Below are 144,179 nucleotides of genomic sequence, written 5' to 3'. Positions count from 1 at the left end.
AGTGATCTTCAGACTGCTCTGGGCTGCCTGAGGCCATGTTGCCTTGCAGTGTTTCCATCACAGCAGATGATGCTCAACAAGGCTGTAATGCTCTTCAGAAAAAGTTTTTTAGGAAGAGCTGTGCTAAAGAGCTTTGATTCATGCTGCAAATTGGAGACATTGATATGAAATAAGCTGTGACTGATGATCAGTGACCATTTCCATAACCATTATGCCATCAGTAATTTATCAAGGTACTATTCCCTGATGTTACACAGCTTGGATAACTGAGGGACAGAAGTACATGCTGTGATTTTAAAATGCATTTCTAAGGATATTCCTTATGCATAATCTGCATAAGGATTCATAAGTAAAATAACCTATACCATGCTCTGAGCATTTAAAGATCAGCCAGGACTGTAATAAACTTTTAACAAAAAATTTTCCCTAGAAAAAGGTGATATTTTCATTGGAACATTTAAATGAGAATTTTCTCATCAGATAGTTCATCATAATTTGCCATTGTGGTCTGAAACAAAATAACTTGCTGTGTAAAGCAATCTGTCAAGGAAACTCATATTAACTCTACTATATGCTTCAAAAATATGTCTATTTCCTCTTTTTGTGTTATTAAATATCTACCATAGCTCAGTGATTTTTGGTTTGCTTTTTATTTTGTTAGCACAAGAGAAAGATGCCATATATAAAAGCACCCAGTATTTGAAAAATGTTCTCTAATGCCATGCTTTTTTTCTATACAAAAACACTAATGAGAAAATGATCTCTAAATTGCCACAGTTATCTTTATGTCTCTGAAGGGCTCAAATACACACATATACAACATGGATATGAACTATATCAGAAAGTACAGTTTTTGGTATTCACAATGTGTAATTTATGCACTTAACTTCAGGTCTCTAAATTGGGAGCCAAGTTCTGCAGGCAGCATAGAAAGAGACAGGCTGTGCCACCACACAGTGTAGAGTATGAGCACTGGAATGAGCTCCCAGAGCAGCCTCCCTCTCTCCACTGACTATGGAGAGCTTAGTGAGGCTAACTTACACACACACCTTAAATTAGATACCTAAAGCAGATGGACTGAACACCTGTCTTTGTTTTCCACAGAATTTTTATTATATTTGGCTTTGGAGAAGGTCTTTTGCAACAGCAGAGGATTTTGCTGACCTGAACAAAGTACTAAAAATATTGCAACAGTGACCTGATGCAGCTAAGCTCATCCCCAGAATTGTCTTTCTCTCTTTTTCATTTATAGTATCCAAATGGCAGGTTCACATTTAATATAAAAAAGAGTATCTTGCTTTGATCTGTAGTTTCTGAGCTGTCCCATTTCCACAAAATACATCAGATTCTGTGCACTCAATCTCACTGCACTATTCCAAAAACTTCAACATAAAATCTAAATTAAAGAAAAATGAATGCTTTTTCTGACTTAAAGCAATGGGAAAATAGACAGATCCTACAAAGCAACTTTCTCAAATGTTTTCTGGCTAAAATGAAGAAAAACTACTCTATGATTTTACTTAAGAGTTGCAAGGTTTTAAACCAATAGCTACATTTATGAGCATAGATATATTAATACTCCTTAGAGTTGCAGATAACACATTTAAAATAACTCTGTATGCAGACTCACAATATATCCTATCTTGTTGTCTTGTCTTTTCCATACTGTATAACTTCAATTACATTTTTTGGCTAACTCACATAAGAGGTGACCTTAAGAGGTGAGAAGAAAAGGGAAATGGCAATCTGGAAGGACAGGACATAACAAGTACTGTTGTAAACACAAAGACTAAAAATTTATAAAATAGAAACAAGTTAGTACAAGGGTAGATAAAAGCTGTATTATTTTGTTCTGTCTGTCTACTGTTTTTTGGGTTTTTTGGGTAGAGAAGTAGGCAGCTAACCCCACTGGTGCAGGCAGGCAGGCTGCATTCTAGTAATTGAATTTAACTGCATTAAAGAAAGCTTTTTATGATTTGAATTTTGTTCAGGATTCACACAAGCTAAAATTTTACAGAAAATTCAGCAAGTTTCCCAGCAATTTAAAGTGTGAACCAGCCACCATGCAATTTGAGGAATTTACAGTATGGAAAGCATTTTGGCAGGGAAGGGTTTTACCCTCAGAGTGATGGGTGCAGAAGGGGTCAACTACATTTCCTTGAGGGGGAAGCGTTATATAGTTTAACAAGAATACAATGAATTCTTAAATTCTCTTAAAATGCTTATTATCTTATTCTAATAGTATCTTATCATCTTATTCTGTTTATCAGAAAAAGAAAATTTCAAAATTGCTGTAATAAAAATAGATAGAGCTCTGTGTAAAGGAAACAGAACTGTCCAGTATTGTTAAAAACAACACCAATCCTAGCTAGATGTTTTCATTGGTGAGCTTGGAGACTTCTTAGTGAAAAAAATACAAATTAATGTACATCACATATGCCTGAAATGGCCAGGCAGTTGGGTGAGTTGATCATTGTAGATCCCTCCCAAGTGATATGATCTATTCTATTCTATTCTATTTTTTTCTCTCATATTTTTATAAAATTGAAGAAGCTGCAATGTTTTGCAAATGAATTCAGTGATGCCACTGTGAAGTTTTCTTCACTGAACATTCTGTAGTATTCCAGGAGTTTTAGTGTACTTCTTTTTAAGCTCTTAGACAGCCTTCATAAAGCTCTATTTAAATGGGCTGACTTCTGTACTAGAGCTCCAGATAATGACCTACAAAACTAAAAGATCCCAAATGTTAACAACAACTTGCCTCTCTTTCAGGGACTATTTATTTCACACAACTCTTCCTGGGAATCTTTTACTTATTTATTTCAGCTGGCCTTTAGATTACTCACCCCTTTTTGGATGAGGTTATTGACAAAAAAATTTAACACAACCTGTTTAAAAAAAAAAAGAATGCATTGTTTCTATTAAAGATTAAAGTTCCTCTGCCAATGATCTTATATTGCTTGGGAATGAAAAAGACATTTAATGATGACTATTAAAGTAAGGAAGCCTATGATTTAATAAATACATAACAAATGTCTTTCTCTTCATGACGGAAAAAAACTTCTCTAACATCTTGTGATCTGGGCTGGAACTGAATTTCTGTGACAAATGCACACTCATTATCTGCAGAGATTAGGGATCTACTTAAAACAATCAAAACCACTCAATGTATATGCATTGGTTTTACATACCAGTGTGTTGACCCCTCTAAGAGACTGAAAGGTTTTGAGCTTCAGCACTGTCACTTGAACAATAATTTAAGATTCCAATAATGTCAAGCATATCAGATGAACATGAAAAGCTTTATGTGAGCCCTTGGGTAAGGTGAATAATAGAGACATGAAACTGTTGAAGGAGAAGAGCTTCAAGACACAAGGAGAACAGATAAATAAATGTTTGGAGAACAAAAGATCAGCCAGGCCTGGTGCAGAATTTTGAACAAGACCAAACTATAGATGCTTAGTCAGTATAGTAAACTCTGGGTGCATTCTTCAGTGATAAATAGAATAAATGCCCACACAAAAGTATTACAAAGTTGTTTTACTCAACTAGGCTTTTTTTAAGGTAATCCTAAAAAATTTTCTGTTTGCTCCTTTTTCACGTGTGGTTCTACTGAAGAGAGGATTTAAGAAAGGATATTTCAAACTAATCTCCAAAATCTTTATTTTATTAAAAACATAACACCGATAAACTGAAATTCCAACAAAAAATTAAAAAGCATCCTGTCTCTAACTTTGCTTTAATGTCATAAAATTAAGAATATATACTTGAAATGTCTAAAAGTCAATCCTTCTCCTCAGAAAAATACTAGAATATGAAATATTTGTGAGAAAATGCAAGTGATAATAAAATGTTGAGACAAACTGCAACTTATATATAAAACCAAGAAAAATTGTGGGTTCTTTCCTAATGTATCAGGTTTGGAAGCTTGTTTCTTTTAAAAAGCCATGCAAATCTGCAGGAATTATCCTCTACATCCACAAACTGGCTTGATTAATCTCCTAGAAAAATTTCAATAATGATCCACAGAAAATTCAGACAATATCATACAGAAAGGTCTGGAAGAATAGCGAATACATCACTTTCAAGGATGACACCATGTTCCATTAGTCTGAGTTTGGCTTGACTTTTTAAGTGGCTTTTAAAAATATTTCTGAATTTTTAAACACATTAGAGAAAAACCACAATGCTTTTCAGATGATAAGTATGTAAAGCATATTTTTCTGTAGCATAATTGAAACCTAATTAATCTTTTCCCCTAGAGATCTCTTAGAGCTGAGGGTAGTGACTATCACAGAAAGAGGACTCAGTAACAAGAGGCATTTTTATTCACAAACATTTCCTCTTGGAGCTTCAAAGGAATGTTTGGAAATACATTGCAACAATTTGACTTAAATGTTTTGATTATGCATTACACATGCCATTTAACATTGCTGTACCTCAATTTCCACATATACGAGAAAAATAAAATAATATTTACTTAATATGCTCACATGGCTTTTGCAAACGTATATTAATTAGTACTTGAGCTATACTTGAGAAGTATTATATACTATCTCAACTGAAACTTTCATGAATCCTGAACACTGCCTTGGGAAATAATGTCAATGTCTTTTTTGTTTTTAATGGCTCTTAATAAGATGTCACATTCATATGAAAACAGATGTGAACATATTTTACTGGAGAAGGGAATTAAAACATCTTTTTATTTGTCTCTAGCCCTTAATAATATTACAATATGAGAATAATATATGAAGAAATGTTATTTGAGAGAAGAAATTAAGGCATAAGAGTATCTTTCAGAGAATGAATGCAAAGCCATAATTACCTGGCAGCAAAACCTGTGCATAGTACAAGCAGTGTATTTAGATACTACTAATGCCTTTACTTTGCTATCAGTTCATTCATATCACACATTATTAGTTAAAATAGCAATAGAGATTAAATTCTGTCATAATCCCTTCCTGCTTCAGTATATTTTGTTCTGCATTTGAGCTTTCTAGTCACACAGAAAAGGACTAAGAAATGTACTTCAAACTTGGTTTTGGATGTGTTACACAAAATCCCAATACCAGAGGCTGTGAACACCTTTCCTTCAAGCCCAAAAAGACACTGCTTTTAGATTTGCATTGAATTTAAAACTAGATTTCTACTGGAAGAAGTGGAAAAGAGGTTATGCTACTTTGTGCTTTCTGAAATACACAGATGAAGACCAGTATGTGCTCTATACAACTATGCCTGTGAACATGGCCAGAATTTTATCACCAGAATGTAAATATGGGAGGTTGGATCTGCCAAGCATTTTGTCACATTATCACTTAAACATTTGTAAATAAGCCAGCAAAACTGATGATGAAAGGATAAAATGCATCTTAACTTTCACAATATTTTTCTAACAAGATATAAACTGTGTAATAATAATGAAGCTTGAGTCAGTGCTGGAAAAAATGGAAAAAGATATTTCCATCTAAGATAGAAAACGTCTTTTAGAAAATTGAAAAGAAATTATTTTCAACATAGATTTTTCTACAAAGATTTTCACATTCATCCTTCAAAATTTTCAATTTGTCTGACAACAGGAACTGATTTAAAGTTTAGAAACACATTTTGAACTCTAAAATGATTTCTTTTGGTATTGTGGCAATATTTGCCAGTACTACTTGTGGCCTATTTTTTTATACTTTAATCTTTCCACCTCCAGAGAACATATTTTGTCTTTCCATTTAATTTATTTATTGTTTTGGTGTGTGAGGTTGGTTTTTTGGAGGGTGTGTTTTGTTTTTTTTTCTTTTCCTGCTTTTGTATATCAGTATGAAATTATTATTGTGACTAATCATTCAGTTTCTTCAACTTTTTTTTTTTTAAATGGTTTAAATTACTTTTATTTTTAATCTATTTTTAGCCACAAGAAGGGATTTGAATAATTCAGATGCTGTTCTCCAAGCAGAACAGAAAATCAGAAAAAATTAATAATACCCACTTGTGTACCCCATTAGTGTGAGATCAGCGCTCAATACTACTGGTCCATACAGGCATTTACATATATTTTAAATAAACATAGAAACACATAAAACGTATTATGCATCTATTGCAAATAATTTAATTATTTATTTTAGCATGGCAAGGAGTGCTTGTTAAGTCACAGGTACTTAATTTTCATATCTCTCTAGGTACTCAAGAACACCAAATTATCAAAAGTACTCTTCTCACATCACATACACTTCCTGTCTCAGTGCTTCCAACCAGGAGGCATCTGCTCTTGGGTAACACTCAAGAAGTAAAGTCTGCTGGCAGAGAAATCTGCACATCTTAGAGGCTTTCCCTGTTTATGAAGTGGTTTTACTCATTTCTGCCTTCAATAGTCTTCTGGACTTGTTCTACAAGCCAGCAGGTACTAGTGACTCAAATACGTTTCTTAATCACTACAGCTTTAAGTATCTATTCATATCAAAATATTACCTCAATAACTAAGAAAGAAATGATTTTAGGACTGCTGCAAGTTACATATTTTAAACTTACAGGCCATCTCATTACAGGTGCTATTTGATTCACAATGAAGTCAATAAAGTCAATAGAAGTCTTCTGTATAATTCTCAAAGAAATAAATGGCATCTGATATGGCCATTTTCCCCCCCAAACTTACACAAATATCCAAGTATTTATCTCTAAACAAATTATTTAGATTAAAACACCTAATTACAGGGCACTGTTCTTTCATTTACGTCTCATGTAACTTGTCATTTTGCATAACCTAATAAAACTACACTTTCTGTGTAGTTTTGTATTGAATGTGTCGTTAAATGTACAAGAAGAACTAATGGGACTGCCTAGAGCTGACAGGTGAAGTTCTAAGAAGACTGGTTTAGTTTTTTATCTACCTGAGATGTCTAAGCAGAAATATAAGGCGCTTTGCTGTACGATGGGGATGTTTTCCCCCATGTTTTTTCAGATGTCATCCTGAAATAAACATGCCAAAACTCTGCTTTGCTGACTGCGTCATCAGAGCTTGCAAACGCTAGCACTTCTCTGACAGGCATTGTGAATCACAGTTATTTTTTCTCCCAATGTCTACGAGGTCTGCCACCTGAACTGGCAAAGTCTGTAAGTGCCATCAACTTCTCCTCAGGGCTTACAAGCTATATTTGCTCTTTCAGAAGAATCTGAAAATGTTGTGAACCATAACTATGTTTCTGAGAGAACTTACAAGTTCTGCCATCTGTGCCTGCAGTGCTTCAGAGCATCATAATATGGATATGGAGATATTTTCATCATGGGGTTTACGATCTCTACCAGCTGCATCAGCAGAGATTGTTAGTGCTGCGAACCACAACCATTTATCTCTCAGCACAGATGCCTGCTTTACTTTTTCATTAATGGTCTATATCTGTTTGACCACTGTTATATATATACGTGTACATTTTTCAGGAAAAAGGAAAGCAAACAACCAAAATAATCATTTAAAGCTGATCTTTAATCACTGCATATCTGGATAAATTTCTAAATATTTATGGAAGTTTAACTATGCCTTGTTTAGACCAGGAATTTATTGCAAATGCAATTATTGTGATTGCCATATCACTTTTAAGCCTTTATGTAGTCTGACAAAGCTGCAGCTCTTGCTGCTATTCACAGATTTTGGGAAAGTATTTCATTTCATAAATATGATGTTAATTCTCTTTATGCCATCCTGACATTTTCCAACTATCTTTGGTTTAGACCACGACATGAAAAAAACCTGTCCTTATGAAGGAAACTTTTTCTCTCGTTAGCTGTCATGAAGGAGTTTTGGCACACGGTGATACATCACTGCTTTCCCTACATTGGTCCTGGGAAAGAAATGTGCTAGGTGTCTATGAGGAGTAGCAGCAGATCCAGATGGGTACAACGAGGGCTGCGTGTGTCAGAGGGGAATGTAGAAAGAAGCACTAGCTTCTCCATATGTTGACAGAGAAAGAAGCCATTGACATGCCAAGAAGCTCTTGACTGGCTGTCTAAATGGGGAAGCCAGGGATATAAGGGAAAGTAGTTTGAGATTTTACTACTGATGTCATTGTGTACCTGTTGCATTTCAATGTGCCAATACGAGAAAGCTATGGATCTGGAAAGTCTAGTAGTAAAATGCCTATAAATGAACAACTAGTGAACTTTCCAATTACAGCTTTGAAGATACTGGGCTTATATATCTATAATTCTGTGCCTGTGTGTGAACATAAGCCTGACCAGATACAGTTAGACCCAATTTAATTTGGCTGTGATGAAGTGCCCAACTAGAAATACTTTGTGGATACATGGAGTTTTGAGGAAAAGGCCTTATTTGTTAACAGTCCCACAGATCTTTTGCAGATCTTGCCTCTGGGGCTGTCTGGCCATGTTGGTTGCCCACAGCTGGGAACACAAAGGACCCCAAAGCATCCAGGCAGAGAATCTGGCACTCAGTGGTTCCAAAAAGCAATTAAATCTGCCTCCTGCTAATCCTAGACCTTCAGACCAATTTTAAGTTTTCTTTGTAACATGGGTTTTGGAAATCAATAAACAGACTGATCTTGGGAAAACACTTGCTTAGGGTGAAGGTAAGCATGTTGGATTTCCATTATAAATGTAGAGACTTGAAAAATCAAAATACTAAAGTCAGTTTATATTATTTAAAAAAAAAATCCAAAAATTACTTACAGGTTATGCTGTTGCTTAAATTCTGGAGGAAATGCAAAGTTTCTATATGAAACTAGGTCTTAATTTTTTTCTTTACTGAATATGAGCAAAAATCCTAGAACTTTTAGCGTTTGAGGTGTAATATCTAAACCACAGAAAGCAACAGAACCTTGTAAGATTAACTACTGCTTATCAACTAATACCTCTCTTGCCTTTAAAAAAAAATCTTGTAGCTTTGGATCAGTGTTGGAAAACTACATATGCTAAATTTTATACAAAAGGTAAATGTTCAAAGGGAAAACAGGACTATCAATACTTCATAACTCTCTTACGTGCTGACTCTTCCTATAATATTTACTGAGCAGTGCCTTGATCCACATCCTCAGGAACATTCCAAATTTAAGTTCTACTCCCTGTTTACAATGTACCAGGGATATACTTGATGCTTTGTTCCTTTCTGACATTAATATTTTAGCAAACCTGACATATGTTTACATACATATGTTTCCATGTCAAATCACATTATTAATACTTTCAAAAGTCTCTTTTCTGCATTTTTTCTGCATTTTAAGAAAAGGAATGCCAAAAGTTTTGAAGTAAACCAATTTGAAAATTTGAATTGATGCTAGTTGATTTTTTTCCTGCTTTTCTACAACATATGTCAACTGAGCACACAAAAGTTTTAAATTTTAAAAATCTTTGGAGGAAGGAGTATGTGTTCCTTAGATTAATACTAATAGACTAATACCTTTTCTGAATCAGTGCACAGCCCTGTGAAAGATAAAATGAAGATCAAAATAAATGTGGAACTGCACCTGCTTCTTGGAAGTAGGTGGCATTTAAGCTGAATTTAATCTTGGTATTTACATACACAGAGACAGCATACTGGCAAAGAATTCACATGAACATGGTCCAGGTATCTGCAATTAGGGAATCATTACTAAACCAAATTATTTTCATGAGTAAGTGCATCTGGTCATTATGCCATTGTTTGGAAACCTGCAGTCAAACCTGTAAGCAAACTGGAAGGAAACCTGTAAATTGCTAAAATACCCCAACTTCATCCTAATTGACTATGTATCGGGCCACCTGCATAATTTTCCTTTTTTTCCTAATATGAACATAACAACATTTAGAGGGCTTATTGATCCCCAATACTTAACTGTTAGGTCATATGAATAGCAAATGAAATATGATATAAAATATGCAAAATAATAGTACATTAGCCTAAACAACACTAATAAATTGCAAAGCTTAGCATGAAATTGAAAATCACTAATGGAGCACTGTGCAGTTTGTTGAAGCAATGAGCAGTCAAAGAATCATACATAATGTAACAGTACAATTGCTAACAGCAGGTTCATAGAAGACAATTTAAACTTATTTTTTATGGACAAGAGGAATTGATCTTTGAAGCGGTTCCTAAGGAGATTCCACTTAGCCCGAACAGCATCTTGGGATTGAGTTCTGGTCTATCCCTTGCATCAAATGCATATTTATGAACTTCCAGAAAACACAGAATTAAATGAAATATGAGATTATGGTTTATGAACTTAAACCAGAAGAGGTAAAAATATTAGGCATGTGGAACTAATACCTGAGACTGCTAGTGAATTCAATGGTTATGACAGTCCCTCAGGTTCCACTGAAAAATAGGTAAAATGTAATGACCTTTGCTTCTTAAAATTATTGGGAGTTGCAAATATTAAAAGCTATGAATGCAAAGGATGAATATGTTTCAAAATTGTAATATGCTAGGTGATATTCTATTTTCTCAAGGCCATCTACATGAAAAATCAACTTATGTTTAATGTAGTTGGTATCAAATGCATTTTTTCAAGGAGCAAGACTGCTTGACAAAATGCAAGTCTTTACTATGCACTGATAGGAAAAGTTCTCACATTTGTGAACATTCAGAGGAAAATTTACATCATATTTATTTTTTACTTTTGCAGTATTTTCCCAAAGAAATATTAAATTTTATGTTGTCTAGCAAAACAAGTCAAAAAGGTTTTATAAAATTTAGTGTGCCATAAGATCTGATGTATTTTAAGTACATTTAAATTAAGAACTGAAAAGGCAAATGTGAAATTCTTGAGATCGTATGCAGAAAATATTTTTGTCTACTAAGAAGTATTGCAATTGTAGCACAGTAACTGTTCATTTTGAGTTCTAAGCAGCCAATCTTTTCCTTGATAAGCATGGCTCTTTTCTTCCAATTCCTTTCAACTCAGTGTATGAATCTAGGCCCTTTTAATGCTGTTATTTTGCATTTGGGGGTTGTGTAGGCCCAATCTCTGGCCTCATTAGCCTATAGGTCTTATAGAAATGCTGAAAAAAACCTGCAGAAAAATTATGAGAAAACTGGAGAGCTGGCAGAGATGGGTCTTTTATTTATTAAAATGTAAGATTTTGAATGGTGGAGGATTTTTGTATTAATAAAATTTTGTGAAGTACGTAAGCCTAGTCATATAGTTAACACACCTAAAGCCACAATTGATTCAACAGCAAGTCAGTTGTCTAAGAGCAACAGTGCACGTACTGACTGCGTAGTTACACTTGTTCAGATCTGAGGAATTGTTTTCTAAATTTAGCAAATACAAAACCATGCAAGGAACTCCATCATCCCGAGGCTCTCCCTGATATAAAGGTGGGATGACTGAGGGAATGCAGGCTCATTGCCATGTAATATTTGATTGCTCTTGAAACTCCAAATACAATAGCCTAAGTACTCGATCCACATCCTCAGTGGATCATGTCCCAGAATTTGGAAACAGTCCCAAAATTACACAGATAAAATGTTTCTTCTCTTTCTTCTGAACATCCTAGACATACGTTACTGAATATACAGTGCATTAAAGTTTCATAGTACAGCTCAGCAAGTAGCTTGTGGCTTCAGAGAAACAAATGAAGACCTACAATTTTACAGCCCTATCCCTGTTAAAGACATAGTTTCAATTTAAAACAAATTTCTCATCACAATAAGGTTAAGGTGTTCCTCCATCCTTTTGTTTTACCAAAATGAGATATAGGATGTGCAACTTGCAGTTCTGAGCACAGAATACAGACAAAATACTTAAACAACTTATACATCAAAAAGTGTGGCAGTAATTTAACAGGTATTGAAGTTTACGGTTTACTTTGTTCAGCTCTGATCTCACTACCCGCCAAAATAAAATAATTATTTTATAGTCCAACATGCTCCTCAAGCTGTATAGTATAAGAACTTTGCGGTTAGATGGCTATTAATCTACTTAGAAATAGCATGGCTAGGATTTCTTACATGGCTTATTCTTATTTTTAGATGATTCAAGTATTTTCAAAAGCTAAACGGTCTTTTTTTTTGTTTTTTTTTTAAGGTCCATTTTATTCCTGGCTGTCAGCAAAGCACAATTTCACAACTTCCTTGTCTCCTAGCTTTTACATCAAATAACAATGAATTGATGAAAAGTATCCCATTTACACAGTGTTCCACTCTGATGCTAGTATTCAGGGTTTTTTTCCCTCTGGGATAAACTTCCTATCACACTTTGCAACATGTAATACAAGGATGCTAACATTTTCAAAAGAGGCTACATTAGAAATTGGCCTCTTAGTTAATGATACCTGAATGAAAAGAAACTCCCTGTAGATGTAATAAAGTATTCCCTATTTCTCTCATCAAATAAATAAAATCATCAAAATGAGAGAGCTGACACTGAGACTGGAATATAGCATTTGGAGAGTGAAAGTAAGTGGGCTGATGCTGGCTTGAGGAGACTGATACAGTGAAATTGGAAATTGAGGCGCTGAAGTGATATGGAGAATCCATGATGGGGCATGGGATGATACCAGGGAAGAAGAAACCAGAATACCAGGCATATAACATATCAAATACTTTACCTTAGGCAACCCTACTTGTCCCTACTAAGTAGAGGAGAGAAGTGAGAGAAGACGAGTTATCAGCAACTCGGCATGGCCTCTGTTGTTCATTTTCTCTCTCTCAAAACCCATGGGAAGGAACAGCAAAATGATAACCAACAGGGCTCAAAATGTACCTTAATTTCTTTACTCAGAAAGAGCACAGACTCTTCAGAAGTACTGCTGAAGTCACCACCATGGCAGGAGTGGTGACATAGCAGGGTCAGGAGTGAGGTGGAGTCTGTGAGTGTCTCTGCACTTGTCTTTGTTCTTCAGGGAGTATTGGGAATCTGTGCTTAGACTGGACCAGCACTGCAAGCCCCAGTCTTTAGAAACTCTATGTATATCTACTTTTGGAATATTCTCATCCATTTCTGTCTTTAAATATAAATGAGGCAGGCTAAAGTATAGTGAATCTAGATCTTCCAGCTCACTGCCACTTCCTGCCACAACCTTAAAAATGGTCATCAGAATAAGTATTAGAGAAATTTTAAGACGCAAATAGTTGGAAATAGTTTTCCTTCAGTCACAAATGAAAATATATCTAAACAAGGATCATGGCTTGTCTTCAAAAGAAGAGCATGGGAATTTTTCCAATTCATCAGCAGCATTTAAAAATCATCACTTCTGAGAGCTGAGCAAAACTAAAACTTTGATCCAACAAGTTTCTTAGTCTACAAAAGGCTGAATTCTCAGTAGCTCAGTTGTGAGAGGGAGGAATGCCTTCATGGGAGAAGCATGCGTATTAGAACTTGTACCATAACCTAGAATATTTGCAATAGCAGAAGAACAGAATACTGGAAGATCTGTATCTCCTGTTACTGCTAGGCTTGGGATAAGAAGTAAACCCCAAAAAGTGCAGTAATGTCAAATATATATTACTTCAGATTTTCTGTGTGTTTTAGGATAATTTCATGGCCATCTGAATTTATCCAAAACCAGTAACTAAATATCAAATATTGTTATTTCATAATCTCTAATAGCTATTTCGCTTTATTCTTCTAGCAGTTTTCACAGCAAAGACATGAGCTATCAATAGCTTACCGGTTTTGGATAAATATGAATACCAGATAATGCAATAAATCTGTCAAGTAAAGCAGTAAAAGAGAACCCATAGGAAAAAAAAAATTCTAAGGCTAAAGCTTTATTTGTTGTTTAGGAATGACAGGACTCTGAAGCTATTTTAAATGTGGAAGAGTCCCCCTCCCTCTCTTCCTTCCATGTTTCTTTCCTTCTTCCCTCTCTCCCATTCCTTCCCTTTGACTCTCAGTCTCTCTGTGTTCCCTTCCGCTCTGTTTTTGGTCAAAATAGTCAGCAGCCACTGACAAGAACTGCTAGCATATGAAAAATTCCACTCCCGTGTAACTGCTTTTTTAAAAATCCACTCTATACTAGTGCTGTGTAGGTTTACTAATATAGTCCCCTGCTTAATAGACAGATCCCCAAATTTGTGTCACAATTTAGTACACAATATATTCTACTTGAGCTGCAGTATATATTGAAAGAGTAGTACAAATAATAAAGTTTTTATTTATTTATATATATTAATATATGTAAATACAACAAATGTATCCTACATTATCTTATACTCAGAAGGTCTCTTGATCACTGGGAATGCTGTGAAGATCATTAAAACAGATTTTTAAAAAATTATCCTTTAGAGTACTCTGAGAATATTTACTTGGTACACCCAAATATATGGTGATTCAGTATGACAAATCTTACTTCTAATAGATTTTTCTTTCTTTTTGAAATGCATTTTGCTTCTGTGAAAGGTGAAAAATGGACGTCCCTCAAATCCTGAGCCTTGCATTGTTCTCATTAGAGAAAAGCTACCCCAATTTCCCACTGGCATACATAATTGCTGCCATTGAACTACTATTTGTGACAGTAAGACAGCAGTGTAGTCTATATACCCCATTCAGTGCTCACTGTTTCTACCACTAGTGCAAGCTAGAGTGCCATTTGTGGCATTAGCTTTTGTGGATATAACAACCTGTCAATTAGGAAGTGAATTAAGTAATTCACACAATAATCATCAAGTAACAAGCCTTGGTCCCTGCTAAGCTGAGCTATTTCCAAACTGGCAAATCAGAGCCTCTGATCTAGAGCTGTGTGCCATACAGATATCCCAAATGTGTTCATCTGATGATGCATGTGTACTTTTTGTACTTACTGCAGTGTTAAAATATGATAGATCCCAGTCTTGTTATTACTTTACCATTTCACTGGTGTGACACTCATGGTTGCAGGTAATGAACAATCATAATACACAACAAGGACAACCATCAAAATATCAGTTTTCTTCATGAAATATCCTTGAAAAAGCCTAAATATTTCGCATTAAACTTGCCAATTTTAGCTGGATATACAAATATATAGAAGATTGCATTTTAAAACTTGTAATGAACCACCAGAAACTGATTGTTTTGGTTGTTAGAAGTAGCTGACTTTGACCATCCTTAGAGTAGTTTTTCAATGGTATGCTGGAGCTCCATTATTAGCATAACTACTGTAATCATCATGACAATAATGATTTTGCTGAAACCTAAATGTGTGAAATTAAGCCTTTAACAACTGTAAATGTGTCCAGCAATAAAGTCAATGAAAGGTCATTACACTACGTACAAGAAGGATGTTGCATTCAGATGATACATGGTTGTACTGCATCTGTACACTGGCTTCTTTGGTGATTTCATAAAGAATGGATGATCATAATAAAGTGTAATACCAAATGTTTTCTAAGCTCAAGTTATTATAATGTAGGAAAAAAAAAAAACTACACCACATTTTACTTACAATCAAACTACTGAGCTTATTCACTCTTTTAAGGAAAGGTGATATTACAGGCAATTTGGTAAGTCATTCCAGTATGACAAGCGCACATATGTTTATATGTTAATTTAATCCACTTGGATCCTCATACACAATCAGAACAGGATATTTCATTAAAATGTCAGCACTTCCAAATCAGAAAAAAGTCAACTCTGGAGGTAGTGAGGCAGACTTTCAGTCTGTAACAGTTGATCTGTACTGGATGAATTTTGCTTCTGGTTCTAAATCAAGCCAAAAAGTACAAAGAAGAATAAAATACCATACAAGAAAGAAGAAATGGCATTCTAAGCACTATGTAAATTTCAGGATTAGATAAAACTCTACAGAGAATCCTACCTAATCTGTTTTTTGTTTTACTTACTGTCTTTCCTTCTTTGGGAGAGGCAGGGTGATAGAGGCAGAATATGCTCTTTTAAACATAAAATACAACAAGAATGTGCTGTACAAGTAGAAATGACTAGGTCCTCCTTACCATGGCACTTACATTCCTATTAGTCAAAGACATCATACTGAGAAGCTTAAGCATGACTTAAGATGTTGGTGAGACCATCCTGACACAGCATAGAAAAAGAGGAAGATACAAGGAGAAGCCTGACAGAATAGAAATGCAGTATATAAAGCTCAGATATAAAGAAAATACATATAAAAAAAGAGCATGGAATTAGAGGAGAAAGAAAAGAAGTTTTCTGTAATGAGAGATGAAACATCACAAATAACAGAAAATATAGAAAATAATGGGAATGACAGAGAGAAGGCAAACAAAGGTTATTGAAGTCAGCCAAGGCTAGCATGAACAGCATTGTATCAGGTTTAATGAAAGTGGCAAGAGCCCAGTTTGTCCCTGCAGTAGTTGGAAGTTTCTGTGCCTTGCTTGCAGAACCAAGCCCACCTGTGATGGTCTTGGGAGCAATGCATTTACATCCCCACAATGCGCGCTCAGCACTTAATAACCTCTGCTGATCCTGAGCCAGCGGTGCAAGGAGACAGCTCTGTCTGAGCTCACTCTTATGGTGAATCTGGCACTAAAATAAATAATTGGGAGTGACTGAACTTCAGTGTCAAAGATATCTAAACGTAGATATAAACAAATAAGCTAGTGAAGCATGCAAATGAGAAAGGTAATAGAAAGTGAAAAGGAAGAGAAACTACTGACAGGAAAACCATTTTCAGCAGATGGGAGGAGTTGATTTGATGGAATTTTTAAATGCTTAAGTACCAGTCAGATTATGTTCCTAAGCTTATGAAGAATGAGATCTGAATTAATATTTTCATAATAAAAATATGTATTAGAAGTGTAAAAATGCTGCATTTCTGTTGAAACTTCTTTTTGCAATAATTTATTATTAAGCAAATAACTTAAGGGTAAAATAAACACTCCTGCAGGACACCATTCCATGGCAATGGCTAGTCATTCAGCTAGCTTACCTGAAAGTATATGTCATACACTGAAATACATCACAATGTGGATCAGTCTGCTAATGGTAAAGATCTCTTAGACTGGAAGATTTCAAATCAGATGACAAAAACATTATAAGAGTTTGCAATGAAAAATAATGCTGTAAAATCACCTGTATCATCCATAATTCAATGGTGAATAATAATAGAGTGTTTAATTTATATTCCTCCTTCACTTCTGACAAAATGCAGACTTAAATTAAGACATGTTCTTTCTATTCTATAGAAGAGGTATCATATAAGCCTGTATGTATTGCTTCTGATCCATGGAGGAGCAACTTGTACTTGTGGTTGTGATTTTATTTTGTATTCTGGTTTTTTGGTTTCTCACAATGGGGACTATTCTGAATACCAGAGAAATTTAAATAGTTTTAGACAGAGATACTGAAAGCTTGTGTCTAGGCTCTTCAGCCCTCATATCATCTGATGGCACAAAAATATCAGGGTATATGATTTAAAAAAAATCAGTCTTCATTATCATAATTGACAAAAATCCCCAAGAAATGTAACTGATAAAAATGGAAGTCATGCTGTAGGGCTAGATACAACCCTTACTATAACTCTTACTTCCAAGATCATATATATTACTGTGTTACCCTAACTATAATTTACAGAAGTAAATATCTCATTTTTCTTAGAGAGTAGAATTTGAATTTTATTTTTTTCCTTTAAAGAGGAAAGTGTCTGCTGGTACTTCAGTAAGTAACACCCCTGCTTCTTGCTCAGCCTCATGGCTGTCAGAGTACTACAGATTCCACTAGGAATTCAAACCTGCACTTAAGTAGGGTTGATGCTGAAGTCTTCTTCTGGAGGAATTTGAGTTCCCTTAACTATGTATGAACACACAACTTTAAAGCCACCTAAACTGAGGCAAAGAGCATTGGGATGATGATCTCCAACCTACAATATAGAAGAATCTTTCTACTTTTGTTTCAAATGTTAAGACACAGGGCCCATAAATGGCCTCAATATATTTTAGAGAGGATTCACTGGGAGTTGGAAAAAAATTAAAGGAAAGGCAAAAGGAAAGAAAACCAAATGACACGTCTTTAGGGTGAGAAGGAAAAAGTTAATTGCCATATTTGAACCCTTAAACATTTGCCCCATTTTATCCATTACCTTTAATAAAATGGATGCTGGAACCAAGATATAATTACCATTGATACTTGCTCACTGCTTACTGTGTCTTGCTCTTTTTCTACCCATTTAATTTTTAACATTGTCAGCTCTGATAATGAGCAGCAATTAGCAAAATTCACTCTGATCTGACGTCTAGCAAGGGAGAACGTAATTCTCCTCAGAAGCAGGGAAAATGGATTCACAGATAACCCGGTAAGGGCAGTGTTTGGCAGTACTAGAATAGACACAGCATTTTGACTTATCTGCAGAGGTTTGGAATTATTCTAATGACATGAGCAGAGAGATTAGGTCAACTGTAGGTTGAGGTTTTTGCAAATTAGAGGGATTTCAAAGAGGGAAAGACATATTCCAGCACTGGAGAGATTGAAATCTAATTGCATATTCTATACAAGTATATTTTAATTTTAACTTGTAATTTATACTAAGGCAGCTACCCAGGGAAGTCTTAGTCCAGTCTTCCATGACACATATATTCATGAAAGAGTCTCAACAATAAAGATTCTAAGAAACAGAATAGGAAATGCTACAGCCTTGACTATGTGGACCATGGGGACTGAGGAGTGGCCAAAGAAGCAGCAAGCAAGACTGTGACCTTTTCCTCTTCTATTGAACAAAGGAGAAGTAAGGGATTAGTACAAGGGGAACATATGAAAGTGGGTTGTGTTTTATAGGCCATAATACATCAGGGACTCCATAAAGAAGAGAATTTAGGGAAAAGAAGTGATTCCTCTCATGATGATTCAATTTCTAATTACTACTTAACATTAATTTCCTGAAGAGAAACAGACATGTTTAAATAGAAGGTACTTTAGAGGGGATATATCTAAACACAATGAGATGTAAGTGACTAAATGCTATAGACAAAGGAAAGGAAAATGATGCCAATGACAGTCTGTGTTGGTTGGTTGGACAGCAGCACCTCATCCTACCTCCATTAGTATCAAGGAGGCTGATCACAGAAGAAGGTATCACATTGCATTGAGAAGCAGAAGTTTTTTCCAACAGATGATGCTACATCACCTGAGACATTTAATAGCCACACTGGACTAAGCATTTAAGGCATATTATAGCATTTTGCTACAGAAGAAGACAATGCAAACCATTTCCATCATGACTCACTATGCATAATACAAACTTCAGACACTAAGTGCATTACATGTAAATATTAGGATCTCAAGCCGATAAATTGATGGAAAAGAAGTAATCTAAGTGATGGCTAATCATATTGCCTTTATTTTGTGAGGGACTAAATATATCACCCTCCAGGCAAAGAAAAAGGACATTCAATACATTTATCTCACAGGAAGTAGCTGAGAGGAGCCCCTTTTTTACTTACATGCATTATGTTGTAGCTATCAAAGGGTATGTACTATCTACATTCTGTTTATCTATCTTTATCTGTCTATAAGCAGAAGCTTTGATCAAAACAAAGTGGAGAAAAATATTTCATTAAATACATTAACATTAAATCTCCTTAATAAAAGAATTTTCCCTGTATGCTTTGTGACTTTTTAAATACATCCCCAGTCTCTATTTAACTGTCACTTAAGCCAATTATATTTTAGTCACTCTAACAGAATTTGTGCTGAGGATCTTCATATCTGACTTAGAATTAATTTGGTTATAATAAGATGGTAATTTTAAGCAATATATACATTTTTTTAAAAACAGCACAGACTCATACTGTCATAACAAAGAACTAACCTAATCTTTGCCCCTGAGTTACTGAAGAGAGAGGTAGATAGATCCCAGTAGGGTTTCATTGAGGCAATACAGGTCTTGTTGGAATACCTTTACTTTAAAATGTCTTGATATATCAGTTTTAAAATGCATCATTCCTCAAAATCACACAAAGCCATCACTTCAAAAGCATCTGATTAGTCTGAACACAATCAAGGGTTTGTGAGATAGCTGCCATTTAGTTCAGCCAAAGCAATCCATGCCAACTGCAATAAACCCATCAAACTGTCATAGAGTCAAGCTGTGAGAAAAAGACAACGGTGATTACATACAATGGTTTCCTTGGGTGGTTTTATAATTTCAATTTTTCAAACATTTCAAGATTTTCAATACTTACAGTAGCAATCCTTTAGCATAGAATATTTTCTCTGGGAGTTACTATCAACAACTTAGCCTATTGGTTTTTTCCCCATCATTGAATCAAGCATATAAGCTCATCAGACAAGAAACATTGTGATTGCAGTTGTATATAAATTATTTAAAGAGATCCAGCCAATCAAAACAGATATTTAAGTACCTATTTTCTCTGATATGTGCATATAAAGGACATTAAAAGGACACAGGTACAGTTGAGAAGCCTGAAATGGAACCTATACCTAAAATTAAAACGACATTCTTTCCTTCACCCTGAAAGCCAGTGACCCTCTGGGAAAAAAAAAAGGGGAGACTTGGTGATCATGTTCTAAGACATAAGATGTAAATTGAAAAATGCATTGTGGTCATTATGACAATCACAAAGCACAGAGAAGAATGACATTCAAGAGTAAGGAAATTTAAGACAAACTATTGAAATTGTTCTTTCAAAACCACTACACTATTTATAAGAATCCTTCAGGCAGATGGAATATTGAAACCTCAAGATGTATTTTCCTCTGCACAGATGTATTTTATGCAGCACAAATGCTGCAAAGTTGGGAACTTTGCAGCACACTGCAAAGAGTACAATGCTAGCCAAGGACAGAGGGGAACAACATTGTGATTCTCTGCTCTACAAAGCTCTTGGATTAGCACTATGTTTAAACAAGCCACTGTCAGAGCTCAGAGCAAGAAAAAGACAGTAATGAGGATACAATTCAGGGGCGTTGCCCAGACTGCATCTTGCTGGGCTTATTACTTAGCTGACTAAAATACATGTCATCTCAACCTTGAACACATAGTGGCTATGTCAGAACACCAGTGACCTATGTTTGTGGTGTTAGCTCATCTGTGTAGACTTAAAAATGTCATATTCCCTTTCTGTCAGGCACCACTCTTAACCTGCCTTTAATATAGTTTATTAGGACATGATCTATAAGCTGTAGTAAGATCAATGAGTAGCCATGTAAGAAAAAAGCTATTTTTTTTCTGTGTGATTTATCACAGAAGAAAATAATTTATGAGTTTGAGGGGAGAAAGAAAGAAGTTTCTAATGATTAAGACTGTGTGACTTTAAGATGGTTGGACTCTGGCCGGCTAGGATGTAAACAGAAACTCAGATGCAGCTGATCTCTTCCTTCTGCTGAGTACTCTTGTGCTGATGAGAGTTCTTACAAAAGGAAAATTGTAGAAAAATTACCCAAAGGTATTATGGAGAGTAAGGATAGTTATACTCAACAAACACTTAAGCACCAATTTCATTCTAATTAGTATGGTTTCAACCATATTCCTGAGCTACCATCGCAAAGGAGAAAGTTGTTGTTCCAGTTTTAGTTCTGAGTAGGTGAGGGTAGGGATGGTAAAAGTTTTGTCTCAGAAGTTCAGACATTTATGTCTATAAAAAAGAGAAATAGCACAAGACAAATCCACTACCTTCAAATATTTCATAATGAGCAGTTCTATTATTAATGAAAGCAGTAACTTCTCAGAATCATATAACATTACCATGCAACCAACAATTAGCTGAAAACACAGCAAGTTCTATACGAGCATTCCATTGTAAAAAGAAGTGAGACAGTGTTGAGAAAGTAAAACATATACAACAAGTACTCCATATAAGCAGGGTTAATAATTTCTCTATCTGAATTATCTGCCTTCTCCTGGACCATGGTAAGTACTATATCAGAGCCAGAGCTTTAATTTGCTTATACCATGTCTTTCTATTTTTTTTTTTTTTCCTCCTTGCTATCCTTTTCACAGAATCACAGAATGATTGAGGTGGAAGTGGCACACAAGTATCACTGAGTCAGACTCCTGACTCTGAACAGAACAGCCCCAAGAATTTCACCATGCCTGAGAGTATTGTCCAAATGCTGCTTGAGCTCTGTCAGGTTTGGTGCTGTGACCTCTTCCCTGGGGAGCCTGTTCCAGTGCCCAAACACTCCCTGGGTGAAGACCCTTTTCCTAATATTCAACCACAACCTCCCCTGACACAGCTTCAGGCCATTCCCTTGGGTCGTGTCACTGTCACCACAGAGAGGGGATCAGTGCCTACCCCTCTTCCCCTCACAAGGAACCTGTAGAGTTCACTGAGGTCTCCCCTCAGCCTCCTCTTCTCCAGGCTGAGCAGACCAAGTGACCTCAGCTCTCTTCATATGGCTTCCCCTTAAGGCCCTCCAACATCTTTGTTGGCCTCCTTTAGACACTCCTGTCACCTCATGGCACTGAAACCCCCTTGTTTCCTCTGTGTTGAAGACAAAGGCAAAGAATGCATTAAACACCTCTGCCTGGTCCCTGCCCCTGTTTGGGAGGTGACCATCCTCATTCTGTAACAGTTATTATTACACTGCCTATTGCAATTAATATATTTGAAAAACTCTTTTTATTGTCCCACACATTTCTGGCCAATTTTCTTGCTTATAGAAGCATAACCAGATTATGATTTTTCTACTAGAAATCAGAATTATGTGTAAAGTATCACAAAAAGAACCTGTAACTGAATTCTTTTTGTGAGGGATGAGGAATATGATAAAGAGCTCCTTAAAAATATGCTTTAAATTGACCTTTGAATCTTATTTAAATTTCTGTCTTCTATTTTTAATTCGTGATAACTGTTTTCTCTTTTTCTATTTATCAGCTTTTCTAAAGTTTTCACACATTCAAGACATTAATCTGATTCTGTTATTGCTGTTGTATTTTTTCAGTGACATTACACAACGTTATTTAACATTTACATTGAAGAAAAACACATTGAGCAATAATTTAAAGATGGATCTTTAGGATTTGCATATTATTTTTCTTTCCTTTCCCTCTTTCCATTATATTCTATTTTAGTGATGATCAATAAGTAACAGAAAAAAATGAAACTATTACATTTACTTGCCAAAGGATTAATAAAAGAAGAGAGAGCTGGCATCTGGGCCCTTCTATTATTTGACAAATAAGCTTTGTTGGGAAGAATTTTGTATGATGGATATACAACTTTTTCTACTTTGTCAGCATTTTAAAACAATTACCCTCAAGACTGGCTATGTAAAAAAACATTTATTTTAAACTATTTAATAAAATTAGAATTTAAGAGTAATAATTTCCTGATTTTTCCTTCATTATATGAGTATGATTTGATAAAGCCGGTTTCCCACTTTGAGTTCTGATTTTATAATGTAAATAATTAAAAAAGTTATCTAGCTATTTTAATTCTTATTGCATTTAATTTAGAATAAGAATTTGTAATGTCTTTAAAAAAAACAAAAACTCATATGACCTTTATATGTATTGCAAATAAACAGCAATTAACATTCCTTGCAAATACCTGACTCTAGATAGCCTTAACATATAAGCATTCTCAATAACTGTTGTAAAAAACAATCAAATTAAGATTTTACTAATTTTCCAGTTCTCAATATAGAAATTCTGCAATCTTAGATTTAAAAAAGAACAAAGATTAATTACTGTCATAACATACACATATTTTTACATAACAACAAAATAGTATCTAATACTTTATAAAAAGATCTCTAGAATTGGCTTTGGTTGCATTATATGTCTCTTCATAGGTTTGGATTTTTTATTTCACTGTGAAAGCTCATTCCATCTACACTGAAAGGGCCGAGATGAAGGAAAAACAAAGATCTAGGATTTGACAAGACTCAAGTGTCTGAAAGAACATATACATCCTCAGAAGAGGCTTTCAACCTAGCAAAGAAATTTTTTTCTGTTCTTGAGTCTCACAAAAATTCACAGTGGCATGAGTTTAACACAGCTGAATCTGTGTTATGTCTGCATTTGTTATGTCTGTTCAGCACATCCTTGTGTGTTTACATATATTCATATATATATGATATATATTTTATCACTTTATGATATACACTTTATCACTTCAGAAGGGGCAGGAAAGGAAGGAGAGGCGATGAAGAGTATGTACATGTAGTTATGTACATTTGGGGTGTTTCGATTGTCTAGATCTTGATGATGCTCTAGGGATCAAGTGTTTATGGTCAAGTGTAATCAGGGGGAAAGCCAATAAAGCCTGGTGCTGGTGTGTTACAGACCACTCAATCAGGGTGAAGGTGCAGATGAAATATTCTATAAGCAGCTGGGAGAAGTCTCACAATCGCTAGCCCTTGTTCTTGTGGAAGACTTCCAATTTACTAGATGTCTTCTGGGAATACAACATGGCAGAGAGAAAGGGGTCTAGGAGATTCCTGGAGTGCATGGAAGAAAACTGCCTGAGAGAGCTGGTGAGGGAGCCAACTAGGGAAGGTATGTTTGTGACCAGAGAAGGACTTGTGAGTGATGTGGTGTTGGAGGCCATCTTGGGCACATAGACCATGGAATACAGCTTTTGATCCTTGGAGAAGGAAGGCTCAGCTGAACTGCTTCTTTGGACTTTTGGGGGGCAGATTTTAGCATATTTAGGACACTGATTGGCAGAGTCCCTTGGAAAGAAGTCCTAGAGGGGAAGGGGGTTGTGGAAGCCTGGATATTCTTCAAGAAGGAAATGTAAAGGTGCAGGAGCAGTACATGCCTCCATGTAGCAAAAGACATCCCAGCAGGGAAGACAACTGTTTTGACTGAACAGAGGGCTTTGGCTGGAACTTGGGAAAAAAAGAAGCGTCTGTGACCTCAGGAAAATGGAGAGGGTAACTCAGGAGGGACTACAAGGATGTCATGAAGTTATGCAGGGAAAAGAGGGCAATGGCCAAAGCCTAGCTAGAACTTAATCTGGCTACTTCCATAAACAACAACAACAATACTATAAATCAATTGGCAAAAAAAGGTAGAGCTAAGGAGAATCTCCATCTTTATTGGATGGAGAGGGAAACACAGCAACAAAGAAAGAGAAAAAGGCAGAGGTACTTCCATGCCTTTGCCTCAGTATTTAATAGTAAGACTAGCTGATCTTAGGGCACCCAGCCCCCTAAGCTGGAAGATGGGGAAAATGGGAAGAATGAAGACCACATAATTCAAGATGCAATGATAGTGACCTGCTACACCAGTTTGACACACACGTCTACGGGACCAGAGGGCACCACACAAGGGTACTGACGGAACTAGCTGAAATACTCACTCTTTTCCAACCTAGCTAATTCTATAACTTTGCAATTAAAATGGTATTTTGTATGTGACTATATGAACAAAATAAGTATTTTCTGTCTCTTGTTAATCACTTTTTAATAAACTCCCTTTCTCAGGAACAACAAATGCAAGAATTTTTAAAACAGCTATTTGAAAAAAAATGTCAGATACAAATATGCCAAATTTTATTTATGGATTATATGCTGATGTCAAGAAAACCCTTCCAGTTTAGTATCACCGCAGATTTATGTAAGTTCACACACTGGTTTGTTTTAGTGACTTTCCACACTACCTGCTCTGAAATTGCCAAGAGAAATACATGTTGGAAAACATGAAGTGCAAGTCTCCAAAGTCTTTGACATTCCTTAATCACAGAGCAAATGGAAATAGGGTGTATTTTAGCAAACCACATATGTTGAATTTTTAAACAGAGGGCACTCTTCACACTATATGTATGGATGACTGTCAGCAGTGCAAGGGCAGGAATGAATAAGCCCCCTGGTCTCAGAAGAGAGGACTGGCAGAATGCCTGCAGTTAGAATTCTTTCTGACAACTATTTCCCTAAGTTCAATTTCATAAAATAGGCATATCTAATACATTTTTAAAAATTATAAAAGAAAATAAATATGATGCCATATTACAGGTAATTCTGCAGCAAAACCAACTGTCTTCCTCCAAAGGAAATGCAGGTGATTGTTACACCCAAACTATCAGGAGGTCTGTGGGTTTCATATTTGCTTGAGATATTCCAGTAATAAAAAGCACAAGCCTAGTCATAGAGTACCTTCCATTCACTTCACTAGAATCACAGTTTGGCTCAGGAAAACTGGGTGAGCAATGAGAGCAAAGAGGAAACTGTCTTTTTATGAAAGACATTTTAATACGCACAGTACAGCGTGTAGGGTTGCTAGAAGTGCTTCTGCAGGGGGTGGCCACAGTGGGCTGCACTGTCTAACCTCTCTGGAGCTGGGATAAGAAGGTACAAATTAGACCACTTCTACCCCCAGCTGTTCTAATCGAGGATGGTGCTGGTGCAGAACTGACCTCAGAATTAGGGAACTGTGACTAGCTTTCTGTACTGATGAAAGGGATTATGTGACATGGATGCTCATGATAGCAGGGGACTGTGGTTAATGGCAGGAAGCTAAAACTCCAGCCACTCAATTGGGCCTGTGCCTGTCTCTCTCTAGGCTGCAAGAGAGGATATGTAAAGAAAACCTGTGAAAATATTTAGTACATGCACAGTATGATTATGATTTAAAGATGATTATAGCTACTGTCCTACAAGGTTATGCACTGGTCTCTGAGAAATTTTTGCTCAAAAAAAGCTGTCTTTTCTATCAATGTCCCTTTAAAACTCAGGCCTAAGTTCACAAAATTCTGATAATGTCATCTTCAGAGCATTAAAAAAATTATTTATTTTAAATTAAAGTATCTTAATATTAATTTTCACTACAATGAGTGTACTGTGTTTACCTTTATTAAAGAGGATTTGTGCTCCTTTAATAACATACTGTGAAAACCTGTGGTCTACTTTATCTCTGGATACAACTTCTCTGACTGCAGAAAGGATTATATTTCCTACCATGCACACACTGAAGACATTAAGAGTGACAGCGTTTTTAAGAAACAAAAAAAAACCAAAAAAAAACCCAAAAAAAAAACCCAAAAAAAAAATCACAGAAAATATGGGTCATCTGGTTAAATTGTTCATAGTGCCACTGGAATAGAAGCACAAGAAACACAAATACTTTTGATACAATTTTGCAGCCTGGAACACTTCATACAGAAAGGAAGCAAGCTCAAAACACTATTTCTATTAACAAGTACATGTACATTTTCTTTATTTTTTCCTTGCATTCTGGTATTTTCTTTGAAAAAAAACCCCCAGGTTTCCAGTTTAGAACAGAATAATTTGTAAAGAAAACTACATTTAGAGGCAGTTTATGCTGCTGATGGAGCACCTGGTCTCATGACTGAAAAGAAATACTACTGCCCCAGGAATGAACATTACCCTGCACCTCATTCCTTGCCACCTCTGCAGTTGCCTCCTGATATCAAGGGACCTGTTAGATGGCCCCAACCAGCTGCATCTGCTTGGTGCCCACCACCAGTAGCCCCACTCTGCTCCTCATGACAAGGACCACTATTTTTCTATCAGTAAAAGAGAATGGAAATAGCAGAAAATTTGTATACTGCAGTTAGCTTAGCAGTGGTGCCAGCTTGGCAATATTGTAAAACTTTCACTTACGTTGAAGTGGATCCTCCCCAGTTCAGCCTTCATGATGTATGGTAACTAAAACCTGTTCCTGTTGTGTGCAAGTTCAATTTGCCTTTAGGCACAGAAGGCTTACTAAGATTTTGTAATACTGCTAGCAAAGGTAGACAGGTGCTGCAGGGAAAGTCCAAATCAAACAGGTCTAAAAGATCTACTACTCCTTCTCAGCATGAAATGATAATCAGGATATGTCATACCTGCACCCTTCTTAGTTTCTGTGAAGAAATTGGTTTGGCTACATGAGCAGAGAGCAAAAGAACAGGTTTTCACACCTGTGAACCTACTGTCCTCTAAAGGCATGGGAATAACTGGACTGCCACAATGCTCAGCAAAAAATAAAATACAGTTTGAGAGTTTTAGAGCCTCTGAAGTCTTATCCTGGAATACTGATTTATACCTCACAACTCTTCCAGCTTTGTGTTATAGAGCAAAGCAATTGCTCAAGCTTTCCTCTGCAGCATTATATCCCAGTAATAATTGTGGCTGCTAACTAGAAGGTAGAATATAGATTGCAGTACTTCTTGTTAACATAAATCTAGCAAAACATATCTTTCACTGGCAAAAAATTTTAACAAAGCACAAAAATAACCCCATATAATTAAAACACCCCATATAATTAAAACACCCCATATAGCTTTGTGCAAAGTGCAAAACAATCAGGATTTTTTTCTATCAAAGAAATAAGAACATAAATAGGAATTTAAAACATTTTTTAAAAATTTAAATTTTTTTCCCAAGAATTTGCTACAGATTAAAAAACAGTTGTTTTCCAAACTAAAAAAGCTTAATGAAAATTGTTCATGTTAATCAGGATTGAGATTTGCTGCTTTTAAAAATATTTTCTACATTAAAATGAAAAGTATTTTAATGGGAACCTAGTAAGACCTACTTACAAGAAATCAATACATTGTTTTTGAAAACTCACTTTGTAAAAGAATTTACTTCATCATCATTCTTTCAATGCAACCATTCTTTCAATGCAACACAGTTATAGAACAGATCTCCTATAGTCAAAATATTCAATCTTAAAGGTCTATATACCTTGCATTATGCTGACTATTCAACTTGGAGGAATTGTGTTAATTATGATTGTGTAGGCCCTGACCGTAGACAGATATTTTACTGTATACTGCTGTCATTCATGTCCATAGTGAAAGAGAACTACTGAGTACTGCCACAATGACAGTATACTAAATGTTATAAACTTTTGGTCCAACCAAGGGACTTTTCATTTCCTCTTTACCTCTAGAAAACATAATGTATTATTAGAAGATAAAAATACAAAGATGATTTCATGTAAATTCTCATGTGGGAGAAAAGAATACACAGCTTTTGATTGATGTCACTGAATACTAAGATTCCTATGCAGGTGTTTTTCTGTTATTTTCAATACAAAGGGAAGACATCTAATTTCTCACAGATGCATTGTTAACCAGTTAAAAGGAGATTAAAGATCTTCTGGAGTTATTCAATAGTAATAACCCAGGTCTTATATATGTTTGTTTCATATTTAGAACTATATATAATATATTTTTTAATATTGCTGTTTTGGGATGTTATACTTTTGGAGCATGATTATCTTTGATCAGCAGTTCTGCAAGACCTTTTTTTTTACCTGAGAACACTGAAAAAATATGCTTTTCTCCAGATGGAAGATATCAAAGATCCATTCACAACATTAAAAAGTTTCAGGAACACTTGTAAAACATCATATGGTATGTATGTGAATTGCCTCATTTAAAAGAAATTAACCCTTGGATATCCATGGAGGAATGAAAAAAAATGCTTTACATCTGAGCTGGAACAAAAGAAAGCGTGTCTCTATGTAGTGTGAACCTTTGAATTTTACAATGCTAAAACAACGCTGACATGAGCCTTGAATTGATTCAGGTTTTGAAATATTGATCAATCAATTGATTGACTGGTTTACTTTTTAGCAAAAAAATCACACTACTCCTTTAGGCAGGTGGCTGCCTTCAGTCATTTACTATAAAAGTGCAAAATAATGACAACTCCATGCTGTAACTCCAAATTCATACAGTTGAACATTTCTTTTGCAACATATCTGATATGGTGTGCAGATCCTTCAGGTTCTCTCATTGTGAGAGTCTACAGAGAAAGTAATCATTTGAGCCACTCATGTGATAAACCAGCACTTGAAACACTCAAATGTCAAGTTGTTTTCATCACATCGACAGCAGGTCTTAGACTTAATATTTTTCCTTGGTTTATGCTGCTACTTTGCCTTTACTTTGCTGCAAAATGTGAAACCGCCGTGTATATGCTAATGGAACCGTCTTGCCCATTAGTTCTCCAATTTCATCTATATTACCCTTCACCTGTTAGTGTACAAGGCAATGGTGCATATTATTCTCCCCTCGATGCACATCCCATTAGACTTCAGTGGAGAACACACCCCCCTTGTGTGTAACCAAGATGAGATTCATAGAGATTTCCATTTGTGTTTACAAGAGCATTGTTTCCTTAGTATAGAATCTGCGCTTTTTATATTCATACAAGACTCACAGACTGAGAGCTTGAATCTGATTCCAGCTTCTCTAAAGCTCAAAGACTTGTGCATTCATAGTTATGGCTACCTTCTACCAGCTCCAGAATATGCAGCATTCCTTCCAATGACATAGATGAATTTTCAAGTAATACCAATTACTTTTCACAAAGTTCTTTGCTACAAATTGACACCAGGTGAACACATGCTTTTAACAGTCAATGTATTTTCAAATGCAAGACTGCACAAAAAAAAAAATCTGAATCATAGTCATTTCCTTGTCCGTATTTATAATTGAAGTATTTTCTACACATATAATTTAATATATATTTCTGTTCATATAATTATATGTGAAATTTTGAATTAAGTTAGTTAGCAGTCTGATGAGTTCAATTAAAGTTGATGATACTGCATTACACTTTAAATACTGCTGTGAATTAGCACTGTATTCTTTCCAAAGAAACACGATACAATATGATGAAAAAACCAATTATGCTTTAAAATGGATAGAGAACAATTTACAATGACATTATGTTTAAGTTCTGTTCTTTGATGATAGCAGGTTGTGCAAATAATCTTTTCTATACTTTACGATTTGAAAGTCAATGCTATGAAGAGATACCTCAACTTTATTTTGAACAGCCTCTACAATCTAATTCGCTATTGCAACAGCTTACATTTTCAATGTCATGATGAAATTCAGAAATATAAATTATGTACAAACCTCTGAAACCAAGAAGTGTAATCAATTTATTTTACCTGTGGTTGTGCACTAGAAGACATGCTAGATTTTCAGTTCTCTTTCTAGAACTCTCCTGTTAAAATATTCAGATGACCCCCAGGGGAAATTCTATACTGTGGCTAATTTGAACCTGTTTACATTAGAAAGCGAAAGAACTTTTGTATCCTGTTAGTCACAAACATTTCCTAGTCTCATCCTGTCACTTCCCCATGGGGGTTCCTGGTGCCATTCTTGAGTGTACAATACCCAGCTCTGTTGAATGGCTATGCTGATTGCTTGCTTCATCCTTTTCATCTTTGATTAAGTCTGAATACAGAAATTTTTTTACACGGTGCAGTTTCAATTCTATAGGGACTATATAAATTCAGAAGATAATCAAAATTCTAAATTTAATGTTCAGCAATTGCAATCATGGAGGAAATTCCCCCATAAACTGCAGCATATTCAGTGTATTTTTGGTGACCAAAGAACCAGAAATTTTTTATGTATTCTAAAAAATGTTTATAACTTGGATTTGTAATCTAATGGTTTTGACTGAAAGCTGACTTCCAAATGTGCCCTCAGCATTAATGCAATTTACTGAAATGAACTTTAGAAGAGGTATTATAAATTATTAAAAAAACCCCAAGATGAATTGTAATTTGCAATGTAAGAGTATATTCATTTTGAATTGCACTATTCTGGTTTGAATATTTCTAAAATGTCATAATCTGGGGATTTCATTTTTTTGTTAAAGCCATAAACATTCTGGCTAGACTTTCTAATTCCATATTTACAGATATAATAATGTTTAATGAAAAATAACAGCAAACTACATGCCATTTGAATGAAGCTTAAAGATTGTTTCTCAGCATTTGGACAGAATACTTACTTCAGGCTTACAAGTATTAGGAATCTGCAAACACAGCTCTGAAATACCTAATGAGTTCTCAGTGACCTAGAAAATGCAGTGTGTGGAAAGCAGCTTGAAATAGTGAGGTCTCTTCAGAGAGCAGCAAACCACTTTCACAGAATGATAATATGGGTATATTTGTCTGTGTGAAAGAATGAAATACTCACTCTCTCAATTAACATTGAGTTGATAGGAATTAGGAAAGCAAACTGAGAAACTGAGTCTCACAACAGTTTTTATATTTGTAAATTCCCAGTACTCTTTTCTGAGTGACTAAGAGAGAGCTTCATGCTTCAATAAAAAAAAAGAGTGTATAGCCTGATCTTCAAAGAGAGGGAAAAGAAGGAAAGTAGAAGATGGAAGAACGAGACGAGCTGAGGGCATATCTGCACGAATGCCTGCAGACAGGCCTTGGGTAAATGTGGCCTAAAGATCAAGGTGACTGCATGTGAGAAAACTCTGAGAAGCTGTGTAGTAATGCAGTGCAAAGCTCTCAGATCATAAGACCAACTGAGATTCATTTTTAAAAGTTGCACAAGTTCTTTTTAGCTACCTACATTTTTCGATTAATACAATTTGAACAGAAAACTGTTCAGCATCCCCAGATGAGAAACTACATAATTTTTTTCTATTTGTTTTTCTGGATTAAGACAAATAATTTTATTTTCTAGAACTGGTCATCTAGATCAAGTAAGTTAGTTTATGTAAATAGTGAATTACTTAACAGTTGGAAAAAAGATCTGAATTATGTGTGGAAATAGAGCAATTTAATGTCCACCTTTGAGAAGTTATTTATGAGTTATTGGGTTTCCTCGACTTTTTTCGCTGACATTATTTTTAGTGCAGTAATATGTATAGCAAAGTAATATTTGAGAGAAAAATACTTAAAGTAACATGGAAATAAACACACCATTTCAATAAATCAGCCATTATGCATGATTAGGCTAAATAAAATAATAGATTAAATATTTCTGTGATAGAGAATGAGATCACTACATTCAGATCTTGAAGGAATGGGTAAAAGGGAGATTTTTTAATCTATGCAATAGAGACCAAGAAGGCAACAATATAACAGACTCCTTCGAACAAAGTATATATATGAAAAACTGAACACTACTGACATATTACTGTTTCCACCTAATAAAAGAGGTTATCAACAGCAATTCTTCTGGGAATTTATGAAGAATAATTACAGTTCAGAGTATTTATTTCCCCATCTGCTTTTACAGGTAGAGATCAGTTTTACTTAAAGAATAAAGTAGAATTAGAAGATAAAGAGCTTTATTAAATTGCCTAGAAAGAAGGTTGAAGATCCCTTGCCAGATTTAGGAAAGCGAACTGTAGATCCAAACAAGTTCAAAAACAGAAACCTCAAGCAGGATTTGGGCTCCATTCAGTTCACTGAATACACACAAATAACAACAGCTAGCTTTTTCTCCAACAGGAGTATGTCTGCTAGAGGTTTTACAAGGGGAGATGGCCATAGGCCAAGGGGGAATGATTTTAGAGTGAAAGAAGAGAGATTAATATTAGATGTTAGGAAGTAAATCTTTACTCAGAAGCTCATGAGGCACTGGAACAGGCTGCCCAGACAAGTTTTGAACACCCCATCTGTATTCAAGACCAAGTCAGATGGAGCCCTGATATAGTGGGTGGTGTCCCTGTCTGCCCATGGTGGTGTTTGGGGGGGTCTGCAACTAGAGGATTTTTGAAGTCTTTCTAATTTTTTTTAAACCATTCTGTGTTTCTAGGTTAATATTTCCCATTTTGATGAGAATTAAATTCTACACTTTCCAAAAAGGATTAAGCAAAGCTAAAACAGGCACAATATATAATCTGCCGTGGCAGAAGTATTTGAGAGTGCTTATGACTACATGTGCTTCTATTCTACTACATAGGACTGGGGAATTAAAGGTGAAACATACAGGCAGTACAATAAAAGCTTCTTTCCAGAAAATTTCAAGCTTGTTTAACAAAGATCTTCTTCTTCGCTAAGAAGTAATTTGTGCTTGAAGTACTTGGAAACATAAAAATATAGATCATCATTTTAGTCAACACACTTGAGTATTGAGCTACTGCCATTTGGTATTTGGAAATTTTAACAAATTAAAAGTTTTATGAGCAAGGCCACACTTCAAGTTCTTCCAGCCAATGATTTTTTCTTTTACCACAGCCAAATGTATATGCAGATTGTAAAGGTATAAGAACAGATTTACTAGGAAACTATGGTTTCATGATAGCATAGTGAATCACTAGTAAGGGCTGCCATTTTCATGATAAGCCACTCCATTTTTCTTAGGCTACATCTTGAGTTCTGTTAATACCAATGTCTAAGTCAAATACCTCCAAACAGATAAACAGATAATAATTAACAACAAAACTGGAAAGTTTAGGAGAAAAGCTGTCTGTAGTTTATAAAATCCTGAAAGAGATATCAATAAATATAATTTTAATATTGTTATGCTAATTGTATGTGGAGCAGTACAGGTAGTTGCTGTGAAATGGATTTCTGAAATTTTCAGCTCTCCAAAATTCTGTGTATTAATATACAGTCAAAGTATAGACAATATGTTAAACATGAAAGATGACAAATCACACAAAATAAGTATCCTGTAAACATAAATGTACACTCCACGAATTTCAATTTTGCAGGTAAAAAGCACCCAATTGAAGAATCACACTTAGAAAACTGTAATTGTGGAAAAAAAAGCACTTAAGCTCTTGATTTCAAACCATCAGAGGATGATTATTTACTTCCATAAACTCAGGAAGCCTGATGCAAAGCCCCTCTTTACACAGCCTAGTTCTTAAAATTAAGTATTAACTATAGAGTAGCGGTACAAATAGGCAATTTTGAAAAATTTGTATATTTTCATAGCCTGCATGGAACAGAGAAAACAGCACACTTTACATCTTGAGAGTTCACAGAAATCCCTGAGCAATACTCAGGACTGCAGACACTTGCCTCAGCCTCAGCAGAGATGTAGGTCCACCTCACAGGAACACAATGACCATAATAGTACCCATCACAGAGGTTATTCTCCTCAATTGTACAGGCACAGTGAAACCATGGGGCCAAATCTGAGCTTTCGAATGGCTCTAAAATTGCAACAGATGAGAAATGTTTGTGCCATAATTTAAAAGCCAAGGAAGGAATGGCTGCCCTGGTGTCAAGACAGCATGTATACACTATTAAAACTAAAACATCTCACCTGGAAAACAGAATTGCTTTCTTTGTTAGACATCAGGCTGCACTAACAACGCTGATATTTTCCTGTTATGAGGGATCTTTTATGGAAGTACCAGATCAAACTTTAAAACTTTCTAATGAAGGTCAGAAAACAGGCAGTGTTTTTTTTTTGTAGGAAGTGTTTAATAATATCCTTCTGGTACTTGCTGATATAATTCTTCTGTTAGAAAATTGAAAAATAAAAATAACATTGTCATTATAACCTCAGTCAGCATAAATTATGGAAAATTATGCTGGACTATGTCTGGTATAAGCTTCTCACTGTGAAATAGTATCCTTCTTCCTCATGAAGATTTCAGGAATCATGTTTTTCAGGCTTTTCAAGAATAAATTTAAGGACACTTATTGAAAAGAAGCTACAGAGGGCAACTAAGAGAAGTAAATCTCTACAGACACTGTGGGAATAACAGCATGGAAATTATTTAAAGGTACTACATTGGAAAAAAAAATCCCAGGTGCATATTGCAAATCAAAAAATGGGTTAAAGAGGTTATGACATAGAAGGAATTACACTTCAAATACTTGAGATCTTATTAGAATTAATAAAATAAAAAGAACAATGAACTCTGGCAGATTAAATGCAAGAGCAAAACCAAACAGTCTAAAAATGGAGTTTGAGGAGCAACTAGTAGCAAAGATACACAATAATAATAAACCTTTCCTAAAATGTATCAGGAGAAAGACAAATTCCAGGGATTCTGTAGCACCAGCTTATGAGGATGGTACAAAAGAATTGTCAGATAACCTAAGGCCATTCTAGAAAAATTCCCTGCATTCATTGCGGAAGAAACTGGGAACAATCCCTTGCTAGCAACTGTCTGACAGAGAATCATCAGAGGATCTGACATTACACAGACTGTCGAGTTTATTAGAGAACACAGTGACAAAAAATGAAAGGCAGTAAACACCTCGGGCCAGATGGTGTTCACTCAGATTTTCTAAGAGAATCCAGAGGTGAATTGTATGTACTAATAAAATATCTTCCTTAAATCTTCCTTGATTACAAAGAAAATGAGGGAAGAGAGGAGAAATCTGAGGAACTGCATACCTATATGTAATTCTGATGTCTCTGCCAGGTAAATTAATATTCTGATTAATGGTCAGGATAGAAGTTTTCTACTTGGAAAGCATAACTTTGTCAAACCCTGAAGCTCTTTTGAAGAATCATGGAGCATGTGTATGATCCACTAGATGAACACAGTGGTCCAGCTGGGATAACATTAATCTCCAAATGACTTCTAACACAAAGGGCAAGTTAAAGTTTTCTTAATTATAAAGTGACCCAGGTATTAGGAACAGATGATGATGAAACACAATGAACATCACAGTACTTATTTCATTGCACTCAAAATAATTGTTCTCCCATGCCTTGAACACCATGTGTCTCCCCATCTCAGAAATTTCAGAAAGGTTCAGATGGGAGTTCACTAGCTATCAAAATAGTGGCAGCATAGTTTTGTGAAGAAGAACAACATAGATTAAGGTCCATTTATCTGTTAAAAGACGTATTTATGTGGGTTTCAGAAGTTTACTTACATAAGTAAACTTCTAAGTTTACTTAGACTAAGATAAGAAATTATCTTATTGAGATAGTGGATAGGGTCTGGTCATCTCTTACAAGAACTAGGGACCAGTAATGAAACTAGAAGATACACTTGAAAGAAAAGGAGAGGATACTTATACAAGGCACTGCTAAGAAAGTATGCAAAGTCTTCACAGACTTGAGGGGAGACTGGAAAAAAGAGAGAAAAAGAAAGACCCACAAGACACACATACAACCACATCTATCCCTGTACAGTTCTAAGCATAAAAGAATTGGTAATTGGAAGAATATTAGGGAATGAATGACATGCCTTGCATAGCTCTCCTCCCTTGTGTATCCATCCCTGGCCACTCCTAGTGACAGACTCAGAGGTTAGACAGAACTACTGCCTGGTCTGCTGTGGCTATTGTTATATTCTGAAGAGTTAAAGCACTACCAGAAATGTGCCATATTGTAAAGGAAACCTGTATTACCCCACATAATTTACATGGCTACCAGCTTCTCTGTTTCTTGCAGGCTAATTCTCAGGTTTGAGATATCAAATAGCAATCTCTGCTTTCTTTAATATACAGGAAGTAATTCCATTAGCAGGAAGCTTTTTATTTTGTTAGTTACTGTATTGCAATGATTTGATATGCCCAATTCTTTTAGGTCCTTATTCCCTTGGACAGCTGTGTAAGTCTCCCAGTTGCTTGCATAGCTAAGCTATTACAATTGTACAAATATTATCTATTTGATTTTAGGGAAGTTTTAAAAAGTAATTGTCAAACAACCATTATGATCTGATTAAATAAATACTGCTATTGCAGTATTATTAGTTAGGGCATAATTTATGCCATGAATAATTTGTTACTATATCTGCCATCCCAAACCTCTGCATGTATTTGATGGAAATCCACCCTAACATCCTTTTTTTTGAGAGTATTTAACATTTTTTCTAACATTACTTTATGAAAATTACAATTACTCTAAATAGTGTATTACTTTATTGCTGAAAATAGCAACATGTAGTTATTCAGCTTTTTACTTTAAAATCAGCAGGCTATCGTTTACTTTATTAATCAAATCCAGCCTTGAGGATTATAGCCACCAGTTTCAAGTTTATTTAATTGCTGCTACTCACAAAATGAGAACTTAGTAATTCAGTTACATTTACATTTTTGATGAGCTGCTTTTTTACAAGCTTCATTATATTTGAAAAGAATAGATTTTTTTGGTCCTTTCTCACTGCATATAATATATCTTACAGTGTTCTAAATCCTTTTGAAATGTTATTTGTTAAATACATACTGAGTATAAAAATGAAATATCAGGTTTAGGAATTAAAGACTAAACATTCAAAGGTTAAATTGTTCAGGGAAGTTCCTAAAGCATCTCTGACATAGATATCAGAGTTACAATAATTTCTTCTCAGCAGGGAAGAATGTTTATTAATACAAAAGAATAGAAAAGAGCTAAGATTTATTTCCTTAGATTTTTCTTCCCAGTACTCTTGGGTGCTGAGACACCTATCAAGGGCACTTCCAATTTCTCCTAGATTTCCTGCAATTTATATGACAGTTACCAAATTACTGATATGGGTAAATAAACCTACACAAAACAGAAGAAACTATAGCCGTATCTTCATACTAGTGTGATTCCATAAGAGTAGATTTGTACAGTTCAGCAATAGATACTGAGACCCCATCACACATTATACATGTTTCAGATTCTGTTATGGACTATCTGTGTTTTTTGTCTTGACCCCACAGACTAAATATTTAGGAATTGGAGCAGATAATGTATATTACCAGAATATCTCCAAATTTTGTTTTAATCAAGTGATACATGGCTCATGTGCTGTGAGATTGCTCCGCAACAAGAAGAAAAGCATTTTATGAGTGGCAGGAATGAGATAATTTAGGAGTCCCAAACAGAATCAGATGAAGACTGAGCTCATGCACATATTAAAAAATAAGTCTTTTCACTAAAATTGATTCTTCAGTGCTAGCTATGTGTTTTACAAGAGAGCAGGATACACTGCAATGATCTGTCATGCCCTCTAATCCTGAAGGTCTACAAAGAATAGTACACTTAGTACTCGTATGTATTGTGGTGATCTCTAGTTTCAACTTTGATACCTGCTCATTAGCCTTAATGGTAACAGTCTAATGTAATAATGAGCTCTCTATGGCTGACCAGTACCCAAATTAATGCTTGATGGTTGTTTTTTCCCCTGCCAAGTTTTCCTATACAGCGCTTATATTACGCTTCAACAATCATCCAGGCATGTTGTTAACTCATTAAAATAAGTTTATAGAAGAAATTAACAGCTCTTTGTCAGCACTACCACCAGAAACAGGATAATGCTTTTCTTAGAGATGTAAGTCTAGGCAGAAGTCATTGAAAAAAAAAAAAAAAGAAAAAAGAAAAAAGAATTTCTGGATTCTCCTCATCTCCTACGATCAATGGTAAACAAAAAAAAAATCTTTGAGCTAAGCTGCTCTTTCTTCACATTATGCATGGAAAATTTCTCCTACTGAACTATTAGTTCAGGAAATAGGAAGAAGGAGATGGGTAGAAACTGTTTTTACATTCACTAACAGCAGAGACCATGTGAGAATGCTGCAAGCTGAAAGTCTCAAATCTATGCTTGAATACAGAGTACCACAGATCTTAATTTTCCCAGATCTCAGCACTACAAAGGAAATGAAAAGTAAAGTGAAAAGCATTAGGCAGGACGCTATAATGGAAGGAATTGAGGCAGCAGTACTATTCATTGCTAAGCTCTTGGTTATTTTTAATGGAAAGGCTTATATCTTCTGAGACCTGAGAGCAGCCTGCAGCCTGCTGCAAAGAATGGAGGGAGATAACAATGTCCAGACAGGATACTTTGATTGACAGCATGCAGACTGGTCCGCGAGTACTGATATCATAACCAGAATTTCTCTCATACAAAGTCATATGGAAAAATACATGACTTGCTAATACAAGTTTTAAGAGTTTGCATATTGGAAGAAATTAAAAACAAATGTGATTTATAATAATTGTGGGGTTTTGGTCTCCTTAATGGCATCCTGGCTGGAGTTGAAGGACTTTTTTGTGAAATCCATTTGCTCATTCCTTAATAACAATGCTGGAATTCTTTCACTGATTCACTTTGTAATTAACTGTGTTAACTCCTTACCGCAATCTAAAAATATTTACAGTGATGAAAGGTAATTGGAAGAGATGTTTTATATTTTAGGATAATGAAGAAGAGAAAATAGTGCTGGACTCAAATTTAAGCTCTGTTATGACCTTGTGTAGACTAGACTAAATAAAATTCAAATAAGCATAAAGCTAACAAACCACATTAGTAGATCCAATGTAATGCGATTCTCTGTAAGTAGCTCTATACCACAGCAGCGGGAATGACTCCTCAGTCTACTGCTGTCTTTTTGCTTCCACATAACATCTCATATTAAAAAATCATTTAGGTTGGAAAAGACCTTTTCAGATCATTCAGTCCAACAACCATTAACCACATACTGCCAAGTCTGACACAATACCATATTCCTAAGAGCTACATCTACACATCTTTTAAATATTTCCAGGGTGGTGATTCAGCATCTTCCCTGGTCAGACTGTTCCAATGACACCCCTTTTGGTGAAGAAATTTTTCCTAATATCCAAAATCTAAACCTCCTTGGGTACAATTTGAGGCTGTTTAATTTGATTCTGTGGCTTACTTGGGAGAAGAGGCCAATCCCCCACCTCTCTACAGTGTCCTTACAGGTAGTGTAGACACCAATAGGGTCTTCCCTGAGCCTCCTTTTTTCCATGCTAAACAACCCCAGCTTCCTCAGCCACTACTCATACGACTTCCTCAGCTTTGTTGCCCTTCTCTGGACATGTTCTGTTGTGATAAGGCACGAAATGATGACACAGATATTGCTGCTCTCGAGGGGAACAAAAAAAAAAGAAGCACCTTTATTTTCTGACTCCAACATTTATAGTTTTCCAAAGGTGACAGTGGATTGGAGGGTGACAGTGTCACCTCTCTAATGCCACTGGACAGACCAAGGGTCCATCAATTCTCTCCACCTCCATGAAAGAATGCAAAACATAGGTTATTTACAGAACTGTGTGTGAGAAAGTTTGTTGAAAGAATGCAAACATCAGAAGGCATAACAAAATCTTACAAAATCAGGGCGACATCGTTCCAGCATTTCAATGTCTTTCAGGAAGTGAGGGGCCCAAAATTGAGCACAGCATTTAAGGTGCAGCTTCACCAGTGCCTATCACTGCCCTAGTCCTGCTGGCCATGCTATTTCTGATACAAACCAGGATACATCTAGGCCACCTGGGCACACTGTTGGCTCATGTTCAGCCAGATGTTGACCAGCACCTCCAGGTTCTTTTACACCACACAGCTTTCCAATCACTCTGTTCCTAGCCTGTAGTGCTGCATGGGCTTGTTGAGAGGACGTACAGGACCTAGCACTTGGCTTTGCTGGACCTCATAAAATTGGCCCCAGGCCATCTATCTGGCCTGTCCAGATTACTCTGTAGAGCATTCTTACCCTCCAACAGAACAACACTCACAACTAACTTGGTGTGCTCTGAGAACTTACTGAGAGTGCACTCAACCCCCTTGTCCAGATCATGGATAGAGATATTAAACAGGGCTGACCCCAGTACTGCACTCTGGTAAACATCACTTGTGACCAGTAGCCAGCTGGACTTAACTCCATTCACCACCATGCTCCGGGTCCAGCCGTCCAGCCAGCCCTTAACCCAACAAACAACCAAAACATGAATAGCCAGTTTCTCCACGAGAATGTTGTGGTAATTAATGACAAAGGCTTTCCTGAAGCTCAGGTAGACTACATCCACAGCTTGTCTCTCATCCACTATGTGGATCACCTTGTCATAGAAGGAGATAAGGCTCATCAAGCAGGTCATGCCTTTCATAAATCCATGTTGGCTGACCTTGATCATCTGGTGTTTCTCTATGTTCCACATACTGGAACTCATTTTATTCCTTCTGAATGATCTGATTCTTTCTGTCTAATTTTAGACATCTATCCTTACTGCTATTATTTTAAGTTCATATAGGCTGGTGTAGTTCTACAAGAACAGTTTTTGTTCCACTTTGTACCCAGGTTTCTGTCACAACTTTATACCACGGTAAAAGCCTTCTAGACACATTAGAGGAAAAGTGGATAGAAAATAAGGAGAGTGTAAATCATGCCTCTTAAGTTAAATTTAATATTTAGAGAGATACATAAATTTTGTGAGATTTAACCCCTATCTATCACAATCAAGTCTTTATCTTTTTTTATTGTCTTGCACAGCCACAAAGATTTGCCTCGGATACTAGATTACAGCAGTGAATATACATACAAGTCAGCCAAAGCACAATTACAGTCTACATTGGAAATGCCCTCTTCCTATAAATCCTTTGAGAAGGATAACGGGCAAGAAGTTTTCCAATACCCACAATCACTAAAGTGATTTAACAATTTGACACAAAACCACAATCACTAAAGAGAACATGGGCTACAAAATTCTAGATTTTCCTGTAAAAAAATTGACTTCTTAGTTATTTCCATAAGGAAGCTTACAGATTGGCATGGCTGCCAGTTTGACAACTTACAAAGGGATGAAATAAGTCTGCAGCATCATTATTATAGGTCAATGGAATATAAGCCAAAAGCAACACAGTACTTAGGAAATAGATGCTGATAATAAAAGAGCCACTCTAATTTCCTGTGGAGATCTTAAATTAGCTCTTCCCATATGCATACTGGTTCACACTGATAGTTCTGCAAGATAAGCACTTTTGCATACCTCATTGGTAAGTAACTGATTTTCGTCTCAGAGAACAAAAACTGTTGCATTAATATTATAATTGTGGATTTATGCAGCAGGAAAGACCACCTATTTGTTTTCTGGTTAAAAATATGCCTATGAAGTCAGAGAAAACTTAGCCCTATTTCTAGCTATAAAAAACAGTATTTTTCAGATCAGAGACTCAGTTAAATATAGGGAGTCACAACAGTATACTTTTGGAAAAAATTCTCATTTCCTGCAACTGAAAGATATTCATTGCCTTCTACTGCCAGAGCTTGGGTTAGACAAAACATTAAAAAGAAATACATGGAGCAGCATAGACAAATATGTATTTGAAGCAATTATTTAAAAACAAATAAAGTTTGAAGGCAGATCAGACTGCAGCATTCATAGCCCTGTTAGTAACCTCACAGTCACAAGAATCATATACTTCACACAAAATTATTCAGAGAAAAAATTCCTACAATATCTTTAGACAACAAAGGATACTTCTGGTCATCGTGTGAATTCTGTGTGCTCAAACTCTGATACAAACCAAGGATTTTCTTCTTTGTACTAAGTATGGGAAAGCCTGCTCCTTTGAGAATTAGAATAGCTTTCGAAGACTTCTGATTTAAATTTCAAACTCTTGATCATAGTCAGGGAGCAAATGTTTGTATCCTGAAATTGAAAATTGGGTTCTTTAGCTCTATACCAAGTGAAAATATTAAGCATTTTGTTGCATCCACTATGTGAGCCAAGTTTCCCACTGTGCCTTCAAATCCACAGTGAATGAACCATATTTGGATCTGCTTATCAGAAGGAGACATTTAGAAAGACAATGAGCCTGTCCTGCTAGACGGAGACTCCTGATGCTTTTAGATAGGCCTGCGGTGAACTGCAAAATGGGCCCTAAAATCAGGCTGACATGGTCGCTTAACAAGCTGTGGTATTAGCTGCTGGCTCAGAGAATTTCTAGTGTCACCCACAGGGCTGATGATGGCAGCCATCATAATTAGAATGCATGAATCAAAAACACCAGGTGAAGATTTTGCCTTGGAAGAAAGAAAAGAGAGAAGGAGGGAATTACCATGCCCTTTGACTACTAAGCTGCTGCATGCAGCTGGATCAGTGACCAACAGTGACTGGGCGGATTACGCTATGGAGATACTTGCTATAGCCTTATACTTCCCACACCCAGTGGCTGTCAAAGCAAACGCTGTGAACGACTTCAAAGGAAGTGATACAAGAGGCTACATGGGGGAGAAAGGTAACCCCACTAAAGACCGTGGTGGTGGGGGTAGGGGAATGCATCCAGGCTTTTCTTTGAGTTCAGCAAACAATTACTTTTAGAATTGGTTCATTTTATTAATTCTATCATTCTGAATTCATCCCTAAAAATTAAAAACTCTACTGCTTGCTGAAGTGGAAAATCTATGTAATCTTAACTGATATGACCTTGAAAGGGATTTGCTGAACTTTTGTATGATTGGATTTTTCCCAACCTTTGCAGACTCTTGATTTTAAAATCTCCCTAACAAAAGCTCTGCCAGGAAAGCTGTTATTACAAAGATGCTTCTCAATGGGGAGAAGTGGGCTAATTGCAAGCACTTCAGTGAAATAAAGGAAGGTTTTGCAAACAACTATGGAATTGACAAAATGCACCACATTGCTGCTAACAGAAACTATGTGGGAGGAACATCAGAAATGGCAAAGATGTCTAATATAAATAGATGCTATAAGACTAGCTAGAAAAGGCTATACAAGATTTCAGATAATTCATAAAGAGTAATTGCTCGTCTGACCTTGATGTGACTACAGAAATTCCATTAACTCACAAATCTTGACATTTAATTACATACTAAAAAATATTCTACCATTTATTTTGACAGGGTCTACAATAATCCTGCATTCAACTTTTATCTATGTTTTCAGCTGCTTTTCCCACACTGCAATTTATTTCCAAAGTCACAAATAAAAGCCGTATACAGACTATACTGTTACTTAAAAAGTACTTCAGTTCTTTCTAAAATTTGAACTCAAATACTATAAAAAAGTGGGGCTCACAATTACATGACACCCTTTATCTGCTTTATGCAGTTGAACTGAACTGTCCCATAGATTATTCACCTGAGATAGCAAAAATTCTCTGAGGAAGACTGCAGTAAATTATTTAAAGAGCAATTTAAAATTAGACAAAGAATTGCAAGCATTATATTATAGATATTAAAAACAAGAAAAAAAAAGCTTACTAGATTTGCAGATGCTAAAGTAGTATTTGAATAGTCATCTATAACAATTTAAAAAAATAAAGTAAAATATAATCCAGATAATGCAGCCAAGATGACAATTGTTGTGAGGAAAAATGTTCTTCTAAGTCCTAATGGGAAAAATTTTGGGTTTTTTCATTCATGTGGTCTAAAGGAAGTAGACTCTAGGGAGGTAGAAGGAATACTGTATATCAGCTGTAATATCATACTCTGGAATTACTGGATTATAGCAATATTTGAAGCTTTTTTCCTGACTTTCATGCAACTGCCAAAAACAGTAGGTTTTTTTCCCTCTTTATATGCATAGTTCAATTTTAAGGCACTTGACAATTCTACATTAGTTTCGCTATCTATATCTACCTACTATTTGACTTACCAATTCCAAATCACCATATAAATTTTTTTAATTTAAATACACTAGCTTTCCTTTCCTGCCTCAGAACAAAAATTAATCTTTTTACTAAAAATTTCTTAAAGGAATGATTTCACATAATCAACTGATTTGAAAAAAAAAAATTAAAAAGGGAAAAATATTAAAACAAATATTTTCACGTGTCATGTGAACGAGGAAATATAACAGTTTTCAAAAGCAGTTTGATTATATAGCCACATAATTTTACATATTCTATCTCCAAACTATTATGAGGATAATAGAGGAAACTAATTACTGTGGGTTTTTTTGGGGGTGAGGATTGGTTTGCGTTTTGGTTTTTTTGGTGCACTCAGCAGTCTGGGAAAAGAATTTCTGGTAGTTCATCATTGCAAAAAAGACATAAAGACAGAATTCTATAGGATTTCCACAAATGGTACCACTCATCAGTCCGAAACTAGGTCATAAGCAATATTTCAAAAATATCTTGAAACATAGTATTTTACTTAAAACATCCATATTCGTGTATGTATATGTATATACATACTGTGACAGAAAAACCTGCAAATGCAGTATTTTATGGGCTACAAGATTTATTATGCTTCATTATTATTCTCAAAAGAAACAAAGGATTTACACTTAACAGCATCTACATGCATATATATACACATATAAACATTAGTAACAATTTCTTTATGTTAAAAATATGACCAAATATATAGATATAAAAAGATATTTAGAAACTGAAATCTTTCCTTTACTTGATTTTCCTTATTGCATTACTCTTCTACCTTTGGTAGCACTAGTATTGCACTACTCTTCTACTTTTTGGTAGCAGCTACATCTCAATTTTCTTTTGCTCTTGTTTGAATATGTTATTTTGCAACAGACACTCCTTTCTGAACCACTGAGAAAGGAACCACTGACTTCTGCACTGGCTTCTTGTGATCTTCTCCTTCCAGTCCATCTGAAATCGTTCTCAGCACACAACTCTTCAGTGTGCATTTATATAGTGCCTTCTTTTCTCTCACCATAACAAATTCTATTTTCTCATTTGTGAAGGATCTCTCCTCAGCTATAGACCCCAGTAATGCTCTCCCCAGTCTTGTCTTGGTGCCTGATATTCCCTAATTCTGTGGGACAACTGAATAAACAACCAAAAAACCCACGTCTTTTGCCTGCTTATTAAAACTTTGCTATTAGCATTATCAGCAACATTTTATCTCTACTTTGACCAGTTCAAATCATTATATACTATGACAGCTCTATTAACTTCAATGCACTTACACTTACTATAAACTTTATGCCAGACAAGCTCTTTGCAGGTTTTTAATAGGAAACATTAGACCGTAAAAGAAGAACACAAAGCAAATAAAATTGTATTTACTTCCCCCCCATACCATCAGTTGCATTCTCAAAGTAGTTTCCATTTGTACTCATCTAACATCCTGTTTCTTTCATTCCAGGTTTACTGTTCTTCAGACTGCTCCCAACAAATACTAAACAGGCCTTCTATTTGAGATCAAATCCTTGTATATTCTAGGGGGAATATAGAAAGTTTTCTGTTTTGTTGTTTCTTAAACACTTCAGCACTGCAGCATATAAAAAACCCTTTTCTGTACAGTATTTTTTTTTTTGTATACTATTATTTTTTTGGTTTTGAATTCATAATTGGACAGACTTTTCTTCAGTATTTGATCCCTTACATTTCACTGGATCTTGGAACTCATCTCCCAGATGAAAAATGAGGAGGCAGACGTTAACTACATGAGGTTAGATACATAAACTATAAAATCAGTCATGTGATTCTTACTGTTTCATTGATTTGACACATTGTAACAAAAGGAGGGATGATTCACGTTGCATCATTCATTTTTCTCCTACACCATGGTTTTGGAACTTCTTGAGGAGAAAGAAATATTCAAGGCTTCTTCCATTGTCTTTTTTTGGTCATAGTTGCTGAGATTTTCTGCTCCATCTGCCTAGTCTGTCTGACTGTCCTCCAAAAGATCAAGACCCTTAATGACTTCATCAGTCCACACATCCTACAGAATGTATTGTTGACCATCCTACTTCCATCTCAGAAATAAAAACCAGGATGGAAATATTGTCCTGCAGATCCTTTTCTCTGTCTCAGATGGTGAGGGAGAGAAATAGATGAACGCAGTTCAGCAAATTTCCTTGCTTTTCTCAGCAGGGAGGCTCGCACGTGGTTGAGCATAGCAAGAAACATGATTTCCACAGGGCCTCAGGCAGCAGCCAAATTTCACAGCAGGGGATGAATCCATGGCCACTTCTGAGTCTACAGAACTGCACATAACACAGGCCTCTCATTATAAGGCTGGACAAACCTCTGGAGACTTTCTGCTATTGCCATATTAACAAGAAATGAGTGGTTTGTGTAGGTCACAGGAGCACTCTGTTAAATAATACTGCCTTGTATTATGCATAGTTGTATGTGCACATTTCTCTTCTGATAAGGCACGGAGGAATCAAAGAGAGAACAAGAATTTACTGTATGAGGCTTCCAGCCCCATGTGCAAGGCAACACAGCTTGTGACAGCCACAGTGACATCACTGAGCTGGAAAATAAATGGCAGCTTGAGGTTCAGCTTATTTTTCAGCGTTATCTTACACGTTTCAGAAGTTGCTCCCACCACCTTCATGTAATTCTCTAGTAGATTTCTCACACATAGAGTCACTTTTAATAGATTTGAATTTTTTTGATCTTCACTAAAGTCTACTCTACTCCTTTGAGAAAAATCTTATTACTTTGAAGATATTTCTCTGCTTGCCTGCACTTTGAAATTCTTTCTAAAACAATAAAAGCTCTAAATATAAATTAGTCTTCAAAAAATGACCACATAGGTAGGTTGATGATCATTCACCATGCCATATAAATCATAAAGCACAGACTGCATGACTAAAGATTGGTAGACTATTTAATTTTCAGGCACTAAATGTGAAGTCTGAAAGAGAAATATACATACCTAGGTTTCTCAAGAATAAACACTTAAGAAACACTAATGAAATCACAAGTACAACACATTAGGCAGTTGAAATGAAACTGAAACTATCCATGATAATTAGGAAAAACTGACAATTAGAAGAAACATGTAATACAAAAAAAGTTAAGAGGAATATGTACAGAGGAAAATACTATGGCCAGCCCAAATAAAACTCTCAGAGTTATAAAAAAGTAGTTTTATTCTGTACTTAGGCAGAAAGCTTCTTGTATACGTGATCATGGTAATGAAATCAGTTCCTTGTTGACAGTAACCGGAAATAATGTTTAACACCGTTCTTAAACCCATAATTTTAAAATCTAAATGTCAGTTAAAGTAAAAGAGGTTTAAAAGAATTAACTGATGAGTTAGCAAATTTTTCCCAGTATGTGTGGGAATTAATTGGGCCGAAACTTTAAGAGTGCAGTCAAAGAGGTAACGTGTCTGTGAAATAATCTGTTGGGAAGTCCTTGTATGTATGGGCCAGTGGCCTGTCAACAATGCCAGGCAAAACACTGAAGATTTAAAGGTATTATAAAAGATAAGAAGGAATATAGTGCAGCTAATGTTAATCAAGATGGGTTTTTAAGAAACAGGTTTCATCAAAACAAAACTATACATTTTTCATATATTTACATATTTGATTGATAAGAATTTTACTTGAACATAGGAGGTTTTAACTTCAGTGATATATATGACTTGATAAAGCACTTACTCTATACTATCATTTTTACACATAATTAACAGAGAAAGCACTGGTTAAATAATATATTTTAGAATGAGAAAAAAGGGAGTCATTACCATGCAGATGGTGTCTAAATTTTTATTTTCCCCCTTATCTTAATTTATTAATTTATGGCACTCTACAATGGAAAAAGAAATGGATTCAAACATCAGTTATGTAACCAATCTAATATTTCTTGACCAATTTTTATGCAATAGCCATAAAAGACATTAGAAATGAGATTGCAATCACTTAGTCTTTGGCTCTCAATGGATTTGTTGTACTACTTGTACTTCATGATATTTAAGAACTACTCCAAGTGTAGCAATCAAAAACTGCCTAATGATCAACCCATGACACTGAATTCATTATATATCATACAAAATCTTGCCAGGCAACTGAGAGCACACTTCAGTTCTCCAATATTTTTCTCATACTTCTTGTGCCCAGAAACATATGACTGTCTGTTTTCTACCTAGATTTCAGCATGGAGCTCATCTCTTCATTTCTTACCCCTTCAACATTTTTTTGAAGTTCAGTAAAATTTAGCTAACTCAGCTCATAATGATATTTTGAGGAAGTAGTGTGGACAAATGTTTTCATTTTATAGTTTAAAGATAGATAGACCTGAGGTCTATCCACCCTTGATGATCCTTCTTATTTGCAATTGCATGTGATTAAAGAATATCTTCGTTAGAAATTTTAAATGTAAACATAAGGCACATTTTACTTAGATTTTATTCTTTTAAATATTGCTGTATGGCTGGGTTGTAGTATTTTTCTCAGGATGAAGACTAGAAGGAGCTCTATTAATTCTTCCAGGATCAAAGGACAAGGAATATTAAAAATTGAGAACATATTATTCGACATATTGTAGAAGTAATAAATTGACAGTGTAAAAAAATCAGAATTTATCAAGAAGTCTTCACCTTGTAAAATAACATTTCTAACTCAAGAAAACAGGTAAGAGAAACATTGAGGGGGGAAAAAATAGGAAAATAAAGGAAAGCAAGAAAGGTGGAAAGCCTTTTCCTCATTTTACTTCTTTTTGTTCTGATGTTTAACTGAGCAGATAATTGTGACAGGATCTTCCACTATAATGTCCTTCTATCAAATAATAATAAACCATTTGATAACTTTATTATTTTTCAACAGCCATTACAATAACTAACCTATATTTCTAGCCATTTGAAGTCGACAACATAAACAAGTGAGAAGTGTGCACACTGTCTAAAGCAGCTCTGATCACTGTAGTCAGCTAAGGGTATTTAAATATATTTGAAAATATATTTATGCAAGTGCTCTACAGGAGCATTTGGCTACTGGGCTGTTAGTGCATTCTGAATTGCCACTCTGCCATCACAATCTGAAAAGTATTCCTTCAAAACATACACATAGAAATCTAGGGAAGTAGCCTCAACAGTTATCTCCTCTACCTTCCTGTTCTTAAAAACCATTTGTTACAAATAGAAAGAACCTATTCATAGCATTTAAATAAATACTTCCACAAATTGAAAGAAATATATGGTGCTAAGTGCTAAAGACAAATGTACATTGCATAAAAGAACATGCCTCTAGCTAATCTCTTTACTAAGATTGAAAAAGGGTAACATCTAGTTGAGACTTTACCTACTATTCAGAATTTCATATTTCTTTTTACTTTTCTTGTAAGCAGAAGGCAACTCCAGGTGCCCTTGAGTAACCTTCCTTTTTTCTCTTCATACAATTTTCACAGAAGAGTTGACCAAAATGGACTTAAACAGTCAAGGTAAGGATGTACATCAATTTATGTAACATTGTATTATTTTTCATAATATTCCCTACACAGCCCAAATATTACTCATTTTTTGACCTCTGATAAATTTTAAGCAGATTTCTTCACTGAGCTGTCCACAGTGATGCCTAGATCTTTGTCCTGAGAGTCTATGTCTAATTCAGAGTCCCTCAGTACATAAAAGATACTGTAATTCATTCACTGCACTGTGTGCTGTTTCCCTCTTAGGGAGGATGAATTTCATCAGTCACTGTTAAATTTATTTTCATTTGATGTGTCAGGTTCTTACGGTGTTCTTCATAATTCTCCTTAGTCTTCAATAATCCATATAAACTTTCACCACTGGCTAATACTTCCTCCTTGGTAAACTGCTCCCTACTTCTAGGTTTTTAGCAGCACCAGGTGCAGTGCATATATTCTGGAGAAAACCAATCGTTACCATCCTTCCAGAAATTATGTTCTTTTGTTATTTGCAGTAAGCTTCTGCCAGATAACATGGGGAAATGAAGAGATTTCCTTGCATATTTATGTAATTACTCCAAAAAGATTTTTAAAATCCTTTGCAAAGTCTGAGGGATCCATGCTGAAACTTCATAGTCAAGACTACATCTTAATAGGATGTCATTATACAGTCTACAAAAAATGGCACATATTTTAGTTCTAATCTTTTTATCCCTTATTTTTTATCAATAAGTCTCTTTGCATGGGAATTCTACACTGCTCTGGTGCTTGGAGAACACCCTAATGTTCTGAAGACAGTACTGGAATTTAAAAACAAGTTTTAAATATTTTGTCAACTCTCATGATGCTGGAAAACTAATCAAAGAAAGAGCATCTTTATTAAAACCCTGTGATTTTTTATTACATTTCTTTAAATCGAATTTTCTGGTGTTCTAATAACCACATATGGACACAGGTTTTGCAATTTTCCTTAGTAGTGAAGGAAACATTGACTTGACAACAGAAGAATAATTTGCAAATGTTTGAATATTGAGTAACTTCTGCTGACATCAATAGAATGCAGGTATTTAGCTGTAAGATATCCTTTTGAAAACCAGCTGACTTTAGCACCCTATTAAAGTTGAAGTAAATGCAAATTGCTTATGCTCAATATGTTATCAATACAGACAACAATTTAATCAGAACAGTGGAGGTTTTTCATAATGGTTTCTGGTGTTCTCTATAGAAAATTAACTGGTAAAAAGAAATCTCTGGCAAACTTCATAAAGCTTTATATATTTTTTGTTTAAATCCAAGATTTTTGTTTCATTTTGCTTTTCAGTCAGTCATATGGCAGCTTGTCTGAGGTTTGCTTTGCTCTGTTAGCTCATACTTGAAGTAACTTCTTTAGAGATTAAGATCAGGAATTATACTGACACTGGCAGCAGTCTCAGAGATATTTCTGTTTATGTAATTTGGTGACTGTATTAATTAAAGTCACATTCAGCTCTGAAAGTGGTTCCACCATTTTTTGCAAGCTCATGATGTGGCACCTAAGGCAACTTTGCAGGAAAATTAGACTGTCTGGTAGTCACAAGTCAAATTCTATGTCTGCATTTTTCTGCTGATGTTCATTGTTGATTTGCATGCCAAAGTTCCAGTAAAATCTATGAATGTGAGACATAGAGCAGCACACAGAGAATGCTCATAGTAGCAGGAAAAAAAAAAATAGGCTACCTGTCTGGGTGCTTCAAAGGAGAAATTAAGGAAAATGATCTTATGATTACTGATCCATTACCAACATGGGTCTGAATTAACATCCCCTTTTTTGGTCATTTTACAGCTTCCTTGTTACTGCTCCTGGCTTATATCACTAGTGGCCACATGGCCCAAGGAAGAGAAATACCTTTATAACTGAAAACCTGTTTCATATATCCAAATTGAAGTGTGAATAGCACAGTCATATGATTGGCATGGTATTACTCTCACAGATGAAGATTTGTTGAGGCTGCCAAGAGGCAATGTTAGCACGTGAAAGCTTTTCTATTAGATTAGAATACCAAATCCAGATTGTCAAAATGGCTGTATATTCCCATATTAAAATTTATTTATTGTCACTTGAAATAGGAGACATTCACTGATCTCATGGTATCCAGTTCTGCAATGAATGAAACTAGAGAGGGGAAAAGAGAAGCTGAATACATATAGCTCTGGCTTTTGCAGCTAAAATGATTGGGCAAGAGTAGTGGGGAAGAGACACAGCACCCTTAATGAAGGGACCTCAACCTTTCTCTTTTGAAGAAAGATCCCATTGTTTGTTGTTCTGCTAGTGACTACATCAACCCTGAATAAAGTTTCACAATTATGAGAAAGATTTCTGTTCAATAGTAGCATCACTATTGCAGCTTGGTTTCAAGTTACTTTAAATCTGTTCCATTTATATGAAAAGGCAATTTCTCTACAGGTTTGAGAAACAGCAAAGTTAATCAGATCACTATAACTCAAGTAACTTTTCATGTTCATGTAAATCTTCAGATCTACATAGATTATAACTTTTAAAATCACATTAGGATACTAAACTGGGAAAACTAAAATTCACTGTTACACTCCTGATGAAAGCTTGACTTCAGGCAGTTCATATTGCATGTCAAATGATTTCTATTCTGGAGTTTTTGTAATTGATAACAGAAGTTTCCAGGAAGTATGAAGCCTCCTCTCTATGTTAAACTAGTAAGGCACCCTTCACACATATTTTACTGACATTTTTATTAATGCTTATCTATCTCTCTAAGTGCATGCATTCAAATAACAATAAGCACCAATTTAATTTGAACATGTGTTTGTTAGATTTTCATCTTAAATATCAGAAGCAGTGCTACATGCTTTGAATTAAAAGCATGTAGCTTTTATGAGAGATAATCCATTGTCCTTGTGTAAAAATGTTATTTTAAACTATCAATAACTTATAATTTTAATAAACAGGAAATTACTAATAAGGTGACTTTCTTAAATCATCTCAGTAAAATATATAGTGAAAGTGAAAAAAACCCAAATCAATATACAGCTGTGAATAACTATCATGAAAGCTTAAGTACTCTCCAGATTCAAAAGCAACTCATTAATGTTTGTATAGCTCTACTGATGGATGGCAAGTAGCTCATTATTGCTAGATAATGGCTATAACCTAGATATTATCTGAAATAGTTAAACCACACTTTATGTCTTTAGGAAGGATACTTCAGCTCCATGAATGAGCCAACATTGTTTATTCAAATGGGAATATGTTCAGCAGCCAGGAAGCAATGCAAGAGGATGAAGTGTTCTCTATTGGATTAGAATATCTAGATGAGAATGTCCAAATTGCTTTCTTTCCTCAATGTATATGTCTGCTCTTGATTTTATATATTGCTATGCTATGTGATTCATTCATTCATTTCCTGGTGTCCAATACCACAAAACACTGCTAAGCGAAAAAGGCTGCAATTAGAAAAATTTTTCTTTAGGGTTCAGTGTGGATTAAACCATTGGTAAGAGAAGCTAATTGCAGCTCTGACTTCCTGCCCACAGAAAACATATGCTCTCTTCCTGCCTAGTTAGATGAGCATTTTGATGCATATACTGCCACACTATTTTTAATGTACTTTACCATATTTAACCCTCAAAAAGGTTTGTAAAAAATAGTTCTTTGAAATAACCAAGAATATTATTTGTCTTTGCTGGTCTCATAGATGAACAGAGTATGAAATTTATATTTATTAATCAGCATACAAAGATATACAATACACTACATTACTTCATAGATTTTGTTGATTTTATACTTCCTTGAGTATAAGTACAGCAATTTCAATCCTGGAGGAATGACTGTTGGAAGGACAAGAATCTGTGCACTCTGAAGCTACCCTGCTCCCTACTTAATGACTTTCAATTGTATTTAGAAATCAAAATAATACATCCTACTATATAGCAGGTAGAAAACTACAGTGAGAACAAATCTAGGTGCTTCTGCAAGGAGGAAGATAGGAAGTGTAAGAAATAAAAGGAGACTTCAAAGGAAAAGCAAAGAATTAAAAAAAAATAAGAAAGGAGTACAGGTAGTTGAAGAGGAGAAGACAACATTTTTTTTTAGAAATGCAATAAGAAATAAATCTCAGTTTTTAATGGATGAAATTATGGTAAATTCCAAGCAAGACTACAGATTATGTCTTTTCAATTAGAAATACATTTTCTACAAACTGGCAGCACCAATGCAGGCTTGGAATTTGCTCACATTCTCTCCATTATCTTTGCTTGGATCAAAAAATGAAAAGATTGAGCATCAGATTTAAACTGAAGAATTAAAAAAACAAAACTATATTGGTCAGAATCCTGTATGCAATTCAGGAAGAGAGTCCTTTTTGGTCAGATACTGGACACAGAATTTACACTGAACAAAAATTTAAGCTAATCATTAGACATCTCTATTCCACTACTAATAATACAAGATTCTAATAAAGTAATAGAAATGCCAGAAAATCCTTTGTGACATTGTGGTGTTTAGCCAGGTAAGCAGAACATCAATGCAGTACTCATTTGTGCACACAAACACACATAAATACAGAGAAAAAGGATTATAAACTAGCATTGCTATATGCTTGTGTGTGCATCCACATGCACACGTGCACCAGGTGTGTGTAAAGGGAAGAGGATCATTAACAAAAGCATAACATCTGGCTTCAACAAGAAATGTTAGATTAGTGTTCAAACTCTTAGAGAAAGTTACATTAAATAAATACTCTGACATATTTGCAAGTTTAAATTTAGATTAAAGCTAAGGTCTAGTCAAAATATAAAAACTGATTTACCTACTAACTGTGCTCTGCCAGGCAGAATTAGATATTAAACAGGTCATTCTAACACTTAAAAACTGACTAGCTGCCGGTCAGAAGACATTTATAAAATTCATACAGATAAAGTTATTCTATGCTGCCTTTAGATCTGTTGAAGAGCTCAGACAGAAAATAGAAATGTTCTTAAATTTCACAAATAATTAAAAGCGCTCCCTTTATTTCTCCTCCTTCACTTAATTCCAGTGAAAAGGCAATTCTCTATATGAATATCAAAATGATTAATGCTAAAAAGCAATAATATATTATTTTTTATATGACCACAGTTGTACAAATCTCAATGAAATACAGAGAACTAAAATCTATTGTGGTTATGTAATTTATTCTTCCTGTTTACTCAATGTATTGGACAATGGTGTCACGGCATGCTAAACAAACACAATGCAATCTCACTCATTTTATTCCACACTGACTGTTGTCATGTTCTGAAGAACACTCAAAGACTGAGCTCGAGAACAGTAGTTAAAAACGGCAACTGGCTTGTCAGTGGTGTAGTTTGTCATTGTTCCACAGACAAAAGGCAGACTGTCACAATAAACAGCATTTATTCATTTCAGATTTGTGGCTTAGGGCTGAGGAAGGGGAGGTGTCATTCGTAGTAATTGTAAAACACATAAATAATAATAGTAGTCTGCAAATCATTTATCAAAGAAAACAGTGGGAGTTGGCAGTGATGGAGGCATGAAAATGGATGCTTCCAGCACAACCTAATTTACAGCTCTTTTAAAAAACCACATTTTTTCTTTCATAACAGTAAAATGGAATGTTTTGTATTAACTGCTTATGTGGTGGGTAAGCAAGACAGAACAACTAAATCATGACTTTAATGACTTATTTTTAACAAACCGCTGAGTAGTTTTCTGAAAATGATTACTCTCAGCTGCTGCCATTTTTATTAATGTAATTTCACCAGTTAAAAACCATTTCATATTGATATTGGCATCACCTCCTCTAGTTTTTTTTTTTGCTTAAAAATTGCATCTTCTTAAAGAAATTACATTTCTCTGTGAAAATACTCCGGACTGGTATTTGAATTGAAGAGGCTTCTTAACTGAATGTTTATGTCTGTTTTTTCAGGATGACTCTCAAATCCTAATAATAAATTTTTGTTAATAATTTAATGGGCTGACATTTTAAAGCAAACAAATTAATGCTGTTGAAGTTGGCATTAATTTTTTTTTTATTTGAGTACAGATTTTCAGGCAGCCATTATCATCCTTCTCTCTTGTAAGCACCTGTCCTGATTTACAAGGCTGAAGTCCTAGCTCAGCGACACATTTTAACTGGATTATGACACCCCCCAGCCCACCCTCTGAGGATCTGCAAAAAATCTGGGAAGAGAAGTGAGAAAAAAAAGACACCAGCAGCTGAAAAGTTGTTCCAAAAGGAAACTACTTATTTACTACTGCATGGTCAAAGTCCTGCCTCATCTCATAACCACTCCTGCTGCTGTCCAGAACACTGATAATATTTATTAGAGAGCAATCTCTTCTTACGTACCCAGCAAAGACAGATGGATATGAGTTTTTCTCTGGCAAACCACACAATGTTCACCAGATGGAAACAATGCTCCCTTATACAGTTTCTCAGGCATTTCTGCCTACAAATCCTTCCCTCCCAGCATGTCTCAAATCCTGTCAGGGACAAGGGCATAAAAGGGCTATAGAAAGGACAGGTATGTCACAGGAACTGAACTTGTGTTTCAGAATGGATCTCTTCCATGAAAAATCCTATATACTTTGCCAGAGAAAGAACAGAGTGAAACAAAGGACCTGAAATGAAAGAGTGGAGCACCATATCAGTATTTCAACCAGGAAATGTTATCTCAGCTCTTACTGCTTTGAGTATAGCAGAGAAGCAGAGCTCAGGAGTTGCAAGAAGCAACGTCTGGCAGTGCAAGGATAGCACACTGAAGATGGGAGCACATGACCTGATCAAAGATAAGCTTTGGCATTCTTGCCTTAATAAGACAGGATTTTTCTTAACTGATTTTAGAATCGAAAAAGATGCTAGGTTTGGCACTCAGGACATGAATTTATGAGAACCTGAGAAAACACATGAAAAGCTCGTTTAATATCTACAGCTACATGAAATAAAAGAAATAGTATGCTGAAAAATAAATGTTGAAAAACTAATTGATAATCACCTTTTAGAAAAGATTAGTAAAAATAAAAAATAATATTTAAAGACTAAAACATTTTCTAAACAGAAATGGCAAAATTTTTGATTAATTTTAAATAAAGAAATACAAAAGGAAGAGTTTAGTCCTTTTAGAAGGGACATTTTCAGTCCAGCATCAACTACACTGCTGTAACCTTCAATTCCAGTGAGACAACTTCATCTAATTTTATTGCTAAAAGCAACAAACAGTTAATTTGAAAATTTTAAACCAGAATTTGTCCAAAATTACTGAAGTTTCTGTGAGAGCAGTTAGAAATCTAAGCATAATACTTCTATATGCAGAAAAGATGTACCTTGAAATAATGAAAATATTCTTACCTATATTATCTTGCTAAGGATTTTGTAGAGGTTCTCTTGAACTTTTCCCAACCCCTTTCTACCCTGCTTTAGATTAATTAAATTCATATGTATGTGAGCATACAGTACTACTCTTCTGGGTTTGGAATACAGTCTTAATTCAGCTTAAAATGAGAAAACAAATATTAATAGTATGCCTCTCTCTTAAGCAGCCTACTAAGATATTTAGCTTCCTTCTCTTGCAAAATTTTCCTCTCCTGTTTTGTTACAAAAGCCTGGAACACTACACTTGAAAAGGCTGAACTTTGGGGTGAGTTTTCTTGGTTAACTTTTGCCATATAAGGAATCTTAAAAATTCAAAATTATTCTTCTGTAGTTGTCTTAAAGTCAGCCCCCTTTTAGTCAGGAATTAATGCTTTTATATTTGAGTATATGATTTTATCTTGGGCTCAATCAGGTGCATGGTGTTTGTTGCTCCCTGTACAGTTACTCAGAGTGACAAACACGTGCAATCACTAAAGAGTGATGATAACCTTTATTTTAATTGCGTTAGCACAGCAAATGAAGGGAGATTTCCCATAACAGGAACAGCTAAGCACAGATGTAAATGGATCAGCGGTGTCACTCATAAACAATGATCATGGCCAGCGTCCGACAGTGGACAATCACTCACGCAATAACACAATCACTCGGCAGTTAATGCATGTCACTACTGATTTGCAGGGAAATTTTTGATACCAGAATTTGCATGGTCTATTTGAAACTTCCCTGAGCTGAATACCTAGCGCTTAGCTTTCTAGTGGGACTTGTGACAGTAGCACTGCTCACAGCAAACTGCCACTGTCGTTTGTTCTGCTTCAGTGCTGTTTGACTGTCACAGGCTGTCATGTAGGAAGAAAGCACCGCATCTAACCCCCTGTGACAAGGTTTAATCACCCCTATTACTCCTATTGGCTGTTCAAGCCACCTTGGGGTGTGCAGCATACAGTTATAGATCTCAAAAATCCTTGCTTTATAAATGGAAAGGCTAAAATCTGGTCTGAGTCGATCAATCTTCTAACACACAATTGAAAGGAAGTACAAGGATTAGATAAATTATATTAATGCAATCATAGCTCAGGATTTTTTTTTATTTTCACATCATTAGGAATACTAAATCATTTATTTTACTTCATGATTACTTTTTAATGGATTCCATGTATTCAGATTCTGAATGTTATTTCTTTCTACGAAGCACTGCTAGAATGTGGACATATATGCAAAAGTGTCACACTGGGATTGATTTTTTATGCCAAAATTAAGTGACAAAAGTAAATATTGTATCACAAGGTATATCTGTCCAAATGTTAATGTTGAGTCAAAGGGCAAGGGGTGGAATGCTTAGAATAAGCTTTGTTACAATGAAAAATTTGAACTTAAGTTTCCCTCATACAAATTAACATTAATTAACAGAAACCTCATATATGCCTGATCTAAGGAAACAACTTCATTGCTGATCTACATGGAAAACTGTACCTTCAAGCTAGTTTTAAGAATGTCCTTTATGAGACTGCAGTCCATATTATTTATCCTTAAAGGCTGAAGGACACATGGATCAGCAACTAAGACTAGCTCAGCTGGTTAGAGCACGGTGCTAATAACTCTTCTGGTCCTTTTGCATACAGCTGGTTATCCAGAAGCCCAGGTAATATACACCAAGCACATTTTTGCATATCAACAAATCTGTTTACTTGAGCTGGTCTTATTATATCCAAAGTCTATTTACTGGGACAAAAGAAAATGATTGCAATAAGAAAAAATATTAACCCATTGTGAGTTTGGCTTTAGTGAGGTAATCTAGTATTATGAACTTCTAATTACTCCCTCAGATTAATTTTAGGCCTGATAAGTGATGCTAGTGTGAGTCTTTACAATGGGAGATTCTTATGCTTGAGACCACCATTAACACAGGTGTTATTTCAATTAACATGTGTTTGTAACGATCACATTTGTTTTGCAGAGACTGGGCAGGAAATGAATTATATGACAGAGAAGATAACTTGGTGGGTCAATAATCTAGCACCACGATTTACATACAGCAGGGATAACCCTTACATCCCTGCTTTAACCCAGCTCTGAAAATAGATGAGCAAGTGCACATCTTTCAGAATCAGAAAAATATTCATTCTGCTTTCATCATACACCTGCAAAGGTTCCTACAAATTAGGAATGAAATTTTCTAAAAGACAAACATAAAAAACCCCCTCACTGTCTGGTAGAGCTGGCAGTACTCCTTTTTATTGTGATTAAAATGAATTCCAATTTCTAACTAGTATTTCAGGTGAAATAAAACAATTTTGGGCCAGAGCACTCTAAAACTTGCAAAAAGCATGAGAATGTGTAAATGAGTGGAAAGTACATTACATAAGTGTTTTAATTTTTCATGATAATTCTAACAGGAAGGTGGATTGTTTTTTTCAAATATAAACACACTTATCTGTGTTTCTTCTGGCCACCTTAGGGAAAAAACCCCAAAACTAAATTCCAGCTGCCAATGACGTTTCAGTGTTCCCTTGATTCTTTTCCTGAATGTCTAAATGCAGAAGACTCTTTTCTGTGTAAGATGAGGTTGTAGTGCTGACAGCAGCTTGTGCCACTCACCCATGTACACATCTAACCTATCTTCTCATTCCCCTAGTTTGATTCTGCCAATTAGACTACCACTACCACGGGTCTTGCAGATTTTCCATTATTAAAGACAAAGAGTAATTTCTGCGTCCTTATATCCATCAAACACCTATGAAGTTATTTATATTATTTGGAAATAACCAAAGATAGCTTCTATCCAGCTTTATACAGATAGATGTGGGCTGCTCAGCTAAACCATCACCAGAAAAACTGCATGCCCATACTTATTTACGGTTTGTTGCAATGCCAGTTCATCAGCTACAGGTTTACACCACACATGCTCTCCTTCATACCTTCTGTCTGCTAATTTGGCTCATCCTCTCTTCTTCCCCCAATTTACTTATCAGCTCTGAATGACAATAAAGGACAGGTCATTACCACGCTGTACCTTCTTTCTGTACAGTACTTTCACCCTGGAAGTAAGTTCATGAAATTTGAATCCTGGGCCTCCTATCTGAGAAAGCTGGTTTACTGAATTGTCCACTCACATAGAATAGTTTCAACAATTTCCATAATTTGAAAGGAATAAATGTTTTTGGTAATTCTTCTGCCTCAAGGTGTGACATTTACAATAAGACAGATAAATAATAATCCTTAACCTTTAGATCCAAGTTTTCTTTTTACAAATGAACCAAAAAATATTCTATGCAAAGATATTGACATGAATCTTTGGATATGAATCATAATAGCAGATTTTCACATCAGGTATTTGATTCCATCTCTGAACTCTGAAGCCTCTGCAGTGTGAATGGCAGCAGGAAATGGCTTTCAAACTCTTCATAACAGATGGAATAAAATCTGCCAGGTTATTAAATTTCTACACAACTATTTTTAGTTTCCATTTCTAAATCCTTTTTCTTCTTTTGTCATATAATATGTCATTGCTAATCACATCTCAGCAGCATTAATATTTTGAAAATAGAAGCTTGAAATGGCAGTTTATTATTCTTTGTTCTGAACATTTTTGTTGCTGCTTGATTTTTCTTCTAAAATTATGCAGTATTTATACAGATTTGTTGTACTAAAAAATGAAGAAAGTAAGTAAAAACATCAGTTGATAGGACTTACAAGCTTTAAAATTATTTTAGTGATGAGCAATTGCTGTGAATCCTTATCTAGACTGCAGTCTAAGATTAAAGCAAACTGTTTGCTGAAAGCTAACAAGTAGAAATGTCCTAATAACTATGAAAACAAAAGCAAATTCCTTGGCTGTCTGGGGCAAAGCATATCAGGAGTGAAACATACTTTATTTTTTGATGAATTGTACTTAGGAAGAATAGGAAGCTACTCAACTGTTGAGAAAATTAAACCAATTGTTTCCTCCTGTGAACTGTGTCACAGTGACAGATTTTCTCAGTGTACAAAATCTTTTGAAGGCAAATTTGCTTGTAATTCAAGTGTTATGGAAAAAAAATTGTCTCTTTTTTCATGTTACTAACAGAAACACCCACCCTTTTCTTACATGAGGTCTATTATTACTGCTATATCTTCATTACAGTACAAAAGTGATGACAAAAAAGGGCATTAAACATGGTTTGCAAGTATTATCATAGCAAATATTGCAACAGTGAAAGAAAGTATATTAGCTGTAATGTCACTAGGTCAACTGAGAATTTCTGGTTTTACTTAAGGACAACAAACTTCAATCAGCAAAGGAGTCAATCTTGCAACTTGCAAATTATTTCTCCTGTATCTAGCTTTCAGTAGTGCATCAGGCAACAGCCCGAGACTGAACAGGAAAATGCAATTGAAAAAAAAAAAAGAAAAGAAGAACACACAGAGATTTAGATTGGAGTGATACATGATACTGTACACCAGACCTGTGACATCTGGAAGATGTATTGATTCACATTACTGCTGCAAAAAGCAATGTAAAAGAATGAGAAAAGTCCCTATATTTTAGTTCAGTTCTATTGAATCTAACAAGTGTGAAGAAATAGTTTTGGGATTTTTTTGATACCACTAATGCGACTGATGTCACTCAGCTACAAACAAATAAATATATCAATGGATGAGGCTTCTAACTTCTCCCAAATAAGGGATGGAACCTGCTGAACTTTTTCCAGTCAGGCATGTAAACTCTGAAATAACTTTACAACATGGCCCATAAGGTATGATTTCTTAGCATAATATTTTGGTGGGAAATATTTTGCATTGTAAATTTTAACTACATGGGATTTTCTACTTATATTATATGATTGATGAAAAAGCAGAAAAGTATCAATATTCATCACTTTTTTGAACATTTCCAACTATTTACAGTATCTTGGATTTTGTGCTTTGTAGTAGAGGAATATAATGGGAGATCTTTTACAATCCTGTACTTTTATCTTCTTATTCACTTTTCTTTTGAAGATAGGGGGAAAAAGTAAAACAAAATACAACTTTTTAAAAAGCATTTGTCCAAAAGATGAATTTGAAGGGCTCTGTAAAGGATGTGTCTTTTGAAAAGGTGTCAATATGAAAGAATGGGAAGAAAAAAATGCGTTTTCAAAAAGTAAAGATAATAACAAAGCCTACACAAATGCAAGGCTCTCAGTTAAGGGTAATTTCACAAAGCCCTTTCTTTTCATTGGACAGAACTAGACTACAATTCAAAGTAAGAATTTAGGAAGCATTTATTCCTCAGAACTGTATGTTTTCTGTTTATTTTAGGAAGGAGTGGCAAAAAAATGGCATCTTTCAAATCTTTCAGAAACAACTGTGTTCAAAGTTGATTTGCAATAGAAATCTAAACCTAATATATTAAATAGAAAGTGCCTCTTTTCTGTGATAGCCTTTGCAACTAAGTAGTTTACTACTTAGGAGGAGCAATTAGGTATAGGAAAACTATAATACATATTTTTAAATTTAGAAGGTAATATTTTATAGTTATTGCAATATGATATTGAATTGTTTAAATTACATCATAATAATTCATTCCTGCATCATTCAGTGGCACTAGGCCTTTGGCCTCTTGCCTAACAATACACTAGACAAGAATCATTACATTGTAATTCACACCCTGTCACACCTTATTGCTTAATTAAAGCATAACCCTTCATGACATGACAAGCAATTTGACTGTTAACATAATAGATTATTATCCCCCATAACTTATTTTAGTTTTACAAACAATTATTTTTTTTTTCTTTGTACATGCACTGAGAATTATCAGAACAATTACACAGATGTGTCTTTACCTGTAAAGTGTGAATAGGTTTAGGAAGAATACCTAATAACATGAGGTTGTATTTTTATTGGAACTATTGCTTGAGTAAACTTGGGCACTTTATTTTTTTGTCCTTTTGACTGAGGAATTAAATCCCGCAACACTTTGTAAAATTATTAAGATTCAAGCGTCCAATTAGCTGGCTACCTATATTTTATTGTTGCACTTAGCTACCTAAATGATAAAGTTACATTATTTTGGTGAATTCTAATGAGGTGCAGAAGCAACAATGTGGCTGATGTTACAGTGTCTTTCAAATTCCAGACAAGGAAGTTGCCAGTTTAATTTTGTTGCAATACAGCAGTTAGCTACTCTGTGTGGAACATTATGTAATACAAAAACCATATTTTTCAGAAATAACTCTTTGAATCACTTTCTTACTGAGGTCTCTCCCTCTCTGAGTTTCTCAGACTGAAACTTGGTATAATATAGAAAAGCTCATCTGTTGTTATTAAAACATATCTGATTATAACTAAAAATTGACTAGGTGAAACTCTTTTGCAAAAAGTCAATTATAAAACCCATTGACTTAGGCAAAACACTGTTCCATGAGATAAAATGGAAAAATGTGTCAACAGCTGTGAAAACACACTTTAATATTCCAGCTTGCATTCAAAATATTTTAATTACTAATTCATATTTTATTAATGCCTTCACATGTGCAATGAAACACAGCCATTTGGATGAATAATCCTTTGGTTTTGGCAACCAGAAGTTCAAAATTAAAATGTGTAAACATGGAACTCTGAAGATTTGTGTGAACAAAACCCTGGATTTCTTGAGAAGATATATAGGCAATGCATAAAACATGTATACAAAACAAATTTTAGCATGAGAATTATATATACGATATCTAGTAGATGTCCTACCAGTTACATATAATATCAAGGTGCAATTTAATGAGGTTCCACTGAACTCTGTATGTCTTCAAGGTGACTGGGTTGTCCCTGGAACGCTCTCTGCTATAACTATAAAATGTCTATGATGTGACTGTGATATAACTGAAACAGCTGCAGTCTTTGATCATATGCTGGCAGTTTATGTACAGATGCAGAATGTGTAATAAGGCCACACTTTATTAACTTGACTGATGTTCTGTTATTTTACTGGTTCCAAAAGCCAAAGGAGACTAGGCTCCACCATGTTGCCCTGAGAATAATTTATTGTTGCAGCTATTCAAAATGAAATACCCATCATTAATGTCTAATTGATTACCAAAAGCAAGAGGCATACATTGGCCTCAGTTGATCTGACATTTGCTATGATCTTTAAAGCTGCTGTTATATTTAGAACTATTATTTTGAATTAGCACAAAATACATTTTAACTACAGTTTAAAACCACTGCCAGCACTCTGAATGTATGCATACATTTCCTGTTAATAACTATTTCTACATGGATACAGTCTAGTGAAACTTACAGTGTGCTTTTAGCATTTCTTAAGTATAAAAATACACAAATTCTGAAGGTGTGATAATGACGTTAGACCTTGACAGGCTAGCAGCTGTACTATGTTGTACAAAAGCTTCTTTGTACAACGTAACAAATTAAAACACCTTTTGTTTCTACCAAAATGTTTTAAACAATTAATCTTTAGCAAAGTAGCCAAATTAGAGAGGAGATAGTATGCACCCTAATTTGGAGATTTGAGGAAGTTAAATTGCATGTTCAGCAATTAAAAGAAAAATTTACTTAAAACCTAGATATTTTTCCTCATGCATGCAAAATGGAAATTCACAGTAATGTTATAAATTACAGGTACACTAAAAATTTACAATGAGTTACTTTGTACAGAGCTATTTCACAAAGAAGATGAAATTAAAATTCTCATAGAAGATCTAGAAGATTTTGCACCACTCCTAATAGTATGAAGTTATTCTAGATATGAAGAGCATATAAAATAGACACTTTTTTAATGATTTGGTTTTTAATTCCTACTTTTTTTTTTTTTCATTTTACATCTCTGTACTCTTAACTCTAAATTTAAAGTTTTAATTTGTCCTCATATTTTTATTAGAAGAAATAAAAAGGCCTGAACCCTCAAGTCATTCTGTACCCATACTCCTACTTTGCCTCCTTCTGTAAATTTTGCACAGAAAATACACATTTTCAGAACTTTTTTGGGCACAATAGGGATGTTGCAAAATTATGGTACTGCTTTGATAGGAAGGCACTCTCGGCAGAACCTCCCTTATGTAATCCTTACTTCAGTTTTCTTGTCAATCCCTTTCTCTAAAATTTTTACGCTGCAGCTGAGGGGTAAAACATCTCAAAAGTTAAAGAGAACCTGGACCCTACAATATGCATGCTTACATTTTTTCCCATGGATCCCTCAATCTAGATAAAAACAGCTAAATCTGTTGCAATTCCAGTTTTAACATATGTCAGTAAGCATTTATACTTTAATCTTCTTCAGTATGGACATTCCCCAGGCAAGTCTAATTCCTCTAGCCCTCAAGCTTAACCCACCAGATTAAAATGCTGGCTCCTTTTTAGAATACTAAAAGATTCTGAAATATGTCCAATTTTTGTCCCCACACCTTGAATGCTTCCCATTTATAGAAACAAGCAAAGATACCAAGTAAATCTAAAATATAAACATTGAAATGGAACAGATTTCTTTCATGAAAATCTGATGTCTATTTCATGGGCTTCATTTTCACTAACATTTGCTATAAGCCACCAGAAATTAAAGCTGTAAATAAGGAATAAATAAACTAAAATTTTCTAAGTTATCCAGTTAGAAAAAAAAAACAAAAAAAACCAAAAAAACCAAAACCCCAAAACTATGAAAAAACATTGTCCGAAAAGTTTTTTGAGACTGAATATCTTCTTATTGTACCCTGTATAACTTTTTAAACCATAGATAAATCTTTATGTAGGCATATGTTTGGTCTCCTTTCCATTTTTTCCCCCTTCTTGTACTCCCCATATACCATTTGCAATGCAATTGTTCTGCAAAGTATCTCTGATACCTTCCAGCACTCTTTGTTCCTTTTCATCTACCATGTTCTTCTCAGTACCTTTTTGTGGGCTTTAGTTCACATGAGTATACTGGTCTTTATTCAATGACTTCATCTTAACTGACCCCAGAAAAATATACAGTTAAATTTTATCACAAAGAGGAGTTTATTATTGAAGTACTAAATTGAATCTAGAAAGAAAGAATTGCTTTAGAAATATTATAAAATCTCTGATACTGACTTGGGTCAAAATTAAGAAAACATTTCCAGATAAGCCACTACTCACCCATTGAAATATCTTAGCTTAATACCACTCAACCTCTGTTCAGAAAGTATATATTGCTGTGCAACACTATTTGTGATGCAAAGCATTGCCCACTGACTTGTAAGATATCCTTGCTTTTTAATAGTGAGTATTGTAGCATTGTTCAACTGTATATATATTAACAAAAAACACTATAATTTTCATTTAAAAAAAATCTTACATCTAAAATCTGAAGAGTTGACTCCTATAGTTAAAAATTTTCCATAGTTCTGCAAGGTTTCCCCCCCTCCCCACCCTCAGGAGAATATGGATGGCTAAAAAATAACTGTTCTTATGCTCTTCTCCTACCTTTTTCTGACGAGCTGGCTGCAGAAAAGTGTATAAATGGAAAGCTCAATTAGTGCAATTTTTGTATCCTTGGATGTCAATCATGACTGTTGAGAGGTGGGACTTTCAGGATCTCTGTGCATTAATTAAGAACTCATCTCAGAAGAGTAGTCATTACACCTAAGGACCAAAAATAAGTTTTAATTAGAGTCTAGAAGACAGTGTGCCATCTACTTATAAAATTAGTTCTTTAGTTAAAAATGAACAGCTATGGGACTTGATTAGTAACAATGCAAAGGGCACAAATCTACTGCGTGCCTTTCAGAAGGCAGAAATAGTCTTGTATTTGTAGGCCTGCCTGGAAAAACTGGACAAGTTCTGCAACACTGTGCACACCACTCAGATTTCAGCCAGGTTGTACGAATGTCAACATGATTATTACTCTTGTGAAATTACTGATGCTAGGCTGATGTTGAGGGAAGGCTGTTACACAGCTGAAGTTGGGTTGTATTTCCCTCTCCTAGCCCAGATCATCTCTGACTGCACGAGCAAGAGGCAAACCAAGGCAAACTCAGCAGAGGGGGCAAGGGGGGGTGCACAGCACCAGGGTCATTCACCGCTGATACAGCACACAGGCAGCTTTGGCTGGCCTGAGACACGTCAGGGCTCAAGAGAGCTTACCAACAACCTGGGCTAACTAACTGGTGTCAGCTGCCCAAGAGACCTTTCCTCCCGGCATGACTCATCTGAGGACAATCAAATATTCTGCTTAGGGCTCTCTAGGGAAATAAGGTGTAAATAATTGATTGCATAATTTATAAATTAAAGGTAGGAAAACAAATTTTAAGAGCTGGTCTGGAAAATAAACATGCTAGCTAATAATTCAGGCAAGAAAAGGGGTAAAACTTACAGAAAAATAAGTTTACATACCAGAGAACAAGAAAAAACCCTTGTTTGGCTTTGGCTGAAATAAGAAATATACTGTATCAATAAAAAAATTAAAACAGCATTCAAATTGGTCTGGGAAGGATGAGACAAGACAAAAAAAAAAAAAAAAATCAAGCTCCAGTTTCTCCAGAAGGAAAAACAGTAATAAAAATGGTCATAAAAACTCAGTGCTACAAATATTGTAGTTTCTTGAAGGACACAATTTAACATACTTAAAATTATATAAGTAATAAGAATAATAATTATAAAGGTTATTGCATGGAAAAAGAGCAGAATGGGAAAGCATGTCAAAAGGAGAATAGCCTCCAGGAATAGTAGAGTAAGTGTTATGACTTTCTTCATTGTTTTATGTTTCATGGTCTTTTACTAAATTATCTGTAAATACATTTAAGAGACAGATACTTTTCTGAAACACTTGTTTGAGAAACACATACTATAAATTTCCAATCACATCAGGAGTAATGAAAAACAGCACTGAATTGAACAGCAAAAAAAGCAGTAGCTATTGCTGGTAGGTAGTATAAATTATTTTATCCTAAATAACAGTGAATGATGAAATTAACATTATAGTGAGGGAGCAATCAGTCTTTTAAAGACATTCAGAAAAATGTGGAAAATTTATGCCAATGTCATTCAGAAAATTTATGTTAATTCCATTAATAAATATTTTAATACTTCATGCCCAAATGAAATTTTATAATATTTTTAAAGCAATTATTTCTTGTAAACTTTTGCAAGAATTTTTTTTCTAGAGGATAGGCACAGAAACACTCCCCAGAATGTACTGACTTATAGTATTACTGTATTTATTACTAGATTTCAGAGGGCTGCTTCAAGTTATCAGATATGCTGGCAGTACACACCAATACACTCTTGAAAATGTTAATACTAAAACTTGCTACTTAAAAGTTCAACTTTCATTCTGTGAAATAGAGTATAGGCTACTGCTATGGATATATGCATATTATAAAATCTGGTGTTTATTTCTCTGTAGGTCTAAGTTATTTTTCATATGATAACAGATTTCAGGAAAGGCTATGTTTAATATTGGTGGCACCATGGATAGGTTGCTTGAAATTAAAAGAAAAAGGAATTTATCCAGGGCTTGTCATTTGTATTCTCTGAAGTAAAGAAAAGTCATGAGTCTTGCTATCTGGGATTTCCTACTAGTAACATTTAACACATTTCTTGTCAGCTGCTTCTCTTGATTAAGAAGAAGGAGGAGATAACAGATACACAAAACTCCAGAAAAGACAGAGAACCTTTGTTCCTCTGTACAATTATATCAATTTTTATAATGGTTTAATTTGTTGTTATTCATAAGGGACAATGCCAAGAGCTGAAGCAGAGGACTAGCAAAATACAGATTGCATGTTAGCAGCATGGTGCCTTCTCAGTCCTTCATGTTTCCAAGTTTGCCTCTTCTGAGCTCATACTCCAACACGCTGTTTTGGAAGCCAGCCATAAAAGAGGCTAACTCAGACAATAAAATCTGGGTGATCTACTGAACTGTGACTGAGATTTGTGACCTGCCTTAAACTGAATCACATTCAACTACAAGACTTCTTACAAGCAGCTCTCACCAAGAGCCTGGCAGAATGTCAACACAGTTGTACTAAATATTCAACACAAAACTTGCTGAGAACCACATGGTATCATGTATTGTCATGAAAGTAACTTAAAGCTGGATTAATTCACAGAAAAAGAATAACAAAAAGTAGCAATTAGAAAATGTTTCTTACAGTGGAGAATGTTATATAGCAATTAAATTATACTGAACAGAAAATCAAAAAGAGGAACTATACTAAAATTACTTCAGGCACCCTCCTGGCCAAGTTTGAACCCTTCACTGAAGTTTGAAAATTTGATGCCTTGTCCAAAATTTCCCCTGCCATCAACAAAGAAAGGGAAAAGCAATTCCAGGTATCAAACTTGACTTAAAAGAGCTTCCATCTTTACACTTGTTGCAGTGGGAGTGTTGAGCACAGACTTGGACATGTTGGTGAGTAGTTGTATTTACTTAATCTACGTCCTACAGTTTGATTTTCAGCAGAGTCCCATAAATAAATTTTACCACAGCATTGACCATTTACCTGCACATTTAGATGCTACCAGAGATAAGGGCAGGGATTTCACAGTTTCTATAACACCAGCCAAATGCTGATGGGCAGTACTGTGCAGAGGTCCTTATTCCTATTGATCAGTGCCTTTCCTGCTCCCTACCACAAAATTAATAACACAAAAAAGTACTAATATTTTCCTATTTATACTGAATTGTATTTATTATCTCTCATATGGTTAATACTTTAGTCTTTGGGAAAAAAAGAATAATTTTATCCTGCTTTTAAGTTTTATTTTTCTTTCCTCAAAAAGAGACCAGAACAATGAAAATATTTTGATTACTTTATCACCATAGATGTGTTCTTTCCTCCAGTTAAACTAACATTTTAAGAAAATTTCTGAGTCCTATAAAAAATAAACTTCAGTGTGTGATCCAGAGCCAAGAAGCCTACAGCACACGTACTTAGCTTTCAGTCTACAGACTATTGGGTTGGAACTGGACTACCACAGTTTATTTGTAAACTGATTAAACATGTAACTGATTAGTCTTGAAAAATAATACAAATCTGAAATTCAAGCTGAATATCAATGTGCTCCCGCAAGCAGTGGAGATAAGCCAATAAACATAACATACAGGTTTTAACCCCATGGAACATTTCTTATCTTCAGTAATTTCTGCTGAAACTGTAGTGACAATAGAAAAATATTTATGCAAGAACTATACAGAAGTGTGTAATAAGGCACTGGAAAATATAAAAATAAAAATAAAAATTAATTAAAATTGAACTGAAAAGAAGTAGCAAAATTTATTAGAAGTAGCAAAACAAGCTGAGAGCAATTTCTCCATGGCCAGCACTGTCTACAGATCCAGGCCTCTTCCTGAAATCCATCCATTTATCATACAGCATTGGAGTCACTTTGAAAACTATTCCATTGTAGTCAGCAACACCCAAATTGCAAATGGAAGTTATAAATCAGACAGCAGTATCACAGTGTTTTCTACTGCAAAGACAAAAACTACTGCTGACTAATGAATAAGAGAAGAGTTTGTTTTAAATTAAGATACACCTGTATGTGATAACTTGGGTTTCAGCATTTTGCTGCCTCATTTTGGTACAAAATTAACTTTTTTATTTGTTAACTTTTTCTTATCTTTTCCTTATCTCAATTTATGTGTTAGTTCATAGGACCACAACACTTTACTTTTCTTCGTTATTGATTGGGAAATTTTTGATTGTTTTTAATTATATTCTTACATTTTTAAAAATTGAAGATGTTCAGAACATCATGGTCTTCATTAAAATACAAAAATGTTTCTTAATTTTGGGGAACACAAGAAGCAACATTTTAAAAATATTTTCAGTTCTTTAACTGAGCTGGCTGATATCATTACAGCTCGTTGGTTAAAATTTAGTGAGAAAAAAATCATCACAGATAAAATATAATATAGAAATTCCAAAAGTTAATAAGACAAGACTAAAATAACTACTAATTGCAAAATTTCTGGCTGTCTGATTTCAGCTTGATTAATGGGTTTCTTATGATCAAAAAAAGGTACTAAAATGTTAACAAAAATTTCACAGGAAGGAGGGGATTAAGGCAGCACTGGAAAAATGATGCAGGAGTGATACTGGGAATGAAACATGGTTGTGCAGAAACAATTAAGGTTAAAAATTAAGTACCTGGGCTTGCCTAAATTTGAGAGAATAATATGTTTTAAGCAACATTATGCTTGTACTGAGTCGTGCTGCCGTGCTTATAGAATGGTTTAGGTGGGAAGGGGCGTGAAAGACCACCTAGCTCCAACCATGGGCAGGGACACCTTGTTGCCACCTCTTCCATTTAGAGATGGAAGATAGGATCTGGAAGGTAATTCCAGAAACTTCCTGGATTACTAATGCTCTTTTATGCTGTCCCTTTAACAGATACTGGGGTAGTTGAAGTGCCCCATGAGAAACAGGCCTCCTGAACACAGGACTGCTCCCATCTGTCTGTAAAGGGCCTCATACACATGGTCAGGTGGCCTGCAGCAGACCCTCACTATAATGTTACCTGTCCCTGCACTCACTTTTTCTTGAGCTGGAAGCTTTTGGCTGACTCCTCATCCATCCCCAGGCAGAACTACATGCACTCCAGCTGGTCATCAACAGAGAGGGCAACACCACCACCTCCTGGCCTCCCACATTTGTTCTTCCTAAAAAGCCTATATCCTTCCATTCCAACATTCCAGCCACAGAAGCCGCCCCACCATATTTCTGTGATGTCAGATCATATCCCTACAGGCATGCACATCTAAATCCTCATCTATTACTCATGCTACTTCCATAGAGGCATCTAAATTGTGCTCCCAATGAAGCTGACTTATTGGCTGAAGCTGCTGGAATTCTTTGTACTGCTCTTCATGTGCTCTCTTGCTGGCCTGTGATACCTCTACAGGCTGCCGGGCATCTATTGCTGGCACTAGCATCAAACTGGCAGGAGTGGAATGGATTAAAATTCCCCTTCCCTGGAAAGTTTCAATTAAATTTTTCATCATCTTGCCAAAGCTATGAAAGAAGATGGTGTTGTCCTCCCTTGATAGATGAGCTCCATCAGCTCCCAGCAGACCAGGTTTCCTCAAAGTGAGTCCCATGGTGTATCGGATAAATCCCTGGATTTATATTGCCACTATTTGTCAATTCACTGGAGTCAGCCAGCCCTTTCAAACCCCTTTCCTCTGACTAGCAGGATTGGTGAAAAACCTGCCTGTGTTCCAGAGTCCCTTACTGCTGCTTCCCAGACTCTAATCCTTCTTGATAGTCCTCAGACTACTTTGGCTCCATCCCCGGTGCCCATGTGAAACAGCAGCAGTGGATAGTAGCCAGGAGTCACTACATGGCTTTGCAGTCTCTCGGTGCCGTCCCAGACATGAGCTGCAGGTGAGCAGCACACCTCTCTAGAGAGCACTTTAGGTTGCCAAATGGGTGCCTCCATAGCTCTCAGAAGAGTCACCTGCTGTTTGCTACCTGTGGCCTCTTAGCTGCACTGGTTGTTGCACAGGGAGCACGTTGGACTGCATTATTCAGCCCCAGCAGCTCTCCTGAGGTGACGGGTCTTTCCTCTTCAGTTTGCAGAGCAGTGCATGGGTTCTGTAAGCGCACCTCAGGCTTCAAGGAAGTATCTTTCTCCTGCTGGTCCTTGCCATTGCAAGCTTTCATTCTTATGTATTACTGGCCCCGCTTCCTACAGTGTGTGTGCTGTTGGGGGAAGTTTTCAGCTGTTTGGCTGCAGGCTTTGGGTTCCCTGCAGACTGTACTTGGAAACAGCTATTTAACTCCTTCTCAGCCTCCCTGATGTTATATAGCCTTATCACCACCTCCTGCAGCTCAGCCACCTGCATGTTCCACTGACCTGGGCAAGTGAACCTATTGTGATCAACCTTTCCTGTACTTGTGATGTGTTTCTGACGGGAATGGATAACACGTCTTTTTAGGGAGATACTCTTTGTAACTTTGATCTTTGTCACAGAACCTTACAGAAATGTGTCACTGAGACAAAATCAAAATTTACAGTTGGGCTCACCAGGTTCACCCTATCAGAAAAGGGAGCAGTGTCCTAGTATCAAGACTAAGAACAGTAAAGTAAAAGAAGAAATGGCAGCATAGTCTATCTGAAGAAAACACTTGTAAAGGTTGTATAAAGGATGAATTGATTGACATGAAACTGGAGCAAGAACTTGAGAGCATGGCTTCAGTCTGAAGTCAGGTCAACTGCCATATTCAATCCTGTTGAAGGGTTGGTAAGGTTTGTTTCTTGAAATAGAAGCCTGTAAGACAGACCAGGGAAGAGACCACAGGTGCAGCTTGCCCCTGTACTGTCATAACAATAAATAAGGTTATCTGTCATGATCAAACCATCTGGAGAAGTCATTTATACCACACTGAATAGACATCACACATTTATTTAAGGTTACAAAGAGCACTTAAAATAGCACTGATTTGCAAGGTATAGCCTGTGTCTTATAATTAAAGGCAGCATCACTGTAAATGTGCAGGCAAAAATTGTAGGAAGAATTTTAAGAGCATTTTGGTAATAATGATTTATAAGTGAGAATACACAAGTTTAAAAAAGAAAAACAGATGACCGTTCAAAATGCTATATTCCGCAGTCTGGTACTGAAAGCAGTGATCCAGACATCAGTGTCTGGTTATTTATTCCTTTTTAGAAAAGTTATTTAAAAGAGAGGCCAGTTTTATCATCATATATCAACAAGTCAGATTGTAAGAAAAATTATTTACCCTGCAAGTAGCAAATTCACAAAACCCAAAAACCAAATCTATCTTTTTCTTGCTAGTAAGGTATACACTAAAGCTTTGCAATTCAGGGTGTGTATGGAAATCCAGCTGATCATGGGATTACCTATGGGACAAAATTAATTACAGCTAAAAGAACAGGATCTGGATTAAGCTGTAGCCTTGACCTACCCTCCTCCTTCTGCTATAGAATGCAAAAGCTATGCTAAGGAACATATTTTTTCAGAAATCTGAATGATCATTATGTTCACTTTTCTACTGCTATCTCTTTAATGCTTGGCATGCTCCCTAAATATCATAACAGAAAAATAAATTATAGGTATAATTTCTTTCCTGAGAAGCAGACAGGTAGATTGAGAAATATTATGTACCATGCTGATAGTCTACAGTGTGTGCAAGTGAAACCGAAATTAATTCATGTTCCTTTGTTTTCTGCCTTATGACAGACTCAAAATCCCCTCAACTTCACATATATAGGAGGGACCACAAAACATTTGGTACTCTGAGAAAATCTGCCTGTTATCTGTTCTCCACATTAAGTCCACTTCACTGCAAAAAGCTCCTCTATCAGCATTTCTGTCTACAATCATAAGGTCACTGCAGCTTCAACTATAAACTTAGAAAAGAGTAGCTCTTTCTCTCTTTCTGTAGCTATCTGTTCTTTTCCCAATAAACTTGGCACATTTCTCTGCAACACCATCTTTTTGTGAGCTGCAACATATGGGGCTTAATAACATAGCATCAGACTGCAATTTTTAGCCTAGCCTCTCCTGTTCTACTTCACAAAATAAAAGTGACTATTGCCTACCTTCAATGACCCTCACAGACAAGAGCACCTTGTCAGAGACAATTTTCTAACAGATAAGCAAACCTTCAAAACAAATATGACGTCTTCAAACATCAACACATCTCACTCCCTTAAATTTAAGCATACAGTTTAACTTACCAAAGATATTAAACCTGAAAGTTTCCCTGGCTTTACAATCAAGAAGATCAAGTAGGGTTACCACAGCTTTTCTATGCTACTATTTAGCACCTGTGAATCAAGTCGCCAGCTGTTGGAGCTTTGCCTAAACAACAGTAAATCAGAGAAGAGTGCAAATTAGCACTTCCCGTCTTGGGTTGGCTGGCTGGCACTTTAAGAGGAGGAAAGTAAAGGCATCATTAATGTTGCTTTTCTTCACCAAGAAAAGCAAGTCAGGTTAGGGTAATACCCTTAGAGTGTTTACAGATAGCAAAAAGAAAAAAAACCCAACCAAACAACAACACACAAAACTTAGCAATAGTGCCACTTACTGCAATGTAATGATCTCTCTCTGGATCACTGGGATGTTGGGGAAGATGTGAGCATCTTTTTCTGATGCTCACCAGCTGATTTAACTTGATGAAAAATGAACTGGCACCTAGGAGATTTCTTTCTAAGCTGCAAGCTGCAGTTCAGGGTTTCAGGTTTCTTTGCATCTATAGGAGCACATACACATCTCCCTTTCTAAGCCACATCTATGTCTCATGCATCCTCTTTCTGGGATCTGTGCAAATTCTCCCCTTTTTTTCTATTTTTTTTTTTATTTTTCATTTTCACTTGAGTATTGAAACTGAGGAAAAAATATTAATTTTTGTAGCATGTAGAGTTGTACATATCACTTTTACCAGCTGCCTTAATAATTAGTCTAGGCAATGCTGATTAAATCCCCTTTGATTTTTGAAAAATACCTTAATTGAAATAATTTATTAGAATTAAGTTTAGGTTGAGTTTTCCCCCCAGCTTCATCATTTGGTAAGGAACTTCTGTTCTCAGTTCAGCCTTCCCACAGTACTGTGTTCTCTTCTGGCTGCAGGAATATCCTGTAGCAAAACATAACTTATTCATCTGGGGGAAAGCTGAAACATTTGAGTAAAGTTGTTGCTACTGTCCTCTACACATGCACATTAGTGCCACAAAGTTTGGGAGCAGTATTTCATTCAAACGACTTCTAATCATGAATATGCTTTGTTTACTTCCTATTGTTGATAAATGTGGTCACAGCCTAAAGTCAAACTGTACTACGTTAACTTTCTGTCTTTGTAGCATCAGCACTTAGTGGGAAAGAGTTTTTCAGAAGGCTGGGAAAAGTAGAAGAAAATTGTCATTAACCTAACTGCAAAAGTGTTCAAGTAGAACCTGGCAGTAATTTTTATAGTGGTAACCCAGTTGTTGACAGTCAAGTACCATACTTCTGGTTCAGAAGCTACCCCAGCTTTATGAATCATGATTAAGGACCACATCACTACAATTTCTGTCACAAAGCAATCATGTGGATGATTCACTAGAATGTCAGTGTGTCTTTCCTGTATGCTGTTTCTGTATAGACCTCTGTGTTTAGGCAATGCAATAAAACATCTAGTTTACTCTTCAGATTTAAAGTAAAGTAATTTGAACAATGATGGTGAAACTGTCCTTTTAGCCAAGTAATGATCTGCAAAATTATCTCCTTCTCATTGTTAGAAACAAATTTGTAAACTGTCTTGTAAGAAAGTTGAAATAAAAATAGCCTCATAGAGTGTTCAGTCTGACTAAAGCGGCATCCTTGTGTACCACAAGAGTTATACAACACTCAGCTTTCTATTTGCATCAGTTAAAGGTGTAAAGCAGTAGTAAAGTAATGAAACTCTGTCTCTGATTGCCTATGCCCTGTAGCAAGTGTGCTAATGTTTTTCTGTGTGCACAACACTGCTTCTGCTTACTGTATGTAACTAAGGAAAGTGTTAATCATACTAAACTTTCTGTTGATAATTCTAACCGGCTGGCTTGATTTCTGCTTTAAAATATCTATGCACATATTTGTTATTACACTTCATTTACTCAATCATTATCTAAGTCAACAGAGAGATCTTCATCAAGACAGCTTGTATTTATCACACTTCATGTACTTAAATTGTATGTCACCCTGTTAAGTAAAGTCCAAGGAAATTCTTGATTGATTCTGAAGTTAACCATATGGTTATCTAGCAAGTCAGCAGAAACTAAATTCATTACCAAAATCAATTTTATGTAATTATTATTAACTACTATTTGTTTAATGCTTATTTTCTGTAGTTTTTGGTTGGGTTAAAATGGCAGTGGTAATTTAGTAGTCACCATTTGTAATATTACCAAAGCCCACTAGTGTGTGAAAAAGGGCACATATCTCAAAACAGTTCAAAAGACTTGTTTTCTGTCAGCTAGAGTGACATAAAACATGATTATGACATTATGTAATCATGTATCTTTTAATGAAACTCTTAGAAGTAAAACCAAGCTTTTCCTTACATGCTGCCCCTTTCCACCGCAATAAGGATAAGGGTAGGGGAAAAAATGAACCTAGTTTTTCACAACACCACCTAACAACATTCAGTGTATTTTTTCTTTTCTAGCAACATGAAAAGCTCAAACCAAACTAAAAACAATTGCAAGAAGTATTACTGCAGTTGTAAAAGCAAACTCTGAGAAATTAGATTTTTCTTTCTTAGGTATCTGCATTTCGATACACTCCATATTTGCATGATCCTGTACTGTTTTTCCCAAAACTCTTCTGCATCACTGAGCAAGGATGTGCTCTGGGCATTAATAGGGATCACTTCGTGAAGGGTGCTGTTAGTCATTAGACCCCTCTCAGATTTCTGGCAGTAGATGCAAAATGTGAAATAAAGAAAGCAGATGCCATCAGAGGGACCTGTCCATTTATTAAACTTTTGCTATGTAGAAGTGGTTTCTAGATCCTATCATAGACTTCCTACAGGATACTGCAGATCCCCCAAAATGCATTCTCAAAGTTGATACCAAGTGGTGTATTCCCTGTTTCTGGGTCTGTGAAGCTGGCTTGAAACTTTGTTGTCCATTTTAAAGAATGATGAAGATTCACAACTTCAAACATTTCCATGGTTATAATATTAAGCTGTGTCATGAACATAGACCTATATGATTCTGATTTTCTGCATAGATAGGGCTCAGTATCTTAAATTGTGTACTCAGATAACTGGATTCTTTTACTTTACTCCCCATAACTACTTGACACAGAATTTTAGACATAGCCTTAAAATAGCATAGATTCCTGAACTTCTGAAGATTTTAACTTCAAGCTAGGCACTCAAAATTCTCACATATTTCTATCTGTGAGGTAGCTAAAAGGGAAGCATTAACTTTTCACTAGCTTGTGTATGGATAGACAGACTCCAGACTGATCTGTAGATGAAGATGGAGTGTATGTGCTGCCAGCAAAAGAACGCAAGAGCATGATGTAGGTACTGAAGTGTCAAACTGTTATGAAACCAATTTCCTGTGCAATGCCATTGGAATCACAGTAGAGGTGTCAAGACCACATTCATAAAACCATAGTGGACTTGGGAACTTTTAACCACTGCACTTTCTGGAATAAGTGTGAATAATCTATATTAGGATTCCTTGTAAATCATTAATGTTTCTTCTGAGTCTTTGACCCAGCCCCATCCATCTGCTCTGGCTCCTGTGACAATTATACATAATAATCTCCTGCCCCACAGGTGGGGTTTGAAATTAAATTGATAGCCATAAGTAGAACTCACACAATAGTGATGAGTATCATGCAAAAGCTCAGAGGGTAACAACTATATAGTCCAAAACGCCTTGGACCACTCTTTGTGGCAGGGTAATTGAAAAAGCTGTTTGGTCATCCCAGCCTGCTCTTGTGGTCTGAACTAGGGATGATTTGGAAAAGAAGAAGGAATCATGTAGCTGAATATTATAGCATTTGATATATAAAAATCACCTAGTTGAAATTTACATGGGCAAATTTAATTCTAGTATTTGTAACACCTGATCACTTGATTTTGGAACTTTGAAGTTTTGTTCTTGTAACCGTTTTCACTCTGCTGACAACTCTGTACATAGTTCTACATGTTCCAGCTCCCATTAAACCTATGCGACAAAGAAGAAAAAAGTAGAAATCTCCTACCCTTCCTATGTTCTGAGGAGCTGCACAAGAACAAATAAAAACCCAACAAACCAAAACGCACACCCCCCCCACCAAAAAAAAAAAAAAAAAAAAAGAGATTTTGAGAAGTGGCAGTGATGCTTTATCAGTCAAACACCTACAAGTTTTTAATCACTAGTAAATGTAGTTCAAACTTATTACACATCAGGTCCCACTTGAGCTGATACACATATTATGTCATTCAGCATCTGGTTGGCATCACTGAATAAAATTGGATATCATGCAGATGTGAGAGTTATTTGATGGTCCAAATTCTGATATATTACTTTTAAAATGGACATACCACTTCAGGGCTTTGGAATCAACTTGCTACATTGGATAAAAATTAATAAGAAGTCAGAGTTCTCTCAGGTTTCTCTTCTTGCTCTGCATACCATGAGGATATCAAGGCACGAGTATAATGTTGCCCTTACAAAGAGTTCAAAACATTGAGCAGCGCTGCTTATATTCAAAGTTCACCCTGCAGAGGTGTTTTTGTATTGCATGTTCTGGCTGTATTGACTGTCATGAAAACAGGAAGTCACTTACACGTCATTAAGGATTCTGACTCTAAAAATATTTAATCTGCAAATAAATGTATTTAATTTATCAAAGATCGGATTTATTTACCAAAACACCTTTTTGGAAGCCATCATAAATCCTTTTCTTCAAGCATGTTCAGTCACTTTTGCAAGAATGACTACTCCAGTATGGCCCACCTAATTGCTAAGTAATATCCACCAGAGGAGATTCTCTTGTACAATGGCAGGTAACGTGATACTCTTTTTTCTTTTTGTGTTTGAGGTGTTTCAGGTTGTGCTGAGAAAGACTACAAGGATACTCAGTGCAGAATGTTACAAGATGGAAAGGTACAGAATCAAAGACTTGCCTTCAGGCACCAATGCCCCTTGTTACAGCTGTTCTTTCTACTTGCACAATTAGGATAGTTGTCTGAGCCTGATAAGATTTCAGTACACATCATGGTATTTCTATTTTATACTTATGCCCTGTGACAGGGTATATCCATATGGAATGCACAGGGCTAATTGGTTCGTGTCCTAATATGAAAAAGTTTGTTGATGTCTCTTGTGATAAAACTGTTATGCATTAAAATTTCCCCTTACATAGGAGAAATATAGGTATTGTTAAAGTAATGAGAGAGTATGTTGCTAGGATCTTATGGCATAGAAAGCATATTATTTTATTTAAGTGCCCTCTAAAAAAAAATCATTTTAAGCTGGAAAAGGATGAGAACAATAACGTTAAACATTGAATAGATTCACATTAATATTAGACTTTCTCACTCTCACAAAGCACTAAATCTGTATAAAATAAAACAAGACTTTGTTCTACATATAGTAGTTTTCAGTTATCTGAAAATACATGTTCTAGCAGCATGTTCAAAAAAAGAATATAATTGACATTAAGTTTCTGTTAAAATAATTCTGTCAAGGTAAAGAAGAAAGGAAACTAAAGAAGTTGTACATCACTGGTATGTGGTATAATTAGCTGTGGCAGGTCTTTAATTGTCATAGACATGATGACAGAAGCTACTTATGTCAGTTTTATGGACTATTTATACACCAAAGTCATTACAACCCCTGAGCTTGTTAAAAAAATTAAATTTCACTAATGAATTTTCAATTTTTAGGCATAAAGAATATCTTAAAGCAATTTTGAACAATGTCTGTGATGCATAAGTGAACTAAAGCTACCTAAAAGAAAACTGAGAAATCCCTTTAGGAGAGGAAACACCACAGTAGTGCAGAATAAGCCACAACAGTACCTGGTGTTTTTGCTTCTCTGTGTGCAAGAGCTGTGATGAAAAAAAGGGGATTTCTGCTGGAAAGAAAAAAAATAAGTGGTTCAAAAAGTAACTGAAAGTGGAAAAATGGTAAAGAAATTTACTGTAATTACAGTTTGCCTAATATGCTTTATGTTTCCATGTAATAAATTTATGCAGATGAGCTGGGAATCTTTGGAAATATGCAGTGAAAGCAATATGTGAACATTAGAGGATATGTTGGAAAGATTCCTGAAAATGGCTGTAAAGATTTTTAATTCTGCTTAAGTAGCTCATATGTACAACATGCAACATGTATGTTTCTATTAAGAGACAGTCAGGATGCACAGAAGAGACAGGGATAACATGAAAAAGATGAGCATATTTCTTTGAACCACAGAGACTGGGATGCAGAAAAGAAAGCAGTGCTGGCAGGAAGAATAGGATTATGCCAGGGTAAGGGAGGATCCAAATGCCACTATCCTTTTTGGACCACACACAGCTTCAGTGGGAAACAAACTCTTGAAAAACAGATGCTACTACGGAAGAAAACAGAGGTATGAACAAAAGTGAACTAAAAGACCTGTGAAAAACTGTAGAGCAATCAGAAACCAAGAAGTTGTAACTCCTGCAGATTTCTCTTTTATTGAGATAAAATCTTCATTACCTAAGGGGAAAATCTGAAAGCAATGCCACACAGAGGGTGAATGTTTCAGAGTCTTTTGATCTTTCAGACACTTTTACATAGAAAACTTTGATAGGCTTCTGATGTCCTAGCCAAAGATGTTACCACAAACTCTGAAATAATGAAAACAATTTTATAATCTATAGTTTACAGAGAAAAAAGACATACAGTTTTTTACAGTCATATATATTTGCACATATACTTATTTCTCAGATTATTCTTGTGCTTCTTAGATGTGATCCAGCAAGATAACCAACAAAATAATTATAAGAATGCTGGTGCCTGCATAAATTCCTATTTACTTAGAAGTCAGCAGGCAACCTCCAAATTCAAATTTACGCATCCCTGAGCACATGATGTGTGTCGAGGGATCAGAATCAAATTAAAGCTCTAAGTCACAGTATCAGAAATGGCTATACAAGCCAAGGCTGTTTATCCACCAAAGTTAGGAAAGATATACGTTAATAATCCAAAACTGAAAGAAACACTGAAAAAAAAATTGTTTTTGGGGGAAAAGAAAATTTACATCATCATGTTATATTATTTGCTGATGGAAACCTACTTATTCTATAATGATGATGTTTATACAGTGGTTTTTTACTTCTGTGGTTGTCTTTTGTATAGGCTTTAAATTAATAAAATAATCTTTGCTACTACAGTACAGTAAAAGCTCCTTATACCATTATAGCCCTCAGAAAAATCTGACAGAAAAGGTAGATATGCACTTTCTGTTCTATTTACAGTATAATTAAAGTAATTATTGTAGTTTTTACAGTAGTATACTTTTTATAATTTCATAGCTGAAGTGAGATCTGGGATAAATAATAGCTATCTAGTGTACTTACTGGAGACATTATTTACTTTTACAAGCTATTGATTACCTTATAATTCACAAAAGAAGCAAACCCACAAACTCACTTGCAAAGACCATCAATAAAGACTCTAAATAAATATTAGAGCCAGGTACAGGTACAGTGGGTATTTCTTTCATATAATACTATTAATACATGTCTACAAATACATAAGCAAACCACTTAATTTTTAAAATACCATTTTTACACCAATTTATATATTTTTTAATTTTTAAATAGACTAGGTAACTTCTCCCTCAATGCACTTCTTTGTATGTGTTTTTAACAACAAAAAGTAATTTCCTATGTATTTGCATCAGAAAAATAGTTTTTAACATCTTCACTTTGTTTTTTCTGAAATTAATCTATCTCTGCAGGTCACACAAACCTGACTGTTTTTCAACTGAATCAACATTTCCTTAGCATGAAACAAAACCCTATATGACTGCAGTGAAATAACTCATATTTTTAGAGACAAACCAAGGCACAAAGTTCTTCACTGTCTGCCAGTAACTTACAGAGCACTTGCCATTGACAGTTCATGATTCTAAGAGTTACCAAACTAGAATAAAGAAAGAGCTGCACTATTTCCCTAGTCCTGGGGATCTGATGCAACAAAATCATTGATATAGCACTGGTAGGCCATGATACTCTAAAAAGCTTAACATTCCACCTGGTAAATAAAAAAAGGTGAGATGTTCCATAGAGGATCTTTTTTTACTATTCAACTGAATTTTCCTGAACATGAAAATGCCAGCTGTTCTTTGGGTTGCATAGAGGGGGGAAAAAAGTAGATAAAAAAAGAATCATAAATATTTTTTCACTTTCCCTGTAGAAATTATTTCATATACTAAAATGTAATGCTTCTCCAAATACTTATTAAAATCTTTGATTGTAGCATCTAGTAAGAATAGAAATAGAATGTTCCCCATATGGTTCCCCTTTAAAACAAATATAACTATTAAAATTTAATAGACAAAATGCTTATGTGTTTTTTAGAAATTCTAGATGATGAGTATACTACTTTTATTTTGAACAGGTGATATTGAACAATTAAAAAAGGGATTTCTGCTTCTGAATTTCTGAATCAAAACCACAAGAACCATATTAACCTTGAAATATCTTCTTCCATTTACCTTTTCCATCAACACTGTGGTCATAATTTCCTTCTGTGGACCATACCCATAAAATTCCCTACTTGGAGTAAAGCAAACTGATTTTCTACCCAAAATGTGTTCAAAACCAGAAGTCTTGAGAGAAATTGCACAGTCTTCTGCAGTTCTTTGAACTTAACCGGAAAAGGTTGTAGTTCAAGGATTCATTTTGCAGGTTCTTGACAATTCACAGCACATTTTTTTATCTGTTTTCTTTTTTAAAGAGTGTCAAGGAGTTTTATGTGTCAAAAAATGAGTTTTAGTTTGATCTAGTTACCTATAAATCTTAATTTTAATATAATTATAAATAATTAATTTTATTATTTTTCCCTGCATTTACTAAATAGTAGTACAGTAAACAAGGTTATGTTTGTGTATTTATAGCCTCTTTCTTTTTCATGGCCATCAGTCTAGATATGGTTGCAGCAGTGTAATCAGTAAACTCAAAGCTAGGATTTCAGTTGTGCATTATAGACGTTTCTGAATGGCATCTCTGACACTTGTATAGCACTAAGTACATCCAGCCACTTTGTTTCAGCTTGAGAAGATGCCAAACTGCCTCTGTTTAAATGTTTCTTTCTCTTTTGCTATGGTTTTCTGAGAAAGATTTAGAGGGAAAACAAAAATACAGCAAAATACTGCACAAACGTAGTTCCTACTGAAACACATCGTTCTCCAAATATGAGCAATTTTAGAAAAGTATTTAATAAATTCTGAAGAAACAAATAAAATTTTCAATTATCCCAATCTCATTTAAATATCCACCTGGATGCGGTATCATTGCCATTCTGAAAATGTAAATTAATTTCACGCATCCCAATCCTCTTATTAAGCACTAGAAGTATGCCATGCATTTCCTGGCTGAGCACATATTTGACTCTTAGGTCCATGTCTCCGTATATATAATCTATTCACATGTCCATTTTACACCTTCCCAAAATCATAGCACTATTTCTGTTTAAAAAATATTTCTTTGTAACTCCTCTCAGATAAAAATTGCTTCTGTGGTCAGGGAACAGTCCAGATAAAACTTTCCCTAAAGCATCAGTTGAGTTCCACAGGTGTGGCAATGTTCTCACATACTACCCTTTTCTGCATTCTGGCCTAAAATTTCATCTGTATCATTAGAAGTTTTAAAAGTTAGTCTCCAAAGGTAGTCTATTATATACCCTCAAATTTCATCCTGTAATAGGGATGTCAGTATGCAAGATTACTCACTAACAAGCAGCATTCTCTGCTTGTTCGAAGGGGAAGCATGAAATGCAATTTTGATAGTGACTGCTGTACCTATGAAGGAGAAAAATCAGTGCTGCAAAAATTAACTCACATCATTCATTACTGTATTATACCTCTTGTAAAAATCTTCTAAGAAAGGCTGATTGTGATTCCTTCTTCCAAGAGTGGAAGAGCTGTGGATGAGAACATTGGAACACTATGCTATAAGATGCAAGATGCAAGTTACAGGAGATTTTTTGAGCCACACAGAATTTGAGTATCTAAAGCAATCCATGGCAAGACATTCCATGTAATATAGACTCAATCTGCTATATAATACTAATTAAAGGTACTATACTTTTGTAATTTGCATTTCTGTCTGGGAAAATCTATGTCATAGGAAATCTGTGATGGAAGCCATTATGAAAGAAAACCCTTTCTAGCTCACCTCCAACCTTCATTCTTCCACATACCATAAAGCTAAAAGTAATAAATGAATGGCATAACTATTCAGTCAGCTATTGCCTTGATGCCTGCTGGATTTTTTTTAAACTTGTCAACTTCTGAAGAATTACCAGGTGAGAATTGCCAGATGTTTTCATAATGAAATATACAAAAAGCAAAAAAAAAAAAAAAAGAGTTCATACTCTCTGAAATCTTCTTGCCTCTCTCTTTTACACTACGTAAGATTTTTGTTGATTTAATTCCTCCTAGAAACATGACGTTCTATTGAATGTTGCTCATGCTGCTTGACCATAGGTTGAATGCTAAAAACAGTTCACGCACCATAGAGAAAATGTTCTGTGTCGCAAAATATAAACCTTCAACACCCCACTCTTCCAAATAAAAGCAAAGAGCAGATCCTTTGAGTAAAACTGAATTTAGCAGTTGCTGAAGAAGCCAAGAGACATATACTAGAAAGTACCTCATTCTTGGTTTTTAGACATTACTACCATTCTTATTAAGTGGTGGAGAGAAATGTTGGCAGAGAATATTCTACTAGCAGATGGCACTTAAGTTGGAATTAAATACTGCAACAGTATTCCATTTGGACACTATTCAAGAATGAATGCTTCCATGCAAGAAATTACTTAGTAAACCCGGACTTCTCAGGCTGGAAAAGAGATGGCTGAGTAGGAATGTGATAGAAGTTCACAGGCATGAATAGAAATTAATTATCCAATGTCTTTTAGAACAAAAAAAATTCCTTGTAGGTAAGTGTTACTAAATACAAACCAGGCACATCTGCATCTAAAAACATGCAAATTCTGTCACAGCCCAATACTAGAAAAAGGATAGATTTTTCAGAAAATGAGGCACTTAGGGGAACACAAACAAAATCTCCTCAAGTGAATATATTGTAAACATTCTTAGAAATGCCATATTGAGGAAACTGTAGTCTATGAAATTCAAGAAACTTATTTTATGTTTGAATTACTAATAGCCAGTATTTTTGTGTCATAGCTCTATTACTTTAGATATGTTTAATCCAGTTCTGATTGCTCAGATTAAATTAGGCTCAAATCAGAAGTGGTATGCACCTGATCTGTGTACGATCTGGTACCATCATTCACCATTTTCAAGGCAAATGATCCCTCTATACGTACAGACCAAATTATCATTTAAATGAAGACTCTTCATAATAATTTATCATATTGATTCTTCAGCAATGTTAAATATTTTTTCCATTCTCAAATTATAAGGTCTTTGAATTTAGTTTGTACATTTTTGCATTGTCAGTAGTTTTGCTTTATCTGAATTATTCTGTACTATTACCCTGAATAATCATGAATTGCCTAAACTCAACAACAACTTATATCTAAACATAACAAGCCTGCAACGAATAATGGTATTCCTCTGTGGTATTTCAAAAGAAATGCAAGCATTTCCAGTCACCTTTGAAAACCACATTTTGAAGAAATTGTACTGCTCTAAATTCTTATTTGCTACATATTTGAGACGTGACATGAGTAAGTTTGAGTCCTGAATTTTGTTTGACTTTGCATTCATTTATTTTCTGTAAGTTGCAAGGTAAACTTATTTGAAAAACTGGCAAATAAAACACTTCCATTACCAGTGATTCTGTGATGTAGGTGATAGATCTGAAACATTCACACTAAAACTATAGTTTACTTCACTGTTGTTCTTGCTCTCTTAACTTGCAGGTCAGTAAGATCAAAATTTTGCACAAGTACAGGAATGCAATCCTATTTTCTTAGTAGCAATCAAACTCTGCCTTATGCTAAGAAACACCATAGCAACTCTATCAGCTCAACTTTTGCGACAGAACAGAATCTGTTCAGGTGTTGAACAAAATGGGACCATGAAACAAACATGTAAGAATCTCTTTCTTTGGAATTCCATTGGTGTATTTCTAAAACAGCTCAGTTTTCACTGAAGTTTACAAAGTGCAGATAGAAATGAAGAAAAATTTATCCTAGGAATTTCAGAGCGTAGAGAAGACACATGAAATAATTTCTGAGATATTGAAAACGTATTAATTAAAAATACTAAACAACAATTAACTAAAAGTATAAAGCTGTTAACAAAATATTTATTCAATTTAGTCATAAGCAAATTTACATGGGAACACATTTCCTACCACATCTGCAAATGTTTAGTCTAGTGTACTTTGTTGTGACCTATGGCAGTGCTGAAGCTGCTTAACATTATTAAAACTGATGAGACAAATTATATAGAATCTAACCTTGCTATACAGGTAAAAGTACTTGCCCTTGGATATTACTTAGCCTCACCGCAGGGCTTTCTGGAAACATAAAATGTTTTAAAAGTGTCAGCTCATGGCTAAATCAATGTTTATGCGTTGATACCTTTGAATAGCAAACACTTGCTGCCTGCAAGCTAAACAATGTTTTTATCTGTTTGCCTATTTCTGGTCCTTCAACCACAGAACAGGGTGTTGCAAATCGCATTTAGTAACAATTATCTGCTGGAATTTCGCGAAGAGGAAAGTAGCATGATTAATGAAAAGTGACACACAGAGATTACTTTGCTATGCCAGTTGCCCTGGTGAATGGGTGACTCTGCTGAACTGAAGCCTGACCTTTGTTACTTTTAACGAGGTCATCGTGAATGCTAAATGCTTGAAAGATTAGCCACTACAAATGTTCCAGTACTACTTAATGATGCCTCCACTAATGAACTGCAGGTAGCCAGTTAAATATAATGATACAGTTTTCACCTTTGAAACAAAGGTTGAACAAAGCCCTTCCCTCCCTTTCCCCCAAAACGGTTTTCTGTCAAGGTGTTTAAAAAACAACCTTGGAACTCATATGAGAGCATGTTTTCTTCACACATAGGTTACTAAGAATCTAAATTTGAATAAGTCAAACAATCCAGCTTTTAAGGAACTTTGTACCCAACTGACCACTGGATAATTGCTCAGTAACTGTAATGTTTACATCTCATTTTTATCCCTAAACAGCAGGGGGGCTCAATATCCTGTACTTTGCTGTAAACGTGTATTGTTATAAGCTCTAAACTTTTCAATTGACCTAACTAACAAGCATCACACCACTTGTAGCAAAGTAGTGTAAATGTGAGATAAGCCTAATGGTAAATAGCTATAAAATAAAACCACTCTATTGGGATTAAACATTTCTGTTATTGTATTGACTCATATCAGCTACTCGTTAATGTAGGTTAATGTGACAAAGTGAAATTAAGAATAGAAGCTGGAAATCAGATCTTGAAGTTACATTTGATTGAAAACACTGCCATGAGGAAAAATAAAATTTAAAACAAAGTTTTAAGATTATGAATAATTGCTTTCACATCCATAAATGCATCTTTGTTCTCTGTGGGAAATATATTTGATCATTTAATTGGCAGAGACAGCACTACCTTTCTTCTACTGACAAAGTAAGTCTCCTGTCACGAATTTTAATTAAATATAAAACTGTGAAGACATAACACCAGAAATGGAAGAATGCAAATATGTGAACAGTTATTTTCAACAGAACACTGCTTGCTGTAAAGGTGCATGAAAACGTATGGTTTGTTCAATCAGAATCCATCTAAATATATGCAGTAGGCTGCAGGTTCAGTGAAGTTCATCACATGGTACATAAAAAAGCAGGACAAAATCGAGTCCTAACAGTATGTCCAATAATACTCTCTGCAATATACTAGTACATACTTTATTTGTACTAGTCTATGATTCCTCTCTAATTGGCAAACAGAAACAACCCTGACATTATCTGTAATGTCTCCATAAATTACCAGGATGGGAGTAAGGTTGGCACAGATTTCAAGTTCATAATATTTACAGTAGCACTAATTAATGCAAGTCACAGACCTGAGGCTATGTCACTGGCCCCATCCTAGACAGAGCTAAGGAATTTATTTCTGTTAATCTCTACAACTACCTGAAAGAAGGATGTGGCCAGGCAGGGGTTGGTTTTTTCTCCAGGAAACTAGTGATAGGACAAGAGAAAATGGCCAAAAGGTGCCAGGAGTGGTTCAGGTTAAATATTAGGAAAAATTTGTTTGCTGAAAGAGGGGTTAAGCATTGAAACAGGATACTGAGGGACGTAGTAGAGCCACCATCACTGGAAATGTTCAGAAAAACAGTGGATGTGGCACTTCACAATATGGTTAAGCAGGCATAGTGGTATAAGGCCAAAGGTGGACTTGATGTTTTACAACTTTAATGATTCTATGATTTTATTATTCAAGGATAAGAGATGGAACCATTCAGAAGAAAAAATTTTTGCTGTAAGGTTTGGCTTCTCTCTGTTTTCAGTAGCAGAGAAAAGAATGCAGATATTATGATTTGTGAGTAGGAAGATCACCTTGTAATTAACTTTCATATCAGAAAACAATTTAAGAATTTGAACATGCTACATTCAGAGATTGCTCTGCATCCATGCAGAATTTCGTGTTTTATGACAGATGTATCACGACAATATTACATCAAGTTAAAAAATAAAGCAAGAGAGCAAATGCAGAATTAGAAACATTATATATTGCAAAAGAATATATTTTTTTTCCATAAGGCCTCAAAACTAGGATATTAAATAACAAGATTTTACTTTTGTATGGAAATCTTTACATCTTTTCATAAGCATAAAATTTACTGTAAAATCTTTTAAAATTAACCCATGAAAAATGGTTATATGAGACTCCTATTCAACAAAAGGCTTAAAAGATAAAATAGAAGGCTTATTACAAATGCTTGTAAAATGTCTGGAGAAATTTATTAGCAAAGGTTGCACATCAAGATTCTGAGGTTTTTAATATTTTTCTAGATTAGCAATAGATCCACCCCATAAAATTTAATCTAGAGTTATTTGGCTTGCAGGAAAAAAGGAGGATACAAATTTGGAATGATTTGCCCAAATATTGATGTTGGTGCAGGGTTTAGAGAGGAAAGAAAGCACAAAACTCTTGCACTTTCCACTTTAGAGCAGAGAGGAATCCAGGTCTTAGAAGAATAGGCAGAGCCTGATTTTAAATTTTCCTGCACCAGCACAGGAGAACCATCACACAGGGTTCTCATAATTTGCCTTTCTAGAGTCCTGCAGCAATTCATTCAAGTTTCAGGGAAAGTTTTGGTCTTCAAATTGTAATTCAAATGAAGACAAACTGTTCTTGGGGCTCTTATCTCTTTATAGTCAGAATGTGCCTAAAATTAATATTACAAACCTGTAGAGTTCAAAGTCTGTGGCTTTTAAACTGTAGATTCTGAATATACATCTAGGTTATTTCTTTCTTTTCTACTGACTCAAATCTATATTTAATGGGAAAGAAAAACACGATGCATCCACAGTTTACTTCATATTTGCATGTCTCAGCATTTGTACCACACTGGCAAAATTATTAAATCTCTATTCTTTTAATTTAAAACCTACTAAACCCCCCACAAAACCCCACAATAATAGAAATATGACTAGAGACTAAGGGAGTTTTTTTAAAAAAAAAAACCCTATATTTTTGTAGTTTGCTGTTACCTTTATCTAATAACCATTATAAAACTTAAGTAAAAATAATAAATGTGATATTTAATCCTAAATATGCCTCTTCTAATATACATTAATATTTTTACACATATTATAATGGTAACAGCTTTGGAGGTTCAAATTACTGACTGGTGCTGGAAGTCTATTTAGATACCTTTCTGCTTCTTGAAATGTTGGAGTGGAAAAGCACGATCTACAATAAAAACTAACTGTGTATAACAAACACTTATTCAACAATTACTCTTTTTGGGCGGTTGCCTGAATACTTTTGTTTGAGAAAATTTTACATTGTTGATTATAACTGTGATATCTTACCTCTTAATACATTTTACAATTTGTGCATAACAGTTCCAAAGGAACTTGTAAATGACAGTAAATCATAAAATTCATTTTGCTTTGCATCAGTTCATTCATCCATGTTCCAACTAATCACCTCATTTCAAAATTCAATAAGCCTAAATACCTGGATTTATGATGCTTTGTCAAAATTAACATGGGAATATCAACAATGTAGAATTAGAAGTCTATTTCAACTTAAAGACAAGCACCTAGTTGAAAACAATTAAAAAGACTCTGCAGCAATAATTATATCCACAGTGTATGCAAATAAAATAAATTAAAACTGATTTTATTTCTGCTTTGGGAGATTGCAGGAAACACTAAAAAGCTTTAATTTAGTCACTTAAAACAATGAAGTTGTTTTGAAGTAAAACTTTCAAGAGAATGAATTGAGCATGGAGTACTAAATATGTTAAATTGCACATAAAATGTGCATGTAGATGTATTTTTAAAAGTAGACTATTTATGTTTATTATTCCAGAACTACAATAGATGAGAAGGTTTTTGTTCTGATAGACAACATCTTGCTTACAAGTTATCACCTGTAATAATATATCTAAGGAACCCAATCGTCCTATCATATCAAAATGGAAAAATAAAAAAGTGCAACATTTAAAAATATATTAAGGGTAGCATTTAGGAAATACATTGTCTTTTTAAATGCCCAATAGTCTAGAATCCATTGTTTATATATGAATTACCTGCAACAAAAGTTTTAGCTTTATTTTTTAGCTTTATTTTTTAGCTTTCTTTTTACCACTGTCAGCACTCTAAAACTTAGAGTTAGAAGAACTTAGAAGTTCTGCAAGTTCTGGAGACTTGCATTCATGTTCAGTATTAAAAAAGAGCTTTAGTATTATTTTTGGAAATAGTTGTGACAAACCCAAGTATTTTCTTCAATAATTTGGCACCTGTTTTTCAGATTCTGTGTTGCAATGATTACATTTAGGATGCTTATTCAGTAGGCAAAACTATAAATTAAAGAAATCAAAGGAAAGAAATGTGTGTGTAGTAGTGTACACCTTTTAGGGAATAAGCAGAATTAAAAAGAATGAGCAGGTGACATAACTTATTTTGAAAGGATATAAAACCTGCAAATTTAGTTACGGTTAAAAGGTCTGCAGTCCTCTGTTGCTTCTTTGATTAAGTTCAGATGCAAAACAGCTAAAGGTAAAAAAACACTATGCCATGCTGCATATTTTACCACCTATTCCTATAACTCTCAATCCACAAAACGCTGGATGTTATACAACACATGAATCACAAGATCCAGTAACTTTTTGGTGATTCTTGGTAAATTCCTTTCTCTTTATAGGTATTTTGTCTTTCTTTTTCTGATTAATTTCTGTGAATCTGAATATGCAATATTCTTTAAATGAATATGGATATAGCCAAATATAACCATACATGTTATGAAAACACAATTAGTAGTTCAAAACCTTGCATACATTCAATAATCATATCTTTCTATTTCCCTCAACGAATGTGGGTTTTTCTAACCAAGTATAAACAATATATCTCTAATATCTTCTCCATCTCCATCTAAGCAACTGTATCCTAACCTGTTTTTTTTACTTCTGAATATGAAGAATGGAGACATCAAAGTGCTCTAATGAAATCTATCAAATACTTCAATAATACTTTGGAGAGTATCCGTGAATATGTCTCAGTGCATAAGGTATTGGTGTTAATCATCACATTTTAGATTCAGATAAGTGATGACATTTATATCAGGTTTCCTATGAGGTTCTAGTCTTGCTGTCCCAATAAAGACATTTGGGAAAAGACCAGATATTGTACTTATGATGCATATTCAAATAATAAAGGTTATCCCTATGTGCATATTCAAATCCTCTTTCATTTATAATACTCATCATGGAGAAAAGGTCACTCAAAATAATACAGAACAAGTTTCTAGTGCAAGAAAAGGTATGAAAACATTCAGGTTGTTATCTCTACATAACCAGACATGCAAAAAATGGAGACACCTTTTGGTACTTTTAAAATCAAACCATATGTTTGTTTTTAAAAGTACCAATGTACTTGTGCTATGTTTTGCAGGAAAAAAACCCTTATGTTTTAATCTTCATGATCATTCTCCATGATAAAAAAATGTAATCTATATTTCTTTAATTTAGGGTGAAAACTGGTATTTAAGCAATGGATATAGTTAAATGACTGTTAAATAATTTAATATTATTTTGAAAAGACAGTATCATTCTTTGTATACTTTAATTAAAATCAGAGACAAATGTAGTTACTTATGGACATTTTCAGAACCACTGTACTCTGCCCATGTCTTCAGGGATGTCTACAAATATGACTATAAAGATTTAACATTAAAAATATATCTGAAGTTCTAAATTTCAAGTAGATATGCCAGAAGTTCTGTGTCCTACAAGAATAGAATTATGCACTTGGTCTTTAAACTGAATGACTGAGGCTGCAATCTGATCAAGGTCTTTCTGGTTGTGAAGGAATGGCATAAAAAAATGTAACTTATAAAAATCCTGTGGAGCAAAACCAAGTTTTTTCTTTAAAAAAATTGAAACTTTTTTCTTTAAAAAATGTAAACTGTTATGCAATCATCAAGACATTGTAAAGCTGAAAATACTTTTATTCTACACAAACCTCTAAGTGCATTCTTAATTTCTGAGCATAATGTTAAGATGTTTGATATTAGAAAATGCATGTAATTAAAAAAAGGCCAGCAACATAAACGATGTGTGTGCAGGAATGGCAGCATTTTCTTACTTTATTGTTTAAAGGCAGTTGCTGTAGCACACAGCTGGACTTGTTCTAGTATGGGGCACATCGTTGAGCCATTGATGGAGAGAAGCCAAGAAGGATTCAGGGCTGTGAAAAGGAGAAGTGGCTTGGAAACAGAAATGATAATCCTTGTGTTTTTCAAAAACTGTCCAGCAACTTTGTCCTCCTGTGATCTCCCGCTCAGTGGCTGGTGACATGCTTTTAAATCCCGAGTGCTGCAGTTTCTCCTGACTGCACACATGCACACATTGTCACAGGTCCCTCCTTCAGAAAAAGAAGTGTTATCCCATTGTCCATTTTACAACAGGAAATGTTGAAGTCAAGATGCTCAGTGGACCAGGGTGACATTTATGGGTCAAGATGCACATTCAAATGCAAGCTGATTTTCACAGCAGGGATGTGAGACACAATGACACCTATAAGCAAACCCCTAAGCACTGTTCTGAACAAGCTTTTTTTACAAATTTTTTTTTTTTTTTTTTTTTTTTTTTTTTTTTTTTTTTTTTTAGTTTTTTCTACTGGATATCAGTTGGTTTCTGAGGAGAGAATAACTTTCAGGGATTTCAGTAACATGAAAAGAGAAAAGAAGGTTTTGGATTTCTATCATCCATTTGAAAAACAAGTGCTGAAATTTTACTTGCATTATTTTCACTGTTGGGACAAACTTCATGGAAGAGTTGGACACTTTGAGATACAGCTTGTGAGTTCTCTGCCACTTGCTTCTTAAGTCTGTGTTTTGCTGCTTGGTCCTTTCCACAGGATGAATTTATCTGATCGCTTCAGGTTTGTATAACAGACAGACTACTTGCAACACTCTTGGTAAAAGCCTTGATCCTTACCTAATACCATTTTTTTGAAATCAAGGGATCAAAAAACCAGGACAAATAGCTGCCTATGAAAATTTTAGAGAAAGAAAATAACGAACTGAAAGATTAAAATCTTGGTAGTACAGGAGAAAAAGTCTCTACTTTCACTTTTGATATATTGTTTTGATTGGGTGTTTATTGAAAATGTGGTGAATTGAAGAAACATTAATTTATAATCATATCAAATAAGTTATTTGGTGGTGAACCTAATTATCTTTATTATGACTAAAAACTGACATGGCAAATTCTTCTATCTTTATTCTATCATGAACATAATTTTTGTTTAACTCATCTCACATTAGGGATAGTCTGCCTCAAACCAATTTTGGGATCCAAGGGTTTTGTGAGCCTAACTGAGGAATCTACACATCACTTTCCAGAGGTCCTGTAGGAAATAAGCAACTTAACTTTCTCGCTGGCTTTCTACAGACCCTGGACATTTTCAACAAGTGTTAGATGCTTATAGGTTTAAAAAAGAGTATAATTTTTAGCCTATAGGTTACACTAATAAATAAAAAAGCCTTATGAATTTTACTTTTATATTAGTAGCTTCCTTTTTTCTTACTATATGCTACTTTTTGAATTCTCATATATTTGGTTTATTTTTTGCTGATATAGAAGCAGAATTATGAGTGGCTTGTTTTCTAATACTCTATGGCTTTTGATAATGTTTTCAATATCTTATTTGATTTTCTAAAGTCACAATTTTTCTTTGAAAATATCAAAATCTATGCAAGTAATCATTCCCTGAGCATTTCATGTTTTCTCATCAGTACTAAAATAATTTCTGGCTTTAAGTCCACTAATCAAGGAGTATTCAGGGAAATAAACCTCATTTTTATGAGTAACTGAATGGTGAACATCGGAGCATATTTCCAAAAGACATGAATGTAAATCCTTATCATGTTAATGAAAATACATGCAGTAAAGAAAAAAATGACAAACCTAACCCTCTTTAATAACTCAAAACCCACAGAAAATATAATTTTGTAACTTTTTTTTGCAAGGACGTTACTCTATACTAGTTCCACTTGCTCTATTAGAGTATATTTGCTCACAAAATAGAGATGTTAATTAATAAGAAGCTCAAAATATTTAATTTTGAGTGTGTGATATAATTATTTTCCCTTCAGAAAGCCTACAGAATGTGTCAACTCTCTTTTTAAAATTATTGCACCAGGAAATAAAGGATAATTATGTTGGCAGCATGCTTCTTTTTTCTTTTAGGTCAAGCAAGATGTCATGTGGGAGGAATTGCCAAACAAATTCCATGATGAATTAGATGACGCAGTTTGTAGGAACTCTAAAGAATCTTCCACACTGTAAGAAGTCCATAGCTGCTTCAATGACATTAAGTAGGAAAGAGGGGAAAAAGAATTCCTTGTATACATGCTTACTTCAGTAAAAATGCATCGAGTGTGGCACTGGCAAGTTCACCAGCTTCATGGGAACATTTCTTGCAGAACAATGCTGATCATTTGGAGCTGAACTGCTAACATTTCTGCATAAGCTTATCGGTATTTGAGTCATTTCATCACTTGGCATCCACTAAATTCAAAAGACTGTTCTAACTGTAGACTTTATTGTACTGAGACTGCACAGAACAGTAAAACTAGTTTGTCCTCACACAGCAAAGGGCAGAGTGACTCAGAATATGCAAAGTGATTCTGCTTGGTTGATTTTCATTTGTCTCTAAAACAAAAACTCTTAATCACTAAAATGTCATAACAAGTCAGACAAATGGTAACAGTTCCCTTGAAACTATGTTTTAAGTTAAAACTCATCTGAGAAATACTCACTAACAGATGGGGAAATGTTTACAGGTTTTAGATTGCGTTATACCTACTAAAAAAAAGGGGAAAAAAAAGAAAAGAAAAAGTAAACATTCTGTAGAGAAAGACAGAATTTATGAAAAAGTAGTGGGTTTAAATTAATGCAGGTGGTATGCTCACTAAATGCTGAAAACCACATCCTCATAGATACATATTATCTCTTTTCCGGTACACTGATACTGGATGGTCAACTTTCATTATTTTGTAAACACCAACATTTGTTTAATTCACATTTTTTTGTTTGCTTGTATTTTTTTTTAAATAGTGGATGTGTTTAATTATCTACTGTTAATCCTTTTCATAGAGTCTAAAAGTGAGCAGATTTTTTTGTATAATTTTTGACACAGTAAATGATTTTCCAAAAGTGGGGTTTTTTTGTTTGCTTTGTTTTTTTTTTTTTTTGTTTTTTTTGTTTTATTTTTGTTATTGTTGTTTGTATATGGTCTGGCGGGATGCTCTTTATTGGAATCAAGTCTATGAAGGATAAGAATTTTAACAGTTTTTTTTTTAAGTAAATACATTTATATATAATTCTTTTCAGTAGTCTGAAAGCCCTCAGGAGTAGCTGTTGGTAGTGTCTTTTCTTGTAGGGAGTGACAGATTGGAGAGATTCAGGGAAAACCAAGCCTGAGAAGTAACACCATTACAGGACAGATTGCATTGGACTAGCTCATCTACCTGTTTTTGCTTTCTTACAAAATTGTTCAAATAGGACCTGGAACAAATATCTAGATTCACAAAAAGAAGCAGATACACAGCTTCTATTGCTTAGCTTCCAAGTCAGATTCAAAAAGCTGAGTACTAAGGATATACTAGAAAATTCAGCAGCCACCCTCTTGTGCAAAGCAAGGAGGAGGTAAGGAGAAACCTGAGAGCCACCTGGGTGTGTTGGAAATCAGGATTGGCTTCAATACCTGATCTGGGGCCTGAGGGGCACGCTCATCATACAGATCTAAATTCAACTTTTCTGCAGGAAATCTGCCAGAGAATGCAACAGGAGGGAGAGTGTGGGGAGGCAGCAGGAGCAGGGCTGCATTCCCAAGGCAGGTCACCCAATGCACCCAACAGCACAGTTACAGCTGGGACAGGTGGCCAGGACACTCAGGTGTTGGCTGCAGGGCCAGAGAGCATTGGCCAGGGCAGAGCATCAAGCCATGTCCATAACTGGTGTGAAAAACGAAAGTGTCTGGTGACAGGATTAGGGGCAGGCAGGTCTATGGCAGGACTGGAGTGGGAACAAGGGCCCTGGCTGGGGTAGAATGCATCCTGAGCCTGCGAGTAGGTGGTGTTGGCAGGGTATGCACAGTGAAGCTGGTTAGTGCAAGCAGGGCTCTGACAGAAAGTTCATTTTAAAAGTACAAAAAGAGGTTAGAGTGCCATTTGATACAACTTACTCATTAGAGCAGTGACCCAAGAGACAGCGTATCTTCATTCAGTGCTTTCCTCTCCTAAGATTAGCAGAACAAGAACAAAATCAATAGCTCCTTCTCCTGGCAAAGTAAGGGCTACAGGTGTGCTTCTAAGGCATCAGTGCCAAAAAGGAGGAATCCTATATGTTCTCCCTGCCAGGGGTTTTGGCTTTTTTTAATTTTTTTTTTTTTTATTCTTTAAAAATTTGTTTGTTTGTTTGTTTCGGGATTTTGTTTGTTTGGGTTTTTATTTGTTTTGGTGGTTTTGTTTGGTTTTTTTCTTTCATTGTTTGTTTACTTATTTTTTGTTGTTCTTGTTCGTTTTTTTGGTGGGGATGTTGTTTTTTTAATAGTCAGAGAGTTTTGAAACAAGACTGAGGTGCCTAAAAATTTCTGGTGTTACCAGATATATGCAAAAGATGAAGGTAGAAACTCGCTAACTTTAGGATAAGCAGTAGGGGAGAGACAGACGCAAACACTGAATCAAGCCTCAAACCTACAAGTAGAGAAGGATGGAAGTGAAAGAAAATGATACTAACATTAACATGAGAAGAATTTCAGAAACAAGAAGTGTAGGAAAAAAGCTGGAGTGACCATCAGGCTCCTATGCCACAAATTCCCTGTGATAGGTGTGCCCTTCAAGTCCCATTAGAGCAGTAATGCTCTGGAAGAAAGCAAAGGGGTATGTAGATGGCAAACTTCATGCTATCTCACACTGCTTTTTACAGTGTTATGTGAACTGAAAATGCCTTTAAATATAATAAACATATAATCATCTGATCTGGATAGCAAGCACAGTACCAGAGGAATTAAATGTTTCACATAACAGTACACCACGAAAAGGCAGTGGGTTACTTCAGAAAGACTTAAGTGCACATCCTCATTAACTAAAGTGAAAATACGAATAACTACAGAAGTTACCAAAATATTTTGTTTATAACCTATTCTGATTATTCTTTTAGTTTATGACTTATACAATAGTAGTATGAAAAAAAAATTTGCATGTTTTATTTTCCTACCAGTTTTGCACAAACCTTTCCTTGTTACACTAGCAATCTGTAATACCAGTCAGGGTCCTGTACAAACTATTGACTTTTCTTGCTGCACACTTTGGACAAAAAGTGTGCCTATTTCCCAGCACATTTTCTTGGCATCTTCCCTGTCAGATAAGGAAAGACATGACAACAGCTCTGGGATATATTTCTTTCTGAAAGATCTGCCTTCCAAGAACTACTAAGAAAGGACACAGGAGAGCTCACAAAGTTTCATCTACACACAAAAAGTATTTGAACTTTCACAGAACTGTGGCTCCTTAATCTAAGGCTTGTAGGGAATTTACAAGGGGCACATTCCCTTCAGGACATGCCTGTAATTCCCATTATCATCAATGGGGGATATAAGCAAGTTGTAACAAAGAATAAACCCTTGTGTGTTAGCACTGCCCCAATTTAACATTGTCTAAATCAATACCAATGATTTGATAGTTATACTTCAAATATATTCTGACTCATTTGAAATTCACTTTGCACTTAATTAATGAAAGAGTACATTTTAATCCTCCTAACAAAAGTATATAGCACAGCCACTGGAACCTGAGCCAAAACTGACAAAGTCAACGGGAAACTTTAACTGGAGAATACTTTGGATCCGTCCCAGAGTCCATACTCACAAAAAAGATTTCAATGCTATTCTGTTGCTTAACCTAGTGAAACAAAGCTGCTGCTTTATAAAGAAAGCTACTGTATACCTTTATCCAGACTTGAGCCAACATAGATAAAAATATGCACCACTCGGGATTTTAAAAATGCAGTGTAAATGTGGGAGAGAGAATATATACTGAAGGAACTTAAAAATGTTACTGTTTCTATCTGATGCCCTGTGCACAACACACTTTGGCTAATGCAACCTCCAGTATGTTTCTCAAAACAGAAAACAGTAAAATAAACATCAGTCGGAAATAGAAAAAAACCCAGACCTTGGAGTAAACAACCATCTATAAAAACACATGCATAGGGAATGGGGAATTCTATTACTGATATAAGTAATTTTCTAAACTGTCCTGGAAAAGATGAGGCATGGAGGAATGTGTTCACACATGAAATTAGAAAGTTATAACAGATTTACAATATAAAGGCTTTTCTGCTGTCTCAGAGGAAATCACTGTCCTTCTAGATGTCAATATATACAGCTATTACAGGCTGCACAGTGGCTAAGATATTCTTAAAAGAATTCTTCCCCAAGGAAACATGAACACATAATTCCCAAACAATTTCCTACTGGAGTTTAGTCACAGATGCAAAGATGATCTTACAACTTCAGTGTAATTTGGGTCAGGTTTCCATTCAACCTACATAAAAATGTACACAAATTCTACAAATGTATTTCTAACTAGAGACCTGAGCATCATCTGAAATACAAGCAGGATCTCTGAAGTTTCAGCAGTAATCAGACTGTTCAAGTGCTTATATTTTTTGTTATCTAATGTTTCAGACCAATTTAAAAAAAAATTAAAACACTAAATAATGCACAAGCTGGAAAAGGGAAGTTAATACTGTTCTTTAAAAAGACAGTTAACAATCTGCGCCTTCAAAATGCAGATTTTGATTCAATTCAGCTTAAGTAAATGCTTCATTTCTTTAAAATTATTTTATTCTGAACTTTTTTTTTTTTTTTCAGAAAACATTATCTACGCATGTTAGGAGACCACTGTCTATAAATTATGTACAACATAAATAGTAGTCTATAATAGCTCTACTTAAATAAACATGTATTATTTATAGTGTCACAGGTGAAGTACTAAAAGAAATTGTACACTCTGCCATGAATCTTACAAAAATAATATGTTCATGCTAAATGTGTGTAGTATTGGTTCTTCTTTTTCTTTTTATAAGGCTATTTGGATACTTTTATTGAAATTGTATAAAATATACACAACATTAATAAAATAAATATAATAATCACATCACTACTTTTTATTCACCCTAGGGCAGCTGCGGTTCTTTCATTTAAGGTCTTTGCTCTTCTTCCATTATATGGAGAATAGAGAATGGAGCAAGTCCTGATCTCATTTATGGTACCTTTTAAAACACAGGAAATTCATGAATGTTGGAGAAACGACTCCTGATCTACACCACATGAGATACAGACAAATGAGGTGTACCTTTTCTGTACTTGCCTCTCTGTTTATACTTCTAAATCAGTGCTGAAAGCTGAAGTAGCACATTCAGTATTTAATTATCTAAAATGAATTCCAATCAATATTTTTGCCCTGTATTTCTGCTGAAAACCATACTGGCGCTTTAACAAAGCAAGGTAGTTTCTCTAACATTCCTGGTATTTCACAGAAAGAAAATGTATCCTGATTAATTTATCTCTAATTTCACAAATTCTTTATACTTTCAACACTTCTTGTTGTTTGTGATAAGAAAACCAGGATCAATCAATTCAAAACAGGACTAGAGTACATGCTCCTTAAATTACATTATAGATCTCTTTCCTCTTCAGAGGGATTAATGTATCAGTATCACTCTGTAGTTTGGGGCTCTAATAAGGTTGAACTATCAGGAAAGCAAACATGGCAACAAATTGGTTGTTTCCGTCAGCAGCTGCCATCATGCAGAAACTGAAAGATACAATTCAGGAACATCCCCCCAAGTATTTATGCATGCTTACTAAAGATGCTTGGTCATTAGCTAGAAGAGTATAATGCTTCATTCATGAAGAGTATCAATCTATGAATTTACTGGGAATTTACAGTCAGTTTACTGGGAATTAGAACACAGATATCAGCTCTTATAAGAAAGCTTTTGGCTTTCTACATATTTTATAGCTAAAAAAGCACATAGGTTTTTTACTATTATTATTAACATGCTACATCTCTTGTTTCTAATATCCTTAAACATTAAAGGGCTCAAGGTTTGTTATAGCAATCTGCAGGCACCTCTCCAAGTTTTTGGCACGTCCCTGCAAGTGAGCAAAACGATGGAAATCATGCCATGCAGAATTTGATGTGCACATCTGGAGCTTTCCAGATCAGCCACTTTTAGTGTTCACCCAATCACTTACCTGGTATCTAAATTTAAAAATGTGCTATTGGCTCAAGGTGCCTTATTCTGGATTCCAGCTGCACAATATGATATTTGGTAATTTTCCAGCTCAATTTTCAATAATCTAGAACAGTATTTTGGGAAGCACATTTATAATTATATTGTTAGATGACATCATAACAAATAATTTCAAAGAATGTAATGCATTAGTTAGTTCTTCAAAGGTGATAAAATCAAGTTATTTTGCAGTGTCCTCTGAGAAGTGTAGAAAAGACAACATTCTGCCTCATTCATGTCAGTGAAATAATGTTTTTGTTATACTTTTACTTTCTGGCTATTGAACACAACTCAAGATTTTAATATCACTTCAACTGAGCCTTGCTATGGCAATCTGGGAAGAAAATTATTTCGGCAACATGTATACCCCATGTGACACCTGCTTTAACAACATTAATTAATAAAGTAAGAATCCATTTTTCTTATCCTGGAATAATCACTCTTTTTGTAAGACAGAATAAAGAGTAAAATGATTATGTATGTAATATTGAAGTTAGTGTTGCTGGAAAGTAATTCTTCTCATCTGAAATTTCATGTAAATAGTATGAAAAAAGCCATCGCATTTTAAACTTTAAAAAGCGTTAGGCATGTGGAAGATTTTTATCTGCTTTCACAGAAAATGTTTCATGGGATTAAAATAATTCAAAGATTCATCCAGATCCATATGGCATTCATCTGAATAACACCAGCCCTGCAATCTTTATGATAAGAGGACATGGGTTTTAAATTTCTGTTTGGGGAAAAAAAATTGAATCCCTCCATCTTGGAGAATACTGGTTATGCTTCCGGGTTTTTTCATTTCTAGTACAGCTTTCATATAAGCTGGTGAATCAACAAGACCAAATCACATTGCAGATAACACAATCAAATCAATTAGTTACACTCTCTTTCAGAGACTTACTTTTAAACCAAAGCTTTCTGCACTTGTGTTAGCATACAGTTAAACAAGGCAGCAGTGTGTGCTGAATATAAGAGAAGATCTTTGCTTGGATTTGTCCTCTATCTTCTAGGTTGTCTCATAACCATATTTTCCTTGTTTAAGCTGGGATACCAAAGTCAATTTTTTTCCTAGTAGCTGGTACAGTGCTGTATTTTGGTTTAGGATGAGAATATTGTTGGTAACACGCTGATGTTTTAGTTGTTGCTGAGCAGTGTTTACACCAAGCCATGGAATTTTCAGCTTCTCACCCCACCCCACCAGCAAAGAGGCTGGGGGCACAAGAAGCTGTGAGGGGACATAGCTGGGACAGTTGACCTAAACTGGCCAAATTCCATACCATGTGGCATCACGCTTAGTATATAAACTAGGGATAAAACTGCCTTGGAGCCTCTGCTCAGGAACTGGCTGGGCATCAGTCAGCAGGTGGTAAGCAATGGCATTGCGCACCACTTGTTTTGTATATTCTAACTATTTGTATGTTATTATTATCATCATCATAATCATCATCATTTTTCCTATTAAACTGTCTTGATCTCAAGTTATGAATTTTACTTTGTTTTTTTAAAATTCTTTCCCCTATCCTAGTGTGGGAGGGAGTGAATTGAACAGCTGTTTAGCCACCTGTCAGGTTAAACCAGAACACATATTTAGCTAGTCTCAAAAGAAACACTAGTCTATCCATCTCAAGGAAGCCCATACTATCCACCTCCTAGTGAGGTCCAAGGGCTTTTTTCACTAACTCCATTACAGCCAAGGCAAGGCCCCTTGTCTAACATGTGCATGCATTGCTATGATCTTCTCTCTGCTACACCAGGGGCTGTATTTGTGCCTCACTCTCATGATGTCTTTAGTTCTGTTAACCCAATATCCATTCCTCTTTAACCAAGGGTTTCCTTTAGCCAGGAAGCAGACAGATCTGTTATCTTCCCTTCCACATTCTGCTACACTTCCATCCTCATCCAGCTTTTGATTTAAAACTGTCCCACTAGCAACAGAGCTTTTTTCTTTCAGTCTGGAAAAATTCTGCTATGCTGAAAAGCCTTGAAAGAGTGCAACTGAGGGCTTTGATTAACTCACAACAACCAAAGCATCAAGCATCTACTTATATCAGCTCTGCTGTACAAGTAGCAGAGAACCACATCTGTGATCTATTTCCCCTCTCCTAGTTTTATTTCTTTATTGAACAAGTAAGGCTGTGTTCAGTGACGCCTAGAACATTTCCTGAAACCTGCAGCAGATTTGATCCAGAAATACCCTTATATGCAGAGGTATATAATTCACCTGAGTATAAATTTAGCCCCAAGAATCATCATACTGTTAGCCTCACATGAAGTGAAGCTGAACAAGGAAATAAACACTTTCCTTTGTTTCATTTTTCCTACAGTTGAATCTATAGCTTACATAAGATAATATTCCTACATTTCCTTTCTTGTTCGCATATGATTTACAAGCCTATAAACATATTAGGAAATTTTATTGAATCTGACGTGAATATTAAAGATTATATTTGGACATTTGCTACACCTTTTGAAAGAAAGGACTCAATAAAGTGTAGCACCATTAAGCTGTATTAGCTACACCACATTGTGCTTGCATCCTCTTCTGAGAGGAACCTGATTTCCCTGTTTTCATGACTCTCTATTACTGTCTTCCAACAGTTATTTTTAAAAGCAGCAGGAACCCTGTTAACACAGTAGTGCAAATGTGTTTCTGTAGAATCTTCTGTTAGACTGAGAAATTACCTCTTCACTTTATTTGCTATTCTAATATTGCAGCAAAGTCTCAGACAGTACAAATTTCCCCCAGAAGTGCACAGAATAAATTTTTCATGAATATGCCAAACCAGGTTCAGTAATGGCTACACGTTGCTATCAAAAATCCAAGAAATTTTTTTTGGCATGGGTACAGCATTTCAACAAGAGTAAATACTTTAGAACTTAGGTTATTTTCAAGGTCATTATTTTTTACTAATGTATGATTAGTTTGGTGAATCTTACCAATTTCCTTAAATCCCTAAAAGTCAGAATTCATGTGACAGTTTTAGCCTTTAGATCCTTTTCTCCTATACCCTTTCTGTCAGAATTCATGTGACAGTTTTAGCCTTTAGATCCTTTTCTCCTACACCCTTTCTTCTCAGAAAAATGTAGATGAAAATTCCAAAAAAAATTTTTTTTTCCTGACACAATATAACAATAAAGACTCAAAAACTGGAAAGTTCAATGACTCTCAATATGCACTGTGGTACAAAAATCTCAGGATGTTAATATGCAGTCTTGTTATTTCTTCTCCAGAGCAGTGAAGCCTATCAGCAGTAATTATTCTCTTTACCTGTACAATCCTCTCTACTACAAAATGCAGACTGACAGAGAACAACAGTATATTGGTTGTGTTAGTTGTCTTTCTTTTACTGTATGTGAGGAACACATACTAAATACTATGCTTCATTCAGTTTGGTAAGTAGAGGGAAAAGAAGCCTGTTTGAAAAACCAGAATTTGAAATGGCCTGGCCTGATTGGAATTACTGTGTAAAATCTTTACTGAAATAAAGCTGTCAATTGTTCTATAGGCTGTGTGGTCTTTCAGTTAATGGCACAAAGTGGCATTTATGAAAAATTATCTGAATTAACAAAATGTGGTTTGCAGTTATGGTATAATCACCCATTACCACACAAGACATGCATTAAATCCTGAATCCATGTTTGTTGAGCTAAAAAGATGGTCGATCAAAAAAACCCTAAAGAAATCAGAAAATAAAAGCACACAACAGGACTTTTGGTCTCTGAATCCATGGCTATAAAACCCCCAAGGTTTAATATATTATGCACATTAATGGGAAAGGACACAGAGTAGAAATAAAATATGGGGAAATTTTAAGAGCAAATCAAACAAAGAGAAAGTTTTATCTAGTGAAAATGCTTTGCAGTGCTTAAATTCTGAGGTACATATCTCAATCAGAAACTGAGAAGTCAAACCTGAAACAAGTTCATAAATTCCTCAACACTGGAAGGCTAACTGTTGACAAAACCTATTTATTCTAAGAATAAATATATACACACTTTATATTTATTACACATATATATAATATATATATAATCTACATATTATATATAAATATTGTTATTAAGAGATTTCTCAGCTATGAATAAAAATAACAGAAGCAATAGGAGAGACCTAGATACATTTAGTTGGTGTATCAGCTTTTGAAAATTTATTAGACAATTTGTGGTCCTTTATACTTACTGTAAAATCTCCTTTAAAACTAATCAGAAGTGATAATATGAATGAAAAGTTTAAGAATTGAGTTCTTAAATGCCCTCTGAACAATCTATTATCGGTTTGATGGGCATACAGGATACTGAAGCAGTTAATAGGGATTTGAGCATGTTTAAAAACAAAAGATTTTTCTGCCTGATAAAGCACAGCTGCAGAACCTTATTGCTCTACTGAATGTGGATCGACATGAAAAGAGATTTCCTCCCTAGTTTTTAATATTTTATTAATTTAAAAAACCCAATCTTTCTTTGCTTTCATTAAGTGTGGAAAAGTTTCATTAATATAGAAACCACTGTAAGCTTCTGGCCCTTACAACAGTTCTCCCATGACAGCAATAGTGACATATCAACAATCAGTATTCTGCATCCTAATGGTGGTTTTCAAGCAAGTCTCATAGTTCAGACGGGGGCAGTAAAAGCTTATGCTATCCCTTTAAGGCTTTCTTGATGTCTTTTGGCATTCTCTTATAATTACAGCTTTTACTCTAAGCACTGTACTGAAGGCATTGTTCTGCAATTGAGTCTTTTGAAATTATTTGAGATCACTGTAAATGCCACTTTTTAAACAACTAAACTGGAGAACATTTACTTTCCTTTAAGAATACAATCACAGCTAGAGCAAATATGCAATTAACTATCAAAATAAAATGCTGGTCTGGGAGATTTGGACAATTTTCACACAGTTGTATTAACAATAACTCTGTCCCTCTCAGTTTCCAAATTCCTCCTAAAATCTCCAAATAAAACAGCTTACACTCACACATTTATTATAGGTGCAAAAATTATGTAAAATGGTAGAAAAGTACTAAAATTGTGAGCTTTCATATCTGAAGATATTAGGTTTGTAAGAGAGAAATATCTAAAATACTGGTGCTGTATGCATGAATGGAATAACTCAACACGTATGAAACATACTAGATGGGATTTGCCAGGAAGATGGAAAGGACTGAGCAGATGTGCTTTGTACTAAATGATTTTCATATTTCAATGTGACAAAATAGATGAGCCACATAAAGCTTAATTTCAGTTGCAAATTGCAAGCTGGAATAAGTTCCAGAATAGTAAACAATTAGCTGCTTTATTTTCTTTTTAATAAGACTAAATTACCAGATAATATCTACTGGCATCAACTTGGCTAATAAAAATCTGTTTAATAGGATTTGCTATTTTTCCAGTTGCTATCATGATCAGCTTTGCATTTTGATTATCTTTAAACTTTGCCTCAATTTTCTCATAGAAAAGCTCTCAGTAGTAATTGCTTTAACATTTATTCCAGGTCAAGTGGTTAAGTATGAATAATGATGTGTCAAAAATGTACAGTAGTGCTGTCAATAGAGCAATTACCATTTAGCTAGAGATTATTATGGCACAAGAGCACATTAACTGGGCACAGTAAACAGAACAACAAAGAAAGAAGGGGCAAAGGGAACAAACTGATTTCAAAACCTGCCAATGTTCTACAGTGTGTGTTATTGCCAGATATTAGTTATTACATAAGAGCAATTAAATCTGCAATCAGCTTCACTCGGCAGCGTTGGATTAGAATGTTTCCAATTAGAACAAGAAGTTAGAAGCATGTTTCTAGAACATTAGCTTAATTTTTTAAAATAATCTCACAATAGCTTTGTTTCCCCTTGCTTATTTGGCATTGCTACTTGGAAAGTGATTGCCAACTGGTGTTGTGCTTAAAGCTTACCCAGGTCACTAGGCAGCACACTAAGGAAAATACAGAATATGTCTCCTGGACACTGGTAGCGTAAGGTGTAAAAGCTAACATTTTCCCCCATGTGATTTTATAACTTTCAATGTAATGCATTATTGACTTACCTGAAAAAAGTTAAATAAAAGTTTAGAGAGACACATGTCAAGATTTGTTTTTCTACAGCCTCTAATAGCTAGCAATCATTTTGATATTATTCTTTTAATTACAGTAAAACTAATAAGTTCTGCCTACAAAAGCTATTTGTTCAGATATATCTTTAAAAATATCTCTAACCCTATTAAACACACAAAAATTACAGTCTTGCAGAGCACAGAAGTGTGTCCTCTCAAGAACTGTCTCCTCCAAGAGCATAAGCCATTTGTGTTATCCGGTCTGCATACACTGGCTTGAGAACTAAGCAATCTCTAGAAAGTCACACATTAAAAATCAAGGTGCCATGCAGCTTCCAATTTAAGTATTTAAAATTATTCTTGTAAAAACATACAGATATAGAGATACATCTATATACAGATATAAATCTATAAACATACATAGATGTCTAAGCTTGTTTTCTGCACGCCTTATTAGTCAAACCCTCCCTCTGCTTGGCATGGGACAATTACAAGCTGATCCAAATTAGTGAGTTGCTTCAATTCCCTCTGAGTGGTAATTAGAAAACTTCATGACACTCCACTATGGTCAGGTCTAGAGAGAAGTAGGAAGCACTCTTTACCCTGAAAAATTTGCATACGTTTCACAATTTGATGACATTAAACTTACCATGGAAGTGGTGGTACAATTCCATTAGCTCATGTGTGTACACCCTTTGTGTCCGCAGCTGAACAGAAATTATGAGCTATGTTGTGTTCTTATGAAAAAAGAGCTGACCTTGGATGCCACTTCCAGATGAAGGCTTTATTGAATATTCAACACCTGTGAAATAAGGTCTGTCTTTGAGCTCCATGTTTTGGAAGTATGAATGTCCTCCCTATATCCAATTGATAATTATTTTAGTCAACCTCCACTGCCAAAAAAACCTGAACCCTGAACAACCCAAATAGGAAAAAATAAACATGTACCTTTGCCAAGAAGCATTTCATAGGAAGTGCTTTCTTTTTGAGGTTAAAAAAAGATTAAATCTTTATTTTTAACTATGCTTGAGACATTTTCCAAGACACCAGTGTAAAGTATTTATAAATGAGAAAAGTCAATACTACTGGAAAAAAAGTAATTTTTGGCCTTAAATTATAATTATCAATATTTTTATCTTAGGCAAACCTTAAAATCTTAGGCTATGTAGGTGCCATTCAGTCACTTCACCAAGAAAAGCTAATATCACTTTGAACACAAACTTTAATTGCAAATGAACTAAAACCTCAAGCTTTCCCTGTTTCCATGGCTTTACAGTCTCCTGTGACACATTCTCTGAATGTGTCAGTCATAGAATCTGCAACTTTTCTTTGGTCCTCATGAATTTCTGATGCAATTTCTGCCGCCTTCTTTAGACAGTGCCTGTAATATGTACTGTGATCTAATGACAAGCATCTTCAAAAATCATGCAGCCACACACAAAATTTTTGAATCCTGATTATTAGTGAAACCTACTGTTTTCACTGCTGAATTTGAACAGATTGTTAACACAACTTAAGTAATGAAAATTGGGAAAATCAAGATTTACAAAGATATAAAATATATGAAAAGTTAAAATTAATTTTTATGTGCTTATATAGTGTAAATCAAACTGTCAATAACCAGGATTTTGTATAGGATTGTCTCCCATTGCATGACTTGTATTACAGTATACTTTAATACAGTGTCAACTATATTGTAGTAGAGTCAGTAGAGTTCTATTACAGTCCTCTCTGATTACAACTCTGCCTCTACTAAGAAAGACATCAAGCAGTCCATTTTAACCTTCAGGATTTTTAAAGGATGGAATCCATTTGTCTACTACGCTCTTAAATAATTTGAAAGTAGCTTCTATTTGCTGGAATATTAGAGAATGGGACTCTCTGAATCAGACTAAGGACTGAAGTACTCATAAACCCGTACAAAACAGAGGAAGCCACAAACTGCCATGTAAAGAACTAAACCCCATAACTGTATCCCACGCATCCCATAGCTCACTTCAGTCATGCACATAGGTTATATGAGTGATGACAGAAATAAAATTTGGAGTGCTTTGGATTTGACATAAGACTTCATAAGACTTTGAGGCCTTCCTCACTAAGATTTCATTCTATTGATTGAAAAAGAATTAACAATTATTTTGAGTGAGTTTAATTATTATGATTTGCATTATTAAAAAATAAGAACAAAATTTGTCTTCTGCCTTGCAGAATCTATTACGAAGAAACTAGACCAGTACTAGCAGAGTTAGAGGCAGCTTTAAGAAGACTTGAGTTCTGAAGGATTATACCGCAGAATCACAGAATAAGATGAGCTGGAAGGGATCCTTAAAGATCATCGAGTCCACCTCAGGCCCCAAACAGCACCATTCCCAAGAGACACACCATGTCCCAGTCTCAAAATCTGTTGCCATAAGAGACTGTATTTATGTTAATCTAAATAAGTGAGACATAAGTTTAAATTAAAAGAGTGGATACAGAAATTACAATTGAAAAAAATGTACTGAACTACATTAAAAATTCCAATAACCTATTTTAATAACGAATAATTTACTAGATTCTAGCACATTTTTTCATGTTTTTCTGAACAGGCAAATGGTATGGTAGTAAAACTTACAGTAGCACTTTAATAAAACACTTTTGTATCACAAATTTTAGGTCTGAAGGCTAAACTTTTATACTTAACAAAACTAGACTTGAGATTATTCAATAAATGTAAAATTAAAGGGAGACATATGTCACTATGAACACATTTCAAAATGGAAGGAATATAACATCTCCAGATGTTGTTTTCTTATGTTGCCTACTTGCATTTTTCTGTGTGTGAGGTGCTTTGCAAATACAAAAGAAAAATGAGGCCTTTTTCCATATGTAAATAAAAATTAAAAATATTAATGATATATGAAACTAGAAGCTGAAAGAACATACAGGGTTCATGCATCATTGGTGGGTGTTCACACAGATGGGGATGGGGAAAGCTTGGGAAGCTGTAGAAACTCTTCACATTCTTTTCCTCTTCATGACACAGCTGAAGGATATAATACAACCTACAGTAGAAAAAGGTCTTGAAAGTGCTCAGAGCCATATAAATGAAAGATTAAGAACTCCAACTGCAATAATAATTTAGAATTTTATGGATCTCTAACTCCCATTGCAATCTTGGATAGCCAGTTACAGAATTAGGAAATTGAGGTAATTTGTGATCTTTTTGTAGCACACTAGAGACCAAGAAATGTGTGAAATACTGACTTTGAGATATTTTTATTGGAATTTCTGCTTCTGATTTCCCTCTAGTATTTATTAAATAGATTAAAAAAAACCCCCCAAAACAATAAAAAACAAAAACCCACAAAAATCATAATTTCCCTAAATATCTATAAATATACAATCAATAAAAACTTTATCAGAAAAATCTGCCATTTTTCTGAAACTTAAGGATTAAAAGTCACTGTAATGTAACCCATTTTATCCTATTAATGTAATTGTAGGTGCCATTCTTCCAGAAAGCCCTAATCCTTAAAAAGGAGAAGGAAAAAAAAGAGGGATTGAACCATTTCATTAAGTCATTTGCTTTTTGCACTTCAATTTAAGTCAATTTCAGAGGTTTTAAATGTGGATTTTGATTGTTTATATGCATCAAATCTAACAATGTCTCATCATGTCTTAGGTCAGTTATCACATCATTGAATGAAACAGCAAAGATGAGTCATATTTAAATAAATGTCTAGATTACATCATGCAAAACAGAATAAGAAAATATTTGTCTCATGCTCAAAAGTTAAAAATTCAGTATTTACACTGATTTTTTTTCCTTTCTCCTGAACTAAGCAGTAGAACTGGATTTGCTGTGGCTTTATTGAAAAGAATTTCAACTTTCAGATTCCTGTGCTTATGAAACAGTAATATCTACCCATAAAAATATTGCTAAACGTCCAGATCATTACACTTCTTCTTGCTTTTATTCTCTCCCCAAACTTCTGTATATCACAGGATCCCGGAATCATTCAGGCGGGAGAGCACCTCAGTAGGTACCCAGTTCAGTCTCCTGCTCAAAGCAGAGCCTACATCAATTTCAGACCACATTGTTCAGAGCCTTGTCTAGTTGTGCCAGAACTCTCAAAAGCCTACTGGGTCCAATACTTGATTCTTCTTTTAGAGGAAACTTTTTTTATCTAGTCACAGCCTGCTCTACTTCAGTTTATGACTGTTGTCTCATTCACTGTGAGGAGCCTGCCTCAGTTTCTCACTAAAATCCTGTAGGTATGGACAGGCTACCCTCAAAGCCATCTCTTCTTCCAGGCTTAAAAACAACTTCCTTAGCCTATCCTCATAGTACCTTTGAAAACAAATGTTTATTGTCATCTCACAAGGAAATTCATAAATTCATCATGAGGGCAAGTGGAGAGGGGCAGGCATTGGTCTCTCCCCACTGGTGATCAGTGACAGAATCCAAGTGAAAAGCATGAAGCTGTGTCAGGGGAGGTTTAAGCTCCATATTAGGAAAAGGGTTTTTTACCCAGAGGGTGGTTGGGCACTGGAACAGGCTCCCTCGGGAAGTGGTCGCAGCACCCAGCCTGACAGAATTAAAGAAGTGTTTGGACAATTGTCTCAGGCACAATTGTGACGTGACTCTTGGAGATGGTTCTGTGAAGGGCTGGAAGTTGTCCTCTGCAGGGCTTTGTATATTGTTTGTTTTTGTGTTCATATCCATTAAAGAACTGCTGCTGAGAGCAAAATATTCTTTTAAAATCACATAGAAAATTTCTTTAAATTGTCTGAAGAATTTGGAAAATAGCACATTAAAGTTTCTCTGGTGAAGATGTATACTGGTACTCGAAAAAATCTGTTTTACATTCTGTTTGTAAAATCAGTGGTCATACATACTTCTCAAATTCTTCCTAATTTTCTCATTTTGGTTGCTGAATCACTGACAAAATAATTTCAATCAGTCATCCAGACCTAGATGCATTTGAATCCCCCTTTCTTTTGAAGAATAGTGGAAGAATACTATCATGCCATTATATATACCACTTTCTCAAATTATTTTCCAAATCTCATTAAAAGACAGCATTAGATAGAAAGAGAGAGAGAACATCACTTCTGGCAGTATTATCTGGATTCGATAGCATGTAATAATCCTAAATAAAGTCCCCTCAACCACAGGAATTTTTAACAAAATACTTGCATCTTTTTGGCAATAAAACTTAAACCAAATATCACCATTCCTATGAAACACAAATTCTAAATACAGTCTTTAAGTAAAAAAAAAAAAAAAAAAATAAAATCTTTGAACAGATCAGAAAGAAATCAATGTGTTAAGTAGTAGGCCAAGATGCAGACCAGCATGCATGGAGTCAGAATTCGTGCTCAGCCTTGGTGCATTTTTATGACAGATTTACAAGATCCCAAAATGCGTTTGAACATCAAATGCATTCAGCGTTAAGTACCTTTAATCTGGAAAAGTTCCCAGCTTATACATCTGTCCCTTTAGCTACACAGCTACACATCATGTACTCTGTTACCTTATGACTCAAATCTTTAACAAGAATAAAAGTATATCAGCTTGCAACTTGTAATAAACCAAGAAGAGGGAATAACACAATATTAAAAGTCTGTTTAAAATTCAATGCATCCAGCCTTGCAGGTAAAGAATCAACTTCACTTCACCTTCTGTTTTTGACAGCTTTTTCTCACATTTCACTTTTAAACAGCAGTTTATAAATTGTTTGATCCTTTTCAGTCAGTCATATGAACTGGCATGCATATTCTCATTGGAAAATGGTTTTGATGTGATAAAAGCTAAGTGAAATAAGTAATTAAACATTTTAGTTCTTTCTAAGTGATAGTAGCAGAAAATGAACAGGAAACGTTCCTTAAAACTTCCTGAAATCTAGCCCAATTTTGTAGTCTAGGGCTCATTCTCAAGACTATCAAATGTTGCAAAATATTACAGAAATACTGAAACAGATGCAAAAGAAATTTGCTATTGCTCCTTACCTTGGTAACAGATTACTTTGAAAATTAAATTTAAAATTAACTTTTAAATTTAACATCAACAAAGTGACTTATTTTTTATATTGGAAAATCAAAACCTCCAAGAGTGACCTTTTCCTAAGAACAAAATGATTACTCTTACCATGAAAAAATACTGTGCATTCATTTATTTTGTATTTTTAATTCTGATCAGACATAAGTCACACTGCTGTTTCAGGTCTCTAGGTCTGGATGGCAGGAACTTTGGTTTAGGCTAGCAAGAGTCAATAATAATTTTAAATTATCCTTGGCAGGCATCAAAATGTTCCTTCAGAAACATGAGAATCAGCTATGTGTTCAGCTTTGCAGACTTTGAATAGTATTATCTCCAGTTATTTATACATTTGGCATATAAAGCCCTTTCAGACTCCTTGGAAATTGCATATAAGTAGCACTTTTTCTATCCACTTATTATTGACATCTGTTCTGAGAGATGGTAGCTCTGGATGAGGAGAGTATCTAGATGCAAAGAGAAAGAGAAGGAAAAAGAAGCTACCTGAAGAGAAACAGCTCAAAGTGAAGGGCAGTGGTGGAAAGGGAGTTTCAGTCTATGTTTTGCAAAGTGTAGGAAACACAGCATTTATTACAAATACAGCAGCCACTAATGGTTCTTAAGTCATGATTCAACAGTTCCTGGATGTGATCCTGGAAATTACTCCGTGAAAGCAGATGCCTGTAGTCATGTTTCTTGCAGTACTGGGAGTCTGCACCTGAACAGACAATTGCAACTCAACACATTTAAAAAAAGGCATATTATTATTTAGATATAAAAACTCAGTAAGGACTTATCCTGTAAATTATCATTCAATTATAACCTATCCTGTGACTACAGACAAGAGGACTATGTGGAACTTTGCAGTTTGATCATTGAAACTCTTAGAAACCAGAGGACACAAAGTATATGGTTTTTTATCAAAAAGAAGTATTTATTGCAGAAATCAAGGCGGCGTTGGAAATGCATAATTTCTATTATATCACTTCTCTGATTAAAAATTGGATTAATGGTTTCAAGATCACAGTAAAAGCCTTTAGCTCCTGTGAATTTTCAGTGTGCAAACAACTTTCATTTATATGTTAATGTAAAGCCATCTCGTTCACTTTACATTAACATGGGACACCATGTTGATTTCTTCATCCATTAGAATCCCCTAATATTTGGCTTACTTGTCATTTCTAACCCTAAACTTCAGACTGCAGCTATCTTCCAGCTAGGCAGCAAGCATCAGCCTAGTCTTCTTCAGATCCTTTTTTTCTGCTTAACATTACATGAGACTTTTTCCATAAGGAACAGGTAACTGTACTTTTCCACTGCTCCTACATCCTTTGGGCCTATTGTCAGTAAGGGAATGAGGATGGAAATTGGAGATTTTTTGCATACCTTTTACATTGTTCAGTGTAGGTAAGCTAAACTGAAATATTTAGAAAAAATGCTGGAGAGGCAGAATAGTACCACAAAGCAACACTTCATGATTGTACTGTATTTCCATCAGAGGCATCTTGCATCAATGAAAATTAATAAAGGCAATTGCTAAGTAATATATAATTTTCGGCTGACACTATTATAAAGATAGGTAATTTCTCTGTTTTCTTACAAATCTATTACTTCTTCCTAGCAAAAGCTCTTAATACACTGATCAGAAATTTTAACCTTGTACATTTTATGAAACATGAATTATGTCCCTATTGTGTTTCTACAGAATGAATAGACTACAAGATAAATTTAAACCAATGAAATTAGAATTAAGGAGGGATAAATGTTAGAGAATCCACTTAAAAGGTTGTATTTTCATGACAATTATATTAAAACAGAGTTAATTCTTGAAGTTTTTCACTGTATTTTTCTGAGAATCTCAGCTAGATATGAACATTGAGAAGCACCACAAGATTAATTAAAGTAGTGTATTGCTTTTATCAGCACCTATGAAACTTGACAGTTACCATCTCTCTAAAATAAATACAAAGCAGCAGCAATGTGAGTCATTTACTGTAGCTATATTGCTCCTGCTAATTTATGATATAAATGATTTAGCAATTACTATGAACACTAGAGCCTTAAGGAGCAGTTGTCCAACATGTTTCCCTCTGACAAGAGTCATCTATCTTGCTCTTGATGTGTCAGGAGCTTTAAGCAGAAGCATCATGACCCAGCACTGTTCCTGTGGCTGACCTGTGGAAAATCCTATGTGAATCAATGGCAAATAAACCCCTTAAATTGCAGAGATAACTCTTACATAGTTATGAAGCTTCAATTTAACAGTAGAAGCCTGCAAGGGGAAAAATAGCTTCCAGCAGCTGTGGATCTCTGTTTTTTCCTTTGCTCTTGAGCATTTTTAACTCCTTAAAATGTTTTGATAAACCACTTATAGACAAGATGAGATACAAGATACCAGTTGTTTTATGTGCCTCTAACATTGAAGGCATTTCTGTGATACTTTGAAAAATAAGACTGTTCTACATTCCTCTTACTTTCAATTTTGCTCATAATGTTCTGGTTGTCTGCCCACAGAGACAAGGCCAATATGATCAATAATTAATAATAAATGCTTCCTTTTAAATTGCTTCATCAGTTAAGCAAAGTTGATGGATATGTGAAAAATAAAAAACCCCTAGTTATACTAAGTAAAATACTGGAACAACCATAACTGCTGTGTTCTATGATAACTAAGTGATAGTATACTAATAAAATTTAGTAGATAAGCACCTAAATTAAAACATGACTGTAATACTGATGGAAATTGTATTCTTCTACTACAGTCAAACAGCTTTTCTGCACATTAATCCAAGACTGAACGAAGATTGTTACATGGTTTCCTATGAAAGAAAATTATAATCTGTATTTCTTCAGATTTAAGACTACAAAAAGTATAATATAAAGTTTCAGACTGATTACAGATTATTTTCTTCTATGAGGAAGAAACTGTTTAACTCCTATACACTGAATTTTTAAGTTTTACAGAAAACCTGTGTAAAAATTATGATGCTCATACAGAAAAAAAAATTATAATTTGTTGAGTTACTTCCAAGAAGAATAATTTCTGGAGGCCTCATTAAAAGCTGTATTACACTAAGTTATGCAGCTAATTGCTCTCAGCTTTAAATTGAATTCAGACACCTAGAGCATAAATACATCACAAGGAGGCTGTCAAAATTTTAGATTAGTAAAGAAGATAATTTTTACCTTGGAAATACATATTCTAGACACTTGGAAAGAGTGGATACTGTACATGACAGTCTTTGAATCTCCTGAAGTATAAGAATTTCAGTTCAGTTCGTAATACATGCTAGAAACACAATGCCAGTACAGATCACTCAAGTTGGCAAATCTGGTTCTCTAAGTTGCAGGCAGTAAAAAAATATTTTTTCTAGTTTTGAATAGACTTATTTTTTGACACTTTTTAGAGTCCACAGACCTTTCTCAACATCCTCTACTAAATGCAAGACCTGTAGGAAAGACCAAAAACTACAAACATGTGATGACTCAAAAAGAGAGGAGGAGAAAATTCAGGATGTTGTCAATGTACAAAGTTACTGTAACAGTTATAAATCTGTGAAGTATAACTCCTTACTGTCTCTGAGAAATACTGCATATTATATTGTTTAGAAAGGATAAACAAAAACCCAAACCTCCCCATTTTTACAAAAGTTCTTTTCTATCTTCAATCTAATCTATTGATCTTATCTTTTACAAAAGCTATTTGAAAAGCTATGTATTTCAGGAAACCTAAATTTCAAGAAATTGTGATGTGACAGTATCTTGCCAGCCTGGAGATCAAACTGTCATTTTTCTTGTCAACAGATATTTTAGTTTTTCTGTTTACACTAATTTTAAATGCATTAGTGTCTTTCAACAGTGAATCAACTTAGCTTGACCCTGAAGGTATCAAGTGAAGGTCTACTTTTTGTAATTCCTTGAAAAAAAGGTTTGTTTGTATCCAAAGCAAAATCCCCAAGTCTTAGAACTTTGCATCACAACCATCAGAGGTCATGATTTTGGACAGGGTGTAGCTATTGTAAGAAAGATGGGTCTCTACAAGGTATATTATTTTCCATTAGATATGACAAACAGCAGAAAAAAGAATATTAATTCAATAAATATAAATACATTATCATATGTGCAAAGACTAACTAGTAATTTGAGACAGTTATTTCAAGGCACTAGAAATGAAAAAAATGAATGTAACCATAAAAACTTCCACATGACAAAAAAAGAGATAAAGATCCTATGTGCCATTGTTAAGTTTCAGTATCTGGTTTGTAAAATTCAGAAGTCTAAATGAGGTTTGTACGATCTCTTAAAGAAATTTAAAGAGAAACACCTCAGAAGGCCAACAGATGACTATAAAACCTCACTGGGAGCTTTAAGGGTTTGAGCATACTACAGAACAAGATTTGCAATTCAGGATGCACGCCTGATTCCAGAGTGGGGTATGATTAGGCTGCTATTCCATACTGCACACATCATCAGCGGGGGATGTGGTTTCAGGGCAAAGAAAAGGCGAGTGCACGCCCAGAAGTGCAGCTTTGCCTCCCTCTCTCCAGCAGGAATGCTGCCAGGATCAGCCCTGCAGACCCTGTCCTAAGCTATGGCTGCCCATCCCCTACTGGTTCCTCTGAGATGCAGTTCCAAGGCACGGTGATGGAAAGCAGCAGTGCTGAGAAGCACCGTGTGGAACTGAGCGAGGAGGCGAGCCCACGTCCAGCTGAGTCCAGCTCAAGCTGAAGGGAGCTGAGTGGTGATGCTGGTGCCAGAAGCAGCCATGCGGAATGGAGTAAACATCCGAGGCAGCAGCACGGCAGGACACGGACAGTCAAGATTTCAGGGGTTTGTCCATCATTTTTTTTTGTTTTCTTGTACTTGGGGATAGGGGAGCTGGCTGTGGGAACAGCTGCCATCTTTGTCCTGGGAGCCACTTGGACACAACCTATGGACTGTGTCTGCCATCTTGTCTTTGTCCCTGCGGCCTTGGAGAGCTAAGTTGAGGTGAACACCTTTTATGTGTGAAGCACTTGTTTTGTGTGCATTCTTCTGTTACTAACATCACTGCTGTTACTGTGCCCTTCTTAGTCCATTGCTTTTTGATTGCAGTAAATTTTATCTCAACCCAAAGTCTCTGCCTTTGTCCCTCTCTTCCCAGAAGGCGTGGGAGGAAAGGGGAGTGTCTTGTTTGGAGTTTAATTTCTAACTGGTGTTAAAACCACAAAATCTCCTCAAATTAGAAGCATAAATGACCTCCTCTCAGGAGAACAAGGATCATGTCTTTAATTTAAGGTATTTCCAAAACAGAAGCAAATTATAGTATTAGCATACTCTTTCTCCTTCTCCTATTCTCCTTCACCCTAACTCAACTGACCAACAACCAACAACCAAAGCACTCACCAAAATATGGTGAGACTATATTTTAGCCCAAACTAAAAATCATATTTTATCTTTGAAGGAGAGTAACCAAATTATTATTGGGACATCTTTTTTGTTCCATACACAGAAAATGGCAACATGAAGAGGAAGAAAAAGATGAGTATGATTGTTGAACTCATTAATTGGAACAATTCCCTGTTTCCTCCTCTGTGCTTCCAGGACTATTTATTCATTTTACATTTAAACAATCACTGGAGGATATACAAGGATTGGAAACCCACGACTGCTTCTCTTTCATCTCCTGATTACATTCTTACAGAACTAACTCATGCTTCCTCACTCTGACACACAATAATTTATTATTTTCTGCAGTGTGACACAGCAGAAAGAGTTATATCAGTAAATCTATCAAACTGCCACTGTAAGAACTCAGAACCTGGTGGTCCTCTCCTCTGAAGAAAGGACTAATTAATTGCTATTCTGCCAAGCTGAAGAGACAGAGGAAACACCCATTTTAACTCCTACATTTTAGTGTTCTTTTAATTTGATATGGTTGTGGCTTTTGGTGAATCCAATCATGTCAGCATGAGTTAGGCCTGCAGTAGCTATTGTAACTTACCATTATTTACTGAGCTCTGACAACTCTATATTCCCTACTTCTTTCTTACTCCCTCCACTCTATCCTGGCTATTTGTAATGCCAAGATTTTAGTTGCTGCTAAGTTGAAGTAGAGGGCCAGAAGAAACTAGAAGAAATTTTTTCTTCACCTGAGTCCATAACAACTCTTGGATGCCAGTGAACACATATAGGACATATCATACTAAAAAAAGATATCAAAGGAAAAAACCACACCAAAATACATAAAAATAAGCTTTCCATTAGATGATAAAATATTATATTTATTCTGAATAGAAAATAAAATAATAGCACAGAAGTGGCCTAGGACACTCATAACCAAGGGAAACTACACAGAAGAGGCATTTTGGGAACATGAACAAACAACAAAGATTAGCAATAGAGCAATGTAATACCTAGTTATGAACTATACAGGAAGGACAGATTAGGCTGAAGAATAATATCCATAAATGTCATTAATCCTAAAACAATACATTAATAATCTTACTTCAAACTCATACTTCTGCTTTATAGCACAAATGATAGCTTTCTTTAGCCAGCTCTTCACCATTTTATTGGTTTTTTACTGATCCCATTTTTACTGATCGTTTCCATTGAGGCAATGCATCAAATGTTGTCTTGAAGTCCTTACAGATCATATCTATCACATTTGCCTTATTAAAAATCCAAACCCATAAATTGTCTCTTTAAATTAAAGCCACACTACATTTTATGCCATCCTCAGGTTGATGCTCATGCATACCTGAACTACACTTTATTATTTTTCAAATGTTTCCAGGTTAAGAAATTTCTCCTTTTCCTTGGTGTTTTTAAATTTAGGTGTAAAAACTCTCCCACTTATCTGCTACTTGTCTCTTTAAGGTTTCAGACCAGACAGTTCATGAAGCCAATGACAAGTAAGCCAGTGACAAGTTAGCACATCTATGAAAATATAGCAATACTTTGTGCAGTGAGCTGTTGTGTAGATAGAAGTACTAGGTAGCAGGAACAAACTGATGAACTCTGCTAGGTGGTGCTAGTTATGTGCGGAGTCCCTTCACATACATCTGCATTTTATTCCAAAGATTTCTGGGGTCAGTCCCTTCTTATTTTTCCACACCTAATTGATTGAGGAAACCAGAACACCAAAATACTGCCTTTGACTCAGCTTTAATTTCACACTACACTCATATAAAGAGACTTACTGCCATTCCTAAAATAATAAACTTTCATAAGAAGGGTACTATGCATGGGATGCACTGCCCAGAAACCTCCAAGCAGGTGGCCAGAAATATGCTCTTTCATTATCTGAGGCATTCCAGCCCAGCGCTAATTCAGATGATGAAAACCGTGACTAAAATATTTACTGTTCTCAAATCATGTTGTGTGTCATACAGTTCAACAGATTAATTAAAAACCCTTGTAGTGGGGCTACTATTTTTTCCCATACTGTTCTTATTCATTCAGCATTGTACATCAGGGATTTTCTCAGTTTCCCAAATGATACATAATAAACATTTGTTTGCTGTCACCTCTAACTTGGCATCATTAGTACTACATGAAAGTATTGGGAGCTACTGTTATGTTGAAAGTATTTGTCTAAACATTTAAATAATCTTTCTATAGTGTCCTTTTAGAGACAATTTTAATATAGTTGAGACAATAAAATGTTTTGTATATTTGCAGAAGTCTTAATAAAGATGAATGAGAAGATCCTCCAAATACACTGATGATTATGAAATACAATGAAAACAACCAGTAAATGTTGTTTATAATAGCTAAATTATTGCAAGTTTTTCATTTTGTAAGACATCTGAGGCTTTTCATTGATGGAGGGAGAATACTAGATTACATGCATTAAAAGATGAGACTTCATGAATTTTTACTGAAAAATGCCTGAAAACCAGAATGATTTAGGGAATTGGTCTATAAAAACATGTAAGTCTGAAGTTCTCTTTTGATGTTGATCAAGCATTTGCCGACAGGTTGCAACACATATTCCTCAGTCTACATGCATAAGGGAACTGTTAACCTTAGGAACTGGTCTCCAACAACCAAAGAATAATCATCCTAAAGAAATCCTGGGAATGAAGCCATTTGTGTCAAGATTGATTGGGAAGATGGGAGTGTCTGGAAATACAGAACATTTGATGTAAGAGAAAGGGTGCTACATAAACAAGGATGGGGCTTTTAAAGAGAAGAATAAGTTAAAAGTCCCTCATTTTAAAAAAGATATCATTAGTCAAAGGTCAGATCATGGAAGTGCAAGACAAATAATGATTGAGGTGTTTACAAAAGAAAGACTAGACATGCTCCAGAAATTTTTGTAAGTCAACAGAAGTAACATGAAAAGGAGGCATGAAAATGTAGTGAAAATTTGCATAAACATAGAAGAATACCTCAGAAAATGATTTTTTTCCCAAAGTCTTTTATGTTTCCTATCCCAGTATTATTAACAGTTAATAAAGGAATTCTAGGTCTACTGATTGACAAAACTTGGAATATAAACTATTCTGTAGCTCCCAACATGCAGGACTGGCCAGCTGGAATATCAAAATTTCAGCCTTGTCCACAGAGAATTAATTCTACTGCAAGGGTTCCAGCTAGACTCAAACATGTACACAAGCATTTAGAAGTTCTATTTTGTGAAAAAGAGTAAACTTTGTCCAAGCTACAACTGTTTCTTTTCAGACAGTTTTATTGTCAGCGTTGTTCAGATGGACAGATCAAAGTATTAGATTTGAATGTCAGTGAGAGAAATCTATAGTCAGCAGTTTTCCTCACAGATATTCTCAAGCTAAAGAGGTTGTGTGTTTTTTGGGAAAAGGCAAGTACTTCTTGCAAATCACAGTAGAAGGACTTTCTCATGAAGTCCAGCTTAGTCTCTGGACATCTGTGGTAGCTATACTGTCACAAAACGATTCATGCTTCAGGAGAAAAAAGCTATTTCATATGAAAACATTGAGATGTAACAGCAGAAATGATTCTAAAATTTACAAACTTCCTAGATTTTTGCATTCTAAACCTGGGGATAAATAACAACTTGCATAAAACTGTTAATATTAACAGTGTGTCTGTTACTAATTCGTATCCTTAAAGTTTCTCTTAGCACATCTTTCTTTTCATATAGATTATACATGACAAAGGCTGTAAATTAGGTAGATATTTGGGGTTTATTGATTTAGAAAATCATAACTTTTGAATAATAATTAATGAAGTTTTAGTGAAAAGACCTATTGTCTACATTAGTATCTCAGTATTTTCTTGCACTTCACCTACTCTGCAAAATTCAGGTTTACACTGTAAAAAAAGCAACAGTAGAAAATAAGTCAAAAACTGTCACACACTACCACATTGTCTGGAAAGAATGAGGAAATGAAGATGTTAAATGTTTTTTGATCCCCCTCTCATATCTTATCTAAAGGATCATTGAAATCTGTAAGCTGTTTTTAATTAGACCTGAGAGTTCTGCAAGTTTAGCATCTTCTGTATCTCATTTGATTTCCCTTTTGGACTAAAATGATATCAAGAGGGCTGAAATGAAGATAAACCACACCTCTGTGATCCCTCTGGTTATTGGACCAGAGACATAAATACACGAAGGGCTAAGGGTAAAGACCATCATCATCAGTAGTTTTGTAACCTTTATTAACAAAAAATTACAGGAGTGATTGTATAACCAGAGTCTATTGATTTACTCTTTACAAAATTCAGAGTCAAGTCCAGATGGTTCTTTAACCTCTTGAAAAGGATCGTAAAAAAGTTGAATCTTTCTTGGAAGAGTCAGTAATTAATCTGCTACACTATGAAAAGGAAAAGTATCTCAGCAGAAATCTGTCTCAAGTGTGCTGAGGGGAAAAAAAAATTGATAAAGGACCAGATTCACATTTTTGGTTCCTTGATTATTATTTGGTATCCTGATAAACTTAGTAGTTTAGGAAGTGATCGAAGTAATTACGAAATTGGCACTGACTTTGGAAAATGCATAAAATCCTCCAAGGTTTCAAAGTTAATTAGCTAAATATTAAAGTAATCAAAGTGCTGAATTTTTAAATTTATTGATAGTAATATTTGTGAATACTGTGGTTATATACCTGTTTCTTATTTGCAAATAAATGAAGAGCGGGTAATGTTAGTTCTTAGTAATCCTTAGTGCAACATTTTTTATTTGCTTTTTCAAATTTGGACTCATTATAGCTATATAATTGGTTATATATCATACTAAGAACTCATTCAGTTGTAAAACATCTCCACATATTTTAACTTAGAACTGCCTCAAGGTGATGAAATAGACACGATAGAAAATTTCAGGGTTGTAAAGCAAGGCAGAAAGTCTTTGAAGAGCTGTTGAACCTACAAATCTCACAAACACTCTAAAATATGCCTTAAAAAAGTGACCAAACTTGTCATTTAAAAGGAAAACATACTGACAATATTACTTGCCATGACTGAGATGGTAACGTCACCATGATTAAAATGAAGTAATTCACTTTGAACTAACTCTAGTTGACTCCTCTAACATGCCTGAGGATTGTCTGTGGCAAGCCCAGAGGAAATATTTTGTGCTTCAGTAAGCAATAAGCCTTGCAAATCATTATTCTTTCAAAGACTAACATAGGGGATACCAGTAATATTTGGGCTTTTTCTTGAGCCCCTAGGTGTCCAAGGTAATAATTCAATACATAAACTTTTAAGGTTAGATTTCTATTATGTGATTTACACTATTTGCCTTTCTTAAAACATAACTAGGAGTGTCTCAATGGAAAAAAAAAACAAAAAAAACAAAGCAAAACAGAAGTAGCATTGTTCAATAATCCACCATATATGAGAAACAAAAAAAAAAATTCTCTAAGTAATTCACACAGCGTGCAATCCACCAAAAACAGTGTTATCAATAAAATCTCCATCTAAACTGTATTTTATGTTGTTTCAAAGGCATTGCCCACGCATTATTACATATTTTTGTTTTGTTTTGTTTTCTGGCAATGCCAAGCAATCTGTTACAACCAGCTGTTTTGTAATCCTTCAGTGGCAGAACTGTAGTGGGATTAAGAAGCTCTTGTGATTCTTGTACTTCTTGCTCTGCAGTGATAAACATGGAACTCCATCACAAGCACACAGACACTGGCATATCTTGCTATGCACACTGTAAACAGCAACTCAATAGTCCTCTGTTTCTTCCAGGGAAATAACTGCTTTTTTAATTCATCTTGCATCATAATTTTACAGGTTAGTTACTGTCATATCTTCCATTTCTATAATTTTTTGAAATGGATTTTTCAGCTTTGTGTGAAATGAATTCCAGCATGCATGTTATAAAGAGCCGATAGGTAAAAAACTTTAAAAACTTAGTATAGCCTAAACTTTGACTACACCAGATCGCCAAAGCCCAGAATTTGTTATGTCACTTATGTGGAAGTATAATAAATAAATGAAACATACATATTCTGCCCAGTAAAATTGTGGATGCCTCATCCTGTGAAGCGTTCAAGACCAGGCTTGATGGGGCTTTGAGCAACCCAGTCTGTGGAGGATGTCTCCGCTCACAGCAGGGAGTAGGAACTAGATGGTCCTTCAGACCCCTTTGAACCCAAGCTATTCTAGGATTCTATGAATATAGCTGTAACACTGACTTTGTTATATGGAATCCAAATAGCAACATCAGCTCATACACAACTCACAGATGAAATAGCATTAGATTTCCAGGAGGCTATCCACTCACAACAGGGACTGAGTGAGACCTGTATTTACAGATTTATCCTATTCAAACATACTGGGCTTCTAGAAGCAACTTATCAGTCAAAGATAGTACTCCATTTAAAGCTGCTGCAACATTAATGTTGCAGCTTGTCTCCATTTTTCAGCTAAATAGAGGATTTCTTTTTCACATCACATGAAGTCCTCAACCAGCTCAGGCCTTCTAATAAATTGCTAACTCTGTTACAGTATATCTTCTATTATGCCGCTTGTTACTTTAGTAAGACAGGAAATTAAAGCAATAAAATACTTTCAAAATGATAGGGCACACTCAGGCAGTCATTTTTCTTATGTTCCAGTATTATTCTTCAAAAGACCTTTTATCATACTACTGTTAAATTCTTTGAAGTTCGTAGAATCTGTTGAAAGTGTTGAATTTCTAAGATATAATGCTCAAATATTGCATATACTCATGCATTTATTAAAACTGGGAATGTGGGATGGAATTAGAAAAAAGCACAAAATGCAATACAGCTAAATAATATATGACTTGATACATTTTAGATCCACATTAGAGAATACAATATGTGGAAATTTGATTTAGTACTCAGGAAAATCTATTTTGCTTTTGTCTCACCTTACGTGGCCAAATGCACACCAGATGTGGTCATTCATATAAAAGGTTGGTAACTGCACACTGAAGCACAGAAAACCAGACAAATACTATAATGGTCACTTATTCAGTGTGCTCACATTAAGGAAATTGAATCAAGCTTATGAAACTATGCATTCTTTATTAACCCCGTAGAAGAAGGTCACATTGACTGCTCTTCTAATGGAATGCACACTAAAAAGATTGAAAGACATCATGTGAAAGAAAAGCACAGAAAATGCTAAGTCTCCTGATGAAACATTTCCAACATGAAATTAATAAAAATATTGAAGGATTTATCTCATTGTTAAGAACTAAATACACTTAATTACATATGTTTGAAGAAAAAAAAGGAAAAAGAGGAAACGGCAGAGGAAAAAGGAAAAGAAAAATGAAAGAAAAAATGAAGAAGACAGAAAGAAAAAAAAAAGGAGAAAAAATAAAAATAAGCTGCCAAAGATTATACTCAATGTCTGATACATATTAAAGACTGGACTGAATGATCTTAGAGTTCTTTTCCAAGCTAAATAATTCTAAGATTCTGTACACACAATGCAGGTGTTCAAATAGGAAGCCTAAAAGAAGACTGAATATTCACTATATAGATCCTGATTTCTCTGTGATTTAAAGTTCAATATTAATTTTCCATTTCACTGTAGCTATGAATTGGTTTTCCAGTTTCATTTGATCTGTTCTTATAGAGAATTTAAACAACCTTTGGTGGCAGTTCTAATTTAGTACATGGACACTTTCATTTAGCAATATGTAACAACAGACTGTTAGAAGGTCCAATGTTGCCATTCAGATTGAAAGTTACTGGTTCAAATTAAAAATAAGTCTTCTACTTCTATACAGTAAAAAAAAAGTACATGAAGTGTAAATACAAAAGGTAAAAACTAAAGGATATTTTCTCAATTCCCCCTAGTTCTGCAATGTCCACTTTTTCCTTATTTATCAAATTATTTAATTTTTTTTAATGTATGGTTGTCTCATAATTTAGTGGGATAAATCTAAGTTAAAACCACTCAATAACTTATGTTTCCTTTCTCATTTTTGACACATTTCTTCTCTGTTGGAATTCAAAAGCAATCAACTACCTGGGGATATATACTTCTTCAGAGATCTCTTCTCCACTATATCAATTAACTCAAAAGCAATTTTGGATACCTTCCAATGTACTACCACCATCTGGTCTCCCTTAAGCCTCACAAGCTGGAGCAGACTTGAATTGGTCTGAATGATGGCAATTTTATAAATTATTAACAAATTAGGCATGTTCCTATGCTGTTTCCTTTCTTTGATTTGTTAAGAAATTTCCTAGTGACCTAAAGAATCCTTGGGAATATTTTTAAACATTGAAAAGTAGTCTCCGACAGTGCATGGAGGTCACCTGACTCACTGCAACGTGATACTCTTCAAAAGCATGTCCCTTACGATTGTGATGGAGGAAACTGTGAAAAATGCATTTCAGCTTCCACCTAATCTGTGAATCTACCTGTAATTTTTATGTAGAACAAGCTCATGAAGCAAAAGGTCAACTCATTAGTCTCCTTCAATATAGAAATGAGAAATGGCTGGGCAACATGAGAGGGCCAAAGAAACTGAAGGTGCTTCTAGACTTAGTAATGTGGAGACACCCATTAAAGAAATTTTTCAGGATTACAGAATGGTCCATCTCCAAAGCTACTAAAATTATTGCTTTTTTTTTTTTTCTTTCAATCAAGACAATATTATTCTTTTCTTGTGGTTTAGGTTTTATAGCATATTACCAGCTGATAGGTACAGAAATGTGACTAAAATATGACATGTGACACATGCTTTTCTTTCTCTGCCCAGGAGAAAAAGTCATCTCTACACATAAACCCTTCTATGTTTATGCAGGGGGAGGAAAAAAGAAAAGTAGATTTTTTTTTTTTAATGTTATTTTGCATTCCATTAAGGTATGTTTAAGATGGCAAGGAATTGTTGCATGCCACACACTGACCTTGTGTACTTCCCTGCCTGTTCCCAGATGACTCTAGGTTGTTGTCCTTTACCTTTTAGTCCTTATTTTTGCCTCTTCCTACTGTCATGTATAATAGATTAGGAATCTCTTCATAATTACCAATCCCTCAAGGCCAGCGTATCTTCTACCACCAGATCTGAAAACTGCACTTTAATTATGCATTCAGAATTGGGAAAACAACTGTGACAATAACATCACCAGTAAAATTATGGAATAAAAGAGCTATGAGAAAAATTTGCTCTGCTACAGTTTGGGCTCTAAATTCTAACAGCTTCAGCATATACTCTTTTACAAGCACACTTCCAGCACTGGAGATTTTGTTAGTAAAAGGGAAGACTGCTATAGGGAATTATTGTAAACCCTACAGCTTGGAAATCCAATAGACTCATTGCTAGAAGGCCTAGAAATTCTAGGGATTCTGTCATTGGCCAGAAGCCTTATGGCTTGGTACTGGGCAAACAAAAAAAGTTTTATTGGAGCCTTTCTTCTTAAAATGTGGTATAATCATTGACCATTACACAAAACTTGAGTTTTAAAATACAGTATTCTGCATGAGTACAGGTGTGCAAATATGCATGTATAAATACATGCATTTGGGAGTGTGTGTGTGTATACATGCAGATGGTCATACTTACTACTAAGTATCACAGGTTATGAAAAATCATATTTTAAGGGTGTTCTTTTATGAGAGGCTTTTTTGACAATTCCTTATCAGAACCAAGCACTGAAGAAGTTATCCATTGATAAATAGAAAAAAAGAAGACTGATTTGTAAATGTTACTATGTACCACATACCCTGAAAAGAAAAATGAAATATGAACCCAAAGAAGGATTTGTGTTCTATGTCCAAAAATAAGATGGACTGAGAAAAAGAATCTGTGAAAATCTGAACAAAGAAAAAGGGAATGCAAACCATTAGAAATGAACTAAATGTGAGCTATGTCCCTTGTTTTTCTGGGATAATATGAAGGCAGTGAGGTTTCCAGCTTAGAGAAAAATGGCTGTGAGCAAGAGGATTCTTGGTTCTAATCCCCAGTGAGCCAACCTCAGGCAAGCCATTCAGCTTTTCTTTGCTTCAGTCAATCCAGCTTAAAACCACAAAAAGCAGGTCCTCCGTGAAGCCAGATTCTGCAACTATGCCAAGCTATCTCTCGGGCAAATAGGGGGAAAAAGTGTAAGAAGCAAACTACATAAAGAAGGGGGGGAAAGTGTTCTTAATGGTTTGCAAGAGGTTGAACAGAATTTCCTAACAGATTTTGAGATGTCATGCTAAAGTTGGTACATTTGCTATTAAGATTTCTCAATTTATGATACTGTACCCTGCATAAAAATATTTATTGTACTTTGACAATAATGTGCTATCAAGAATTAGGATACTTCCAGAATTACAAATATTGGAAAAATACATTAGTAACTGAAAACATTAGAATTTTTAAAATACAGGGATTTCTTCTCACATAAAGTGAATCAATAATTCAATTGTTCAGCACATTCCACTCTGCCTCCAAACATTTCACTAGAAAGATGAATATAAGAATAAAATCGACAGCTTTAGGGTGTGATACACAAATAAAAGATAATGAAAACTAGAATTAAATTCATGGGCTGCATTTGTTTTCTCTGCATGCTTAATAGAGTCTCCCATTGTTAAGGACTCTGTAAGTAATCATAGATTTCTTATTTAGTCTACTGGAAGAAAAAAATGAGGTACTATGAGGATTAAAATGACACAAATTATAAAATAGATAAAATATACATGCGTGGGCTACTCAGTTGGTATTTTTTCTGCCAGCATGTAAAAAAATTATAGATGCAGTAAATATTTGAGAAATCATTCTCTTTACAGCATTATGCATGGAGTTGTCAGTTTTCACCACTGAGCTTTGTTGATTTATATCAAATACCTAATTTAAATATAAAAGGGATGATTACATTTATAGCACACTTGAGTATTTAGGAATACCTACTGATACTGCGGCACTTCTTTTTTTATTCATATAAAAGTAATCTGTACAAATAAGTAGGAGCAATGCTAATCAGCAGAAGAAAAAACAGCCATTTTTTTGCTTTTCTAAAACATTTCATTACAGCCTGCAAATAAACAGAGTAGCCACAGTGTACTACACAGTATTCATTCCAAACATATACTCCACTTGTCCTGATGAAGAAACCATTAGGCAAGACTGTTCTATGAAATCATTACTTTGGCACACATAAGCATCCCTATGTTTCCTCTAACTTGAGAAAACATCCTTGCACTCAGCACACTTGTGCTGCAGTTTACTTAATGAAAATATATGAGAAGGTATTTTCTGTCACATATTGCAAAGAAAATTTTGAACTGCTGTATTGTCAGTGAAGAATGAAATTAATTTACTTCCTTATAATACTGATAGGACATCCTTGCAGTAGGGGTCCAAGCATTCCTCATGCTTTGGATTCTTTTATGTCTTATCTGTTGGAAGATCACTGTAGGTCTGTCATGCAAACTGCACATTTTTTCCTCCCAAGGAGAGCAGTGAGGAAAACAAAAAAAAAAATAGCTGTCCTGTGACGTTGTAGTGGGGGCAACAAATCTGGAAGGAAAGGACGTGAAAAACTGAAGTGTGGACGAAACAGTTACTCTCCCACCGGTTTGGTTCTATGGGAACATACTATGTTGACAGCTGGCACAGACTTTTATCACTGACTGTGAAGTGAATGAAATATAACCAGAGAAGCAGCTGTCATCTAAAAGAAAAATAAATACACTAAAAGATATGTGTCATTTTGTATGCTTAGAAGTCAGAGCTAGAATGACTAGCAAAAGTCAGAACTTGAATAAAAAAAAAAAAACAGAGATTTTGTATGACCAGTAACAGGTCATACAAAATCTCTGGCTCTACTCTTTAATCTGTAAACAGATCCAAGAAGAAACTTCATCCATTTCTTCATGTCAAGTCATAATGGGATTTTGAGAACGGCGTGGAGCCCAGTATCCTGAGAACCAAAATTGCCTACTCACAACAGACAGGAAGAAAACCAGTTCTGCAGCTGGAAATCAGAAAATGTCGTGCCTGCTAGATAGCGATCCCCAAAGAAACCTAAATTCTTCGAAAAAAGTTTGCAAGAGTTTAATCCCCGGTTTTAATCCTTAATGGCAGGAAAACTTCATGCTAGAAATGTGAAAATGCTTGATTAATTCTGTAGAAATGATTCCATCACCTCTTCTCTAAGATTCAATATTGTACATAATTTAGAATTCAATTTTTGACATTTTCTTCTTTTTTTTTTTCCATTTTAAATGCGGAGCTATACTAAATCAGAGTCATATGAAACAAGAAGTGCTTCTGAAATCTGTTTTAACAGATTTGGTTCCAGTCGATCCACAGTCCTACTCCAGGTTTAAAGACTAATCATTTTCACACACAGTGCTGTATCAAGTCAGAGTTTTGGGAGTAATATATATCTCAAGTTATGCTTTCAGGAGGCATTAAAAAATATCTCGATTTGGTGTAGTCCCACTGCTGCCCCAAAAAATAACATAAAAGTATTCTGGTAAAAGTATATTATAATTACAATATATTTCAGTGATAAAAAAATGTGTAAAATATGAATAAATTTTTTGGTAAGTGACACAACACAAAGGACAGTTAACTTTCTTTCCCCCTCCTTCTCATTTTAAGCTTAGTGCAAACCAGAACAGAATCACTCTTGAGGATAAAGGAATATGCTCATGTCTGCTAAAGATGCCACATGCAGGCATCTGGAACTGCTTAATTATCTTCCATTCTGGATAGGAATAAAAGGATATTTTCTGTTTCTAAATCAAATCTGTTCAGACATGCCACATGCACTTGTTCTCATCAAGGATTAAGCGCATGACAAGCTTGAACTTTTAACACCAAATACTTCTGAGATACAGGAGAGCAAAAAAAGGTCACAACACTTCTGTAAAACTGAAATATGTAAATTTTTCACAACATTGTCACTCAGAATTGATTCCCCTTATTTTTTTCAACTTTTCCAAAGTAACCCACCATTGATCTAAGATTAAGAATGTGAAATAACAAATTGAACCTGCATTTCCTCCCCTTGGAAGTTAAAATGGGTGAAAATAAGCCTTGGAATACAGTAGTTCGTGTTACCTTCCCCTGTGAGTTGCTGCTCAAGCTACAGTGCAATAGTGTCTAATTTGAATTTGGAGGCCACAGCCAGACATAATCCAAGAATAAAATGGCATATTTCAGAAAAATAAAAGCTAGCTACCTGCTTTTCTAGCCCCTTGCAGAAGCTGGATGCACCACTGCACCCCCAGGTAGGGGTTCTTTTTGTCAAATGAATGATCATGGTGACCATGAGGTTAGGGGTGAAAGAGCACAAATAAATTTATTGATACCTCAGGAGGTTGTTATAAAAAGATGTCTGTATTGAAAATTAATCAAATTTCCCATCCATTCAATTTTCTGTGATGCTTTTTTCAAGTATGATACTAGCTATTAAATAGCAAGAAAATGTATAGCTGGATAAACATTCAAAACAAAATTAATTAATATTTAAGAAATTCAGTAATAATAAAAGCCCACATTAAAAAAAAACCTAAAAATAAAACAAAAAAAACCCAAACAAACAAACAAAAACAAAACCCAAGACCCAGACTTTCAGGAATTCTTGGCTTGATCCAGAGTGCTCCATTTCCCCTATGCCCCTGTATTACCTAGCTGTAGATTACCACACAATGGCTCATCATTATTATTCTCACTTTCAAAACAACTTTTTCTCCACTTTCTTTTTTAAAGTTTTCCATCTCCACAGAAAAAAGGAGGGGAAATAAGAGTGTGAGCATTTAATTAGCTCATCTTTTCCTGTTGAATAACATGGTAGTTACTGACTTTTAGACTGTGTTGATAAATGAAATAAAAATGGTCACTTAAAGCCAAGGCAGATGTAGTAGTTTTAACTTCTGACTTTTCCAAAGAGTTCTAATTCTACCACAATGGGCTCCAACTAACTAATCCTGTACTAATCCTGTAATTGTACAGCATAGCTAACCTAACAGGGTGATTAATTTGCATTCTGCATTTGAACCATGAAAAGGAAAAATAACTTTGGAGGATCACAAATGACTGATGAATTGGTAGAATAATAGAACTAAGTCTGTGCATTATGTATGGTGGTGTCAGAGATACATAGCTCAGTGGAAGGTGGACTGAAACATGCTATGATTTTGGTAAATATTTACTGAATTCATTTAACTACAGCCATCAAACTCTACCAGAAATCAGCAGGCAATATTTTATCAACTTTTTCTCAGACATATGTGCCCATTCCCTACTTCTTCAGAAGTGAAAGACTTTCTTTCCCCAACTTGCAGCACTTTTGAGGTGAACCCCCTACTGCGTGAGCTCATAATAAACTTTCATTTTTCTCTGTTTAGCGTCACAGAACACTTTTTGCACTGCCACTAACATCTTCCATGACCAGGGTGGCAGGAGCAGGGCCTGCTCCTCCAGAGCTGCCCCACAGAGCAGTCCCCCTGCCTGAGGCCAGGATTGCCAGGCCAGGCCTGACAAAATACAGCTGGCATCAGTTCCCTGTCTGGACATGCATCCATGCTGTTTGCCACAGGTGCAGTCCAGGAGCCCAAAGGGAAAATCCTGTCCTTATCTCCCTGAGGTTTCCTGTGTGTTCTGAGGATGGCAGGTGGGAAGGCAGGTGTCACCCTGATTTTGTAAGACTTTGTTAAGCTTTATGATGTTTACATTCTTTCAACAAACTTTCTCACACACAGTTTTGTAAATAACCTATGTTTTGCATTCTTTCATGGAGGTGGAGAGAATTGATGGACCCTTGGTCTGTCCAGTGGCATTGGAGAGGTGGCACTGTCACCCTCCAATCCACTGTCCCCTTTGGAAAACTATAAATGTTGGAGTCAGAAAATAAAGGTTTTTCTTTTTTGTTCCCCTCGAGAGCAGCAGGGTCTGTGGCATCATTTCATGCCTTATCACAACAGGCAGGGCCTGGGCGCCCCTGCCCAGAGCAGCACCGTGTGTCTGCCCTGTGGGCAGGAAGGGCCCGTCCTGCAGACCATGCTTCTGTACTCATCTGTAATCTGCATGCTTTTAAAGAACACATCCTGAGAGAACAGAAGCTTCCTGGAATCCCTTTTTTGTGCCCACTGGAAAAAAAAAATGGATGGGCATTGGGATTACTCCATTTCAGAGCTGTCATGACTCATGGTTTCAACCTGGCATATGCATGTCTTTCAATACTTTTTAAATGTTAACATCTCTTGTTTGTGGAGACATTGCTGAATGTCTGTCTTTGACCAATGTTTCTAAGACTGCTGAGGGGCAGAGTATCACTCATTGTTTTCTCCTTTGCATTTGGATTCAAGTAGTGCAAGGCATGTGTTTACATAATGAATTACAGATACAAATAATCAGCTTCCATCTTCCCACTGCTTTTTATCCTCGTGTTGCTATAGCAAGCATGTGATAGGTAATTAACTATTAGCATAACAAGAAAATATTACAGCACCAATTCATCAATGTACAACACTTAATGTGTAACCAAACTTCCTCCAGCTTTTCTCTAACTCATTCATAAAGCTAGAAAACTTTAAGAAAATCTGCTCTTTAGAAGCTTTCACTTAGAGCTTCAGCAATCATCAGCTCCTTTTTCTAGCTGACATCCTCCCTACATAGAATTAGATACCAGGCTTCTCAGGGCTGAATGTATTCATGGTTTATATGAAAGGTACTGTTACTTTATATGAAAGGGACAGGAGAGTGGATCAGCTTTTTTAAATAATGGAGTGACAGCTCAGATTTGAAGGACAGTCCTCTTGGCAACATTCCCTAAAACAAATCTTAAAATGATATGGATAGATTAAGGAAAGCATTCTCTTTAAGCATTCATAAAGTCAGTGCACAGAAAGTTTTCCTTTGTGCTTCTTTCCCAGTTCTAATGTCCCTTAATTCTAAAACAAAAGTATAGCAAGCAGCACTGGAAGACCTCCATCTTTCATGCACTGGGAGTTTTATACAAAAGGCCAGATCTCTGACTGTTTCAAAGAGAATATTTTCAACAAGATTTCTGATTTTGTAGCGCAGTGCTGTTCATTTTTATAAGCTTTTATGGCTGTCAGCATACTGATTGTTCACACTGACACAAGGTTTACCCAAATGCCAAATAAGGACCACCAGTATATGAAGAAAATATAACTGTTAGATTACAATCAAAATATTGATTGTGAAATTAGTCAATCTTTGTGCAGGTATTATAATAATTTCTGACTATCCAAGTCTTAAAAGGGAAAGTTCTGAGGGAGCTGGGCCAGTTTAGCCTCAAAAATAGATGACTGAGAGGGGAGCTCATTAATGTAGATAAATCTAAAGGGGGGCGTCAAGAGGATAGAGCCAGGCTCTTCTTGGTACTGTCAACCAATAGAAGAGGCAATGGGCAGAAAATGATGCCCAGAAAGTTCCACTTGAACTTGAGGAAGAACTTCTCAACTGTGCCAGTGACCAAGCACTGGAACAGATTGTCCAGACAGGTTGTGGAGTTTCCTGCACTGGGGATACACAAGAATGGCCTAATTCTGCTTTTTGTGCAATTGTGCTCTAGGATTTTTCTGCTTTAGGTAGGTTGGACCATATACCCACTATGGTTCCTTTTAACCTGACCCATTCTGTGGTTCTGTGCTCTAAAAATATCACTACACAGAAGTTTTAAAAAATCCTGGTAAAGAGACAAGACTACAGAGTAAATTCACAATACATGCTGAGAGTAAAGTGCATAATTGTCAGTGAATAAGTAATAATTGGAATGCCAGTTTATAAAAATAATCAGTTGAATGTATATTTCTTTCAAATTATTGTTTCAATGTAGCCATCAGATTGCTAGACATCTGTATAAGACCTTCTTTATTAGAACTATGAATGACTAATAACTGTCTGCAATAAAAAAAGCTAATTGTTACTAATGGTTAATGAATCTTAATTTTGTCTTAGTTTGGATTCAAAGATAAAAGAGTACTTTCTAAGGAAAAAACATGTCCTGCTGATTTTTCTGGTCCATCATTATAAAAATGTGATCTTATTAAGTTATTTACAGTACTCATAAATAGAACTGGCACATTTACCTGTGTATGCAGCTGCTATTTTCAATAAATAGCTCAACTGCCTTTTGGTAATGTAAATTTAGCACCCTATCTGGCTCCTACCTCAATGATGCATACAGTATCCTGTAAATTTGGTATTTTTGGTGACAGAGGCTATCAACTTCAAGGTGTGAAATTTCATGTGAAAAGACATGAGAATATAAGCTAAGAAGTCCTTGAATGTCCTGGTGTATTTTCTGTCAGAGAGTTCTAGGTATATTGCTTGGCACATAGGCTATTTGTGCAATACAAGGGTCTACCAGTTTCCATTTACTAAATGCAGACGAGATACTGCATTTAGTTGGTGCCAAGTTTAGCTGTTGTATTCTCCTAGTACAGGACCTAAAGTGATCTGTTTGGATATTGGTCAAAAGCTTGGGCTAATTTTCATTTGGAGATAGGCTGGATGATTCACCTGTTTGCTAAGCCTCCTTAAAATCCTGCAGAAAATTCTGTGCATATTCTTATTGAAAACCTATGGCAGCAGATACAGACATAGAGGGAGACTGTAATGATTACTTCCAAGGTTTTGAAGGGTTATGGTAAATTTACTACAGGGTCACAGAGTCAACAGTTTGGAAGCCAGTGGAAAGCATCCAAACTACAATTCTCCACTCCCTTTAACATGTATAGACTTGAAAATTTTGGATGATGTCTTTACATGATGATAGTATTTCTACTATCTAGGTATCTAGGTATAAAAATCACTCATTTACCTAACTCAGCAACAGAAGACAACATTGACTGTAGAAGAGAACCTTATTGTCTCTAAACAGAACCTTAGAATTAAAATAAATCTGGCTTTTAAAATGTCTTTTTTCTTTAAATTTTCTTTGTTAAAAAAAAGTAATGCTCATGAGAGCACTCTCAGCTACAGCTTGAAGAAAAACTGACTTGTGTAAAAATGTGGTAAATGTCTTGGTTCCACTTGTTTTAAAATTTGTTGTACAGTGATCAGTTTGTTGACAGAACATCTGCTCATTTCATCCTTTGCAAGCTCAAATCTGTATTCCACTTCTGCTCTGTTTTCAAGATAGAATATCTTGACGTATTTTTGGCTCTACAGTCATATTCGGTGTCAAGAGAAAGATTTCCATATTTGTCTGTTGCTCCTATGAAGAAGCAGTCATGGAACTGATCTTTCATACATATTTTCCCCAGATGTTAATTCAAAAGCTGAACCATCCCAAATATGTACAGAACATCCAAATTAACTTGAAAAGTCAGCGAAGACTTAGATTTTTCAATAGGAGGACATGATTAGAAGCCACTACCACTTTGGGATACGTTCTAAGGCTGTAGAGAACCAAGTCTTTGAAATATCAAAGACTGGCTCTACCATTTAATTAAACAGAGCCAGTGAGAAGACTTAGGCTCTGGAGCTTTCTAATATTGGTAACCTCCAACTAAAGAGTCTGTGCTCCTGAATCACTTTGAAGTCCCTCATTGTGTTCATGTGGTCCTTTAACATAACTGTGTCTCCTTTTCCAGCACCGAGCGTCTGTGAAGGATGTACTGCTGCCCCTTGGAATGCTGCTCTGCTGTCAGGAGCCTGGGGCTGGTGCTGATGGCACACAGCAGGATTTCAGGGTGCCAGGCAAAGTGATTAGAAAATGCAGTGTTTGAAGCGCTTTTTTTTTTTTTATCTTGTCAAGAAAATATCATTTTATTGATATATTAAACTCTCTGGGATTTATTAAAACCAAATAATGGCTTTTATAATTGCTTTTCTCTTCCAGAAGAATAGTTTAGATTTTTTGCATGGTTTAGTAAACTTCATCCTTAACCAAAATGAGAAATTGAGATTTAATTTCTCAATAACCGTTTTATGAAAATATTTGTGACAGCGAAAATTTTCCAAAATTGCAAAAATTTTAGTTGTATTTATTTTAAACAGAAGTTAAAATTTATAAAGTAATCACAATTTCCATTTGTAAAATTTAAAAAATAATTTTAAAAGGAAAAATCAATACTATGAGAATCTCAAACTGCCATCAGTTTCATGATTAAAGAGTCAGCATCCGAAAGGGACAAAAAAACTGTGCTAAGCATAGATCCAGACTATGCCTGAAGGATCAAGCACTTCACTGAGTATATTGAGTTTATAGATTTCTTGTAAATCTAAATGGATGATCTCCTCACATTGCTTTTTATTTAATAGCTCACACTGCAAGAAGATACATGACAGAGATTCTATTTTGTCTTCTGCCAAGGAGCTATCAAACCCACATCTCCTAAGCTATCACCATCAATTTACTATGCTTTTTTTATACAAGAACACTTGATCCTTCTTGTAGCAATTCTACTGTATATGGACAAATCTAAAATCACAGTGATACAGAGAAGTTAGAATGAGAATACATTTCCAGCTTAATGGCTCAGGTCCTCAAAATCTTTCCACTATAGGGGTTCATTAAAAAAGTTCCACGTGGCACTTAAATATTGGTAAATGCATAAACAAATTTTGTGCTAAAAATTGCAACTAGCAGCTTCCTTCCCTGTACAGGAACTTCAGCCATTAAGATGGATTTTTATCCTCACACTCCTGCATTCTTTCTGAGCTAATTAATATGCAATTTTTTCATGCAAAGTAGACTATCTGAAGCAAGACAATGGGAGCATTTCTGTCTTATGATATTTCAGAGGCTGGTACTTAGACCAGTGCTCAGAGAGTGGAAGGCTCACGTCTGTCTATCATCTCCTCAGAAGTTTTCTAATCACTGCATTTGCATACAGAAGGTTATGCAAGGCATTAGCAGAAATGTAATTTTCAATTCCAGCTCTCCCTCCTCCTTATTGGAAACTCAGAATACAGTTCAGAAAATTCATTCTATAAATTTTGAACATTTTAAAATCTATCTAGGATGAGGCTTCTCATACTTCAAGGGAGACTGGAAACCTTAAATAGTGACCCAAAGGAATAGAGTGTTTGACATGAACCAAATTACTCAGATTCAATTTCACCAGTATAAAAGATTTAAGAATATGAGAATATGCTTACTTTCAAATAATTATTGACTTAAAATAACTATTGACTTAAAATAACAGCATGCATTATAAACAGTAACCTCAGGAATAAGGATATACCTTGGCTGCTCATACATCTCAGCTGGATATTAGATTTTTTGAACACATAATTAGTCTCTGAAAAGTCCTTCAAATATATAAACCTTGAAGTGTTCTTAAAGTAATATTTTTGTGCTCCTCCTGTCAAAGATAGCAACCAGACTCCCCAAAACAGTCACTTTAAGCCACCTCCACTTTTTCTAGCCAGAAAAAATGATGGGATGTTGTTTACTTCCTCCTCTGCTTCTATGTTCATTGCTTGTAATAGAACACTGAAATACCACATGCTACTGTGGGAGATTAAGACATTCTTCTTCTTTTCTTCCTTGAAGCTGCATAATTAACATTTCTACCAAACTGTTTAATTTATCCTACCTAAGGCTGGCTTCCTCCTCTCTACAGCCTTCTAAATATGGTGTTAAAGCTTCATAGATCATCTAAAGATAAATATTACATTCTCAGTCTCAACTAATTCAAAACTATCACCTACATAATCAATTTTGAAGATAAGTTAGAGTTGTTTATTTATGGAAAGAATGGTCGCAGACACTAACCTGGGGAGACAAACTTCAGAGCTGCAAATTCTGAAGAGTCTCTTATTCCTAAATACAATGTCTTGAGTCCTGCTCAGTGTCAGATGTAGCATAATAAGTATTATGACATGTTTTCATATGACATCCACAAACATTACAATTTGTCAAAGGTGGATTTTTGCATGATGACTTCTGTTGGTTCTCTATTCAGTACCTGCAAATTATTTGGGAACTTTTACCTCTGCATGGATCTACATGGGGAATATACAATCTAGTCAAGCACAGCAGAGGGGAAACCAAGCTTGAGCAGGTGCTGAAAAGAGGATCAGAGTAATAGAGTGCCTATCGTACAAAGGATGAGTAAAAGTGCTTATCCTCCTTAAGTCAGCAAAATAATGGTGTAGAAGACATACTGTAGTTAAGAAGACATATTGTAGTTAAGAAGACATATAATCACTCCCTATAAATAATTATGTTTGAAAAATAATTATACGCCATGAAAGGAGAAGGCCTACTTAAACTAAAGGACACTGTTGGTAGAAGAAAAATATTATAAATTGTCCATGAATAAAATTAGGCTGGAGATCAAAAGTATTCTTAATGATCAGACAGCAGTGAAAACCTGGAACAGCCTCCCAATAGCAATAGTAGGGGTGAAGAAAAATAAAGTACTCAGAAGCAAGTTCCTATTAAGATGAAGTCTGATCTGTTTATGAAAGTTATACAATTATATTGAGTAAGAGAAATAGGCTCCAATGAACAAAGAGATATATTTTCTATCCTATTTTTCTCTTACACCTAATTGCTCTGCTCAGGACTAAAAGTTCAGTATAGCAAGGCTCATTATATTAGCACTTCAGTTCTCTTGTTGATATGACTCTCAGTATCTAAAAAAGAATCTGTTTTACTAACAGCATTAGTTACACGTATTTTCTCCCTCTAGATGTAAAGACATTGCAAAAGGGTAGATTGTTCAACCAGATATATTTACCCAATTTGGGAAAATCCAAAGGACTCTATACATATTAATTAAGAATAAATCTACCATCCCTTATTATGCCAGCTAATTATTTTATTGTTCTCTTAAAAAAAAAAAAAAAAGAAAAAAAGGATGGAAAAGCAGATGGATAAAAGTCACAACTGTAAAAGACAAAATAAAAGTAGGCATCTTTAAGCATGAAATGCTATTAAATAAATTTTTTATGAGAACAGAAATATTGAAAAAGTGAGACCTAAATTTGTGTCCTCTATGGCAGAAAATTAGCTCTTGGGAGCTGAGGAAGAGAATGGGGAGAGGAGGTAGAGTCAGATTTTTTTATCTGCATTTTCTACAAAGATCCCTGACAAGAATATCTATTAACTGCCTAATTTGCATAAACCTTCCACAACTTAAGCTCAAGTAAGCCTTAAGCATTTAATTCTAAATCATCTTATTCAGTATTTTTCAGCACCACATTTACTCTTCAATTCTCTCCCATTTTTTCCAAGCATACTGGTAGTAGTTATTTCCCTGTAACACTGGTTAAGACTATCCCTTATGAAGTTTTCTGGAGTGACTGAGGTAAAAATAAAAATGTTCTGATATTTTCCCCTGGGAGAGTGTGAGCAGTTCCTTTGGCTTAAATAGGCTTTAACTGCATCCCACAGAGTGATGCTTCATAGCGTATTATTAGTGTGATCAAAAAGAATGTTACGAGGAGAAGCTGAGCGCTAGCCAGTGTTAAGCACCACATGCATATTTCTCATCTATATTTTACAAAATCAGAAATTTCAAAGTGGAGTCTGTTTTTCACAACACTGTCCTCAGTAATTTTGCTGGTTTTGCCTTGTTGTTTTTTTTTTTTAATTACACATTTTCAACAGTAGTGTGTAACATGTAAGGCTCACATATTAAATTTACACACTAACAGAACCAGATGCATGAATTGACAGATGTTGTGTTAAAAAAAGCAAGATATCTTCTGCAACTCAGTGGGTCAACTGCAAAGGATTTTGTTGTGATTTCTAGGACTACTCAGTTTAAGTAATTTTGAAGGAATATTTAAAATCTGTTGGAAGAATAACTGTACATTATTTCTTGATAATGAAAAAAAGTGCAACTTCCTAAAAATTCCAACAATTCTAGTGAATATTTGGAAATTATTCTACCAATATATTAAAAGCATTCTAATTGTTTTATATGAAAAATAATGAGAAGATAAATAATTTTTTCCTCCTTTTTTTTTTAATTAAAAAAAAAAAAAAGTGCCATGAGATTTGTATTTTGGGACTATGGAGATGACAAATGGGCATATTTCATTGCAGCTCCTGGGCAATTCATCTGTCACCTAGTTTTCCACTGAGGCTCATTGCCACAAAGTAATCCTTCTTCTAGCAGTCATACAAGGTCTGATAATCCATTTTTCCTCATTATCAAGCTTGATTTCTTGTGGGATTAATTTTCCTACACACTGTTTAGAGAACTGAATTTTAGTAGTAGCTATTATTGCGAAATTCTCTAGAACATCTGGGATCAAAATGTATTGGGCCAAATTCATCCCTCGAACAGCTTTACTAGCATCACTGCTGTTAGGCCAAAAATTAATTTGACTCTCCAACTTTAGAAATAGTACAAGCAACATTATTACAAGTCCCAAGTTATTGTTTGAAATAGCAATACAACCTGCTAGTCATCCTTTATTTATGCCTTTTATGCTTGTAGTAAATTCTTTGAAGTAATTTTCATTCACTGGAAGCCAGGAAGGGTAATTGTTAGACCTGCCTTAAATACCTTAAATAAGTCCATGTCTCATAAAGAAATGTTACTTTACTTGGGTAACCAAAAAGACACTGCTCCATGGTGAGTACAGCAGAGTTTTTCAGGAAATGAATACAAGAGCTACATGCTAGTGTTCAGTGTAGATCTGCATGTTAGAGTTGTTATAAAGAAATGTCTGCTTAAAAAGAATTAAAACTTTACAGCATGATAGTAAAATCATTCAACTGAAAAAAACCTTGAATTTCCATTTAATTTTATAGAAATATAATGACATATAATTTTTTGGCAATAATTTCAGTAGCAAAATCTTACAAACAGAAATTTCACGGATTAAGTATAATTTTTGCATTCTAGATTTGTTGAATATGTTCATCCATATTTACAAAATAATTTGAAATTAATATATCCTATTGCAATCTAACCACAATTTACAGAAGTGAAAAATTAATTTTATTTTCTTCCTTCCATTACTTTTCTTCCAGTTATATTTCAGAATACTCAAGTGATAAAATATTGCATATACACTGGGTGTCAGAAGAGAAAGATCTTCATCTTTTTATTAGCTAATATCCATCTGGAGTTTCCCAATCACTGTGTTTGACTTGAGCTGGACTTCTGAAGTCCTGAAGGAACCTGCGGACATGCTCCACAAATGGGGTCAATTTCAGCATCACGTGTGTTTTCCTTTACACTGGTGAGGATATGAGATTTGCTCTGCCCCACAGTATTAACACACTAAGTCTAACAATCTCACAAGGAAGGCATTAAACTTGTTAGATATTTTTCTATTTTAAAAATATGTTTTTCTGTGGTACTTCCTTCCATATATTCTTCACCTTTTTCTAGACTCATCTGCTGCATAGATATTTTCAAGTACAAACATTTAATATAGTACACCTTGTTAAGATGTTGACAAGTAGTTAAAACAGACATTTCGAAATTAAAGTTCTAGAAATTTGTTTTATAACTAAATAAGATGAGGTAAATA

This window comes from Onychostruthus taczanowskii, unplaced genomic scaffold (assembly GCF_017590055.1).
Source record: "Onychostruthus taczanowskii isolate IOZ18803 unplaced genomic scaffold, ASM1759005v1 scaffold12, whole genome shotgun sequence".
Taxonomy (NCBI): Eukaryota; Metazoa; Chordata; class Aves; order Passeriformes; family Passeridae; genus Onychostruthus; species Onychostruthus taczanowskii.
This window is presented reverse-complemented; position numbering follows the sequence as displayed.